At 39.8% G+C, this 115,311-nt stretch overlaps 2 protein-coding genes across 9 annotated transcripts; both read left to right on the top strand.

The window, feature by feature from the left end:
• The first annotated feature begins 7,226 nt into the window (after window positions 1–7,226).
• Window positions 7,227–66,432, top strand: syt14a (synaptotagmin XIVa). 7 transcript variants are annotated; one of them, XM_051946426.1, is made up of 9 exons: window positions 7,227–7,265; window positions 22,778–22,825; window positions 36,129–36,281; window positions 39,649–39,876; window positions 48,951–49,222; window positions 49,306–49,755; window positions 52,415–52,604; window positions 53,877–53,933; window positions 58,077–66,432. In XM_051946426.1, the coding sequence occupies exons 1-9, from the start codon at window positions 7,253–7,255 to the stop codon at window positions 58,388–58,390; spliced, it is 1,725 nt and encodes a 574-aa protein (XP_051802386.1). In that variant the 5' UTR covers window positions 7,227–7,252; the 3' UTR covers window positions 58,391–66,432. The 7 variants fall into 7 exon arrangements, with proteins under 7 accessions (XP_051802386.1, XP_051802375.1, XP_051802423.1 ...); XM_051946415.1 differs by having other exon boundaries at window positions 53,856–53,933; XM_051946463.1 differs by having other exon boundaries at window positions 53,870–53,933; window positions 58,077–58,216.
• Window positions 66,433–68,669: 2,237 nt separating this feature from the next.
• Window positions 68,670–89,417, top strand: sertad4 (SERTA domain containing 4). Of its 2 annotated transcripts, none has more exons than XM_022217628.2 (4): window positions 68,670–69,194; window positions 83,022–83,194; window positions 84,467–84,588; window positions 85,132–89,417. In XM_022217628.2, the coding sequence occupies exons 2-4, from the start codon at window positions 83,041–83,043 to the stop codon at window positions 86,011–86,013; spliced, it is 1,158 nt and encodes a 385-aa protein (XP_022073320.1). In that variant the 5' UTR covers window positions 68,670–69,194; window positions 83,022–83,040; the 3' UTR covers window positions 86,014–89,417. The 2 variants fall into 2 exon arrangements, with proteins under 2 accessions (XP_022073320.1, XP_022073321.1); XM_022217629.2 differs by having other exon boundaries at window positions 68,675–69,194; window positions 84,470–84,588.
• The last annotated feature ends 25,894 nt before the right edge of the window (window positions 89,418–115,311 follow it).

Here is a 115,311-nt window from a genome sequence, read left to right as displayed (position 1 = left end):
TTCGGTTCATTTTCTCATGTTTGTTCAGATGTCATAAAATGGAGAAAAATGTCCTGCAGTGTTTTGTAGAAACCAAAACAACATCCCTAAATGTTGTGTTTTTTACACAACGTAAAAAAAAACAATCTACTGTCATAAAAGGATAAAGAGGCCATAAAAAAATGTATTATAAGGAGCTATAATAAGATAATTTTGACTTGTTTCATTAAAAAGATTATTTGAAACTGTCAGAAGAGCTGATTTATTTAATAGTTTACAACTTATTAATTGTTGCAACTCGAGGCTGCACAGTGATGTAGTGGTTAGCACGTTCTCTTTGCAGCAAGAAGATCCCTGGTTTGCGTCCTGGCTTTCCCGGGATCTTTCTGTATGGAGTTCTCCTTGTGCATATGTGGGTTTTCTCTGGGCGCTCCGGCTTTCTCCCACAGTCCAAAAATATGCTGAGGTTAACTGATTACTCTAAATTGCCTGGTGTGAATGTGAGTGTGATTGTTTGCCTGTATATGTAGCCCTGTGACAGACTGGTGACCTGTCCAGGGTGTCCCCTGCCTTCGCCCGAGTCAGCTGGGATAGGCTCCAGCACCCCCGTGACCCTAGTGAGGATAAAGCGGTGTATAGAGAATGGATGGATGTTGCAGCTCAATCTAAATTCCACTCCTTTGTGGTGCCAATAAATTCTTGGAAAACACAACTTTGATTTCCATCCAGTTAGATTTTATATAACACTCTGAGCACAGCTCACTACATTTGGACGGTTTCTTTAGTCAATGCTGCTGCAAAAAGCCCTATATAGGTGTCTAATTGTAGATAAAGTCCCACACAAACAAAGGAATTAATTTTACGCAAAGGAGCAAAATGCTGACATTTTACTTGTTTGTTAGTCATGTAAGAATACTCTGACTTTCAAAGGGTCTTGTACCCTTTTGTAGTGTACTGCAGTGAAAATAGCAACAGAGGTCGTGGTGGGTGATCCAGCCTGAGGACCGAGCTTGTATTCAGTCAGTAATATTTATCTAACGTGGTTGTTTCTATTTTTAAGCCTTTTCTCCAGCGATATTTTTGTGTTCCATCCATCTGTCCATCCTGTTCTCAACATGATTTACCCTCAGATTTTCCACAAATATTCCCTTAAATTTAATGATGAACTGATTCGTTTTTGGTTGTCAAAGATCACTGTGCTGTCACTAAGCACATTTTTGGCCATGATGCAAAAAAATTGCACTATTTATCAGAAACTTTCACACCAATGTAAAAGGATGAAGCGATGATATTGTGTTTCCAAGAGGTCAAAGGTCAACTTTAATTTGACATTGTAATGTTCTGTAAAAACATTTTTCTGGCCATCAGCATTATAAGAAGAGAGGGAGACATGCATACAAACTGCAACTTGAGTAGTTCGTGGAGGCAAATCACTGCAAGGTGGTAATTTTAGTCTGTCATTTAGAAATGTGTCATATCTATGTAAAAAAACAACATAGCAGCCTGTTTGTTGAAGAAAATGAAAGTCGTGTCATAGTCAGTGGTGAGATAACTATCCAGGAAAAATGGAAAAGAAAAACGAGCAAACTCAAGGCTGCTCAGTCTTTGTATCATTTCCAGTGTATGAAATCTTTACCAAATGTGTGGATCCAGACTATAAACCGACTCACTGCCTAAATCAGTTGGTCCTTGTGTAATTTCTGACCTTCCCTGAAAACTTAATCCAAATCTGTTTGTCCATTTTTGAGTAATGTTGCTAACAGACAAACCAACTTCGATCATCACACGAGTATAGTTTTTGCCCTTTGAGGCTTCTAATAAGGAGTAACCTAAAAGCCCAGATTACTCTTTTACACGTTCAAAGAATTTTATGAGCCCACTGAAAACAATAAGACAATGGGGCATAATTCAGATAGTCTAAAGTCATCTGTTGTGTTGAATGTATCTGCTTAAAGCTCGTGTCCGGAGTTTGAATCGCAGCGTCTCCCAAAACACTGTTGGTCCCACCCTCCCTCCCTCTGATTTCCCCCTTTATTTGTGCACGCGCGCAGTACATGAGAGGAGTGCCCGGAGTGCTGCAGCATCTCGCCTGTTTTGCTGTTTTCCACTCTTCTACATTTAGTACATTTAGTAAATAATAAAGGAATTATGTTAGAATTCTGTATTGAGTCTAACTTGTCCTAATACCAAAATAACATGAATGTGTTAGGACGAACTAGTAAAGTTTCAATATGTGATTACACTCGTGTATCCCTCTCGATGACGTTGTTTATCAAACTTAGTGCATTTACGCGTGTATATGTTTTACATTGTTTATTTATTTCTATCTAGAGTTCAGAATTGCATGACTCCTCTGACGAAGAGTATGTCCCAGACGCCCCAACATCTTCCTCCAGAGGTCGGGCATCTAAACGAAGCCGTCAGCCGGGCTATGGAGGCCGTGGTCGGGGAGCGACGCGAGCACCCCGAGCCAAAAAAACGTCCTGCAGTCTCTTGGCCTGACAAGCCGTGGGATTGGTAACTTTTCTGGAAGTTGCTGATCCCTGATGCTCTCTCCTCCACAAGCAAAACAAATGTGCGCGCGGTTGCATAGTGCGTAGCTCGCCCACCTCTGCATGGGCGTGTTTGCTGTGCGCGTAACCGTTGATTGACAGCATGACAAAGCTGAAGCTCGAACTTGATTGGTCGGCAGCGACCGGCGCTTTTTGGAATAACATGGGGGTCTATGAGAGGAAGGCGGAGCTCAGGAATAAATTTTCATATCGCGTCATACTAACATTATATTATAGTATCGAACTAGACTAACACATTTAAGCTTTGTTAAACAATGATACATAAATTGAAAACAAACGGAAACTCCGGACACGAGCTTTAAGCTAAGCAAATGAGAACTGCGAAAAAATCCTTAGAACATGAAAGCGGAGATGTCTGTCGATCATCAGCAGACACATGTTTATGGTTTGGACATCTTCACCACATTCAGCTGATTAGTCTCAGTCTGCAGTATGTCATTAAACGCATGAATATCAGACATCACTGGGCTGCATTGTGCTGAAACTTAAAGGAGGAAGTAGCTAAACATAATGACTTCCTCTGTCCTACCTGAGCGCTGTGAAGCTTTGATTTTCTTTTGCTGGAAAGACTTTGGTGTTGGGTAGAACTGTTTACATTGCATGTCAGTTTATATTACAGAGCATTTTCCAGATGTGTAAATGATGTTTCAGTGCATCGCAGAGTCCGCAATCTCCTGCTGCTTTAAAGGCATGTCACATACTGCAACTAACAGCCCATTCTGCCTGAAAAATAGTGTCTCTAAAATAAGACAGGGCATAGAGTGAGGATACGACGACTGTGTGTTACCAATGATTCAATTGGTTAACATTTACTCATGTTTTTGACAGGGAATCACAAGGTGGGGCTCAGCAGCTGCTCTGCGTACCCATGGCAACCTGATGATGGCATAAGAGTGTAAAATGAGTCTCAAAATGAAACGTAATGGGTTTTCTAATTGTAACGTAACAACAGGATCCTATTAGCATGCATATAATACAACAGCTGTATGTTTTCAGGGGCGGGAACACATTATGCAACATATATTTACATTTTAGGAAGAACAGTAGCAGGCAGCGAATCGCAATAGCAGGACGAGCTTAATCACAGTTTGATTTGATAAAAATGAATGAAGGTTTAATGAATCTCATCAGGAAATGGGTTGAGTGCAGCAGCACAGAGAGTGATTTAGATCAGACTGGAATAAATAATCAGAATCATTAGGAATTATTATCAGTTCATGCAGAAGGCAAGTGGAAGCAGGGTAAAGGTAAAAACCATTACAGAAAGACTACCAAGTATTTTATCTGAAGTAGCTGTGAGCAGTTTGTGGGATTGGATGTATAATGTTCAGCTAAAGTGAGTATATCTACATAGCAGCTGTGATAAACACCACAGGCAGCAAATATTCTTATCAACAATACCTGCTGCATGCTGTATGAATATTTAATCTCAGAGCTGTATTTAATACCTGACCTTTAAGAGTCACATTGCACGGAGACATTAAACTATATGAGATCCAGGTGTTACGTAATTTGTTGCAACTGATGCTGTGGCTGGGACTCTCTTACAGTAATTAACTACAACTCCTAGAATGCTTTCAACTACCAGAAAAGGTCTCTGAACTTGTTGATTTCAACCAGAGACTTCTGTTTGGGCATATATACAATGTCTAACATTATAGCTGCTTTGCATTCTGTTGTATTTTCGCTCCTGTCAGTTATAATAGTAATAACAACAACAATAATAAGAACTTTATGTCACGGCCCCTCCCTCTCCTGTGCTCTGTCTCACCTGATTAAGAGCGGCTGTGGAGGTGCGCAGCTGCTCCCAATCACCAATCAGCGGTGGATAAAGCCTGGCTCTGCCAACAGCTTGGCGCTGGGTCGTTGCTCACGGTTCCTCTGCAAAGACCACACCAACCTGCTCGAGCTCAGCTCCCCGTCTGCCTGGAATCCCTCATCTGTTCCATCTTCCCCTCCACTCTGGACTCCCCCCCGTCTGCCCTGGTTCTCCCTACCCCACTGTTTCTGCCACAACTCCCACCACCGGTTCTCCTCCGCTCCGTCCCCGCCTCGTCTCCCGACCAACCTTGGACCGAGACATGAGTCAGTTAATTAGCCCCCACCACGGCCGTTGAGCCGTCGCCCTTAGCTCAGTTTAGCCCCCGTTCTGTTTAGTCCCTGTGCCTCCCACTTGGAGAGTTTTATGTTGAGTTATTATTAAATCCCTGTTGATTCACACCTGTCTGCGTGCCTGCTTTTTGGGTTCTAAACTCCGCGCATTGTAACACTTTATTTGTATAGAACCTTTCAGAAGAACATTCAAAAAGTGCTTTGACAGGTAGAGCATAGTGATAAAAGAGAGATAAAAGAGAACTTTATTGGAAGGCGAGTCCATAAAAGTGGATTTGAAGAAGCAATTTAAAAAAATTACTGATTGGGTGAGTCTTATCTCCTCAAGGAGGTCATTCCAAAGCCAAGGGGCCCTGATGGACAACGCCTGATCACCCTTGGATTTAAGCCTCGACTTTGGAACAACTAGGAGGGACCCACCCAAGGATCTAAAGCTACGCGAGGGGACGTACGGGGTTGCCATGTCTGAAGTACAGCCAGGGGCAAGGCCCTGGCAAGCTTTAAAAGTGATCAGTAAAATCTTAAAATCAATTCTAAAACAGACAGGAAGCCAGTGGCGGGAAGCTAGAACAGGGGAGGTGTGATGTTGTCTGTTAAGACCAGTAAGTAGCCTAGCTGCTGCAGTCTGGACTAGTTGGAGGCGGGACAGGGATTTTTGTGGAATGCCTGATAAAGGGGGGTTGCATTAATCAAGACGGGAAAAAATGAGGGCATGGATGATTTTCTCAAGGTCTGACCGAGTTATGAAACTAATATCTGCCTGTTCTGTGATGGATGTCAGTGCATAGGAAGTGATTCCTGTTCTTTGTTTCTCAAGAGCTGAATGAACACTGAACTGTTGATTTTTTAAGAGATGGTCTGTTCTCAGGAATCAGATAATTAACAAATGATGTAGCAGGTCAATCAGTAGCACTGATGGAAGACTAATAGCCGCTGCTGAGGAAGATTTTCCTAAAGGAAAATTAGTTTAATGTGAGCTTTTTTCAACATTGACTTTCTCCTTGCAACTCTCTCATAAAGCTTTGACCTATGAAGAAGAGATGCCAGTTATATGCACAGTGTCTTCCATCTCAGCAACTGAAGCTTTTAACTCCTTCAGAGGAATCATACGTGTCTTGGTGGCCTTCCTCACTAGTCTCTATTAGTCTCTGTCTTACACACTCACTCAGATTTTGATGACGGCTGGATCTATACATGTGCCATATTCCTTCCTTTTCTTAATGATATATTTAACTGCATTCCAAAGATTTTCAGCGACTTGTATCTAACCTCTGATGTATTCTTTTCAATAGCCTTTTCACAAAGTTGCTTGAAGAGTTCATGTGTCTTAATGGTGGAGTTACAACCAGGACTACTGATTCGCTTGAGACACAGCCACTGCACTAAGATGGTGAATACATTACAATTTACATTTTATAGGCAATGTTGGTTAAATATCTTCTGAAATACAGTCACTGGTTTTCAAAACAAATACAAAACAGTGAAATTTCAATGTTTTTTTTTAAAACTACTATGCATGGATGAGGTGAATCTGAACAAGATCTTCCAGAGAGGCTAAAGATTGTTTAAGTCACAGTTTATGTGTTTATTGAAGCATTTTTTTTGTATTTGTGTGTATGTGTGTAGTTAGAATAAGCTCATTTTATTTTTGTTTAGTGAATTAGAAGGTATTTGTTATTAAATTTGGACGGTTATTTAGTTGACATTTCAGTGATATCCAGTAATTTTTCATTAATAAGTGATTGTTTCCAGAATAAATATTTATGAAATTTGTAAAGACACGATCATAATGAACATAAAAAAACCCTTTTTTATTATTCTTTATTGAAACTATATGCAAGAATTATATGGACTTCAAAAGCCCTCCAATTAAATATTGACCCATCTAGTTAGCATATAATTGATCAATGTTGGTTAAGCTGCATTATTAAACAGAAAGTTATTATTTTATTTAGTTATACTGTAGTTATAATTATAAGCAGTGTATTACTGGTGAACTAAATACATGAGCAAAAAAATGTATAAAAACATTATAACATTAACTTAAACAGTTTCACAATTTGTCTTTGCTCAACTTGAATAAACTTTTGAGTAAGTTAAACTGCATTTTTAAGCTAACCAGATATGAGTGCTGATCACAGATTCACTGTTTGCAGCCAGTTAGTCTGTAAAAGCTGATAATAATGCAGCAGAAATCTCTTTAATGGTAGATGAAGTTTATTTGAAGTCAATGTGCACATCTTCATGTATCTTCCAGTTTGATAAACTTCGTTAGCTTAAATAGCGAGTGACCGTTAGCTGCAGTTATGCGAATAACTTAGCTCTTCTGAAGGCGGAATGTGTCGTTTTTAATGAATGAAGAGCTGTTTCACCACTTTTACTATGACACTTTTAAACTGTGTTTAAAGATATTTGTTCTTTGTGGTTTTTCAAGTTGACTCTATGCTCCCCCACCTCTGCTTCAGACTCTCTCCTCCTCTGCGAGTGGTGGACTGTACCACCCCGCGGCCCCCCCCCTTCCCTCGCCCTGCAGTGGGCCGCTCCCCCTTCTTTACCGCCCACTTTGGTTGAAGCCAAAACAGAACATCATGGCGATTGATGGTAAGTAGGCCAATAACGTCTCTGCTTCCTTCTAATTAACTTCAGCTGGAAATAATGCGTGTCACAGGTGAACTGTTTGAGCTGTAAAGTAAACACGGTCTCCGGTGTCTGGGGCTCGGTTCGACTGGAGGCAGTGAAAGTTAATTTGTATTTGTTTGAAGCGGTGGTTCATCAATGAGTGAGAGTGTTGAGAGGAGTGTTGGAGCGGGTCTGGCTGTTTGTATCGGTGCTGAACGGAGAGCTCCGCCGGTCAGTCTGCAGGACGTTCGGCTCACTGAGGCTGGAGCTGCTGTCTGTCTGTTTGCTCTTCATTCAGCACTACCCCGGCTGTCTTGTGGCTCACAGTGAAGTCGATTTGCTGTCACGTAGCCTCGCAGCACGTTGGTGACTTTACAAGTTAGATTAAAGAGAGAAACCCTCACACATGTCGGGCTTCATTCAGCTTTAGAGGCGCTGCTGGAGCTCTGGAACAAGCGCAGCACAGAGTCCACGTATGATGACTGTGTGTTGTTTTCCCTCCTTGTCTGTCTGAAGTGTCCACATCGGAGCTTTTTTACTGTTCACCTTTACCTTGTAACTTCTTGTAAGCTGCTTTGGTTTGTTTGATCAGTATCAGAACGCATGAAATTTCACTGGATAGAGGGCAAGAAAAAGCTTAATGATAGCTGACCTGCTTTGTAATAATAGAGAGTGGTAGCATTTTTCAATCACAGTGAAAGGCTGTGTTCCAAAAAACATCATCCACTTATGGAGAATATTATACGGTTAATGTAAATTGAATGTGAAAAAACACAGATAGATAGAGCTGAAGTTATTTTTGAGCAGTGAGAGTGAAAAGCTTGATTGGATGCTAAATGTATGAGACATTACATCATTTTCATGTCTTTTCTAATTTCTCAAAATAACACGACAGAGATTTAACTGGTGTGATGACATATTTAAAATGACAAATCTACTCTGAATTATATTATGACATGTTTCTTAATTCAACTCTACAGACAGTTCTTGTTTTTATATTATTTATTACTAGGTAGAATATAACAGCACACAGTCTTAATCACTTATCATGTTGATGTTTAAGGCCTTCACCGGTCTTATGGGAAAAAGAAAACGTAGTAGGACATGAGAAATACAGGGCAGTAGACATCACCTTTAGAAAACAGCAAAGTGACGTCAAGTCTCCAGTTCGGTCCGTAAACTGGGCAAATGGACCATCCACGCATTCATTTTGGGGCTTCAGGACTTTGCTAATCATAATTTACATTGTGAAAGTTAGAATCACGTTGTTGAGCATGAGTATCGTCAAGGTGTCGAGGAGAATCTGTAAAAAAATAAATAAATATACACCTTAAATGTCACTATACTCTGAAAAACCAGAGGTAATATTACTGCATTTTTATGTTGATTCACTTCAGGCTTTTTTTTTTTTAAATAATAAATTCACAGTTGTTCCAGATGGTGAAAACAGCCAGAGGGAGAGCACTGGAACTTTTTTGATGGACAGTATTTCTTTAGATTTTCAGTACAATAATGTTAATCTGCATCTACAGTATTTTGTGTCTTTTAAGGGACTTAAGGATGCATTGCCATGTAGAGACAGACTGAACAAACAGCACAGAAACTGAAAGTAATAGTGGCAGTGCTTGCCAGTGAGCCAGCATAAACTGAGATCATAGGCCTCGACGAACAGGTGGGCTTTCAGGAGTTTTTTGAAAGTCACTGTTAAAAATCTTACAGGAGGCGCCCGTATAGCTCATCGGGTTAAGCAGGCCACCCATGTACGGGGGCTGGTCTCCGACGCAGCGGCCCGGGTTTGATTCCTGCCCGCGCCCCTTTGCTGCATGTCTTCCCTCTACTCTTCTCCCCATTTCCTGCCACTATCACAATAAAAAAAAGGCAAAAAAATTTTTAAAAATCTTACAGGAAAGGAAAGAGTTTTAACCCTCTGCCACATTGACGACTCTGTCTCCAAAGATCCACCGTGGTAGGTCCTTGTTTGTTGGCGATGGTGAGCAGACCTGTGTCCGAGGACTGCAGATTCACTGGTGGATGATGTCTGAGGGATGAAGGTATATATAGACACTCACTGGCAGCCGCTGAAGGTGGGACTAATGTGCTGCCATTGCTTGGTGCTGTGAGGAACCTGGCAGCTGAGTTCTGTGGAACCTCTTAGGGGCTTTGCTTGGTAGCCGAGACTTAATTTGCAGTAATTCAGATGGGAGGTGATATTTTTTATAGTTTTCCCCTGTTCTGAGTCTTTTTTTTTTAACATATTAGAGAAAAGTACAGACAAAAGGAGCATCTTAATGTCACAAATTCATGTTTTGTATAGATATCCTGGATTAGGATTTCACTCTAAATATACCAAAGCAGGAAACAATCAATGGTCAGTACACATTGTGCAACGCCCACCATAATAGGTGACTTTTACTCCAGTACAATCTGTTGCCGCCTCTTTTTTCACCATCATCATACCTCTCAGTATACCAGACAGCCACACCTCGCCCGAGGCTCAGTCTGCTCCGCCCACTGACCTCAGCTTCCCCACTCCATTAGTCAGCGAAGTGCACTTTCCTGAAAGGCCATGATTATAACAGTTCTTGGCAGCGATATTTCACTGGAGCTAGTTTCTGTGCTGAGATTTATGCAGCAGCTGTGGGGCTGACTGACAACCTGCAGCATCCAGTGGCTGACCTGTCAGCAGCAGTGGCAGGCTGCGTGTCTGTCTGTACTTGTGATGTTAGGTTGGATGAACATCACCAAGTGTCACAAAACACGGAGACAAGTTGTTTCTCTCTGACACTTTAGAGCAAAGAATTCACTTAGCAGCTACAAGGCATCGTTATTTAGATTGCGACTTGCCATCTCGTTTAAAGGTCACCCGCATGTAAGTACAGCTGCACCTGTGGAAGTTTTCTGTGTCAATGCTTTTACAAAATTTCAGTTAATTACATACTTTTAAATAGCAAACACATGCAAAGGTGCAACTGCCATTTTAGTGTTTGATTTAGGACGGCATTCGTCCTTTCAGTTAAGCATTTGAGAAATTAATTATTGGAGAAATTGTGAAAAAACAAAAAGACAGTGCCTTCAGGTTATTTTGTCTGAAACTTAAACAAAATAAAGAAGCAATGAAACTATAAAATGAGACAAAGAAAAGCAGCAAATTCTGACATTTTAGAAACTGAAAACAGCCGCTTTGGAAAAGGTTTTTTACACATGACTGGGAGATTAAAGCTAAAAGAAAGACACAGAAAGTGGAAATAGTAACATAAGTATGTTATTAGGAGGAAATCATTTTTATCTACATTTACCTTTAGCTGTTCGATGACGTCTTCAAATAAAGTGTGACTCACAAATTTCAGGGTTTCTCATGCCTAAAGGCTCATTCTTTAGAGAGTATTTCGAGATTGTAAAAATGCAATAAGTGACATTCATTTGTGTGATCAAGTGTGTTTATTTTGCTAATTCAGGTCTGAATGACCATCTTAAAGCACCTTTATCAAAGCATGCTGCTTTAAATACCAGATACTCTTAAAGCATCTTAATTGGATGCACTCAGTAGATTCTCTGTGAAAAGCACTTTGAGGGACTTAAGTGTTGTTGTGAAGCCTTTTTAAATAATGGAAGTCCAGTTGAGGAAATGCTAATCAGCATTAACGGATGCACTCAACTTTTTTAGATAAGCTGTAAAAGCAGATTCCGATTTGCTTCAAAGATGGATGATTTACAAAAAGCTGTATTTTCTTGTACAAATATTATGTCTGCAGGCTCCAGTGGGGAGCTCAGTGAGTGAGCTCCATGCATCAGCTCCTGTGACAAGCTGTAGACAGATCGACTGCAGCCCCAAATGGATTTCACATATCCCGGTTAAGCCTGGTTTTCTGGCCAGCAGATCGAAAGCAGCCGAGCTTGTGCACTTGGTATTCTCAGTGTGTGCTGTGTATGAAGCCTTGCTGAATGCTGAGCCTGAGCCAAGGGCAGAGTAGGCAGGCCAGGATGTGTTGAGGTGTGGAAATATTATGTGTTAAAATTACAGCCACAGAGAAGCTGACACTTTGACAGTATTTTCAGAATCTTACTGACGTGTCTGCCAGGTCATTGTGCCTCCGGTACTTTTTTTCTTCCAGTTTTGCTCAGCTCATTTAGAAATACGTACATAGGTGTCCCATATGTTGTTTGATCTGATGGAAGTAAAAACAGCACATAGTTCTCTAGAAACATTAAGACCATAGCTTGCTGTTGCTTCCTGTCAAGGATTTCTCGTCTCCACCTCCCTCCTTTTCACTGGAATGGCTGTGTTTGTTTTGGAGAGCGAGAAACGGGATATGAGGCGATAATAGCCAATATGTCTGTGGACCATTCGAGCTAATGTGAGCTATGAGACAGTGAAGCTGGAATAGAGCAATACATTACTTTCGACGTCGTCTTGTTTCCTGTTGTGTGCTGCAAATCAGACCAAGAGATTTCAGTATTGCAAGTAGCTGCCACTCCTTACATCGAAGGTCTTTATTATTTATGATGGTTCTGATTAAAGCTGCTCTAGTCAATATTTTCGCATTAATAATGGATCAAATGAGTATATGTAATGTGAAAGGTGTTGCATGTGCTGACGACCTGACATAATATTACCACCTGACGCTGCAGTGCCTCCAAGCTATACGGTGTGCTTTAGCATATTGTTTTGGTTCACATGCCAGAGATTTTACTGTTGTGATTGAGCTTCACCAATCTCATTAGGAGATGTTTGGTTTTGCTCTTGTTGAGACAATAATAAGTAACATGATAAACTGATTTTCTAAGTATGTGGAAGGATGAGAAACTTGTTAAATAAAAAAGAAAACATTTTTCAGCTGCACTAATCAGTATTTTCATATAAATAATGGATGATTGGCTGCATGCAGTGTTAGAGGCAGTCTATGAAGCACTTAGTTGTGAACCCTGTTTGTCTCAGTTCTGCTAAACATTTTTAGCATCTTTCAGCTAATTATTTTTGTTTCACAAGTTTTCTTTTTTGTTTCCTTTAATAGATTTCATTGCTTTTGTGTCCAGTTGCACCAAGCAAATGGTTTTACTTGTAAAACTGTAGTTGATGAACTCACCATACACTGCCCGGCATAGTCAGGCAGAAAATTAGCCACTAGCTGGTAAAACACAGTTGAGCATGTACCTGCTACAAGGCCAGATATTCCTCAGCAATTGATGGAAACCAAAAACAGTGTAATTTGACAGATATACACTGAGTTAATATTGTTGGCATTTGCTAACATGTTAGAAATATCAACTGAATAAGCAAGAATAATTCAAATATTTGCTGTTGTATGGTTGGTTCAAGTGGCCAAATTAATGTGGCAATATTCTAGCAAGATTAACATTGTATTCTAAGAACAGACAGTCCTTAGAACCTGAAGAAGACTGCCTGGGTCTGTGTAACAGATTACCTTTAAACTGATTAGTTTAGAACTGTTTGTACATTATGTAACCTCCATATACTATATAGAAGTATATATTTTTCTGATGAATTATGGATATAGACATTGCTCTTTAGTGCAGTTTTAGACTCTTATCTTTGACAAATGCTTGCTAATATTCCTCCAAGGACTACTTCCAGGAACCTTGGGTTTAGGGCCTCAGAGGGTTGATCTGTGGAGGTTTTAATGAGCGAGTAGTTCTTCAGTGTCTTCCTTTATTCTGGACGCACACACCTAGCCACTCATGCTGTGCTGCCATAGGCCCAGCAGACACATAAAGATGGATTTCACATCCACTGTTCTGACTCAGCAACAATGCTTTTAATGCCGATTACATTTTTTTTGTCATTTCAGTGCTCGCTGTCTGTTCGAGACAAGGAAAGTTTCTTTTTTAATTTAGCTACTGATCAGCTCTGAAGTTGACACACGGCCAGCCAGCAGGGTTGGAAGATGAAAAAAACACAGATGGGCAGTCCTAGCTGGGATCATTGCATTTTTCTTAGATTAACTCTCACACTTCCTCTAACGCTTATTGTGATATTGATGAATTCATCCCAATAGAAAGATTCAAAGAAAGGATGTCATATGGATATAATAGAGATTTGAGTCGGACTTGGGAATAACAGTTTTTACCAGAAGAAAAAAGTTCAAATTCGTATTTCTGATAGATCGTTTTCTGCTGTATTATTGCCTGCTACCTCGATTGCAAGCTATCATCAACTTTAGAGCAAGTGTGAAATGAATACACTCACTCTAAATTGGGTGGTTCTTTGTCCGTTCTAAAAATAAGACATGAAGGGCACTATTTTTGAAAGTGTGTTTCCATTGCCCAGGGTTATGGATGGTACTGGTAATATAGAGCAGCGGTGAGAAAGAAAATCCAGTGCAACAGATGTAGCTGTAGACTGACGGAAACTGTTGCTGCTTCATGAACTTAGAGCTCAGCTGTGGAGTAAGCTGGCTAATCTTTGACACAGTGTATCTTCCAAGAGCTAATTGGCTTAGCAGGGACTTATGCTGAAGTTGCTCCCTCGTGTCTTTAATAATGACGACACGAGCAAGTTTCATGAGCAACGTGATGCAGCACAGACCTTCCCTCTGCCAGCTTCAATAAAGACACTGAGTGGTTTTCATGTAAATCGCTGCTGACAAGAAATTTGTCCTATAAATCAATTACTGCAATTGTTGAGAGGGTACGATATGAGTTCCACGAGGCAATACAAGCTGATCCTCGGTCAGTGTTCCACAAATGAAGACCACTGCATGTCTGGCTACTTAAATTCCCTAAATACAATCTCTTATAAAATAGTTGCCTGCATTCCTACTTGTAGTTATCAGTTTTAAAGCTGCATTAATGGATTTTTTTTCTACATTTTTGTATCAGTCAGATAGCTGTGTCAGTTGTTTAAGGCGTTATTTCCACATGTAGCGTACAGCTGTTGTCAGTGAAAGGCTGGTGAGGCTGCACATCTAGAACCAAGTTACACATCGACAAAGTTAGCGACCAGTTTCTGAACACAGCAGAACAGCTAACCACTAAATAGACAGATAATTCACTTGCTTTACTTGATGAAGAAGCATTGCACAATGTACACTTTTGCTGTTTGTTTTTCCGTGGCAATACTTATAACTTTTTCTATTTATAAGGAATGTTAGTCATGTGTTGTTGTTGAACAGGCTTGTGGAACAGTCACTTTGCATTTCACCGCTAGCTCTGTTTGAGCATGTGACAAATAAAAACTCTTGATCTTGAAGAGTGAATATTGTCCTGACATTGATAAGATGGACCTGGATACAACTTCAGATCTGTGCTAATCTCACAAACTGTCCACCACCTTCAACCTGGGTTGATTTTTTTTATTCACACATGGAATAATCACTGAAATGAACCAAATGCAGTGGACATTTTTTAGTAAAGACATTTGTAATTACAGTAACACCCAAATCAGCTTGGGTACACTGGAATTTGTTAAACACCAGGATGCTTTAATTATAAATGAAATGGACTAAAATAACATTTTCAAAACTTCACACTGCCGAGTTAATAAACACAACTGCCAGAATTATGTACCCTTGTGGGTGGCCAGCACACACACCTGTAACTCCTTGTCATTAAACAGACTTCACCTGGTGGTGCAACCAGGTACAACAGCAAATCTACACTACATTGTATGGCAGGTAAACTGCATGTCCCTCATCTTCTGCCTTCTTGGTCAATATATTATTAATCAATTAAAAATTTATCATTATGTAAGCTTAAGAAATCAAATGTGATTCCTCCTGGTCTGTAGTGCAAAATGGGATATAGTACAAATTTGCAATTATCAGCACCCAAACAGAACAAATAAAAATCAATAAATGCTGCTTTAGAGCTATGGGAAAACTTTTTGGAAATGAAACTCATTTACTTTATTGCCAACAGTGAGAGTATGACAACTATGAAACTCTGTTTGAATGGTTGATACGAAGGTGCTTCCATCAGTTCAGTTTGGCTTTCAAAAAGCTCCGTCTGCAGGTAGCAAAATCCACCTGATAGCACCTTTAACGCTCATTAAGAATACTGTTACATCTTGTGTAACTGGTGTAAATGTAAAACAACACATTTTTCTGTCAGTCATTGTGATGACAAAACTGGTGACTGTTCAGAACATACTCCCCCATTAAAGAGATACGTGTTGTTTCTACATTTCAGTTTTTGTCCTGAGTAAACAAAAGAGATAAAGGCTAATGTGTCAAGTAGTGAGTCAGCTGCTAAATGTAGCAATATGACAGTGATGTCCATCTTCTTTAACGCACAGCAACAAAGGAAAAAGTCATTTTTCCCCAGAATGTCAAATAATTTCTTTAAATTAATAAACTTGTATCTGCAAAATTGGACTCATAATGGGGCCAACACCACTAGTTTCTTTCCCAAGTTCTCTTCTGTTAAAGTGTGTTCTCTCCACTGACCTCAAACAAGCCAATAACTCTGTCAGGTCAATTTCTTCAGCCCAACTTTCTGTGTCATAGCCTCAGTCCATCTATCTCCGTCTCTTCTGAACCCAGACGCGTTAGCCTCGGCAGCCTGATTAGAGGGGGCAGGTAGAGGAGATTCCTTAAAGAATCTGGGACAAGCCGTAAAAATGCTGCCGGCCTGGTCCCAGGCGTCTTGCGTGAGGGAAGACTTCGAAGCCACAGGCTTTACCTTGATTTAGTTTGCAGAAGCGAGTGCTGCTTCCTGGTGAAACCAAGAGTGAGAAACAAGAACTCATAAGATGCACATGCTGTATTGATCGAGCTGGTGCTTCAGATTGATTTCTTTGAGGCTCAAGAGGAGATCAGATGAACCTCTCCGTGTAGTGACAATGTTTTAAGAGCCTGCGGTCTGTTTTCAGTGTGCACTCAGAAGCATCATGGCCAGAAACAGACAATATTCCCAGTTCAGTCTTTGCTACCACAAACAGACAGCACTCCATGCTAAAACATCTACTAACATTTAATTTGTTCAGAGGGAGTCATCTGATCAGATAATTAACAACTTACTGCCTACATTATCTATGAATTCAAAGACTTTTGGATTCATACATGACAAGTTTGATGCATTTCCCTGTGAATGCATTCATTTTCTTATTAGAGTATCTGTAAGGGTGAAGGTTTGGGAATTAATGTGAGATTGCTGAGAAAATTCTTCTTACTTTATCTAGAAGAGACAAGTCAACTGTTCTAGTTTTGATCCACGATTACTAGAATACAATGACACGAAATGAAAATGTGAGTTTGTTTCTGCAAAGATACTTAGACAGTGCTAGTAGTGTGATATGAGCAACCAGCACTGTAGTCAAGACCGCATGTAGGAAAATGTTATTTTTGACAAGCATGGTGTGTGTTTGTGTGTGCGGCGAGTGAAGGAGGAGTGAAGAAGCGCGGGGAGCTTCCTCCCACACACAGCTGCTGTATCGATCTGCTGGACAACAGCAAGAAGTCGGCTTTCAGCTCCTTGTTTGGCAGAAGGGATTTTCAGACTGTCTTGTCTTGGAGAAGCACAACTCTAAGCAGCTGTGTTTACCGTCAGCAACTATCTGTCATGCGCTGGTTCAGGTCTTATTAAGGTTTTGACCGTTTTCCTGTGGCAGTGAATATATCAGTTGATTGTGTTCCCTGTGGCGCTTTGGTTACTTTCCTGCAAGGAAAGGTGTTGCTAATAGGTTTGCATAGAGTGATACTGGGAATAATTACATGCTAAATGCTGGGTGATATTCCTATATTTAGTATTAATTAGTTTTTTTTAATGACTGACTGATTGCCACTAAATAATGTTTTATGACATTTGTTGTGCAGAAGCCATATAAATGCACTGACATGCCACAGATAACGTTTTATATGAAAATGTGTCATGTTTTTACCTTCATGACATTTTAATGTATTTGTGTGATTTGCTTAATTAAATCATTGCTTTTTTTTGCTTTAATTGCAGATACAGATACATAAATATTAATTTAAATGTGCAACACCAATAAACCATCTGCAACTGTTCATTAATATGTATGAATTTTATAAAAACCACTGACTTTATTTCATGTCCTGATGCCCGAGAGATTTGAATTAGCTTTTTTCATTTCATCAGGGTATGGAATTTGCGCTGCTTCACAGACGTAGAAATAACAGTAGAAGTAAAAGGGCACACAGGGACTGTGTCGAGAAAGGCACTTTTCTTAGTCCGAGCTGGAAACTCACCTCATTATGTTTAAAAACTCTGCAAGTTCTGTAAAAGCAGTAACTCTCTCTTTCAGTAGAATCAGTAGCACAGAACTTTCAGTTGTTTTCTTCATAATCTTGCTGCTTATTATTATTTTCATTATTGATTCATCTGTTTTCTCCATATTCAATACATTTTACAATCTGCAAGAAAGTTTCCCACAATCTGCTGCATGTTTAATATCAGAGAATGCAAAGAAAATCAGCAAATACGTTGAATACAGCTCCTTTTCAGTTAAGAATTTTTTCACAAAAAAATAAAAGTAAAGTAAAGAAAGTAAAGTAAAGAAAATCTTTGTGTCAAAATGTAGAATAAAAGTAACTCCAGCACCGTTTTGGTGGGAAATTGTGTTGTTTTGCTACTGCATATGTATAACTGAAAGAGAACCTTCTAGGATTTATTTTTCAGTGTTAATAGGTTGTTACTCATGATGTGTAACCAGTGAAATACCGCTGTGGATTGTTTAGAGTGCCTTCAAATGGAGAGAAGCAACTGAACCAGAGCCATAGTAGCATATTTAAATTACTTAATTTTATTGCAAATTGGTTAAAAAAGTAATAATAGTGATAGTTTGAAGAATGCTGAATATTGAATCCAGTAATCAGACTATTTGATCATTTTTACTTAAAATAATTCTGTTTTTATGAGGATGAACTTTTCTTCTTTCTTTTCTGTTTTTAACTGACAGACTTTAAAAGTTTAAATGTTACATTGGATTTATTAGTAACATGAGGTAAAGGTCACTTTGAGCACTCCAGCATTGAGACGTCATTTGTTCCGGTGCTTCCAGCCTTCATTCAGAACGGGACAGATCTTCCTAGTGTCACAGCTGAATCTAGCTGGAGCTATTTGAATGCTCAACCTGTAGGCAGATCCCAGAGGCAGCCGAAGAGCTCAGAGACTGCACGACCTTCACAAGTGTGAGTAATAGTTCTGAATTACAGTCTCTGTCTGGAAGTCCGTCTGGTGAAGAAAGCTCTGGTGAGCTCTTTGGGATGTGTATTTACCTCCTGAGAAACTGATGCTTTGGTGGACACTCGCCACTGAACACATCCTACAGCTGCCATCCGTCGGGTCCAGCCCAATGAGTCGACACAGTGTTGATAAAAAACAGAGTGACAGAGGACTGCAGTGAGAACACCCTAGTTGAAATGTGGTCTCACCAGCAGACGGTGTTCTTGATACTGGATCAAACTCTCTTGTAGGAGCCCATGAGTGTGCTACATTATAACCAGTCTTTATCCATGCAGGTGTTGCGCCCAGAACATAAAAAAGTTTTGACCATTGAAGAAGCCGTTGACGAAGCTGGTAATGATGAAATGTTTGTTTAGATGAAGAATGTTGGACTGCAATTGTTTGGAGCGATAAAAGCACAGCTTGTTGGAACGCAAGCACTTGTCTCGGGCCCTCTTTATCAGATGCGGTAAAGTTTATCAGCACGTCAACTTTTTAAGTACTGGTGAAGCACCTCAAGGGCTTCAAGCACTGGCTTAGCTTCTACATCTCTTTTATCCCAAAGTAATTCATGAGTAAGTCTCACAGTGCCTGTTACAAGTATTCACACCCCTTAAAAGTTTTCCCTTTTGATTGACTTTCAACATTAAAATGTGCTCATTTAAATTTGACTTTTTTGACAAGAATTTAACAGTCACTTTTTCATGTCAAGGTGAAAACTGATTCCTACAATTTCTTCAAATTGTAAAATAAGTGATTGTATAAGTATTCTTTCCCTTCAAGTTAATATTTAGGAGATGCATCTTTGACTGATATAACAGCATTGAGCCTGTGTCGTAACCACCAAATATTTTCTTGCTAACATAGTAAAATTAAACATCAGCATGTTAGCATTGTACCTGTGAGTGTGTTAGCATGCTGATGTTAGTTTTCTGGAAGGATGGATCTTTGAAAGTTTATGTATAATCATCATAGCAAACAGTGATACATGAATTCATAGTTGTTGTCCAGAAATGCAACGAGAAGACACCAGTCACATCAGGAAGTTGCCCATGGATGAAAACCACTGCACTGTGTTGGCTTTTTAACAGTGCTTTGTGGAGTCGAATGTCACGCTGACATCCATTTTCCATCCACGCTACTGCAAGCCAGTGAGTTGAATTCAAATGTCATCTGAGGATATTCAAAGATATGGTGGGCTTTTCAATTTTACCAGTGGCACAAAGATACACAAGATTCCATCATCAGATGTGGGCTTTCTAAATGTCAGAGATGCTGCAGACTAATGTATATTCCAAAAAATGTTGTGGGTTTTAGGATGATTCAGCCAAAAGCAATAAGACCTTGCAGTTTTAATGCTTTTAGAAGAGAATTTTTTTTTAGTATTTTGTTGTACCCAAATATGTGGACTCACCATATATTTCAGAATGTGTTACATATCCAGTGAATAGTTTACATAGTTTTTTGTAGACAGTATTTTCATCCTAACAAAGGAGCACATCACTTCTGAAGTAGTTTATGGCAGCAGTGGATTAGACAGTTGAGTTTAATTTACTTAACTGTTTGACTGATAAAATAACAAATGTCATCACATTGCTTGCTCAGTCTGAAACAAACCTTCCTGTGATAGACCTCCACACCTCAGATTCATCCTGTGACCTCCAGTAGGGTCTCAGGTTGGAAACATCTGACTTAAGAACAAGAACAGCAGCAAATCCTCACAACTGAAAATGGGCAACTTGAGAATATTATGTATGAGCGTTGGAGATGGAAGCAAAAAAACACAGAAAATGAAGAAAAGTTTGGTAAACATGAGTGGGGAGCAAATGGACGAACAAGTGAAGGAAAGTTGGTGGGGTGTGTTGACACCAGAGATCCAGTCATCAGTATTATGCTAACTACAGCATATGTTCACCAAAAATGAGGCAAAAACCTGGACACAGTAAGATTAGCTTAGCAGAAAGCATGGAAACAGAAGATCGCAAACTTGATGTTTTTGCTTTTGTTGCGTTGGATTTAGAAAATAAAAAATATGTTTTAAAATAAATTGTTTAACCTTTTGATTAGAGATGCATGATATTAGAAAAAACTGGGGACTTCCGCCCTAACCCCATCATGGCAGCAGCATAAAATGTGCGCTCCCCAACACCTAAGAAAATGAGTTTAATTATGGAAGTGCAAAAGTAAGGGCGATGATTAAGACCAGAGGAAAAAGTCGAAAGTCGATTAAAAACGTGGTTTTGGATCTCGAACAAGATAGCGAGCCAGCTATGCTAATAGGCGAGGTAGCCGAACTTGCGGAAGATTTAACAAAGTCAACAGGTGATAGAGTGAAAGCCAAGCTAGCAACGCAGCCAAGCCAAGAGGGAGAAGAAACGCAACAACCGACTATAAACATGGCAGACTTGGAAACAGTTTCACATGAGATACGAGAGTTCCATCGCGAGAACTTTAAAAACCTGAAAGAAATCAAAGACAATATCAAAAAGATTGCAAGCAATGCTGATTGCAAGCAAAAAAGCAATTACCAGAAAATGGATGAAGAATGAGGTACCTAAGGTTGAGGACTAGGTTGAGGTAATATACAATATATATGTGTGATGGAAAAGCTAACTTTTTCTCTGAGATTGGAGGTTGAGAGATTTAAAAGAATTTGAGAAAACTGGATAGAGTACATAAAACCAATTAGGTCTGACATTATCTGAGATGTACATTGTGGAAAAAAAAACCCTAGTTCATGTTACAGAAGTTAGGTTTGTTCCTGACAATTGTATTTATATTTGGGGGAGAGTGGGAGAGAAAAAAGAAAAAAAATAACCATTATGTACCAGTTGTATGTGGAATATATTTCATAATGTTCAGTAAAAAGAAAATTTAAAAAAAAAACCTGACATTGCAGTGTTTATTTTTTTGCACTATATATTGCAAGATGAAAAAATACAGGAATTTTCACCAAGTTGCTCGACTAACTATTTGGAAAAACCTGATTATAATAGAATGATTGGGGGGAATTTTTTTAGGTGAGTACATCCGCTAAGAAAATTAAAAAATATATATGTACAAAAAATGGAACCTTTCTGATGTGATGTAACACTGATATAGGCATCCAATGCTGATTTTAATGACCAAACAAAGCAGTCATGTTGCCTTGTGTGGTGGCACAAATGCAAGACAGTGCTCACGAAGAACCTGTTTTTGGTTGGCATCATCCTTTCTGCAGCCAAAATATTTCCTTACCACTGATGATTTGGTTTTTTTTGTGCAACTGAATCTTCCTTTGGAGTCTTTTTGTACTGTTCCTCACACATGTGCACACGCACAGATTTCATGTCAACAAACTCTGTCTTGTAAATAGGAAAGAATGTGTGATTCCAAGAACTCTTAATTCGTAGTAAATATTATCAGGCAGACTTGCACACATTGTGGTGTTGATGCTGAAATGATGTATTATGCAGCCCTGTTTTCAACAGACCTAGACCAGCTGTTTTCCCCAAATTCCTCTGTTTATGCTAAGCTAACAACCATCTCCTAGCTGTAGCTTCCAATTTAACAAACACATTGTAGTTCTTATCAAACTCTAGACATGAAAATAAGCAAGCTCCGTCTGTATTCCTTCGAAGCTTTGTCTGTCTTTTTTTTTTTCCGCTTTTTAAGTTTTCTTAGAGAAAGGTCTTTTGTAAAGAGTTCAGAGAGAGTTAAGGACAAGAATAAGCCATATACAGGTACAAATAAAGACAAAAACTGTTTGTGGCAAGATAAATCTAAGTACATGAATGATATGATTAACTCATGACACAAGGGTTATCTCTATTAAAATGCTCAAAAGAAACGGTATTTGCAGTGAGTCTTTTAGCGTAGCTAATTTTCTCGGTGTTTGCAAATTTAAAACAGCGATTGCTGTTTCCAGTTTATTGCTTGTCTGCTCACAGAAGAACGCAAAAATCCAGCAGGAGGATTCACACGCCTGTCTTCAACTACTCTTCAGGTCTTTTGGGACCTCATGTACCCAGTTTGAATGGCTTGAAAAACCTGTACATATGTAGTTATTGTTGCTTTCTAAGTCAGTCATAACAGACAGACTGTTTGGTTAAGTCTCAAGTTCTTACAATGCAATAAGTGCAACAGCAACAGAAGAGTGTTTCTTTGCTGAGGCACTTTATTTTAAACCCAACCAGCTTGTACATCGAACACCCACATCATCCAGTCTCTGTCTTCTATCTGTTTTATTCCTGTCCTTTTCCTGCGATTTTTGTCTGAATGCGTCAAAACATATTTTAATGTGTTACCATGATGTTGTGTCTTTTGTTCCCTCCATCACAGTGTGGCTCATTGAAACTGCATTGTCTTTCCAGGTGGCGAGCGTAACTGTGGAGTACATGAGCTGATCTGCGTCAGAAAAGGTAGGGCAGATCAGAGCTCCGGCAGGTTCACCTTTGACCCCTGCACTGTCCACATCAACCTCTATCACCATTACACTGTCACCATCCAAACCCATCGATGTTCTCCTGTTCCACTGTGTTAAGTGTTGTTGGACTGTGCTGTGTGTCTGAGTGTTCGTACATGCTCACTACTTGTGCTTAATGTTTTTGTGAGACACATTCTGTCAACTGAAATCAACTGGAGTGTTACCTGCAGCGTTGTCAAGGAGATTAAGTATATCCTGTCTTAACATATGGCATACATTTGAAACATACATTATTGGTAGTATCTACAGATACGGACCCGTACTCGTAGCCTGTGGGCTATGGATACGGCACTTTCCATTTGCCAGACAGATACGGACCCGTACGTGAGTCTCGCGAGTCAAGAAGCTGCTAACCACTGCAAACTGTTGAAAGGTAAGCAAAGGTTAAGTTTAGGGTTAGTGTTAGGGTCAGGTTTAGGGTCCGTACCTGTAGTACCGATGCTACGGGTCCGTACCTCCAGCGTCTACCGGGAGTCACATGACCAGATCTTGCGTATCTGATTGGCAAATGGAAAGCACGGGTCTGTACCTCTAGCAACTACCTACATTATTTCTGTTTATGTAAAATAATCAGAAATAATTCAAAGTATTTTGGTCTGTGCTTAACAAGTCAAAACATTAGTCAGTATAATAGCACTTTAGATTACAGTTCATATGTTATTGCATAAGTATTTTATATGTGTGGGGCATGGACCTATCTTGAGAGAGAATAAAAATCTAACTGTAAGGGATTACAACATGAAATAAGAGGTAATAGAATTTTTTTTTTTTTGCATTATCTTTTGCCAATTATGCAAAACTGGGTGTGTGAGGTAACAGAAGTTATTGCAAGGAATACAAATCTAATGCAAGGTACTGCAAAAGTAATATTGAGTGATTAAAAAACTAAAAAATTAGAACACAGCAACATGCGTATGGCAAGAAAAACTGACTGCAGAGCAGAGTTTACGATCTGGCTGGGTGTGGAGTGTGAGACCGGCTTTTGTGGTGAGGATGAGCAACAGGTGTGCTGCACCACAGCTGCCCAGAGTTCTGGAGATAGAGGTGATCAGTGATGGGTGGCAGCTGTGACGAACTGCTTGACCAGGCAACAGAGGGGAGGGAGAGAGGGAGACCAGGTGGAGGCTGAAGCTGGGACAGAGAAGGAGGACCTGACAAGACAAGACGTCCCTGCTCTTTATGCACGTTATAAATGCCTCAGGCTTTTATTTTGACACAGACTACGGTATACATTTGGCAGGAAGTCATCAAACACGCTACACTTCACACTCACGGTCCTGACAACATAACACTTAATCAAACATAAATACTAGTAACGCTGGAACACTAAGATAAACCATAATAATGACATTTAAACCCCCAACACCCTGAACTCCCATGGTGCATTGCAGCACCACAGTTCAGTTCAGTCCATAGACATATATGTCTATGGTTCAGTCATAGCGCTGATTGGCTCAGCGACCGTAGCGGCAGTCTCCTCTGTCTTGGTATAGCGCCATTCAGTATCTGGCCCTGTCCGTTTCACACAGACGTCTGATCGCTACATAGTGTTGCTCTGCGGTGATGTATGTGGGGAGGGTTTATAAAGCCTTAAAATATGTAAAAACAAGAAAAACACTCAGAGGGCGCAATACTCTGCCAAGACTATTCATTCTCTGACCTAGCACTGAACACAGGCGTGTGTTATGCATGTGTGCGTGAATCGCCAGACCTAAGTATGTAGCGGTACATATGTGACGGGACTCAGAAACACCCCCACAGTTTAATCAGTCAATCAATTGTTCCTTGTACCAATTCCGATAAGTTGGCAACGGTAGATTTGTAGTAGGATCACATCATCGTCAGCGGGGAACTGATGCAGCGTTCACTTGTCACAGTTACAGTGATGCCGTGCTGGCCACTGTATCTTTCATTTCTGACCTTCCTTGAAAATTTCATCCAAGTCCGTTGGTCCGTATTTGAGTAATATTGCACAGGACAGACAGATGATCGTCACATAATTCCATTGCATTCATTGGCGGAGTTATAATAAAATAAATACTCTAGCATCGGATTTGTGTATGATTGTGTTCATTTGCATTTACTTTATTTTGTTTATTATTTTTGTGTTAATTTATGTTCTGCCGGTGAGAGCGGTCCATGTTTGTTGTGCTGAGCGGTTGTGCTGACACTGAAATAGCAGAAACATACATTTACAATACTTATTAAGAGTAAATTGGGACTTGTTGGATGTCTTAAATGTGCCAACTGCATGCAAACTGATACCACTGTAGGATTTCTCAGTAAAAGATCTCTAACAGAACGATTTGAGAGTTTTCTGTGGATGTTTTTGCTACACAAATCCTCGCTACACAAATCCTTAGTCATCATCATCCAGACTTTATTTTGAAGGTCAAATGTTCATATTTTATAAGCTGTCTTCAAGTCTGCAGAAGGTGTGTCATACACAGAAAGGAAATTAAGAGTGGAATGCTGCTCAAACAACACACACATACAAATGCACACAAACACACATAGTTCTGAAAAAAAAGCACTTTTTAAACATTTATTTTTTGGAATGCTGAATTCTTACATATCAGCTGATGTAAATAAAACCTGCCGAAAACTGTCCTGTCCTGCGGGGGATGTTTAACATGGAAGAAAACAAAAGACATGAGCATAAAAATGCAAAATAATTGTAACCGGCCTGACCCAAAGCCCTGGAGATGGGGATAGAGTTGACCAATATTTAAAGGTTACAATATGCTCCTTATATCACCGATTTTCGTCTATTGCAGGAGGGTCTGGAACCTAACCCCACAATATACGAGGGACCACTGTAATCGAAAAATCTATGTGACATACTGTATATTGATATACTGATGTTTGTATGCACGCATTAAAAAAATGAGTAAGGGAGCTTGTCACACTAGTCTGTCTACTGCATGCTGTTAAAAAAAAACAGTTGATGAGTCAGAGTTTATGTGTTATATTTGTTCATGATTTGACAATATGACAGGACAAACAATGGGCTTCATTAATATTAGATTTGTGGTGGAACCCAAAACTCCATTACTGTTCTAAAGTATTTTATAATAACATTAAAAACACGTACACACATTGTAACTATTTTATTGCTGTTGAGCTGAACACTTCTTAGGTTTGGCCTTGTGTCTTAATCCTTAACAGTCTGAAGACTCTGCATTTTCGATCTGTTAATAAGAAGTTCTTGCATTAAAAAAAAGTTGTAATAATTTAAAACCAATAATATCATAACTATTAGTTTATTTGGCAAAGGTTTCTGTCTTGCAGTTCATTGTAAGAATATTCATGCACCACAAAGTTGGGAACAATCACAACAACAGTGAATTACTTCTGTTTACATTTATGCATTATTTCATGTATTTACATTTGACATAGCTGTTAATTAATTTTGTAATGAATCGCCACAGTAAATGGATGAAACACTCTACTGCATGGGTAAATTATTGCTAAAAACATCTTCTACTTTTGGTCACGTCTGAAGACTGAGTAGGTGGGGGATCAGATAGCTGAGTGGTTCAGGCTTCTACCAAATGGGCACAAATGCTGACAGCATGGGCGTCCTGACTTTTACTGTATGACGTTTCCCTGCTGTTTCTCCTACATTTCTGTCTGTCTTCACTGCTCCGATCCAAAAAAAAAAAAAAAAAGCAGCAAAGCGACCCAAAAGTAATAACTGTAAAAGAAGTTTGGCGTTTCTTAAGTGGCTACATCTATTAAAGGTCATGACGGTGCTGCAGCAGCCCAATTTAATACAGACAAGCTTTTAACATGTCAGACTGGTTAGAATAGCTCTAATTTAAAATGTTCCATGCTTCTTTTCTTTCCCGTGGAACATTCATATTCATACTGACCAAAAAAAAAAAAAAAACATAAAACACAAGTGGATTCTGAGAGTGTGTGTCACGTTGCACGAGCCAGCCGAGTGGTCTGGTTGTGTAAGAAAATGTTCGAATTTGGGTTACCCTATTTGTTTTTTTTAGTTTTTTGTGTTTGTGGGAGATTCACTCCAGAGGTGTGTGTGTGGTGTGTGTTTGTGCGTGTGGACAAGTTTGTGACTACACAGTAGGTATTGTGCTTCAGAGCATTGTCTGAGCCTGTGTAGGAGTTTGTATGGGAGAGATGAGAGTGCTTATGGGCTGCCTGTGGTGTGTGTGGGTGTCTTTGTGCTTTTAGATGGTTTTGTGCTTTTTGACATTGAACATGGCAACTGTTTCCATGCGGACCAACTCAACAAAGATGGCACAGACGAGCCACAGTGAATGCAGTATACAACCGTATTTGTCAACAGTGACAATATAATCCAAGTTGTAGAATTTTTGTGTGAATCACATTATTGGTTTTTGCATTGCTTTCCACTGACTCTTTTCTCTGTATACATTCGTAATACAGTGGATTAGATGGTAACAGGGTCAAACAAGCCGCCCAGCTGTCTTGTTTACCAGCTAATTGGCATCGTGGGAGATTCTTCCACTGTCTCAGACATTCTTGCATTGAAGGATGACAGCTGATAAGAGCATTGGCTCTCACTGTCATTGCTGAGACTGTCAAAAACAAATCATGTTTAGCCAGTTATAAAACTGGCAAAATGCTTTCCTGGGTTATGATGGTAAACATACACATGGCTCTTGTTGATTCTAGCTGAAGATGTGCAGCCATATTAGATTAATCTCAAATGACTGTCAGATTTGGCGAAGGTCACTCATTTCTAATCAGAGATGAGGATTTCATGTTTCAAATAGAAGCATTTTTTCAAAACCTAAAACCACGTGCTCCTTTCTGTTTGTTCAGGTCAAGATGTCATTTCATGGTGCACCGTGCAGGAACCTTTCTGTGACATGAATGCCTTTCATTTGATTAAAAAGGAAGTGACATTTTGTCCTTGGAGCTGTGGTCACTTATTGAGCGTCTGCTTTCTTAGTAAGTCTGAAAGAAAAGCAACTATTGTTTGTACTTTCTCTTACAGTTTTCTTGTTCATCTAAAATACTTCATAGTTTTTTAACATACCTTGTCTTTTACATTTTTACAATAAGTTCCAGATGTCAGATTTAATTTTCAAGTTCACTAATTTTTCTCAGCATAGCCTGCTACAAGTCATTTTATGCTGTAGTCTCTTCGACATAGTAACTTCTCACAGAGAGACACCTACCAAACCTACATTTGTCAGCAGATTGATCACTAAACCTGGCAGTGTTCTTAACAATGCGCTCATTATGGTATCAGCATGGCAGACATGGCCCCTCCAACATTTTTATGGGAGTTTGTTAGGTAAAAAGGTTCTTATTCTCAACAGATCAAACCCTTCAAGAGCATCCAGCAACTTTTGAAGGTTGCTACACGTCTTCTCTTTTCTCCAGCTGCAGCCACAGCAGCTGAATTCCAAAGTTTCCCAGAAAACTGCCTCACTTGTGTGATATTTGGCTTCCCAAACTTGAGCTCAAAAAACACTTCTTTGTGCCTAGCAGCAGGGCTGGAGCAGCTTAGGTAACTACAAGATGCCATCATCAGTCATAAAGTCTCCAATTTGTCACTGTCTTGGCCAATGTTTCGTTTAGAGCACATGTTGTCTGAACTAGCTTTATGAGTCTCATGCTTCTGTTCTGCTTTAAATGATCTGATTCATCATCAGCAGTGTGAGCTACACCTTCATCTACAGAGCTGCCCTCTAATCTCAAAGAAAACACTATTGTAGGCCTGGAAGATTAATCAAAATGTTATTGAAATCACAATATGGCTAAGTGTAACATCCAAATTACAGGAGCTGCAATTTTGTGATAAAGGCCTCACAAACATAACCACTCTAAGTGAAACATTGTGGTGCTGCAGAGAGAACATGCAGCAAAACACACATCATCATTTAAAATGTTTCTCAGTGGAAGAGAAATTTAAAAAATGACCATTCCCACAGAAATTATGACTCACATTATATTTGCTGTCTGTCAAAATAATCCCAATATGATTTGCAGGTGCTGCAGTTGTGCTACTATGACAGAAATGTTAGATGAACATTTTTTTTGTCATTGTGTGTATTTTTATTCATAAAACACAGAACAGTATAACAGTAAAACAACTGTGCCAGCCAACCCAGAATACGCTGAATAAAACAGCAACACTTATATTCTTTTGGTCATTTTGGACATGAGAAAAACAGCTTTTTGTTATCAGTTTTGACATTGTGACAGTAAACCAGACTAGTAGTATGGAGAACAAAAGAGAGCTGAGTGATTAATTGAATGAAATGACTAAACTAAACTCATGTGAAACTAAGGGTTGTTGAAGAGAGATCAGTTTCTCCATTTGTTTCCTAATTAATGTTGTCCTATTAACAGATCCATCTCGGGATATAGAAACCATTTCAGTTTGTCAGTAAGCAAAACAGACAGTATATTAAAGCTAATCATTATTTTTTCATATTTTTCATATAATCCACTTGTAATCCCAAATGTCAGCAGATGAATCTCCTTCTGTGATGTCTTTAGTCTGTTATCATCTTGAGGAAAGACTTTGTCAGTTAGGTTGGTGTTGTAAATGCCAAATATCTCCATTTCAGACGTAAAGTTTAATCAGAATCTTCCTGAAAGTCTCCCTCAAAAACTTTCAAAAGACTGTCTCTTACAAAGGTGTTTGGTACATTTTATAACCATTACAAGTTTGGTTTCCCACATTTTTGTTCTCCGTGCTTCTTGTATAACAAAGTCCGTTATTGTTTTAATCTTCCTGTGAGTCACCAGTCAGTCCCACACACATTATCTAAGGGCTATTCTCAGTATTTTAATGGAATACAGTTGATTTGGTAAAGTAAGACTAACAGGAAAATGAGAAATGATGTTAGACAGCTTGTACCACGCATCACCCACACTGTATGACTGCACCGGTACAGCAACATTTCCTGTAGAAATACTAATTTCTGGGGTAAAACATAAATTTTTTTGGAGCATGTTCAGGGAGTACACAAAGGAATGAAGCCTGAATACAGAATAAGTGTATAGATTCAAGCAAATGTTGTAGTCCTAAGTCAATAAGAGTAAAGTAAAGAGTGAAATTGTCTGGGATTTAATATTCTTTTCCCTGTTTGAGCCAGTTGGGGAATTATACAGAGCAGGATCGCTCCCGCTCCATCTGTGCTGTGAATAATTCAGTCTACAGTGAGAAGCTGGTACAGTGTGAGCAGACAGGCATTCCCATGGGATAACGCCTCCCGCTCCCACATCACCATGTGACCAAACATTGTGGGCTACCAACAAAAATCAAGGCTCATTACAGCCAGAGAGAACAAACAATTGCTCCAAAAAAATCTACCACTTTTTCTTTGGAATGCACACATGTTTGTAGGCTAGAAAGTCAAGGAGCTGGAAATAAGAGCGCAGCAGGTTATGTAACGTTCTTCTCCAGTTCTTTAGGTGTGAGTCTGGCTATGAACCATCCTGTTGTTAAATCAAGCTAGAAATCTCATTGTGTGCCAGTTTCTACAAATTACTTACTCTCTTTAAGCTTTAATTGAATGTTTGTTTACTGATGCAAAACATTATAGGAACTCCTTCCAATCAGGCTTGAGATATATAATATTTAACCAGAGGTGGGTAGAGTAGTCAAAAATCACACTCGAGTAAGAGTAACATTACTTCAACATAATATCACTCAAGTATAAGTAAAAAGTGAGAGCGTGAGGGCGACATCTGGTGAAACGGAGTCACGTGATTACTGTTGCTTCATCTGATTGGTGAAACACAGTTATGTGGTAGATCCACTAGGGCTTTTCTCTGGCAAAATAAAGCAGATCTAATGTGGTAAATAAACAAGTAAGGAATTGAGTGTAGCCCAGTGAAATGGAGTAAGAGTAGCGTTTCTCCTTCACACATATACTCAAGTAAAAGTAAAACGTATGCCAGAGAAAAACTACTCTCAGAAGTACATTTTTAAAAAAAAAGTTACTTAAGTAAATGTAACAGAGTAAATGTTACTCGTTACTACCCACCTTTGTATTTAACACAATAACAGCCTGAAACAGCGCAAAAATGCAGTTAGTTGTTGCAGACATTATATTTGATTTGTAAGTAATAGAATATATGTCATCATCTTTGATCGGAAAATGGATGCTATTAAAGTTCACTGTCTTCCCAAATGAGTTCATTAGCTCCTATTTGTACAAAGACACTCATTTGGCTCATTTGAACAATATGGACTTTGCATATAGGGACTTCATGCTGTGCACAGCTTCATTCATCATGTTAAATGAGCTCGGCACTAATTTGAGGTGTGAACAATATATTCCCTCTAATTGCACTTAAAAGCTGTCACATCTTTCCTCTTATAGTAGCTTTTTTTTATCACCTCTTCCTACTTGCATGGCCCTTAAGTAGTCGCTGGAACATTATAAGAGAATATCTGAGACGTTTGTTCTCTTTGCTGTTGATTTGCTGCAAAGTACCTTTGCACTGTGTAAGTCACACAGCTTCTACTCAGGGTTTATGCGACAACCAGATAGTTCTGTTTTTCAGTTAGGATTTTCAGGTACACCGATCAGCCACAACATTAGAAGCACCTGCCAAATATTGTGTAGGTTCCCCTTGTGACACCAAAGCAGCTCTGACCCATTGAAGCTATCAGGTGTTGGGATGTTAGCAGGAGATCCTTTAAACCTTGGAAAGTATGGTATAAAGCATGCATGGGTCTGACTTGGTTTTGCAGCACATCCAGCAGACACTTGAGTGTGTTGCACTTTAGGAAATTTGATGAGAAAGGCAACATGTTGAACTCTTTGTGATATCCCTAATCTGTTCCTGGTCAACTTATGCAGTATTCTGCTGAAAGAGGGTACTCCCATCAGGCAGCTAGGGTGTACAACACCTGAGTGCTACAATATTCATGTAGGTGGTACTGGTTAAAATCACATCTACATGAAGGAAATGGACGAATGGTTCCAGTTGAACATTGTCCTGAGCATCACAGTGCCTTCTTTTCATACTGCATCCTGCTGCCATCTCTTCTGCAGGTGAACTACAAGTTTGATTTACCAGATTTGTTGGCCCATTGTCCAGTTCAGATGTCCAAATAGGTCATTTTAGTAGCGGACAAGTGTCTGGTCTGCAGGTATTCAGACCTATACACAGCAAACTGTGATGCTCTCTGTGTTCCGTCATCTTTCTGTCGTGGAAAGTTGATTTCACTTATATTACTGTATCAACCGTTTTAGCTAGAAGTAGCTCCTACGTGGGATCAAACTACACAGGCCAGCCTTCATCTCCCACGTTCATCAGTGAGCTTTGGGCCTCCATAGCTGTCACCGGTTCATTGGTTGAGGTACTCTGACCCAGTTGTGTCATTACAATTTGGATGTTGTGCTGCCTACCTAATACATCCCATCTCTTGAAAGGTGCCGTTGTAACAAGATGATCAAATGTATTTAATTCACTTGTCAGTGGTTTAAATGTTGTGACTGATGAGTGTGTGTCAGTTCACGCATGATTCTTTCATTTAATGTGTTATGTTGTCAAGGCTCGGAAGGTGAGCATTTATAACAGAAATCCTGTGTCGCTAGTTGCAGGTATGAAATCTGAAAGATGTTGGCACTTACCAGCCTATGTAATGAGACAATTGGTGATGTTTGGGGATGTGTAGGAGCCAGTGTTTGTAAATCTACTGGTAACTAAAAGTCTGGACATCAAAGCCTCCTTTTTCTTTGACTTTTTTTTGTTCTTTTTGTCATTACTCGCCCAACATTATGTAGGTGCAATATTTAACAAGAAAAGCACTCAGAGAGCGCAGTGCTCTGCCAAAACTGCTCAGTCATTGTATCATTTCAACGGATGAAATCTTGAAAAAATTAGTGGCATAAATCACGGCACCGTACAATGTGGCCATTTAATACAGATATACCCTCAAACAAAATGACTTTGCACTAAGCACAGGCGTGTGTTCTGCATGTGTACATTATGTACAGATACTGAATTGCATGACCTAAATATGTAGCGGGCAGCAGGAATTGATGGGACTCGGAAACACCCCCACAATTTAATCAATTGTTCCTTGTATAATTTCCGACAGATAGGTCCATAATGGTTGATTTGTGGTAGGATCCCAATCATGTGATCGTCAGCAAGCAACTGATTTCACTTGTTGTCATAGTTACAGTGATGCGTATCTCTGTGATACAGAAATCTTTAACAAATCTGTGGATCTAGACTATAAGCTGCATCACTGCCAAAATCTAATCACTTGGTCCTTGTGTCATTTCTGACCTTCCCTGAAAATTCCATCCAAATCCGTTATTCCGGTTTTGAGTAATGTTGCTGATAGACAGACAGTCAGATGGACAGACAAACGGACAGACAAATCAACGCCGATTGTCACCTAACTCTCCTGGGGCTCTACCTCCTTGTCAGAGTAATGATAGAGAACCCCTTTAAAGAAGTATTTTAAACCATTAATAGTTTGAAATATTGTATTTGGGCCTGGGTGGAACTGACAGCAGTTAAATAATACCATTAATAAATAATACTAAAAATAAAAATATTTTTTTCATGTCCTCTCCATATTCCACAGTCAGCCATCACCTTGAGCACCACTCTGCATGCTCTACCACTATCGATCAGAAGACAGTGAGCATACAGAGTGGTGCTCAAGTTTGCTTTTCCATCGCAAACTCTGCGTGTGTTTGACTTTTCTGCATTCATGAACCCTCCAGTCCATCCTATACGTTACACTGGGAATGCAACATTCTTCTACAGTGCTGGAAAAGAAGTAGCTGTATTCACCTTGTTATTCTATTATTCAGCACAATGCTTCTGTTGGTTTCAGGATCTACAGTGTGCTTTCTGGAATACTAACACTAAACTTTTACCATAGCAAGCAATCACTAACCTCTCTGCAAAGTTTTCTGTACTCAATAGGCAATCACTGTGAATGAGCATGTGTGTCATACTCAATATAAATGTCTTTAATAGGCTCCTGTAATTGGTTTAATATGGTCTTCAGCGCCATTGTGCTTAAAGTGGTTATTGCCTTTTAGACAGTAGTGGCTGAGTAGCATGTGTGCAGTCCTTTCTGTCATTATGAAGGATGCCATATCTATTAGACAGTAAAATGTGTTTGCCAAATGTCTCTCAACTTGATAAACACACACTACTCTCTAACTTCTTGTTCTCAGTGACTCATCTCAACATCATTTGCCTTGGACAGTTATCATTAGATCGGGGTAAAAAAGGTAGAATTTTCCCTCAAAGTGGTAGTTAAGTATTTTCATTTATGCGTATGTAACTGTCTGAGAAGGTGACACATTCATACTTTGGACGCCCACACTGGCAGCGCAAGAGGCCCAAAGTGAATTCTGCAGTTTTGTCCCCCTGATTACAACAATTGATTGTACCTACACAAAATGTCAAATTAGTTTCTTGAACTTACTGTATGAGGTGACTATTCTCTGGAACATAGAACTGTAATAGCGGTCTATGCAGTGAAAATGTTCTACCAAACGATAGTGGTGTTTTCTTTTAGCTTGAAGGGGTTCCAGTAATTAGCTACTGGACCAAGATGTTAAACTTATTTGATTGCATTGATGCCACTACCACAGAGAACAGAAAGCATTACATCCTGAAAGCCTAGTCTCCCTTTTGGTAACATCTGATGATAGCATTGCCCATCTGTGGACACTGAAGGTCATACGTGAGGTGGAAGGTCATGCTTTCATCTGTCAAGAACACAGTCAGTATTTTCATCAGCCGGGTTCAGAAAGGTTTAACAAATCCTGCCTGCATCTCTAATGATGTTTCCATCCAAAGCACACTGAATCTACTGATGTGTGGCAGCCAGTGTTGCGCTTAATGAGATCTGACTCGCCTGTTTGTCTGGAGCCTGAAGTGACGCTGCACCTGAACCTGTTGCTATGGCAACCAACAGGTTGTGTCTCTACAGTGATATAACCTCGCTGTCTCTCTCTCCGTCTCTCTCATCTGTCTTGAGCTGATGTTTGCCACAAGTGTTTTTTTTATTGCATCAGACTATAATTATACAATTACCATTTACACAAACTACATAAATGTGTATTTTTTTTAGTCGTCAAGTCAAATAAGACAGAAACAGACTATTGCTAAAATAATACACAGCAGTGTCCACCAGAATTTTTTTGAAGCAAATTTATGCTACATTTTACTCACTAGCAAATTCTTATTTTCAGGATCAGAGTGCTTAATGCATTTTCATGTTAGCTTGCTTTGCTAACATTTCTGCCACGAATAGTCTCAGATTTTTGGGACATACGCTCATTTTCTTTCTTGCTGAGTGTTAAATGAGAAGATTAACATACAACTCAAAAATATGAATGCTTTTTTCTCTCAAAATGTCAGACTACAGACTATATTTGAGATAGTAAATGGTAAATGGGTCACAGACAGATAAAAACAGTTTTGGTGTGAGAAGGGGTCTTAACTTTGCCTGGGGACCAGACAGCCTTTATATTGTGTATTACAAATACACATAAAGTCAGTCTGGAACTGCTCCATTGAATCAAATCTAGCCCAGAGGCGGGACTACCAATCACAGCTTGAATTGGAGAGAGCCAATCAGCGTAACGCATGTGTGACGCAATCACTAAGCGACCTAACAACTGCCTTTCCGCCATGATATTTTGTAGTTTTAACAGCTTCCTTCGCCGTACAGGGGTCCTGAGGAAAATCTAAGCTCTCCCTTTCAACAGTGGAGGGCAGCATTGCGCATTCTATCGTACAGCCTGCTGGAATTAAAAGAAGAAGAAGAAGAAGTAGTCCAAACAGTTATGGCGACCAGTTTTAAGGACAAATTCAGCCCGTGCAAAACAGAGGAAAGCGCACGAGAGAAACCTCGCTCTGTTGCGGTCGCCATTTTGTTTGTATGCGGGAGATCCACAGGTGTTAGATGGGTAATCTCGGCCCTGAAGATGACGCATTGTTAACTCCCGCCTCTGGTCCTCTGATTGGTTCGGTCTGATCTGCTCGGAGCTTGAAAACCTGTCAAAATGTGTCAATGGAGGAGGGCTAGACCGTATTCCCGTATATCCCTTATAACGGGAATACAAAGTCTAGCTAAGCTAGGCTAGTCTTAACTGGCATGTTTTTTTGTAGCATTTATGGCCAGAAGTATCTGGACAACGTTCACATTTGTTTACCAAAAGTGTTATGTGTGTCAATGGTATGTAAAATGCTAAAAAACAAATGTAACTTTAACTTGAACGTCTATGTCCCAGTTTCTCCAGAAGTGCTGGGGTTTCTGACAGCCATCGGACTCTTCATCATCCTCATGACCTTCCTTTTCTGGTACCTCAACAACAAGTTGGCACTAGAGAACCCAGGGAGCCTGCAGTGCCTTGATGACTTCAGGAAAAACACCGAACTACAAGGTGAGCGTTCACACATACTGAAGATACTCATTTCGTGACTGTTTTACGTTGTTTTGGCTCAGTTTAGGTCACTCAAAAGCTGTTTTACACTTGGAGGTTAGGGCACAGATCAAGAACTACACCTTGACCCCCTGAAAAGCTTCCCAAAGGTTCTGCAGTCATTGTTTCAGTATCAGCATCCACTTGTGTCCAGCCACTCTCTAAATGATGCAGCTTGAGGCCTGACCTGACCTCTGCGTCGAGACACTCTCCGTTGGCTCTGGCCTTTCTCAACCCATGAGGAGATTACTGTTGCTGACAGATACAGATGTAGGGCTGTTTACTTGTCTTCCTTCCACAGGGACTCGGAACCTTCAAAGGTTGGTGACTCCAGGGAGCCTGCACAGGGACTTGTCTCTATCCTGAGAAGCCACCTGAGTTCATAACAGAGTGAGGCTGTGTAAGGTTGTGAGGCGACGAAAACATGGGACAGTGATGTTGATTTTGATCTTGTGTTAAATTATAAAACAAACTAGAAAAGATGAATTCTTTCATCCCATCTCTGCCAAAACTAGTTTATAAAGATGTAAAATAATTTCTTTGCAAGAAATGCAAGCAGATCCCCCATTCGTGTCAAAGCCTGGGGATTTTTCAGTGTAGAGTTTGCATGTTTTATTCTTCTCCATGTGTTGGTTTTTGATCGGGTTGTCAGGCTTCCATAAACATGCTGTTGGTGATTCTAATTTTTCTGTAGGTGTGAATGTGAGTGTGCTTGTTTGTCTCTCTGTGTAGCCCTGTGATAGACTGATGACCTGTCCAGGGTGTCCCCTGCCTTCACCCTAATTTGGCTGAGATAGACTTCAGCCCCCCAGCGACCCTAATGAGGATTGTAGATTATGGATGGATTGTAACACAGAAGTGAATTTGAGGGATTAAAAAAAATAAATAGAAAAAGCTACATGACATCCTGTATATTGATAAATTATATGTTTGTATGCACACATTAAAAAGAAGAGGGAGAGAGCTTGTCACACTAGTCTTTCTACAGTCAGTTATCGGAACTATTCCAACCATCATCCAGTCATTTTAAAGCTCTGCTGCCTCCTGCTGGAAGAAACACAAAGCTACAACTGTCTCGGATGTAAAAGCGAGGACGCTGTAGCGGCTGATTAAAAACATGCAGCATATTCAAAAATACATTTGATTGTTTGGATTGACTTACACTTTTCATGGTAAAGGACCATTATATATTTCTATACATATTTCTATAATTTACAGACAGATTATCCTCTATTTTCTCTGCTCTAATGTGCTCATATTATTTTTTTTAATTTTCCATCTCTTATGGAGTATGTGCATGACAGTGGAAAACACCTCATATTAAAAGGTAGTGCAAATGAAGATCAACATTACATGCAACTGTAGCTTCAGATGTGACCTTTAAAGATGATAAATATTTTAGCTTCACAAATATCACATTTTTATTTTTATTAAGTAATTAATTACCATTACGTTATGAATAAAATGAATGTCAGTAAACTGCATGTCTGCATAGAAAAGGCCTATTTTTAATGCATTTTTATGAATATGTTAAGCATTTAGATATATTTCAGTTACATAACACGACACTGTGTTGCATAATATGTCTAATTATGGACTAAGCAGCATGGCAACATTATGACTGCAAGAAACATTCAAGTACACTGCTCCAGCTGCCTGCTGTACAAAGTTCAGATTTTGCACATTTCACCTTGCACTGTCTGTCTTTCATTTCTTTGCTTGTTTGTCTGTTTTTTGTGAATGGTGGTTGTTCTTAGCTGTTTTTGATTAAAAAAAAAGCTTAATTTAAAATGTCATATTGCATTATTATGGTCGGAATCGTAAACATACCTCTTGTTGTTAATCATCCGAAGCAACACGTGCGTTCGGTTGCTGTCATAAACTGAGCCACACAAGACAAATATAGTTTCCTCCTTGACACACAAATGGTTTTGACAAAGCAATAAAAGGTCATCTCAGTAGGTCCTGGAGTAACAACATAACCATATCTAATTCCTTTAGAAATATGCTGGCATGTTAATAATTTTTACATCAATTGCATGACTTGGTAGGTAATTAATTTCAAACACATTCTGAGATCACATTTTTAGATGGAGTACATGATGAAGAAATATTCCACTAAAGTTACACTGAATAATTATAGATGGTGGATCTCGATGTTAATGCAGTTCTAGTTTCCAGGACCCATATTTGCAGACACATTGTTTGCTTTTGGGATTTTCCCGTTCATTTTAGTGTTTTAGAATGCTTTTTTAAGCATGTTAGTTCCAAAGTCCACACCAAAGGAAGTTATTCTTTCACAGAAAACACTGATCCTCACCTTTGCAAGTAGCTTCAAAGTAGTTTCCTTACCTCGTACACCCGATCCCAGATTCAAACAAGACTTTCACTGCATTTACTCATAGAGTATATGAGATTATGATACATAGTCAACATTGCCTTGCTTTCAGCGAGAAGAATGACCAGTCAGAACAGACTGGACTTTTGAGGAGGGAGGCTTTCAAGAGACGGGAACTAGAATGGAGCGTTTTGGAGAGAGGATGAGAAGACATGCTGCAATTTACAGTATGAGGAAATAGTGTGCTTTAGAACACTAAAGAATTTAAAGATATTCTAGTCAACCCCAAAAATATCGTAGAAACATATAAATGTAGGCTCTGTAATAAGAATCCCTGAATCGCTTGACAAGGACAACAAAAGGAGTGTAAGACATCACCGTGTGACGACATCCAGCAGGATATTACGAAATGAGTCATGACATCTTGTAATTTTCTCTGTGAATTCAGTAAATACAAAACACTGAATGAGTAATGTGGATAATTAGATGCAGGAAAAATGAAATAGAGTAAGTAGCGTCGCAGGGTGAGTGTGCAGATGTTCCTTTTTGATTTTAGTGCTCTTTGAATGTGGAACCTTAGCAAAGCTTTAACTGAATAATCTGCAGCTCTGTGTTCAGAATGATTACAACAGCTGCCTCCACCAAATGATCCTGTGTGTATATATGTATTTTATACTGCTAAAGTCAGCTGTGTCCATCACAGGCTCAGTTATTTTGATGTAGCTACTACTCTTCAAGAACTTGTTTTTTCAGAAGCCTTTGAACTATTTGTCATTCTAGTAAAGCTTCAGCAAGTTGTCAGTTTTATCTTGAGTGATGTGCTCATTCAAAGCAAAAAAAGTATCAATTTCTGTTCAACAATTCAAACTGGAGTTTGTTTGTTTTTTTACGCAGAAGGTTTGCTGTGAAATGTAGCAGTGGTGCCAGTAGAGGCTGCCACTCTACCTGGTTTCAGACTACAACTGATTCTGCTCCACTCTCCACCAACAGACAAGGCCTACGCTGACGCCGACCTGCAGGGCTCATCATCGGACAGCGAGGATGAACTGATGGGTCAGTATCAGGAAGCGGTCAGCCGCTCTCAAGGCCTCCGGGGAGGAGCCAAGGCCGCTTCAAACGCCAAACACACTGGAGGTTTCAGCTGGGAGAGTCGGCAGAAGTACAGCCCTCTGACTGCTGATTATGACGGCTACAGCAGTGAAGCCTCGGCCGATGATGGTAGGTCCTCTGATGGCTGTTTAAAATATGTTTCCATGGACGTCCACATTTTCCTCCTCATCTGTATAATGGCACATTGTTTAAAAGGTTAGGGCAGACGTTTCTTTCTTATCACCACAGTAAGCTGGAGTAAAATGCACTGATTTTTCTGCACCTCTCTGCCAACTGCACACACAGCGCACACACCGATACACACTGTCAGTTAATCCAGAGAGGTGATCAAAGCAAAGCTCCCGTTCAGCACACTCTCCGTGGGAGGGTTGTGAAACAGTCAACTGTCTGCATAATCTGCACAGCCACAGCCTCGCACTTTATTTTTCTAACTCATCTATGTTTCCCATCTGCCACAGTCGCCATCACCGTGCTGTTTTCAAGAAGTTCTTTTTTTTCTTTATTTCATTTCCAGATAGGCCAAGTCACAAGAGAACACCGACACTGACCTCATTTGATCAATCTGTCACAGCACTAACAGAGAAGTGTGTGCTGTTCATTTATTTAACATGAAATTAAAAATACACTCTACTACAGCACAGTGAGAGACGGAGTAGGTAAATATGTGCTCAAGTAATTGTTCCAAAGAAATGGTTCCAGATTTAGGGAGATATGCATCCATGAGAAGATATCAGTCCACGGAACATAAACGCTATCACCAGCAGCTGGTTGTCTTTGTGTAAACAGAGAGGCTGGCTCTCCACGACAGCAACAGCATCTGCATATCAGCACCTTTAAATCTCGGTAATTAATACATTCAGCCTTGTTTGTTGAATTTAGACAAAAACCCAAGTGTTAAAACAACAAGTTGTGGGTTTTGTCAGGGTTCTGTGGTGGACAATTTTTTTTGACAGGTGGCAGTGACTTGCTAAGGTGGTGTTGTCATGGCAACTTGTCATTTTTCTTTACTTTGGTGTTTGTACATATTAAACAAACAAGACAGAGTGTGTTAATTACTGAGCTTTAGTGACACTCTAAAGAATATTTTTCACTGTCAGACATAGCCAGGCTACCTGTTACACCTTTTTTTCTCTCCAGTTTTAATGCTAAGCTAATCTAACTGACTGTAGCTTCATATTTTCTAAACATATTGCTCTTTTCATTTAAGAACTTGAATAAGCTTGTGTCCCAAAATGTCAAACTTGTTTTTCAGAACTGCATTTTATCTGTTGCAAGGAGTAAATGATTAGATCAAGGGTCCAAAATCAAAACAAAATGAAGTATAAAATATCGATTAAAAATAGCTACTTAAAATGTCAAATAAATAGAATTGCAGCTGTGATGCAGCTTCCAGCAGAAAGACTGACGTGTCTTTACATCCTGCAGAACTGTATCCGTTGTTGTGTTTGGACACACACCAAGATGCCTGTACTCGACATCCTCAGCAGGAATCAGCCGTGTTTGTGTCTGACGGTGTTTTTCAGTGACAAAAACAATCTAATCTTCGCCAGGGTCCTCAATTGGTGAATCATGTCTGAACCAGTTTTGTGTTATATAAGACAGTGGGTTCCAAGGCTGAGTGTCTGGCACAATCTATTTAAAGCAATGTTTGAATGTGTTGCTGAGGGAGAAATAGTGCATGGCATGCTTCTGACTCCATTAGCAAAGAAGCAACACGCCGCACAAGGTTGTCGTTATGCAAGTGCCGTGAAGGCAGAGTGTCTCCTTGTGATCGCTGGATGGTCTCTGTCATCCTCAGCTCAATCTCAGAATATTAGCTTTGTTACACAGAATAAAGCAAGTTGACAAAACAAGATTTGCTTTTTCGTGAAATCATCTGTGCATGTTTTTAGGCAGTTCTGGAAGGCGTATATAGAAATGCAACTCATTTTTGGTTATACTAATACACCTTCTGTTTTAGGAGATTTGTTATTTGACCAAAACTGCAACACCGAAATTATTTATTCTTAATTTTTGGCCTAAAGTTGTTAAACAGAGACAATTTATCAACACAAAATCTGGATTTTGTTAAATATAAACTACATTTACGTATACTCATATTTTGTTTAGTTTTTCAATGATTCTGCTTGTATTATTATATAGATCTACAGAGAGATGTTTCTGAGGAGAGCCCTGCAGCGAGGATGTGCCATTCTGTAAATCTTCACATTTAAAAACCTGGAACTAAGGAATGTTTGGCAGTTTTGTGTGAAAAAAAAAAGATTTAATAATCAAAAAGGTAAAAGATAAGATCCAATAAGTTAAGAGTTCAGTGAGTTAACAGATGTGATGTAGTAAGAATCCTATAGGATGTGACTAGAAAAATTGAAATACTGCAAAATATGTAATTTTATGCAAAATTAAATTGTACAAAATATATAGAAAGTTGCACAGATTAGAAAGTATAAAATTGTGAAACAAATTTCTGTTGAATACTCATCATCAGTCCCCTGTAGTTACCAGATGCGACCAGTTCAACTAAAGACTCCATCCTTGTGTACCGTGTGGTAATAGAAGATTTGTGGAATGCCAAAGGTGTAAAAATGCTTATTCATTTAGTAGAACAAAATATAAACTGTATAGAAAAGTGCTTAACTGCTATCTGATAAAATTCTCTCTTGTCTCTTTGTCAAATTAAGTGATGGGGTTGTGCCATTGATGGAATTTGCTGCACTGCTTTGTATCTTACAAAAAAAAGCACTTTGAGTGTTTTCAACAGTGCACATATTTCAATGAGTGTTAATTCTGAGTCTTTAAAGGTAATTTACAGTTTAGAATTAACACACAGATATGACAGAACAACGATAGAACTTCTTATTTGATGTATTTCAAAGAAGCTGTTCACATTTGGACTTTTGTATTTTAACAAAGCCATCGCTGCCTTGTTGTCTATTAGCAGTAATAAGATATAGTGAGTGTTCTTGAGAGAGAGATGCAGGGATTTGAGGCAGGAGTGCCTGCCAGTAATTATTAGAAATTTCCTTGGTTTATTTATATGACAACGTCTTAGTGATGGGAGTTCTTGTGTTCCTTTTTTAGAGTGATCCTGATACTCTTAAAGGTTTCAAGGATTATATAGAAAATCGGCAGATGATGTTTTTATTTATATAACATGAAAGCTTCCAGGAAAATGGATCCAGAAAATGCAGTTTTCGCTCTGGCTTCTTCAAACTTTTTGGCTCATCAAATGGTTGATGAGGTCACTTGTAATTCACAGCACAGAAAGCCAGTGTGTAGTGAAGTAAAAACAGTGTTTCCATCCATAGCTGTACTTGGGCTGAGAGTGCTCGAGGTTCATTATTTTAATCCCTGTGGTAAGGCTTTGATGGCTGTGGTTTTCTCTCCCGCCAAGTCATCATGGATCCCAGCAAGCCACCATGGATCTGCAATCATGAAGGAGCGGCCTCATACCTGTACTGACGTCAGGCCACTCTATCCCTCCAAGACAGGAAGACATTATTAGGCACAGATGGGAAGTTTCCCTGATATTCCATGACAGTTGAAGGACGTTCATTTCTTAAATTTCAAAACAAGCAGTCGTAAAGGCTCGGAGGTGCCTGTAACGTTTTCTCTTGACTCCCACTGATACTGCTTGTGTTTGTCTGCCAGTGTGAAGAGCTTTATCCTCAGGACATATGTATTATACATGAGGAGGATTGTGCCGGAGCTACAGAATAGTAGGGTTTGTGCCCTGGTGGCTCCGCTCAGCCTCCCAAAATAGGAACTGAGCAGAAAGAAAGAAATGATTCATGGTTTGTCTGGACCGACTGCCTTTTATTCTTTGAAGTACGCTCTGGCGTGACCACCTGATGTGAACATACATTACATAGCAGCATGACACTATGCTTACTGCTAGTTCTGACATTTTTCCCCCCCAGTTTTTCAGTAATTGGTGGCTGTTTTTTGGAATCAGTTGCATTTACCAGTATGATGAGTTGTTACCTTTGCATAATAAGCTACCTTAGATGAGAAATAGTTGAAAAAAAGAACTTTTCTCAGTAGATTTCCAATAATATGTACATTGTACTCAGCGACATCATGGGCAACTGTAATTAGTTCAAAATTTTGGGAATCATTTGAATTCCACACACCAATTATGCATAAAGCCAAAGTAAAAAAGAGACAGCTTGACTTAACATAATAATAAAAACAGCTAATTTGATCTGTACCTGGCCAAGCAAAGCCCTTTCAGCATGGGATACATAAGATTAGTCTTCGTCAGTGTCTGAATGATTGTGCCCTTCAGGCTACTTTTAAATCAATGTTCCTCATGACTTCATTTACACATAGCCATGACGTGTGATATTTGTCATGCATGTCAGAGTAGAAAGACAGTACAAGAAATGATGCATGATGAAATCAAAAAATAACAGCAAACTTGTCAAACTGGCCAAATAACTAATAGTGTATTTTTTTTTAATATTCTGCTTAACACTGTGAATTCTGTCCATATGTAATGAGATTCTAACTACTACTCTAAGAACACTAAAATAAAAATACCCAACAGCTGTGATGGGGCGCAGTACTCAGCCCGAGGACAACTCTTTAGCTTTGGAGACGTTCATATGGATTCTGCTGCTGTTTGATGTTGCAGGTTTTTAATAAACTCAGAGGAAAGAGTCCTACAAACAGCTGGAAGCAACAAAATAAACTTCAGCTCCTGTGAATGTTTTATCAAAACCTGCATTACATAAATTATCTCATCAATCTGACCTGTTTTTACTATATTTAAGCTTATAAAAGATGTATAATTTTAGGGTGAGAAAGATGTATGATTTCTGCAGCAAACTAGGTCTTTTGTGCTGAAATGTGAAATGTTGCTATGATTGTCTGCTGTGATTACCCTTGCATTATTTTATTTATTTATTTATTTTAGAAGAGCTATGTTAGGGTGCTGATTAAACATGAAGCTGGCCATTTAGATGAAATCAGTTTAACAGAAAAGAGTTCAATAGTCACACAGGTAACTATTCATGATATAACAAACTGCTCTTTTTGCAAGTCAGTTTTCAAATGAGTTTATTGAATGAGATATAACATGTTGAGCTTTAAAGGTTGTGATATGTAGGTATATTTTGAACTTCTGCTTCTTCTGCTTTCAGTCTTGATCTAAACCTCAGCTAGTTTTCTCCCAGTTGTAGCTTCATTTTTTTGCCAAACATGCATTAGTGCGATACCAGTCTTCACATTGCAGACTAAATCTTAGGGAGAAAACAAATTAGTTAAAGTCCCTCACAGGCAAGGAAGCTCACTTATTCAGAATTTTAAAGATGCTGCAGCAATTAGTGACAAGATTTTTAGGTAATACGAAACAGCTACATGCAAGAAGATCTTTTTAGGAACAAGTTCAGCATTTGCTGTGGGCTCTCAGCCATGGAGAGGAAGCAATTGCATTTTCTGTAACATGCACTAATAAAAATGTGAGAATGTCTTCACAGTTGAAGGCACAGTAGGGTTTTTTTTAGCAGTCAGGGATCACTCAACATAAATCTCACTCAATCTCACACATGTGACATGTTTCTTTTCTCACATGCAAATCGATATAGCAAAGGTGAGATCAAACTAATTATGTGTTTTTATATGCAAACATCCAGTAGAAGAAAGATAAACCTTGTCATTGTGAAAGACTGTTTGTTGTAAGCTGTGCGGTTTATTGAGCTTTGTCCACTGAGGTCAACACTTTTAAAGGGACTGTTCCTTCTGTAGAAAGTAGTTCCAGTGAGAACTGTACACATTATGCTGTAAAGATCTGGATAGATCTGTGAAATGACATCAACCATATTCCTGCTTTTTAATGTCTATAAAGTGATTAATTCAGTTTTAGAATTTTGCATAAAGAAATACTGGCTGTCACTGTTGCTAGTCGGTACACACATCACATGCAGAACGAGAGCACAGAGTCACAATGTCCTGACTAGAAATTAGAAATCAGTACCCTGCGAAAATATCTTCAAAGATTCTCACTGATTGTTTTATCTTTTGTAAGGTATAATTATGTGATGAACATCAATTTAATGTTTCTCCAAAGGGTACACATAAAATAAATATGGAAATGGGGAAAAATGTTGCTAATCAATATGAAAAATGTAAGCCAAAAGGGGTAAATCTTACTATAGAAGCTAATTTGCTGTTATACTTTGGCAACAGAAATAAAGATGAGCTTTAGGACACTTAAAAAAGCCATTTTCTAAGCACTATATAGGTAAATACAATTCAATAAAAATACCATCACATATAATGTCTACACTTGGTAACACACTTTGACTTTTTATTTTTATTCATATTTATTACACATTATTTAATCTAAACAAGGATGATGACGTTTCTGTTGCAAGATTCATTCATTAATCAGCAGCATACTTTGTAAACTGATGCTGACCGTTTGCATAATTGCTGCATTATTGATAGTTACCGATGCTGAATTGTTTGCTCTAAAAATGTTGACTGTCTTGTAAAACTACAAGGTACCAGGAGGTCAGGTGTGTTCCTGTTTACAGCTGCTGTCATTCCTCACTAAAGATATTTATACCTTTGTACCATATATTTTCACGCTCAAGATTCACAAATCCGAAACGGTTTCCCCACTCAAAGAGGTACAAGAAGGCAAAACAAGGAGGATGCCAGCACAGAGGGGATGAAGCTGTGAAGGAAGGGTGGGTTAGATGAGAGGAGGAATGGTAACCATCCCAATTAGTGGGCTGGAGAAAAGAGTAGTGCTTTTCCACAGCAGCTTCCATCAAATCAACCGCCCCCGGCTCAGCAGGAAAAAAGCTGCTCAAAATGGATTTGCTCCTTTTATCAAGCCCTCCATGACACTTAGTTAAGACTCCTTTGCCTCCATCCTGCCACTGATATGTGCCACTTTGAGCTGGAGTCTCACTGACATTATTAAGAGTGAAAGTTTCAAGAACTCCGGAGAAAGCTGGAACAATGTGTTGGAGTGGATTACGTCATCACAGTGTTGGCTTTTTCCAAAAGTTAGGAGACAGCACAAGAAAAGATTTTTTTTCCCCAAGTTATTTTCTTCTTCATCTTTTGTTTTCTTTCTTGTTTTTTTTCTTTGCAAGAGAGTGGGTTTAAAGCACTCCTCGCCAGTGTCCCTATGGGAGTATTAGCATCGGCTGCTCAATTTTTATGAATCCAAATTGGACAAGGGAGGCAGATTTGAGAATACGGCTGACAACACTGTTCAAGGTTCTTTGTAAGTGCCACAGAAATGTTCAGTATAGCCTTAGTCTTTGCCTTCCAGGCAACTGAATCATTTAGAAAGGTGAGAACCATAAAATCTGTGGCAGATTAAGAAGTATTTGGTTCAAGTCCTTCAGTGGTGTATATCTGATGTTTTATTTAGGTTGTGCATTCAAAAGATTCCTCTCACAGAGCATATTATACTCATGAGGACATGCAGAGTAAGATCCATTTGTCAGACTGAAGAAGTCTGTGATGGAATGCATACCACAGTGTATCTCAGTGCTGAAGATTTATATGAAAGATGTGTATTTTACCGTAAAACCTGAATTATTTTTCCGCACCGAGGTGAAAATAAAGAGTACACGTCTACCCTCAGTTGGAGCTCCAGTTAAAATAGTAATGTAATAATTTGAAAATGGGAGAAATGTATAATACATTTATTTAACAAAATGAATAATTTGCAGTGCAGAAATAATTATGTATTTTTCTGCAATAATAGTTATGTAAGACATTAGTCATGAATACTTTTAAGTACAGGTATCGCAAGAACCTGTAAATTCATACACATTTTCTTTCTACCCAGCGTCCTGTAAAGTTGCATCTTTGCAGAAACTGAATTCATATATTTGAACAACTCAGTTTGCGCAAAATGCTAAGGCATATAGGTAAAGTGAATGATTAAAGCATTTATCTTTTCAAAATATTATCACCAGAAAGCTGCTTTTAGCAACATAAATTACAAATTCTACATTTGGATCATCTGTACTTTGGATCACCTCTTCAATCAATTTTATTTTGTCGCTAGTTTTGTTTTAGAATTTTGTTCTGTTTTTCTATTGTCTGTTGTGGACTCTATATCTTATATGAAGCACTTCTTGTGCATTACAGTGTAATTGTTCCTCCTAACCTATGGTAACAACTGCTGTACAATTGTCCCTGAAAGTATCTGAAATAGTTATTTCTTTTGACTGTCAACAAATTCCATGAAGGACAAAAATCATTGATGGCTGGATCAAAATAAGTAAAATAACTAGTGCATGTGTGTCCAAAGCTGTCTACAATGTGTCCTTTGATGCGTCAAAAAGGTGCATTGTTGCCTCATCAGGTATCTGAAGCATGTTTGAGCCACACTAAGGGGGCATGTTTCCTTTGTTGGGGCGGCATGGCTCAGTGGGTAGAGTGGCCGTCCTGTAACTGGAAGGTTGCCGGTTCGATCATTGGTCCAGAGAGCTCATGTCAAGGTGTCCCTGAGCAAAACACCGACCCCCTGATTGCTCCTGGGTCGTGGTTAGCGCCTTGCATGGCAGCTTCCGCCATCAGTGTGTGAATGGGTGAATGTGACGTATCTTGTAAAGTGCTTTGGGTATCTTTCAGGTATAGTAAAGTGCTATATAAATACAGACCATTTGTTATCTTGATTATGGCCATCCAGGTAGAGTCAGTCCTGCACACATTGCCCTGCTGCTGAAAATGCTCACAATCTTGCCAAATCTGTGGCTGAAAACAGTCCTCACCAAGTGCATGCATGGGAGTCCCTACAGTTCCTATCGCAACAGTTCTAGGTTCGAATCCAGCTCATGGCACTTTGGTGCAGGTTCTTCTCCCCACTTTCCTGTCTCTCTCTCACCGCTGGAAAAAGGCCAACAAAAATCTTTAAAGCATATATTTGAGAACCTGTTTTTAAAGATTTACGCAAGTACAAATAGACTGAGAACCACTGGCAAGCTGGGTAGTCAGAAGCTGCTGAGAGGTGTTCAGTGCACTGTTGTTTTTTATGCATTTGTTGACGCTGACAAGAATATAGAATATAAGCAGCTTTATCTTTTAATTTCACCAGCTGCTACAGAAGTCTGACATTGCACTAATCTGTAATAGACTTTCTCTAGTAGTTCAAATGATATGATGCACAGTAATGTGTCTGTATCTTACTGTGGGCATTTCTCTCCATCCAGCCAACTGCATCCAGCGGATGAGACGAACTCCACCACTGGATGAGCTTCAGCCACCGCCATATCAGGATGAGAATGGCTCTCCGAGGATGTCCTGCACTCTATCAGATCTTGGTGACGCCAAGTGTGATCTGTCCCAGACCAGTGGCAGTCCCCACCTTTCCTTTGGCAAGTGTCCCAGTGAGGGCAGTGATGGCCATGAAACTGAGAGTTACCTCAACAAGGGCTACGAGGAGGATGTACCCAGCGACAGTACAGCTGTCCTCAGCCCAGAGGTAAACACCACTGACACATTAAATGACTGAAAATGTACATGGAGGTTTTTATTGCCCATTAAACATCCCACTGGTTTCTTTAGGACATGTCAGCTCGTGGTTCAGCGGCACAGCTTCCTAAAGGTTATGAACCAGATCCTGTTGCAAAATATGGCACCCTGGACATTGTGTTTGACTACGACTCAGAGGAGCAGCAGCTGGCTCTGACCATCATGGCGGTAACAGACCTTCCTGCCCTCAAGCGCACGGGTAACATCTCCTGGCAAGTCCACCTGGTGCTCCTGCCCACCAAGAAGCAGAGGGCGAAGACAGGCATCCAGAGAGGCCCCTGCCCCATCTTCACGGAGACCTTTCACTTTAGCCATGTGGAGTCAGAGATGATCAGTAATTACGCCATCCGATTCCGCCTTTACAGTATGCGACGGATGAAGAAGGAGAAGGTGCTCGGGGAAAAGGTGTTCTACCTCACCAAGCTCAACCTTCAGGGCAAAATGTCTGTGCCGGTCATATTAGACCCATGCTGTGTGCTCCCGGTAAGGAGGATCAAAGCAGGTGTTCACTTTCAAGCACTCGCTCAACACCTCACTAATTGCTCCTCGCTATTGATTGATCTTTCTCCTGATTGGATAACATTTTCAGAATGAGGTCATATTTTTCAGAGCTTCAAAGAATATAAAGATCTTTTTTGGAAACCAGTTACTTTTGTTTTTCGTATTGGTTTATTGTGTTTCAGGGATAGATGACACTACCTCTATCTTATATCAGACAATAAACAATGATTGAATTACTTGTTTTTTCTATTGCCGCATTTTAAAGTTGCATCAATCTAAATGCATGTCAAGACTACAACGAAAAAAGAAGCCTTGAAAAGGCAGCTTGTTAAGGCGTATCTTAAACCACAAGGGTGCATTAACGTATTCATATATTAGTTTACTTGCCTTTTTAGTTTTTTACAATGTTTTTTTGGACAACAATTGGTGGGGAAAACTAAGTATGAACTATCTGGGAATTGCTTAATTAATTATGCATGGATGCAGACATCCAGTTGAACCAATTTTTGTTTTTGATAGACGCCTCTGCCGATCACTTAGTGTCAGTTACCTTAAGTGCTACAAGTATGTCTTGGATATCTCCAGATGTTTTAGTGTTGTGTAGGGGGATGTACTACTTGATACCCAGCATTTCAGCCTTTGGCTATTTAAAAAAAAATTCTGCCTGTAAAACACCCCTAAATTCAGTCAATAACAACTGCTACATTGTTTAGTGTTTGTGGATCAGAGTCACTTACGGAAATTGGAAATACAGCAAGTCTCCTTTTCCCAATCACCAAGACAAGAAGTCAAATCAGAAAATCTTTACTTCTTTTTTTTTTGCTTGTGCCTAGATAAAACTGTAAATCAGAGACTAAATAACATCTAACTGATCTATACATGCTGAACCTATTCTCAAAATTATTAACTGAAACTCTGCAAAACTCAATTTTATACTAGGCAACCTCTTCATTCTGAGCACCACCACCGACAGTCTTACTCACTGGATGTAAACCATATGCACAAGTCTCAAATTTCTGCTGTGCACTATGTATGTATCTTTCCTTTCCACTTCCACTATCTGCATGTTACTATTTTCATAATAGGAGCAGCAAGCTACATGCTGAAAATGAGATGTGATGGTACAATAACACAACCCTGCTTAGTTCTTTCAGTGATTTGTTCATTTTAATTACAGTGCTCACCTCCCTGCCATCAGTCTTACACCAAAACAATTCCCTGACAGTATCCCGCTGGGGCACTGTTGCTGCATCCCGGGCTTAGCACTGCCTGAGATTATTGCACTTCATTTAAAGACATTCCAAGAAGCATTTTTCCCAAATAGCAGAATGATGAAGAGGCGTAGACACACTATTCTTCAGCACTGGCACAGCACTGTTGAGATACTGGCTTTGCCAGAATACACAACTAAACTACAGAAAGATCCAGAGTGGAAATGGTTAAAGTTTTGTTTTTGTATTTGTATAGTATAGTATTTTTTTATGTAAAGGCTTTCTAAAACCAAAAACACAGCTGCAGAAGTATAAGGGATAGATTCTGTGTATAGTATCTCCTCTAACATATGCTGCAAATGTTAGCATGCTTTGCTAAATGCAGACTTTATTTTTTAGAGCGGCAACTATTATTAAATTAGTTGTCAGCTAGTAAATTAATCACCAACTGTTTTGGAAATTGATTAATTTGTATGAGTAATTTTGGTTGGAAAAAACGTAATTTTTTTCTTTTCTAAAGCTTCTTAGATTAAAAAAAATTCTGGTTTCATTGTTCCTCTATGACAGTGAACTGAATATCTTTGGGTTGAGGACATGAAAACGTCATTTGGATTCTGTGAAAAACTGATCACCATTTTCTGATGTTCTATAGACTAAACACCTAACTGATTAATTGCAAAAAATGCTTAAAATTGATAATGGAAACAACTGTTAGTTGCAGCCTGACTAGTTTTAAAGGTTACAGCAGGCTAATCTGCTGCAGTATTATAGTATTGAATTTCCCTTCGGGGATTAGTAAAGTTATTGTATTGTATTGTATTTCTCTGTGTTTGGACGCAGGTCTTTAGTCGAAGTCTCTTATGCTAATAGTATTTTCCATATGGTTTACCTCCATGGCAGGTTTGGGATTACATTAGATTGTAGTGCTGTGATTCTTGACTGCGGTTTGATCTGGTTGTGGAAGCATTGCAGAAAACAACTGGTTGGTGTTAGGTATTAGTTTGGATTCACCTTAAGCTGAGGAGACACACAAATTAATGGCGAAAGAACAAGACTCATCGTTTTTATCTAACTCATGGAGCAAACTAGCTAGCTAGCTACCTAACTGATTAAACTGTGCAGATGGGAAAATCGCTGCTTGTTTCAACAGTGATAAGTTACTGAAAATGTTTAATTTTGAAATTGAAATCATTATTCTAACATTCACACTCTGTGAAAGCTTGCCTGGGGTAGCAACAGCAGCTATGGGAGGGGCCATAAGACACCGTCATCAGAATTATAATTCATTTGTGTTATAGGTTTTGGAAACATTATTTATAGCAAGAAAAGCTGAAGTGGTGATAAGAACTGATAATCATAAATATTTCATTTAACATGATGAATTATTGATATTGCGTTAGAATTTTGTGAATGTCTGCTACCATTTTTAGGGCGGTGAATCCCAGGTCAGCCTCTCAGACATGACATGCAGTGAAAGCGCCTCATCATTCCAGTCAGTCAGTCAGACTTCCACACCAGAGATCCTCGTGGGCCTGGTGTACAACGCCACAACAGGACGTCTCTCTGTGGAAGTCATCAAGGGCATCCATTTCAAAAACCTAGCTGCCAACAAGCCACCCAGTAAGTATCCTAAATGGTTCTGTTCTGTAATTGTGGAAAGAATAGTGAACAGGGTAACAGTCATATGATTTGTCTCAAAAGCTAGAATGGAAAGGACCAGTTAAAGGGGAACTTCGGTTTTTTTCAACCTGGGGTCTGTTTTCATATGTCATTTCATACATGTGAGTGATGGAGAAATGAATAGACATAGCTCCAGTATTTAGCCAGGCAGGCAGCTTAGCAGCTCAGCTAGTGAAAAGTTTGGCGCAACTTGCCCCCCCGCGTCAAAGTCCGCCCTAACGTGCTTTTTTCCCCACACTGACCGGCTCAGATAGTCTCAACGAGTGTCCCACAACATACTAGAGATGAGAAGTGAACGAAAACCTTCACATTACCTGGCGATCGCTCTTTGTTGTGGTCTGTATTCAAATCTCAGGACGCTAGAAGGCAAATCTCGTTCCGAAATTGTGCGAGAGGTCGCGCCAAAACTGAGATTTGGATACAGACCACAACAAAGAGCGATCGCCTGGTAATGTGGAGGTTTTCGTTCACTTCTTATCTCTAGTATGTTGTGGGACACTCGTTGAGACTATGTGAGCCGGTCAGTGTGGGGAATAAAGCACGTTAGGGCGGACTTTGACGCGGGGGGCAAGTTGCCCCATACTTTTCGCTAGCTGAGCTGTTAGCTGAGCTGCGAAGCTGTCTGCCTGGCTAAATACTGGAGGTATGTCGAAAATTCATTTCTCCATCACTCATATGTATGAAATGACATATGGAAACAGACCCCAGGTTGAAAAAAACTGAAGTTCCCCTTTAAGTCTGTGTATAGAGTTTTGTGTTTAGGCAGCAATTACGCAACTTTACTCTCAGTCATTGTTGTAAATCATTATTTATATATACAGATTTATTTATACCACGTATGTGCTGTCTTTTGCTCAGATATATATGAACTAAAGAGAGACTATGCACTGCTTGTTACTTCTCCAAATAGGAAATAGTCTGAACCATCTCATTTTGACTAGCTGCTTCTCAGTTTGCCTCTGGTTCGATCCCATGTTTTCCCTCATTTCCTGGCCAGCCTCCCTAGTTAGCTTCCAGGGATCTGAACAGCAAGTTCAAACAAAAACTGCCTCTTGTTGAACTTTGTGCAATGTTGTTGTTGTTGGCCTTCTGACCCTGTTTCTCTTTCCTCACATCCTATGTTATGTCTGCACCTAAAATTCTCTCACCTTACTACCTTTTTGACATTTTGGTCCGATGTTTTTGTTACTGCTGTCCAACCCTTGTTGTCAGACGGGCTGTTCTGTTGTCTAAAACACTTGATAGGTGGACAGGTTTATATTATCAGAGGTGAGTTTCTGTTCCTGCTCCAAAGTGAGGTGCAATAGAATTAAACATTTTTATCTTCATGGATGCAGTTAGGAGTTTAATGTAATTTATATTAATTCAGGGACATTTTGCACAGCTGTTGTGTTCCATGGTTTAACTTCCTTCTATGTGTCTGAAAAACATTTTCACTTGAAATAGTTGTAAAAATGAATGAATTACAAGAATGTACAAAAGTATGACACGTGTTATTGGAAAACACAACTGCCCCTGCTAAAAGGGTGTCTGACACTGAGTTTTAACCATTATTTCTTTACTTTATGCAAATTGATATTTTGAAAAATACACTTGTTTCGTTGCTAAGAGTTAGATAAGCAGATTGATATCACTCTTGTGTCCATATGCCACATATAAAGCTAGAGCCAGAAACCTTCTCCAGTAAAAAACATTTTTTACCTTGTTAATGTATGACGCTTTGTAGTATTTCCACCTTAAAACAGTAGTGTACCGATCAGTCTCAAAAACACGGATTCAGACAGTCGAAGTTTCTTACACAGCAAACCAAAGGAACCAATGCTCACAGGCTGGGCTTTACTATATAGGTAATCTTCCTCTGAATTGGTTTCCGATTTGATCATGCACTACTGTATTACTCAAATATTACAAATTGGCATTGTGTTGCGTAGAGCATTTTTACAGTGTTTTTACCTGTTAAATCTGGATCTTTAGGTGTTTAGTTTAGTGAACAACTAGAGAGAGATTTAAAGAAATAATGTGCACATAGCTCCCATAAAACTGCGAGTCGGCAATTTTGCATCCAATTTTAATGATTGAAGAAATAAGATAAAACATCTCAACTGCTGAGATGGTAGGAGGGCTTAATTTATTTTAGACAGAGCCAAGCTTGCTGTTTCTACCTGTTTTTGCCCTTTGTACTGAACTACAAGTCTCCTATGTAACATGTTGTTTTGTGGACAAATATCAATCTTCTTCTCTAACTCTCAGCAAGAAAGCAAAAATGCTTATATAATAAAGATGAATTACCGCTGTTCTTATTGTTACTTCTTCACCTGCACACTTTATAACACTCATCCATGAAGATACCTGCTTGTTGTAAACCTTGTTACTCCATTTTTTAAGAGTGTATATCATGCATGCAGCCCTGTCACCACCACCTGGCCTCCTTTACCCGACCCGTCTCTCATCTTTTGTGTAAAAGATGAGAGATAGTAAAGATATGTGTGATAGTCCTTCATGGTTTCACTCAGAGGTAACATTTTTCATGCGAAATCAGTCCATTTTGCTCGGTGGCATATTGCCAGCTTGAAGGAGATGTTGTGCATCATTGAATGCTGGCTTTATTCAAACAGTACACTTTGGCATGCTTTGGGTGTAATTTTATATTTTTCAGCTGCAGCACACAAAGAGAAACATGACTTCTGTAATAGAGTAGCATAATTATTCATCCAAAAGACACACTGCACTGTCCTCCCATTAATTGCCATGTTCCTTGTATTCACACGTCTCCAACTAATGACTAGCAGCCAGATTTTGATATTGTTTGTGCATTCCTGAATAGCATATCCACATGCTGTATAGCCCTCAAATTGTGCTTAGAAAATAGTCACATCTGGTAACACTGAAAAAAACTTTTGTGCAAAATCCTCATGAAGGACTTGATTGACTTTGTGCATCTTACAAAGTGGAAAGAGCACGGTGAAAGATGCGAAGCAATTTCAAAGCTCCTTTTCTATCATTTCAAAACAGTACCAAGCCGACGAGTCAAGTTAATCATCAGCCGCAGCCCCTCTCATTCAGCAACAATAGCGCAGAGCCATGCATCACCGCTGCTGACCACTTAAGACATCCACAGCTCTACAGAGCCCATTCAGCAGCAGTCAAAAAAGAAATCAAGGCTATTTTTTTCACTCTGCTTTTATGTCAAAGAGAGCAACTGAATGTGTGATTCAAGGCGGTGAGCTAGGCGTTGGAAGGCAGCTGGCACTCGACAGCATGAAAGCCTCAGCAATTCATTCCTTATACTCCCTCTTAGACAGGAACATAATACACAGCATTATTACAGAGTATGGTTGTAGACGAGGGGCGAAACACTCTCAAAGACCCATTGTGATTGCTAGTCTTGCCTCGTTTACTTTCAGCTGGATTTATGGCTTCAGTTTATGTCATGATTTCTCCATGGAAATGAGGAGTGAATAAGGAAACTGTGAATGCTGAAATCACTTGATAATGGCAGTGTTTTTTCTTTATCTGCCGTTAGGGTTCAACGAATGAGACTTATCAGAAATGCTGTACTTTTGGAATATGTACTGACTTCTGATAAAATACAAGGAAATCGGCTGAGAAATTAAAGGTATAAAAGGTCACACAAACCATATGTCATGTCCAGAGGTGGGTAGTAACGAGTTACATTTACTCCATTACATTTACTTCAGTCACTTTTTGAAAGAAATGTACTTCTGAGAGTAGTTTTTCTCTGCCATACTTTTTACTTTTAATTGAGTAGATTTATGATGAAGAAACGCTACTCTTACTCCGTTACATTGGGCTACATGCCACTCGTTCCTTTTTTTTTTCTTTACCACTTTAGATCTGCTTTATTTTGCTGGAGAGATGCCCCCAGTGGATCTACCACATGACTTTCACCAATCAGATGAAGCAACGGTAATCACGTGACTCCGTTTCACAAGACGTTGTCCTGCGGTCACATGACCACATACGAACTGCAGCGGCACAGCGGCACAAATTCTTCACATGTAGCAGACAGGGAATGAAAAAATGGAGGCGTTTTCGAGAAATTTGATCTTGCTTTGGAGTCCAAAAACATTAGCAGTCTATGTCATAGACTCTATGAGCATGCAGTATATCTTGTCACTGGAAGTAGTTTGCACTGTTCAAACATATAAGCGTTACCTTACTACAGGTATTTGTTTCAAAAGCTTTATGTTTTGAAAAACTGAGATTTGGAAATTTGTGTTTCTTGTACCTTAACTTGTCATGTTGTAAAGATGTTTATTATTTTTTGCTATTTTTTTTTTAATTTTATTATTTGGAAATACCAGAATTTGCACATTATTTTACATTTTTGCCTGTCTGATCTCATAATTTCTAAAAAATAAATCAGACATTACAATCAAACAGTTACTCAGTGCTTTCAGTACTTGAGTAGTCTTTTCACCAAATACTTTTTTACTCTTACTTGAGTAATTTTTTGGATGACTACTTTTTACTTCTACTTGAGTGATATTATGTTGAAGTAATGTTACTCTTACTTGAGTGTGATTTTTGGCAACTCTACCCACCTCTGGTCATGACTCGAGTCATGTTACAATTTTCTTGACTCCTAATCCACTACAAAGATAATGTTCTCTCTTTGATTACAAGGAGAGAGATTCATTTTTTCACATCTCATCTTAAACGTTAATGACATATTAGACTTATGCACCAGTCACTTACTAAACAACAGACCTGCATACCCTCCAAAATATGTGACTCACGTTCTGGACGGAGCACATTTTGGGACATTGCCGTGGGCTTTAAAAGTCTTTGCACCAGTCCTGTCATGACACTGACTTTACATCAAAGTCAGTGAAAATAATAGCAACTCCTCAAGGTATTTTACTGATAAATTAATTAATTTTAGTGACACCTCATTCTCTAAGCGCAAGCAGACATATCCCTAACTTTCTCTAGTCCGTTTTATCTTCTACATTATCCCCTACTTCAAGTTAGACAGACAGTTGTTGCATAGCAACAAGGCTAAAGTAATGCTCCCTGCATCTTCTCAGTCCTTGCTCTGTGTTTTCAGAAACACTCACAGCTGTGCTTTGTGTTTGATCAGGAGAAAACCACATCCTATACGGTCATGATCTTACACATCAACGGCTGTGACGTTATTACAAAAACAAATGCTTTGTGGGGAAAATGTGTCACATTGTACGTTGCTGCAGAGGAAGCACAGCTGTAGCAGGTTGTAATAACTGAATTCATAGAGGAAACACTGGAGACAAAAGGATTTTGCACAAAGGATCCATGACTCAAGTCTATGCCTGATCGACTAGAAAATATCTTAATATTTTAGCGTTGCAAGCCATATATTTCATGCATCATTTCCCCTGTAACTTTCTACTCCACTTGCTTCATGTCTAGATACTTATGTTAAGCTCACCTTACTCAACTCCATGGGCCACGAGATGTCCAAGTGTAAGACATCCATCTGTCGAGGTCAGCCCAACCCGACCTACAAAGAGACATTTGTCTTCCAGGTAGCTCTTTTCCAGCTATCGGATGTCACGCTCATCCTCTCTGTCTACAACAAGCGCAGCATGAAACGGAAGGAGATGATTGGTTGGATTTCCCTTGGCCTCAACAGCTCTGGAGAGGAGGAGCTCACCCACTGGACTCAGATGAAAGAGTCTAAAGGACAGCAGGTTTGCCGCTGGCACAGTTTGTTGGAGTCCTAACAGCGATCGTAGAGTAAGTCGAGAAAGTGGTTGAGGGCAGCTGCACAGAGCAGCTTCCCAGATTGGCAAGAAATGGATGAGGAAGAGGAGTGTGACAGTTGACTGGTGAACCGGGGTCAGTGGTGGTGAAGAGAAAGAGACAGAAACACATGTGTCTGCACTCTGCCATAAGCATTTTCATGGTACAGCTGGCAAAATCCCTGACAGCTGTTGATTAGTAGTATGACTAGTAATGCAATGTCTCTATTTTCATGGATTGCCTTGTACCGACCTTTAAGTTTCTGTAGGTGCCACTTTTTTGTCCACTGAACTGGTTGAGTTGGGGCTTCCTCTAAGAAGCCGGTTCTAGACTGCACTGTTGAGTACATTGTTGTCCGGTAGTTTTGTGTACCCACACCTCCAGCTTTACGTTTAAATTAATGTTTCCCATTCAGTGTTCTATTAGGTTTTTCTGGCTAGAGTATGTAGAACAAGTTTTTGTCAGGAATTCAGAGGTTGATCACAAAAATAGCTCCTAATTCACATAAAATGTCTGTTTTCTTGTAGAGGTTTCACCATCACTGTTAAAGGCAGTCACTTTCTAACTGTGAGCCATGGCTTCCTACATTAAGACAACATTTTGGAGCATATTCATGATCTTGCCTGAGTAATTTCCTGTAGCAGCCAGTGTTCAGCTGCACTTGAATCAGAATCATAGGACAGCTGTGTGTCGTAGAGCAGCGCTGCACTATCAGAAAATATTTTAGTTGAATCAACTAATGTCCAGAAGCCTTCTAATGAACTAAAATGCCCAGTCAGCCCTCTGTTGTCATATTGACATATAAATCATATCATTTATGAACTGATTCACCATGCCGTATTTTCACACAATACAAAATCATGACATTTAACAACATTTTAAGGAAGACTTGTATTTTCAAATTAGACGTCTTCACTTATATAAATTCTTGTAAAACTTATATTATGTTTTTCAAGTGATTCCTTTTCCTTTAGTGTGTAATAGCTGTTTTTTTCTATTTAAAATGTTTGCAACCTTGACCACACCAAAGTGAAAATACGCTACTCACAATAAGTTGGGGATATTGTTATTTACATGAATGCTTTTCCTATTTGGTCAGAATTTTAATGAAATAAGTAATAGTTCCCTTTGATATTACTATTAATGAATGAGAAGAAGCACCATTTTCATTAGTGCAATATATATTTCCCCAACAATTTGATAATAACAAAGTTGGCCCAAAATAACCAAAATTGACAAAGTCAGTAACGGGTGTTTCCACCATTTGCCGCAATGACAGCTTGACAGTGACGTGTCATGCTCCTAACTAGTCTCATGATGTTGTTCTGAGGCAGTGCATTCCACTCCTCCACAAGTGCTACATGCAGTTCTGCCAGGTCACATGGGGGTGGGGTATGAGCATCCAGTCGCTGCTTCAGCTGGTCCCAGACCTGCTCTATGGGGTTCAGGTCAGGGGACATTGCTGGACATACCATATGAGGCACTCCCACTTCCTGAAGTTGAGCTGTGACAATTCTGGCACCATGTGGTGAAGCATTACAGAAAGTTGAACAGAAAGTTCTATGATGTCTCTGAGGTAAGAATATGCAGTGACTGAGCCATCTACAATCACCAAATCTGTTTTGCCCTAACTGGTGATGCCTGCCCAGACTGTTACGCCTCCTCCACCAAAGCCAACCCTGGGGACCATGTTGACCTCGGCATATCGCTCACCTTACCTTCTCCAGCAACGCTGACGATCATCATTTCTGTGCAAGGTGACCCAACACTCATCAGTGAACAGGAAAGTAGATCACTGCTGCATTGTCCAGGTCACATGGTCTTGTGCCCACTGCAAACGGTCACAGCGGTGTCTTGGTGTCAGTGGAGTCACCTGCAACGGTCGTCTGGCATTCAAGCCAAGCGGTGGAGTCGGTTGCGAATGGTTTGTCCAGAAACCCTAGTACCCCTCACTTCTCTTAAATAGGCCTGCAGCTGTGTGGCAGTTGCATAACGGTGTCTTGAGTGCATAGGTCCTTAGACACTGGTCGTCATTGCGGTCCATCACTTGTTGGGCTTCACTCCTGGATCTGTCACGGACACTGCCAGTAGGTCTGTGTCTTGCTGCAAGTCTACTGATGACCCACCAAGTTCACAAGCAACATCTGACTGCTTACAACCAACCTGAAGGCGCTATTGTCAGATGCCGCTACTCGTCCATTAAGTGACGTCGTGTGTTCATGGCTGCTTGAATGATGAACTGGGAATGACTTACTGACAATACCAGCTTTTTATACCCCTAGAATGTTGAAATTGATGCCACATCAAAAAGGGTTGTCTTTTTGTATTTTTTGGTATTGACCCCAATATGTAAGGCCTACTGTACGCAGTGAGACCATTATGTGGAAAAAATAAAATAACGTGTCTAGCACCTTAATACAATTGCTTCCCTACCCCTAAAATCACTGAAGTAAAACAAACACCTTATGTATGAAATCCACTGAGGACCTCACAATATCCCTAACTTATTGTGAGTAGTGTACTACTACTTACTACTATTTTCTGCCTACACTCTTAGATCTGGAGTTACGGGTTAGGATTACCTCTCTCGACCCAGCTGGCCAATCAGAGCCAACTGGGCTTTTTGGAAGCGGTTCTAAAAGAGACTGAAGGTAAAATGCAGCATTTAATGTAGAGGCTTAGAAGAGGAGCTGGGGCAACATACAGTATGAGAAAAGTGATGTTTTTCAACATAAATCCATCTAACATATTCAAGGAGACCCCACAAATACAATTATGAACCTGTAAATTTGAGTAATATGGGCTCTTAATAAACCTGGGACTTCATCATCAATTCATCGACCACAAGATTTACTCTGTGGCTTCAAGCTGTGTCAGCCACAATAAAGGAAGGAAAACAAAAAAAAAGTTTGCAATTTTATTATTTTAAAATTTTGGTTGTAAAATAGTGGGAATAAAATTTGCGTCTTACACTTAATTAAAATGCGAAAATACAAACCCTTGAGCAGGAAGTTATGGGGGTTAGATAGACTCTGAACTTTATTTAAGCCCTGGTTGCTACTTACCAGTACTTCAAACAGAACATTACCCACACAGTGCTGAAGAGTTTACTAAGAGTGATGAACTGCTCATAATTATCAACAAAATGGCATTCTGTCCTTTTTTATACCAATATCCCTGTTACAACATATCCCTGTTAAAACATTGGACATTAATGCATTGCTCATGGTGTCACTGCATTTCTCTACTTAGCTCTTGAATTTCTCCAGATGTTGTTAAAGTGAGAGGTGTGGCTACACAAAGTTGTTTTCACTGCTCATTCTAAATGCACTTAATGTTACATGTTAAAGTTAAGTCATTGATTTTGAGCTAGAAACTTACAACATGTCACTCCATCTATCCAGGGGAAACATTAGTGGGAGTTTTATAACCTGAACATGGATAATGTAAAGGTTAAATCTTACCTAACCAAAGTTTAATCCACCACATCCCAGTGTTTCTGCTGCGAACATTTTGCAATTATCTGTTGCATTTAAATGTGCAGAACTCTGTGGTGATGGAGGGAGGATGGAAGATATGTACTCCGCCAAGTAACATGGCGTGGTTATGTGATGATCGGCATACGTTTCTATGTCTGTGAATAACATTACTAAAAAACAGATTAACAGATTTGGATGAAATTTTCAGGGAAGGTCAGAATTGACACAAGGACCACCTCATTAGATTTTGGCAGTGATGCAGCTCATAGTCCGGATCCTCGGATTTGTTAAACATTTCCGTATCATTGCCAGATAGCGGCACGGCATCACTGTAATTATGACAAGTGAACACTACGTCTACTGTCTGCTGACGATTGCATGATTGCGATCCTACTACAAATTGACAGTTGCGGACTAATCGGGACTTATCTGTCAGAAATGATGCAAGGAATAATTGATTAAATTGTGGGGGTGTTTCCGAGTCCCATCAATTCCCATCATTCACAACATATTTCAGTCACGCAATTTAGTATCTGTACGTAAGGTACACACATCCAGAACACACATCTGTGCTCAGTGCAAGGTCATATTGTTTGTGGGCACGTCTATATTAAATAGCCACAGTCGATGGTGCCATGATTTATGTCTCGATTTTTTTTCAACATTTCATCCATCTAAAATGATACAACTGAGCAGCCTTGGCGGAGCACTGCGCTCTTTGAGTGCTTTTCTTGTTACTCTGCCAAGGAACAATTGGCGCACGTTTGTTGGTCTGTTTGTCTGTCTGTTGGCAACATTACTCAAAAACTGACCAATGGATTTGGATGAAATTTTCAGGGAAGCTCAGAACTGACACAAGGACCACCTCATTAGATTTTGGCAGTGATGTGACTTATCATCTGGATCCATGGATTTGTTAAAGATTTCTGAATTATTGCAAGGTAGCATCACAGCGTCACTGTAACTATGTCAAGTGAACACTACGTCAGCTGCCTGCTGACAATCACATGATTGTGATCCTACTACAAATCGACCGCTGCCAACTTATGTGAACTTATCCGTCGAAAATGATACAAGGAATAATTGATTAAATTGTGGGGTTGTTTCTGAGTTCCATCAATTCCCACCGTTCACTACATATTTAGGTCGTGCGATCAGTATCTGTGCGTAACATACACATGCACAACACACGCCTGTGCTCAGTACAAGGTCATTTTTTTATTAAAGATTTCATCCATCAGAAATGATAGAACAACTGAGCAGCAACCAATTTGAACATGTGGAAAGGTCGGTCGAATTGAAATTACTACATTTTTATGAGTTCCTCTATTGGTCGACACTGCCGAGGTAAAACCACATCTGAAGCTCAACTGAAGTGAACAAAACAACTACTCAATAACTTCAGTCATGTTTGCCAGACAAATAACCTGACATCACTGACAGCAGAACTGTCATGACTGATGTTGAGATAAGGTTCAGCAGCCGTCTCTCCGAAGAAATAAGCATCTCGCATGGTCACAGATTTTTGGAGGACGAACCAATAGACTGAGATGTGTTATATATAGAAAAGTGTTGTAGTTACTGTGGTGGTTTTGTGAACTTGACTTTCCATTCAAAAGTTATAATGTCAAAGGATTTTTCTAAAGAAACTTAATTTACCTTTTGGAATAAAAATAACTCTTACATGACAGTTAACAGGTGAGAAGTAAACCTACCTGTTACCGTCTTCTAATGCTCTGGTGCTATATAAGAGCTGTGACTGCAGAAGCCCTTGCCTTATGGTTTTAGTCAGTTCATAAACTTCTTTAAGTGGACCCAGTTCATAAACAGACACAGACACACCCTGAGAGCACACAGACCTGCATCCATAATTACAGAAAGCACACACTGGAGGGAATTCAGACTGTGAGAAGTGGAATGATTTAACCAGAGACGCAGCATGCATCAACAAACAGGAGGAACGGGCTGCATTTTTAGCTGTGGCCACTTTCTCACTTCTTTTGCAGACAACATAAAATACATATGCTCTTTACTGTGCCTGTGGTTGTGGTGAAAGCTAGCTTTGTGCAGTGTTTACCAAATGTGTGAGTGTGTGTGTGTGTGTGTGTGTGTGTGTGTGGACTGGAGAAGGTACAGTAAAGAGAGTGTGGGGGCTGTGATACTGGTAGTTGTGGCATTTTCTTGTTGGGTGTGACAGTTTCTGATTTTATTTACCGGTAATTAGAACAAAATAATCCACTTTTTGATTGTCTGGCATATACTTTATATTAGTAAATGTTTTCTTATCGATTTTTGTATCGATAATGGGGGACGAAATTGTGTCAAGACAGTTATTAGTGAGTCAAATGTTCACCCTCCCTGTGAGCAATACTGTTCTGGATCGCTGCTTCTTTTTTTTATTCAAGAATAGAACATGTCTTAGAGCTCAGGTCTTATTCACGTTTCCTTTTCTCAAACCAGAGAGGGATGCGATGGAGACCGGTAGAGCTCATCTCAAAACAATCTGTCAAGACTTTTCAGCTTTGATGCTTTCTAACAGTGTGAAACAGAAGCACAGCCTGTACAGCACAACAGTGAAACACACCATGTGAAAGACAGCGTGGCACTAAGCTCATTTGTACATGTGGAGATAAATCTTCTAATGGGAATCCAGTGTATGGTATTTGGCTTCTTTTTCTTACCTGATCAACCTGGATCTTTTGATTTGACTTTAGTGAATGAATTCTTGTGTGACATTTGGTAATCTGTGATATAGGACCAATGATCCCGTTGAATCAACAAAAGACGGGAGAAGATATTAGAAATGCGATCCCGTCAGTGGGTGTCTGATGGCAGCCGTTCACTGTTCAAACATGTCTGTAAAAAATGTTCTTCCCAGAAATATAATTATGCCAAAAGGAACTAGTAGCTGAAAACCTAATGGTAAAGGAAGCTTTATTTCCTAACAGCACACCACATCCTGTAATTCATTCTACTAGTCTTTTAAACAATCCTGCAGCAATATACGGAAGCCAAAACAGGACAAAAAGATGCAAATACTGAACACTAAGAAATAAAAATGTACACTACCGTTCAAAAGTTTGGGGTCACTTAGAAATGTCCTTTTTTTGAAAGAAAAGCATTTTTTTTAAATAAAGAAATCCAGTGTAGACATTGTTAATGTGGTAAATGACTATTGTAGCTGGAAACGGCTGATTTTTAATAAAATATCTTCATAGGGGTACAGAGGAACATTTCCAGCAACCATCACTCCTGTGTTCTAATGCTACATTGTGTTAGCTAATGGTGTTGAAAGGTTTATTGATGATTAGAAAACCCTTGTGCAGTTATGTTAGTACATGAATTAAAATGTGAGTTTTCATGGAAAACTTGAAATTGTCTGGATGACCCCAGACTTTAAAACGGTGGTGTATATGAATTAGTGTGCTTTGAATTCCCTTCCTTTAAATTGTAGATGAAGATTGATAATTGTGTTTTAAAAGTTTCTGCTACCCAGTATGGAAGACAGAATGACCAAATAATTTCACTACTAAGAACTAATACATTTACAGATTTTTAGTAATTTATTTGGAAAAAATATGAATTAGTATTATTTGAATTGACCTCCTAAAATTTTTAAAGACTTCAAGTTCTGCAACATCAGAAACATGGTTTTATTGACGTTAGACTGTACAAATATAAAACCCACCAATTGCGTCCTATATTTAAAAACAAAACAACAGAATGGAACAAGTTTTTGGGTTCGTAAAATCATCAGTTTCTTTTAGAGTCAACATTTTCCGCTGAAGTAAAAAAAAAAGAAAAAAAATCCAAAGTAATGTCTTTAAGATTAGATTCAGGCACCAAAATGTAAGAGGTGAAATTAAAACTGCAGAATGTGTTTTATCAGCTGTGTGATCCAAGAAAGAAAAATTCAGATGAGCAGCTGGACACCCCGTACATATGAGTTTTCTATTTTGTCTTTCATTCCTAAAAACCCCCCAAAAAATTCAATTTCAAAGCAGGGGAAAGCATTTTACTGCTCAAATTTTGGTGGCATTAAGTATTCACTGAATCATTTTCACAAGCTGATTATAAATTCAAATTATAATGGCCTTTCTATGATTCCATACCAAATAGCAGAAACCTGGTAAACAACCTTCTAGTGAGCTCTTTGAACATTTCCCAAATCTTTCACACGATGTGTTCCACTACTAAGGTTTTTAAAACAGTATGTTAATGCTTTGCAGTATTGTTTCTTATGCTTTCGTTTTCTTGACACGTTTCAAAGAATCTTCTGGTTTTTAATGATGGTTTTTGCAGATTTTTTTTCTAATTGTTTGTAAACTACCTATGCCACAGACGGCATCGGTGCCTTACTGTTTATCACTCAGCAACCTTGTGTCACAGTGTCTTAACGTACTTGTAAATGTACTTTTCTTCTGTACTTTGAGCTGATTTGTAATATGTCTTCAAATTGATTTATGATAGAGAACATTTCTATGTGATGATATTATTGTTTAAAAAGACCAAAAAGAAAAAAAAAATGTTTGTCTTGGAGCTTTTATTGGTATCATATATTTGTACTCTAGATCCACAATAATACAGTTATATAAGTTCACAAAATTTGGCTTACCTCGCATTGCCACAAAACAACCAACAGGTGGAGCAACCATTGCATTTCGCTGCTCATTTGGCAGCTTTTGAACTTCAAGAACTTTATAAACTTCCACCTTTTCTCAGTTAAATTTGAATGACCAGAATTCATGTGAATGTAAATGAGAGCTGCAGTGTTTTTCTCCTGAATGAGATTGCCTGCAGCTCTTATGGAGAGCGGCGGACTTGTACATCAATGGTTCATTCCACTACAAGCAAAGTTTGGAGGAGCATCAGTGTCTCTACTTGTAGGGCAACAAAGTATAAACTTCTAGATATTCCTCCACTAAAGGAAGTGACATAAGGTCAGAAATGGTAAAAGCAAACACGTGTGTCATCAGGTGCTTTTAAGTTCATCTGACCTACTTTGAGTCAGAATTTGATGTTGTTGTTTGTTTTCTATCATTTGATGAGCTTAATTTAATCACACAGACAGATAAACAACTTTAACGCCATCAGTTTCTGCTCCAACACTTTTCCCAATGAGGTATGTCAGTATTAACGCCCCTGCTTTGTGTGATTTTAACACTCAGTAGTTTGAGCTGTTCAAAAACAAACAAACAAAAAAGGTAAAGGTAAAGGGAGAGAAACCCAGATCAGAGATATAAGGTTTTTTACAATAGCTGTGTTCTCCAGCGCATTCCACAGCTGAACGCAGAACAAAGCGCATTAGAGGGAGAAACGGTGGAAAATAAGATTCAGTGGCTGCTGCTGAATCAAAGGGGAAATGCATAACAGATGAGAGGGGTTTGCTCCCTCCCCTCTCTTTGTTGGTCACATCTCTGCAGAGCAGATCTCCAACACACAACCAGACTAAAAAAAAAGTGTCAGGACGCTTTCAAAGGCCGTTGGAAATTACAATACTGAATGAATGGGGCCAGTAAAATTGCACTATCAATGAAATGATGGTAGAGTAGTCTTAAGAAATGTACAAAAAAATCAGTTAACGAACATTACAGAACAAAATAAAGCTCAACCAAATAGCCGACTAATTTTAAAGGACATACTTTTGATCAGTAAAAATTAATCTTTTTGTTAATAGATTATTTAACATATTTTGTTCAAGCAGAAATGTCAAATGTTGGCTGGTTCCAGGTTTGCAAATGAAAAAAATTGCCAGATCATAAAAATAAACAAATAAATGAGCAGAATGAATACTAATTTTAAACAAACATACTCTGCGGTCTTAATTTTAGTCAATTCTGACTGAAACAAATGTTTAAAAAGAAACAAGCAGATTTTCAGATGTGTTGTTAATTAGAGCTCACTAACAATGCAGCTGTCAAAACTGTCTGCTACTAATAATACTAAAATATTAGTTTACTATGTCATCTATTGATGTTTAAAAATGCAGCACATAGTTTATATAATTTACTGTTATTTTAAGGATTTTCTGTTTAGTTTAATTTCATAAATATATATAAAACAAGTAATAACTTACATGGTAACTGTAAAAAAATTTAAAAAAACAAACATTATATAATGTCTCCAACAAAATCTGCATTGTTTTTTGTTTTCTTTTGTCTCCATTTTACTGTTTAAATCAGAAAAAAAAATACACACAGGTTACATTTTGAAAACATCAAAAATATTTCAGCATAATTTATGCTTTTTCAAGGACATATTTTTCTGCCACTCTTGTTACAAGATTTTGCTCTTTTAAAAATATGTTTTTTTAATTTAATTTAAAACAAAGTGAATAAAAGTGCAGAATAAATGTTCAGGCCTGTGTTTAGCTTACTTTTGGAAATTGTTGCATCTGCCACAAACTTAGATTTTAAAAGGAGCAGGTCCCAGCAGTAAGCAGCATCATGACTAAATGCCAAAAATGCCTTAAACTCAATTCTATGTTTAAGTGAAAGCCAGTGCAAGGGCTTAAGAATTTTAATAATGTCGTTTTCTGTTTTTGTATTGATTTTGAATGAGCAGCCAAAACATTTTTATGGTGAAGTTTATCCCCTAAAATGTTGTGATTTTCCTCATACATACAATATCATTACACTTTAGACTGCGTTTGGTTATCATCTTAGTCACTGGGATAGCAATGGACCATTTTCTGCTCAACGACTACTGGCAAATCTGTCAATAATGAACACAAATGTCAGGTTCAATGGATGCCTCAGTCAACAGATGCCCTCACAAAGGCGCAGACCAGGAGAGTGCTGAAAAGTCCGAGGCGGCCCTGAAGCTCTCAGCAGCAGTTGACTGGAGGGAATGGAGCTGCGACGCTGCTGTTGTTTTCTCCGCCGCACATTCGCATCAAGTGTCACCGCGGAGCCTCAGCGAGGATCAGCGCCGTGGACGGAGTAGCAGACGGAGAACCGAGGCTCAGCTCCAGACAACAGAGAACCACAACAGAGATCCACAACAGCTGTCAACATCTGCCACCGAGCCGAGCGCGTGGGGATGCTTCGCGTGGGGTGTAGTGAAAGAAACGCGCGCTTAGTGATTAGTATGTAGACAAGAAGCTAATTAACTGGTAATTATATAAGTCGACTTTAACCCGCCCCAGTGGCTCGTTTGTCTCCCGGCAGAGTGAAATTAGAGCCGCCGGAGGACACGTAGTATTTATTCAAAGGAGTTTTCAATTGTCACCAGCGCACCTTGGATTTCAATCGATATCACAAAGCAAGTGTGGAGCCGAGGACGAGGTCCAAACAATTCAAGTCAGGTGAGCTAACGTCCGCTTAGCTACATATCTAAACATGTTTATATTGATTTTTTTACATGTTTTACATCTGCTTTTTGCTAGTTTGTTACATTGTTCAAAAAATAATATGACTATGACTATTTTGGCAAATGTTTACACCTTGTTGACGCCCGCACTTAACATGCCATTCACTCCTGCTTTTCCACTATTGTTTGTCAAGGTTGCACTGAAGAAAACAGTAACTTGAAAGGTTATTTATGTTATTTTAGTGAACTACATGTAAGTTGTAAATTTCAAGTAAGCTAAATGACAAGTGACTGTATGAATAGGCTATAACACAATTTCATGTGGAATTTAACATTTTATTAAAGAAATGTCTTCATTGTTTCAGTCCAGTCAAAGTGTTTAATTTGCTGGATGTTGACCGAACTGTTGGATAGACCTGTAGTAGACTGATTAGATCTGCTAGCGCAGGATTAATAAGAATTAGGGCAGTCAATTGCTCACTAGTATGACATGACAGAGACCCTGGTCTAACACATTATGCAGGCTGACATAACCAGCCACCCTCCTGGCATCCATCCAGCCTCACTTCATTATTTTGTGGCGACTGCTCTTGGCTGCAAATCCTGAAGTGGCGGTTGCCTGTATTACTGCTGCCTTGTGAAAGGAAGGGCTTTTAGGCGATTTTGCTGAATTCCGAGCTTCTGATGTCTCCTTGATGTCATTTCTGTGCTTTCTTAGGCTTAGTGTCACAAGCATCCACTCCACTAAGGGTGGACTGTTAACACCCTGTTAGCCTCAGAAAGAATTAAAAAATATATCAGCATGGAGTGAGGGCCAGAAATGAACACCATGTCCCTTCTGTATATGCTCTTTTGGTGAAATAAAGACTTTGAGCTGGTCATAGGGTTGGATGCGCTTCACCTCCACTCAATGCCAACAACATCCGGAGTCACTTGCCAGGAATTCCACCTTTGCTATTTGTTTCCCTTGGAGGGAAAAGTGTGTTATGTGGAATATAGTGAGGCACGCAACAGGGAGGAACATCCAGCTCAGAACTCGCAGACCAGAGAGGAGTGGTTGTAACAAGAGGAAGCATTCTGGCTTTGTAGCATGGTGGACAGCTTCCTGGCATCTATCTCGGGCAAGTCCGATGCCAGATTCCTTCTCTTTGCCGCCTGCCAAAGCCCTCCACCCCATCTTCTTTATCAAAAGCCCTTGCTGCGCTCTCCCTCTTCCAGCTCTGTCGCGGCGCTATCAATAATATCTTGCTCTCAGCAGACTCTTCTGCTCATTAAGGATGTGAACCTGTAGGTAGCCTGCAGCCCCCCCAGCCATTCATCTCTCTCAGCGGGGCGTAGAGACTCACATCTGGAGCAGCATTTCAAAACATGGCTCTTAGCAGACATGTAGTCTATGCTGAAGGAGATCCAGTACATTTTTAAAGCCTGCCTTTCAACGGACATGTTGCCAAGCATAGAATTAACAGCATTTGAAGTGTGTGGGTAACACACAGACCTGTAATGATTTGTAATTTGCCAAAAAAAAAGGAGCAGAAAAAAGCAGCTGTAGTGAAGGATCTGTCCTACACTGCAAAGGAAAGTCTGCAAATACAATGGTAAAGCCATGTCATTGGTGATGATAGCTGGTTGTGTTCACATCATCTCCTTTGTCCGTCTCTTTCTCTGCTCTGTTTTGTGTAAATGGTCCCAACCAAGACAAGTTGAGCTGCTTCAGTGTGTGTTTTTCTGTGTGTATGTGTGTCAGGACCGCAGGGTGTAGCCCCAGACTTCTTTTTTCCCCCCTCAGGCACTGCTTCCCCATCATGAATACGCCTTTGTGCTCCAGAATGACACACAACTACGGTGAACAACTTAGGAGGGAAGGATAACGCTCGTTTGTTTCTGCACAAGTGTAAAATTAGAGGAAGGTGTGACATGACTTTTATTTATAGCAAAGACCTCATGACTTCACCTCCACATAAAAAAAGAGTTGCATTTACGATCTGAGGTCCTCCACGTAAAAATCCTGTAGTTATTTTCAAAAAAGTGTTTTCCAAAAGATTTCTTTCAGTGCTTTACTGTATGTGTCTGTGATGAATTTAGACCTGCACTGGAACATTCATTTATTTAGACAAGACAGAATTAATGCCACATGTACAAACACTGGTTCAAAATGCCTCACATTCCTGAAAGTAAAAGTAGTTTATCACTTATCATAAGTGCTAACACATGTGCAATTGTGAAGGATTTTCGTCCCCTTTCATCAGCTTTGAGAATGACCTTCAGTTTCATACTAATATTTAAAAACATTAAAATCTATGCCTTCTTTGCCAGTAGCAAAAAAGGGATTGACATCATACTATAATGCAACAAGCTGTTTTGTTTTCTTCATAAATAAGTGCACACCGATGCCCTTGTGTGTCTTAAATGTGCTGCATCCACCTCTGGGAGCAGCGGCAGTGACGTATCCACAGAGCTCTGGCCTGTTAACCCTCACAGCCACAACAAGCCATCCCCAGATAGTCCATAATGCAGCTGCCCTGTCACAACACATGTGTCACCACTCAGCAAGAAGAGCGCCGGGCGAAACCCCCGAGGGCCCTGAACCCAGCTTAGTCACGCCACCGCGGCCGAGACGGCCCTGTGATAACTCCTGACAGGCTGCAAGCTGGCACAAGCACAATCAAAGATGCAACCCAGAAAGGGGGGGAAAAAAGAGAAAAGGAAAGGAAATACTAACATAACACAGCATAAGAGTGGAACAGCAAAGGAGGCAGCTGCTTGGCTCGCTGTTGTTTTGTCCTTGAAACAAACCTGCCACCAGACAAGAATGTTGATATTGAATGTTTCTGCCAACAAATGCCAATGTTTTTCGAATTCTTGTTCTACAGTAGGTTATAGAAGCTCAACATCCAATATATATGTAATTTCATAAACTCAGCTGCCAAAGTCTGAAGAAACATGAATAAGATAATGTAAATGTGCTTGTTGTTTTCCTTGGGCCTAGAGATATTCCACTGAGTGAATTAATCGAGCCTCATTCAAAATGCCTTGAATTATGGCATCTTTTGAGAACTGCCATGACTAATTGATATTAATAAATTAATTGCTAAATATTCTGATAATTGATTGGCATGTTTGATCTTTTTTTTTTTTAATCAAATATCAAAATTCTCTGCTTTTTAAATGTGAATATTTCCTGGATTCTTTCTTTTTCTCTCTTTAAACTGAATACCTTTGGGTTGTGAACAAAACAAGATTTCATGTTGGGCTATAGGAAACACCATTCAACATTTTCCATCATTTTCTGACACTTTATTGACCAAACAACTAAAAATGTATTTGAAAAAATAATCAGCAGAGTAATCGATCATGAAAATAATTGCTAGCCGCTGCCCTGGTTGTTACTCACAACTAATCATCACAGTATTATTGATATCAAAGAACACGTTCTCTTTTGCCTCTGATTTACTTTTTGAACATGCCTCTACAAAGCTTCTGCAGATTTTCTCTCTGATTTATTCGGCGTGGCTGGTCTTAGTGTTTCTGTGTGACTGTGGTCTACTTTACTAGCAGGGGGCTAATTGCTTTCTATTTGAGAGTCTCAGTTTTGATTTATTGCATACAGTGGCATGTTGTTGCTGTTCTGAAGGAGAACTTGATGTCATGAAACCTATTATCTATTCTCTATCTGTTCTCTCTTGCTGTGTGCTTCGCCCTCTGATGCCAGCACTTGCACACTCTCCGCCTCCACTCCAACAGGCAAATTGATGGGATGTAGCTTCTATTGAGAAGAAGTGGGCTGTAGGTTGGCTTAGAGTTCTCAACTGCAGTATGTTGATCAGCATCAGATGATATTCGCACCTACAGTACAGTTTATTAGTCATTAGTCCACTTTCAGCCTGCTGGTAGTAACCTGCTGCTTTTACCTTGTAGGTGGATTGTGTCAGGATCTGAAATAACAATAAACTTTATGATAAACTGAAACTTCTGCATCTCATTTCTGTAAACTGTATTTTCAGTTTTCATTTGACATGGTAGTGCTGGACTTTAGATGTGAATTAAAAGGGGGCTTGGGTATCAGGAACCAGTTTTATGTCAGAGATGCTTCGGAAGTTCAGATGCCAGAGGAGTTATTTAAAATGCTTAATTTCAGTTCTGTTTATCGTTTCCTAAACAAATATCTCTTATGCTAGTTTATAGGGAGTCTACTGCAAACACCTACCGTATATATTACAATATCTGTTTGCACACTTAGTCCTGTGAGTTGAATATCTGCGTGTCTTCACATCTCCTGATGTTTTTGTCCTAAACATCACGAGCTTAACATTTTTCTCAGTTAACTTCCTGACTCATTGCTGAGTTGCCTAATTAGCAGGTGAACTGCATAAATTGTGTGATTGACCCCCAACAATTACCTTAGTAAATTTTACAAAGATGGGATGGGCTATTGTTACAGTAAAGTAGCTCTAGTAAACCCCATAGTATTACAAAAATTAGAAAAGACACCACCACCAATAGTCCATAAGGAGGATGTAGTAACATCACACGAACAAAATGTTTTTTTTCTTCTGCTGAGACGAACCATGTTACAGCTGACTTAACAGACTTCCACACAGTATCTATGTATTCCATGCATGAACACTACCGAGCACATGCAGAATTTCTCCTTGTAGAGCAGTTTGTCTGTGCAGACACTGATTCTGAGCTGCACATTGACCCTTGCAAACCCTTGCACACTCGCAGATGTAGAACATATAAGAGCAGTCCTACAGTTGCAGGTTTCTATTCCAATTTAGCCCAAATTAGAAAATCTGCCAAAATGCGAACAAATGATTCCAGCCATTGTTACAAATATTAAGAGGTGACTGCAACAAGATAAGCAGTTGGTAGTGCAAATCCTCCACTTCAGTGCCAATAAAGTTACCAAACATCAGGCAATGCGGCAGACCAGATAGAAACGTGGTACTTTTGTTTGCTCTCTGCAAATTTGAGGACATCAAACTCAGTCTATAATTCTGAAATGGTAAATGGTCTGTATTTATATAGCGCTTTTCCACCTGCAAGGTACCCAAAGCACTTTACAAGATACATCACATTCACCCATTCACACACACGGCGGGAGCTGCCATGCAAGGTGCTAACCACAACCCATCAGGAGCAATTAGGGGTTCGGTGTCTTGCTCAGGGACACCTCGACATGAGCTCGACAGGCCGAGGATCGAACCGGCAACTTTCCAGTTACAAGACGGCCACTCTACCCACTGAGCCATGCCACCCCTAGTTAAAAACAAACAAAAAAAAGAGTCTATTGCAACAACAAAACAGAACTGAATAACACAACACAAAATCAGAAGGTAGTGAAGATAATATGAGCAATAAAAGTTCGAAATATTGCACAAAATACATTTATTATGATGAAGTTGATAAAATAAAACATAAAGCACTATTCTGACAAGTCATGAATGCCGATACTTTTTTATGCACATATGGTAGCATACTGTGCAGTAAACTTCGGGGCGTTTGCTTTAGTTATGTTGCAGAAAAGTTAGAATTTGATCATACTAGTGATTTCCAGCAGACAACCTTACATACTTCTCATTACTTATCTGACGCTTTACATTTTGCATCTCTTCAGCGTCGCTATACGTGCTTCATGTACAGTATGTTTCCATTGCACTTTGCCACATTTTCTTTTTATTGACAAACCACCTCTCCCACCTCAGCCTAGTGCAAAGTGTTTTGATGCAGTATTTTGACATTTTCTTACATATAAGCAGATGGCTGAAAATGCACTTAATACACTGCAAAATCACTGCTAGCAGTTGTACTGTTTGAAAATGACTGTGTGTGTGTTCTTAATCATTTCTGCACTTCTATATATTTCTGTTTCCATAATTGTATAATTACCGACCAGACCACACTTTCATTTGTTTTGTGTCACCAGCAGGATTTCTCACCTGCTGCTAGTTTTTGCACCATTGTCATTGCATTGCTTGTGCTGACATCCATTGTAGTTTTCTTGTTGAAGATGCATGTAATGCAAGAGAGAGGAGAGGATTTAAAAGGCTAAACATCGAAATGATGCAGGTGACCAGGTAACACTAGAAAGACACAACAGGTTCTCCACGTGTGACACATTTCAGTAGCCCTATCCCTGTCAAATCACATCAGCATTCGTTGTTTGTGTGCGAGCAGAGGCAGTAGGCATCAAACTAAAAAGAAATGCAGGGGAGCCGTGAAGGCAGTGCCAGCACTCAAGTTTCCCTCTTCCTGCGAGGTTCAAAGTGCCTGCCGTGAGATCACAGAGCTCTGAGGAAGCTTGCTGTTGAGACTCCCGTCAATGCAACCACAGGCAGCTCTTTCAGGGTTACACCCACTTATCTTCCCACTGTGGAGATGTGTCGCTTAGATTTGGTCCACCACACAAACTGTCACTACACACACACACACCTGCATGTGTCTGTACAGGAGAAAGTACTGACATACGCGAGGCTGACACTGACAAGAGCTGACACTGTCAAGAATGAGTTATGAAGAGGATTTGTCTTGCTTTGTACATATGCACAAGGTTACTGTCAGCGCCCTTCCCAAGGCTTTATACGGTGTATGTTTAATACATTTCACTTCTCTGAGCTGCCAGCCTGCACCAGCAAATTGGCCACTTCATGATCAAAACACGTCGGAAAATTCAGAACTGGTTTATATTTGGATCATTAGGTGGAAAATCTGGTATGGTGTTTAGTAGGATTTGGCAAATAATCCCAAACAATCCCAGTTAATCCTAGTAGTATTACTGAATTGTTACATAGTCCATTTTTTTGGACAAGTAAACCAAATGGAAGAGAATAGTCCAGCTCAACATAAGTGTGGAAACTGTAGTCCAGTCATTTAATATTTGTTGATTGCATTCGTACATTGTTACAAGCTGCTGCTAATTTTACTGCAACATGAAAGGCCTAGTATTACACAGAAACACGTAATTGGGATTACGGTGTTGCGCCAGATAAGTTTGTGTAACAATAACGCAGCCTTATCCACAGATACAGAGCCATAGAACATGTATGACAGCAGTATGATGTGAAATTCTAAAGTGCACATTGTCAGAAGTTGTAGAGTTTGTGTTGCACAGGGTGCGTTTGTCATTTGAGGTAACGGAATATGGCAGGAAAAAAATCTTACCAGCACACTCATGTCTTCTGCAGAATTCCCTGTTCCACAGTTTATCTGCTGGATTCTGCGCAGTGAAGTCATGACACATTGCATGCTTGTGTACACTGTGAAGACACTCTTCAGGCTGTCCGGCTCTATTTTGATGTTGAAACCACAGACATCTTTTCACTGCTATCTTTTCCCCCAAGGCTCGGAAATACTTAGTAAAAACCTGGCCAAAAGAACAGGGAGTAAACACTTTATACACACACACACACACACACAGTGATACAGCACACATTCTGTCAAACACATGCTGGATCGATTAGCATTTTTGAGGTCGCTGAGAAAAATACTTTGTGAGCAGCAAGTTTATTAGAGGCTTGTTCCATAGACCCTCAGATTCTTCCCTCAAGTTGGGCTTAAATATCAGTTTTTCTTTCAATGTGTTTTATTAAGTGTGCTGTGAGGGCAAGTACATGGAGCTCAGAAACCCTCCTAAAAAGCCACAACTAGCAAAATGCAGATAACAAGCCAAGAAAATATGTGAATGCACTGTTAGCAGAGGGTTGTAGTTTCTCTTGCTGAATATCATGAATGCCTGCGACCACAAACAGCACCTCTTTCATCATAAAACTCTGTTACTGATACTTTGTGCAAATAAAACGTAAAAACAAGAGCGGCTGTTGGAGCTAGTCCTCCTCTAAGGCATGCAGCAAAAGAATGTGTGCACAAATATGAAAAAGTGTACAATGTTTAATAGGGACAAGGAGGTCTAAATAGAATGCAGCTTCATTGTAAGGCTTTAGATTTTAGAAATTAATATACAGCAAGATTAGTTAAAACTGCTCACTTACAACTTTATGCATAAATCGTCACAGTGGATTCAATGTATAAGAAGAGGGGTTAGAAAACAGGTTTCTACTGCACATCTGTTTTATCTGACCTTCTTAGAGTAGCAGTGATTAGGGGAATAATTAGCAATTATTTTATGACTTTCTAACCTTTTCTTAATCTTCAAGCAAAAGTGTAAAACACTGGTTGGTTGCAAGTTCTGAAATGAGAGAATTTGCTGCTCGCCTTTGCTCTGAGCTACAGGTCAAATAAAACATGCAAATTGAAGACATCACCGTGGGCTCTCAAATTGAAAACTGATGACATTATTTCTTTTTATTGTGAAATAATGTATAGGTTTTACATCTTTATGTCTGTGGGCGCTATAGAAGTCTTGCTGGATCGACAGGGCTTTGCTTTACAGGTGCAGGAGTTCAGTTTTGTCATGAACAAAGGTTTAGTTTACATTTAGTGTTCCTTGCCAAAAGTCAATATGTGCAAATCGAAGAAATGCTTTATTTAAATGCTTTATTGTTCATATTCATGTTTGTGTGCTGGTGTTCTTGTCTACACCTGCCTTTGTTGGGGTGTTACTTTGCATCTTTGTAGAATACTGTTAATCGACCCTCACTATGCAGCACTGCTATTGATTTCAAAACGCCACGGGCACATTAAAGTCACATTCCAAAAATGGTGAAAATCACCATAGTAAAGGACATATTTCAAGAGGAACTTTTTTATTTGTGAAGAAGTAATCCTTCACAGGGTAAAAATATTTTTTAAAGTTAAGTCGTTTGAGTGTGGAACACCAGAGATTTGCTGCCTTTTCACAAAACTTTCCCTTAGATTAGTTTTTGAATGAATTACAAAATGTATGCAAAGTTGACTTAGTTTATGTACAATTCATTTACAGTACCTTGCAAAAGGTTTAGATGCTACAAGTAAAGTGAAGGTGCTTTAAATAAAAGGCACATTTATGCACTGTTTTCAATGTACTTGGCAGGTAGGTTGTTCCATCATTTGGGAGAACTTGCTGTAGTTGCTCTGTGGATTTAGGCTGTCTCAGTTCCTATTGTGTCATCATGTGACCCAGACTGAATTCATGATGTTAAGATCAGGACACTGTGGGGCCACACCATCTGTTGAACTCTTTGTTTTGGCTGAAGATAGTTTGTCATGATTCTGGCTGCATGTTGCAGAATAGGTTTGGGACGAATCAGGCGCCTCCTAATAGCATTGTGTGATGGGTAACAGTCTAAACAATCACAGTGCCTAAAACAGTTGCGCAGGACTGTATGCAAAGGTTACTACTTACATAGCTCCAAAATTTGATCTGAACCAACTATTAAAATCTTCGGCTGCCAGAAACAGCAGTTATTATGCTGTGTGATTAAGATAAATGAACACCTACAGTGTATTTGTGTGTCGGAGCACCTCGGTTGACTGTCGTGGCCTTGGTTGACTTTCCTACCAAAATATTTCAGGACACAACAAGCTGTGCATGTCTGAGTGTGTGTTCGCCTGTCTGTCTCAGCGCTGGAGGGAGTGAGTCAATCACAGCAGCAGAAATCATCCCTGCGGGCGATCTGTCTCCACTCATGACAAGGCTCCTAAGGCACTTATCTTTCGTTCCCTGACTCATTCCATCTATCCCTCTCTCCTTCAGCCCTCCCTCTGTCTCCCCCCTCCATCTTTCCCCGTTCTTTCTTCCTATTCTGTATTGCTCTCTGTTTCCCTCCCACGGTTTGTCTCGTGCTCTGGCACCGCAATTAACTTCTCATCATCAAAGGGTGTAATGAAAAAGAAGGCGAGATAGAGAGTCAGACAGAGTTAGGGAAGCTGCGAGAGAGGGAAGATAAGAGGGATGAAGCCAGAGGAGATGGGACTGAACAGAGGTGAAGCACACACACATGTACTTACAGGGTTTTTTTCCTCAAATACACAGTTTGTTAGACACAATCACACACTCGCAGTCTGCCTTTGCTTTCAGTCAGTCTCACATCCCCGCGAGATGCAGACAGAAACACAGAGAGGGGAGAAAGAAAGGGATGATCCTCACAACCCCCCAACTCCACCCCGGGAGCTTCTTCCCTCCTCATTCCTTGTTTTTATTTCTCAATCCTCCATTTCTTCCTCCCTCTTTCACAGAAGCACACACACTTATTCACACTGTTTCCCTCCTCCTCCTCCTCCTCCTCCTTTTCTTTGAAGAACAGGAAGTATTGCTGTACATGGAGGGAAGCTGCTCTGTCTGTATTCTCATTGTTTTTTTTTCACCCCCCTGGTTCAGAGAGCTGTCAACTGTGACCGCTGTTGAAAAGATGTCAGAGAGAGAGCGAGCGAGAGAAGGATGGAGTCTCGGGGATGAAAGAGACAGTAAGGGAGGGAGGGGGGGATGTCGAGATGGAGGTCCCTACGGAGGGCAGAAGGAGTGATGGCATGCTTGTTTCTTTGTGCCCGAGCAAACGTAGCAACAGCAGCGGTGAGGAGAGGTGATGGAGAGTAAAATAGCTTAGGGTAGGAAAGCAGCTTGGGGTGGAGAGATGAGAAAGGCTAAAGCTGCTAATTAACCGTGGAACTAGTGCTCAATAACAGTGACATAATTGGCCCTAGCTGGTGGTACTCAGGTGGCGGAGCCCTCAGCAGCAGATTTTAGCTTACAGAAGTGTGATTTGACACTGACAACATAATATAGTAATATTATAATATGGTAATGAAAAATGGGTATAATCTGTCAGTATGTAAAACTAGAAGAGGTGAGCCGCAGGAGACACACTAACCTTTTTCAGCTGGAATCTCCCTCTAATTTTTCCACTGACGTCGACATGACAGAATAAGCTGCTGTAGTGTTGAAGTAAATTGTAATTTGTGTCTTTTTTCCCTGGAATATCAAAGAGTATCCCCCGTGTGCTACTCTCACTGTCACTGTTACCTCACAGTGTTGGCCTGAGGCAAGCGTAGACAGTAATGTGTCTCCTACACATACACATGATATGATACGCATGCAGTCACCAGCTGCTTCTTTGTTCCTAGATCCCCTTCACTTCTGCACAGGTTCCCACTAACCAGTAACAGTCAGCATCGTAGCCATGCAGAATGTGATTGCTCACCAGCTTCCCACCAACAACAGCCAATAAGTCTTTTTTGTTAACAAAAACAACTACCAAATATCAATGACAAAATAAATATAGTAAGCCTGAAATGCAAAATCAGTAATTTGTTATAATAATTGCTTACAGATGCAAAGTGAGACAAGCAAATAAGCAAGTGCACTAACTGCTTTATCATTGTACTCTTTATTATTATTATTATGAGTTTATTTAAGAAGGGACCATGTACAATATTAAACATAAATGTTTCCATTTGATGCATTGTACCAGAGATAGCTTTAAGCTATCTCTGGTAGCTTAAAGCTACCAGAGATACTCTTTATGGAGTGGCATAAATATATCTGCACACCCTCATTCACCCAAAGTCTCATCTTTTTGGAAGCTGATTGCTGACTATGTACTTGACCTGTTGCCAACTGCAAAGACAGGATGTCAAATGATGACTTGGGAGCATCCTCATGCCTGCAAAATGCCTTAAAGGCATCAGTAGGCTTCTAACAAAGTGCTTGTCTGATCATCGATCGGCGTCTGAATCCCCCCTCCTTTCATACCATTCATACACTTGAGCACATCTTGCTCCTCACCCTGACTAGTGAAACTATTGTGAGTAGGTATTCTGAAACGGCTGAAAGCCGACCAGCATATCATAAATCCAACTCCTTGAGTAGAGATGAGACCAGCAATATCTAGTTGTTGTGACTTGAGCTCTGAGTGATTGTGTTTCATATTCCTAATGCTAGGCTTTGTAAACTAGGATTGGTCCACCAAAGTCTCCACTTGCACCCAAATACACTTTTGAGAAGGTCCCATCATGTTGTCAGGGCTACACCCACCAATGCAGCGCTGTTAAACAGATTTGTGAATTAACTCCAAATCTGTGTGAGCTAACTGTTCCCTGATGATATCAGTAGTGTTGGGTGACATGCAGCGATAATATAAACTAACAGACTGTCAAAGGTTTTGGCATGTTTTTACTGTGAAAGCTTTTCCTATTTTTAGATATTTGTAGTTTTTTTATGTCATTAATTTTCTGCATATAGCAAGGCAGGAATTCCAACTTATTTTTAGTTTCATCATTTGAATTTCCTGAAAATGTGCTCTAGCTTGACGTCTGTCCCTTACATAGGTTATGGGAGACCCCACTGGATATTTCCCTGACAGAGCAGCTCCTACAATCCCTGCAACATGTGATTCCTTTCACCTTCGTAAGTCACAGATCCCAGGGGTTCTTGTTCATGAGTGAAGATAAGATGGAGGATAAAATGTACAACACTGTCAGATTGGTGCAACAACTGCAGAGATGCAGGAGTAGCCTTGATGTTGCCTTGATCTTAAAGCATGTCTGCTATATCCCTAAAAAATACAAAATGTAATGTTGTTGTGTGTAATCCATTACTCCCTGGGGCTGGAGAGATCGGATTGGTGAGCGCTGTGCTGCCTGAGGTGATGTTTCGCCGGCTTTAGGTGTGTCTGATGAGTCAGTTAAAGGCAAACACTAGAAAAGCAGCACATAGAAATAAAACTGTTCAGCCAAGCAAAACCGAGAGCTTATTGAAGCAGACATTTTAATCAGCTACCCAACAGGGGTGAGGCTCACCTCAGTTTGGTCTGTCAAGATGGTTTGTGGGCGATGATATGTGTTCATGCAAGCAGGTAGAGGAGCGGCAGGAGAAGCTTTGAGGAGGAAAGGTGGCAGCAAGGAGGTCAGGCTGCTGATGCTTTTCACAGCGGGCTTTGCATTCTGCATGAAGGGGGGAAATCAACAGCCGACCCAATGACAGCCATTCACTGTGATCAAAAGGACGATACAGTTTCCCTCGGCGGATTCACAGAATCATGGACAGACTTTGGCTCAGAGGCCCCTCAGTGTCTTCACAGTAGGCCTCTGTTTTCAGACTGAAAAAGCTCAGTTGGCAGGTTAGCGCTGCTCGCTGCCAACTAATGTGTCTCACTCATGTTTCTTCTTATATCCATCACTTTCATTTGAAACATAAGGTGCTATGGCTTTAAATAGTTTCTTTGTTTTCTCTGGAAATTGACAAAACTCTACGTTAATTAAAATCAAATAGACACTGCTCATTAGAATCCTTCTGCCAAGTTGTTTGCCCTGTGTACTGGACCCGCTGGCACTGTGCACATCATCTCCTTTGCTTCCTACATTATCATGCTGTTGACACAAGCTTCCCAGTGTGATTCCATGTGTGGGATCCATTTCACCGAACAAATTGGTGTCAAGCATCTCGCTAACTCTCCAACAACTAATCAATAGGGTTTTCATGGTGTGAGTGGGTGTCATTTCTCCATCTGTGTCCCTCGCTTTACACAACCGTGCATATAACAGAGCTGCCAACCATCTGCCCAGTTTCAGTGCTCACCATTATTGTCGCTCACATTTGCCATGCAGCTTGAACAGAAGCTGGTTACTCCTCTATGCAAAATCAGATCATTCGCCAGTATCAGATAAACAGCTTGTTAACATTTAATGCATCGTTAGTAGAGCATATGCAGAATACTAGTGAAATTTATGGAAATAAACCGTTTATTGGTAATGTGCATCAACATTTCCGAACTGGTACTGAACTACACACTAATAGTTGCTAGAGCATTGATTGAATAAACTAAAGTTACTTCAGTTTATTATTCTGTTTCCTCAATTATAATGATGTAATAATACTTTTTGATAGGAAACTCAGCTGAATACTTGATTGTACTGACTTTCACTCTGTCTGTTTTTTTTTTTTCCCCAGAGCTGAATCAGAGAGAGAGATGACCCTTGTTTTGTCCATGAATCCTTTCCTGGACCCAGAGGGAGACCCTCCGCTCTCCGCATACCAGCCCATATGGGAATCAGAGCGCTGTACTAAGACCTGCCTGTCTAACCCTGCCCCGCCATGCAGCTCCGAAGGGCAATTTACACAAGGTATAAACACAAATATTCATTTAGTCATTTATTTGAATTTGTTGAATTATATGTTTTTGAGTAAAAGCAAGCTCACTTCAAACAGTTCTTTAACAACATTAGACATGGTGATTGGACCCGTCTGCCCAAGGCACATGTAGGCAACATGCTCTCTATGTGCCAACATGTAATATTTCAGTGTAGTTAAGCATGCAGTGCCATTTATGGGAGTGTGCAGCAGATGCTGTTAGTATGGAGGAATCAGCTAGTTAATATGGTGGCAGGTTGGCAATATGTGCTTCTTACTTCCATTACATTTGCAGTAATTAAATGGCCATTTAAATTGAGCTAAGTTTAAAAAGAAAATTTTAAGTGACTTAGAAATCTCAGGGTTACAGTATACCAAGCTTAACACCTGGTTTTGTGTAGTGTCCATAATCCCATATAATAATTGGATATGAACTTCCACAAAGCCATGACAGAGAGACAAATTTTATCAGTCTAGTGCCATCTACTTTTCTTGAATATGTTGAAAATAGGACCAATTATACACAGTGAGAAATAAATCAGCAGGCTGGCCTCACAGGTGTGGATCCAGTTGTTAAATGATGTATGAACCACTATGCACTATGTACTAGCTAAATGGATTTGGTTTTTATTATAAAATTAAACAATTTGACTGACAATGTAGTCAAGCAACTAGCAGTAGCCTGTCATCCTTTTAGCTAATGTGACTTTCCAACTTTCATAACCCAGGGAAACGTTCAGTGGAGTTTATGACAGTTGACCTGCATATATCTGTGTGGAAATGAGGCTTAACAGTTAACTGATGAGACAGAAGTATTATCTTCTTTTATTAGTGCATGACATTTATTTAGGCTGTTCTCACTATCAGCACCATATTAACATTTTTGTACAACACTTACCAGACAGCTCAGTATCTGTCAGTGACATGTGCGCTGATCAGTTAAATAAGATTTCAAACTTTTTTTTAACCATTGTACTAATTTTACTGTAGTCACATAGATGCTTACAAAGCAGGACTCCAAGCACCTTATACCAGACGTTCATGCAAAACAGAGTTTTGGTTCTTTATTACAGTTTTACTTTTAGTGACTTAAGGCCTTGATATAGGAGACAGTAATTTGATGTTGTTAAGTGTCACCAAAGTCAGTTTTATTATACATATACTCAATCCAACCTGTACAGCACATACAGCACACATTAGTAATGATAACAGTACATCGTCCAACAGTGCAGTTGATTTATGGTACTGTTCTCTCTCTCTCTAAGCAGAACCTTCTTGTAGACGAGTTCCTGATCATGTTTCAGTGTCAAGAATTGCATACTTCAAGAGGAAGTTTGTTGATGATGATGAAGAGCCTCCCTTCAGTTTCAGGACATACTGTCAGACTGTAAGTATTGACACATTCCCATATTGACACCACATTCCAAATTCTAACTGCACACAGTTTTTGCAAATGTTTTAAGTATTTTTTTATCAGATTTGACTGCTCATTCTATACATGCAGTTTTTATATTCAAGTGAGCATTGACATTGCAGTTATGACTCTTTTATCATTTATTTAGGTATTAGCCTAAACTTGTTAGCTCAAAATATCTGTCTCGCAGTGCTACCAGTATTGCTGCTCATTGGCAAGATTTGCATATAAAGACTTTGGTTATACTCAAGCATAGTTAATTATATGCACCTGTCTCTGTTTGCACATGTAGTTATTGTGAAGTGAGGACCTGCAAATTAGGGTTTGAATAACTTTGCTGAACACTGAACATCATTTGAAAGAGGGTGTAAATACTGCTCATTTACTTATTTAAAACAGATACAATCCTAATTATGTAATGCAAGTTTGACTAGGTTGACTCTGTTCGACTTTGTGTTTTTGAACTGATGAAGTCAAGTGATATACATTTAGATCTAACAGGATGCTGTCCTTCAGGTTGCACCAGTTCTGGAGGAGCGTGCCCATGTGCTGCGCCTCTCTCTGGAGAAAATGCGATTCATCGATGACCCAGAAGCATTTCTCCGACGCTCGGTCCTTGTTAACAACCTCCTTCGTCGTCTGCGAGCTGAAATCCTGCTCCAGAGCACCGACTGGTGCTTCCCACCCAACCCAGCGTTTGCCACTGGCCCCTGTGTCCTCCCACCCAGCACCAACCCCACCCACCAGGCACTCCACAGAGCTATACCCACCCGGATTTGCTTAGCGCCTCAGGCTGGACCGCCATTTCGCAAGCGTTTCCGAATGGTCCGCGGAAGTCAGGGGGATGTACGCCCTGACTGTGCCCAGACATGCTGCTGCATTTACGCAGCAGCGGCTGCTGCAGGACACTACCTCCACCTCCCGTTCTCCATGTATGATGCAGCACTCTCTACCTGCCCATCCACACCACACTCCTCCTCCTTTTTTCAGCTGGCTAGCCAGAGTAAGTTAGGGCTGAGAGTGGCTGTAGATGATCATGATGAGGAGGAGGAAGATATTGAAGAGGAGGAACATGAAGAAGAAGAAGAGAGAGAGGAAGAGGAGGAGGAAGAAGATGATGAAAGAAGACAAGCAGGGCCTTCTGCTAATGTTAAGGACAAATCAAGCCAGAAAAGTAGGACTAGGACCTTGCTGGGTCATGCGCATGTGAGGACAGAGGACAGCTGCATGACAGATAGAGTAGAGGAGGAGGAGGGAGAGCAAGAGGAAGAAGAAGAGGACGAGGATGAGGAGGAGGAAGAGGAGCAGGTTGTGAGACCTTGTCAGTGGGACTCTAGTTCCTCAGAGAGAGAGTTCCACAAATTTAGCTTTTGGCACCGCAGGGCTCATAGACAATAACTGTGCTTTCTGTAAAATTACTAACATTCTAAGTCTGTTAGAATGAAATGTAATGATGACAACAACTGCCATCAGTTGAAGATTATTTTACCTCTTAGCAGATTAAGATGTAAGCTACCTATAATATAGTAATGCCAAGTCAACTTTATTTTAACGGTCTATTATACTCCAGGGTGGCACACAGACACAGCTCTATTGGTAGATGAAGAAAAAGCAGTTACTTCTTGGCCCCTGTTGGTACTGAACACATTTCTCAAACAATTATAAAGACTAAGGTCATATATGGTGGGATCTTAGATCCCAAAGGTGAAGTGAAGCTTGCTATTGCACTGTCTCATAGACCATTTTCAAGCCCCACAGCACAAAAGGTCTCAATAGGGGCTTTATATTGGTGCAACGGTCTCATTTCAGGACCCTAAACAAGCCTATGAAATAATGGGTGGTGGAGTGCGTGTTTCTGTGTGTGTGTGTGTGTGTGTGTGTGTGTGTGTGTGTGTGTGTGTGTGTGTGTGTGTGTGTGTGTGTGTGTGTGTGTGTGTGTGTGTGTGTGTGTGTGTATGTGTGTGTGTGTGTGTGTGTGTGTGTTTGCAAGATATATGTAGCATTTTAAAACTTGATTTTAGGCTGTTCTTTTTATTATTAAACAGGGGTTACACAGAATTATGTGTGCCTGTTGATTCTGACGCTGTCTCAGGCAATGGCAAGCGACTGTGCTGCAGCAGCAGCACAATGTGTATACTTCAAATTACTTTAAGACAACACAATCATGAACATTGTTAAATCACAATTTAAAGTGCCTTAGTGTTTTTCTAGATACATGTATATTGTGTGTTAATGTAATTGTTCTTGTTACTAAATAGCTATCTCGCATTCCGTTTGACTAAAGCAGGACACAGGCATGTAGTTAAATGCAGGGATTCTTCAAAATGGCTAAGAACTGAGAGCAAACTAAATTTTCACACCCAAAAAGTGTTTGTTTTTACTTCAGAATGCATGTTTTCTAGCACTTTCTGTCTTGACAAAGCACAAACTTGCAGGCAACTTTAAGGACAGATGTTAAAGCCTTGAAAAGCTAAATGTGTCAAGAACCTCATTTATGTTCATTAGATTTAACTGGAAAAGGCTTGTTGTGGTTTGGCTGCTCTGTCATTGATGAAGGTTGACCAAAAATGACATGAATTTAAAACCATCTAACCAGATCCTGCATTCAATTTAAAAATTGACCGAGGCATCATTTTGCTGTCTGTCCAATCAGAGTCATTTTGTATTTTGTATCTGCCAATACCTGACAGCATAACTAATTAATTCACACTTTATGTATTTTAGATGAGCTGTAGTGCATGGTTGTGGTCTGGTCTTGACGTTTAGTGACCAGAGGAGATGGGCAAGTTTGTGTCGGCAAACAGAGAGCATTTTTGGTGACCATAACAAAGGCCACCATAACAAAGTTTTGTGTGACTTTTCATGACCTCTGGCAAAAGGTTATGATTTAGCAAAAGATGGGAATGACGAGAACATAACTTTTATAACCCACTTTTATAACCTGCATCATCTGTGCATTGACTAAAATAATACTTTCAGCAGACGACAAGAGACTGCTGAACTCAATTTTGTGTTATCAATCAATTATTGATTCATAATGCTGCATCTATAAAGAAAATTAGTCAAGCTCACAACAGCTGTGTGACAGCGAACATAAACTAGACCCTCCAGAAAAACGCGGACAAAAATCCTTGTTTATGCGGGCTAAAATCCTTGATTATGCGAATGAATATGCGGGGTTTTTATGCCATTTTATGCGGGGAAATTGCGGAAAGTTGCAAAGTACGCGAATAGTTGTGAAATATGCAAAAATATGCGCGATTCACCTGCCGTCTGGCCATGGAGGGATGTGTCCTCTAATCAGACACTGGGACTGCTGCGGGGTTACTGGACTGACAGCCTGTGCTTTGGGAGGGGGAGAAGCTCACAGCAGCACCTGTTGCTTGTTGAGGACAGTGACTGCAGAATGATCCGAGTTTTCCTGTCAGTCTCCAAAACGGCAGAAACAGTCGCTGGATTTGTCGCTAGTCGCTTTTGACAAAAAAAGTCGCGAGGAGCTTTGAAAAGTCGTTAGATTTAGCGAGAAAGTCGCTAAGTTGGCAACACTGGTGCTGCGCTCCGCATCAGCTCGTGCTTCTAGTGTGTGTGTGTGTGAATGCGCGAACTGATAACGTCAGGCCGGGCGTCACATAAAAACTCACAACTCATTTTTTTCTCATTTTATGCGGAAATTGTGAAATCAAGCGGGACCCGCATATTTCTCTTTTTTTTTCGTGGAAATGTGAGATTCTTGCGGGAATTATGCGCTGTTTTGCGGGGATTATGCGTTTTTTTGGGAAATAATTGACCCCCGCATAATCAGCGGCATTTTGGTGATTAATGCAGGAATTCATGCGATCGCATAATCGCGTTTTTCTGGAGGGTCTAATAAACAAAGAATCTGGCTTAGGTTTGTGCCTAATTATTTCGTAAATGTCTTGATTGAATGACCCCAATTGTCATGATCATTTTCTATGTTTCTATGCTTAGGTTTAATGCTACGCTAAGCTCAATGACTGCTGACAGACACGATCATGACATTAACATCATCTCACCTAAACAAAGCCAATACAAGTATTTCCTAAAATATGTGTCTTTAACTATCACAGTATCCTCTGCCTCTATAGTCCCACCTGTGTAACTGGCCTGAGGTTTCTTACATTTTAAGTGTCTAGAATCAAGCATAATTTAAAAATAATGACTGCAGAACATTACCAGCCTGTTTATGTATAAACTGGTGACTATATATGTGAGACTCAAATACAATATCCCAAACCATTCAAAGACAGATCCAGTACCAAACCAGTTCTTATCTTTACGAGCCTTTTTGATGGCATGATCAGTGAATTATTTGTTGCTGTGTCTCGTTTGGGACTTCTGAAGATTACATGATGACAAACCCAAACCAAAGTTGTTAAAAAAAAAATGGGAAGACTCTGTGCTATTGTTGTATTTTCTTTCTTGTGTCGTAGCTTAAGGCCCAAGTCATTTGGATGGATGGGCTTGGCTGTCTGTTAGGTGAAATCATTCTTTGTCCTACCCATTTTCTGATGTACAAAATTGTAATGACATCAGTGACTACAACTACACGAGTTGAGCCTGTTTCATTTATTTTCTCCAAACCCTAAATGATTAAACCAAGACGTTATCGGTAGTATTTCTTAAAGAATGAAAGAATTTGACAAAGCAATATCTGTTCCTGAGACGAGAACATGTAACTGCATTGTCTGTTATTAAAAACAAAAGAGCAAGTCTGCTCTGATAATTTCATGTGATGTTCTGTGACAAGTGTAAAGATCAGTAAAAGAGATGTTGAGAAAACATTGCTTCTTCTTTTATTCCTTTGCAACCGTGTTGATCTTTGCAGCGTTTAAACACAATGCGGTGGGATGCGTGTCTGCTTATTGAATTGCTTGCCATCCTGTCTGCTGTTCAGTGGAGTGCAGTGCCGCAGCATACTGCGCTCACCAAATGTCTCTCAGGTGTCACTTTGCCGTTCAATTCATGTTAATCTTTTTGACATTACGCTCAGTGCAGTCACCTCCACACTCCTCCCTGCGCTCCCTGGCAGATCTATTGTCCTTGCAATATTCACTGCATGTAACATAAAACAGACCCATCCACCTGCATCCATTACAACCCAGAGATAAGCCAGAGACAAATTCAAAATATACATTTCCACAATCAAGATTACTTCTTGTTGCAGCAGCTAAAAATGCCCTATCTGCTGGAATAATCCAGCATGTGCATATGTAGTAGTCATCCACTGGCTTTATGGGCTTTAAGTTAAACATTCCTTTGATGCAGTAATGGTACTCTGTGCATGTGCCCTAATTACTGGATTATTTCTAATACTGTGCAGGTTGTCTATGACATTGCTTCAGATTGCTTGAAACCAGCTCAGCCATTGTAGTGTATTTCGCTGTGTGTGTGTGTGTGTGTGTGTGTGTGTGTGTGTGTGTGTGTGTGTGTGTGTGTGTGTGTGTGTGTGTGTGTGTGTGTGTGTGTGTGTGTGTGTGTGTGTGTGTGTGTGTGTGTGTGTGTGTGGTGGTGGGGGTGGTGCATGTGTTTTGAGTGTGTGGCAGTAGGATGTAACAGTGTGAAGTGGGGAGGTTAAATCACGGGTCTGAACATCTTGACAGCTCTGCTGCGAGGTGAGGATGGAAGATCATCTTTTCACGACACTTCTGCCGCAGGGGTGTGTGGATCCTGCCGCTCAGCCTACCCCCATCCTTCTCCGCTTCCACCTCAGATCCCTCAGTATTACTTTCTCTCATTTTGCAGCATTTTGCTCTTATTGGACTGACTGTCACAAACACTGTCACTTTAGATTTTTCCATAAGTCAGTGTCTGGAGAACTTATATAAGTGACTATCAAACATAAGAAATACACTGGGGTGCCGACAAAATCTGATTTTTTTTAAATACTTACACAAATATGTTTAAGGTGTATACAGTGGTTCCCAACCTTATTGGTTTCATGTATCTTTAACAGCCTGGCAGATATACTCTCATATATCTGCATTGGCGTGCACCTTTCTGCTTTCGTATGTTTACATTTGAAAATGTAACATAATGCTCAGAAATTTGGGGCGCTATAGCCTACTGCCACTACACCTTGATTCTCTTAGACATACAGTTGAGCCTTGTTTTTACCATTTTTGGGCTGGTTTTCACCAACTTTGCTGTTGGCCTTCTGGTAATACTTTATTAAAGAGCAAGAAAGAAAGAGTATGTGTATGTCCTCCTTAGTGGGGATGGAATCACAATAATTTCCTTTGAGACTAATAAAATGTTATCTGTTCTCACCTTATTTGTGCTGCTATGTCAGCACACGTATGGTTTATTGTTATATTAACTAGCAATTATAGGACACTACATCTCAGGTGATGCTGCAGAGTAATATAAAAGTAATGAAATACAGAAGATTTAAGTTTTTTTCTATGAAATATAAATATACAATCCTGTACTAAGAAAAAATAGCTAAAATATAAATCTATAGGTCTCCATCTACCCCTCCCCAGTCACAGCAGCTTGAGCACAGAGGTTCACCAACAACTCTGGTCAAACTACTACAAGCTACATAATGCCAAGTTGTTAAGTAGGAGGTATTCAGTTAAACATACTGAGGGAGAATATAGACAGAAAGACCCAACTGCAAGCTGACAGGACTGATTTTCTTATATTTGTGACGTCTGAAACCCCAAAGTCTGAACCTGTGTTTTTGAGACTGTCATCAGTGCTCAGCAGTTACAAGGTGGAAGAGTTCAGACTAGGTGAGGATAGCTTATTTCACTTCTGCTATGTTGTCCAGCTAGTAAAAAAAAGCAGACGGGAATGGGCACGAGAGGGGTCTAGGGCATTTCTAGGAATAGCACAGGCTAGAAGGTTCACCCATTTATCTTGTACTTTTAGCCTTTGATCTTTGACATTCATTATTTTATAGTTAGTCAATTACTTGAGGTTATTTCAACCTTTTATTGACGCTTTTAGAACAGAATATATACTTTATTGATCCTTACTAGGAATATATATCAATGTTTACTCACCTTTAACTAAACGTTACGATAATTTCATTATTTTTAGCCCCCTATACAAACCATTCATCACATATGTTTAAATTGATTTACAGCTTCCCTTCTTAGCTTGTTAACCAGTTTCGGACACTCTGAATTGTGCAGTGTTTGGTCGTTGCAGTTGACTTACTTATGGGCGTCATTTTCTTATTAAATCCTAATTTCTTTATACTTAAAAACCACTTACCCCCTGGTTTGGAATTACTGTTGCACACAATGGTACATAACTACAGTAATCTACTGTAATATCAGAATAATTAAGTGCTTAACTCCAACATTAAGAGCATGTAGTTAAGCAAAGCCTTCAAGACATTGTAGAAGCTACCATGTGTGTGTGTGTGTGTGTGTGTGTGTGTGTGTGTGTGTGTGTGTGTGTGTGTGTGTGTGTGTGTGTGTGTGTGTGTGTGTGTGTGTGTGTGTTTGTGTGTGTGAATACCAAATGTACATATGTCTACATGCATAACACAGTTCCCTCTCCCGGTTTGTCTGTGTCCCTTCACCCCTTCTCCCCTCACCATGCCTAAGGCAAAGATGGGGACTTGCCAAATAGCACACACAAACGCACACACACATCGCCGGGCGAGTGGTGAGGAGAGGGGAGCCGTCATTTGTCAACAAGGAACTTTGGCAGCTCACAGTTGCCATGGGAACTGTCTGTTGCCGAGGACTGGTTTTGCATCACAAGGTCCCCAAATTGGCTCCAAAGCCTCGGAGGTCCCACCCCTCCTCCACCCGGCTCACCTCCGTCTCCCACAGCTTCAAACATATTGTCAGGTTTTTCTTCTCTTTTTTTCCCCTCCCTTTTCTGCTGTCTGCTGCTTCACAGACACAATTTCTCTGTTTCATTCCCCAGTCAAGTTTTCTCATTAGCAGCGAGATTTTTAGCTGCCGTTTGATTCACAGACGCTACATGATAGATAGATAGATAGATAGATAGATAGATAGATAGATAGATAGATAGATAGATAGATAGATAGATAGATAGATAGATAGATAGATAGATAGATAGATAGATAGATAGATAGATAGATAGATAGATAGATAGGACATTATTATACTGTACAGGTTAAATAAAGAGGGTGTGATACATACAACCAGAACACACAGCTGTTTGCAATAACAAGGACTACAGCAATGATTTGCCCTCTGTAAGTGCTTACAGATTATTATGCCTGAATTTTCATCCATGTCACTGCAGCTCAAGCCCAACAAGTTGATCCCCATATGATCAATTTGATTCAGCTTACATAACAACCACAGTTTTACGGCTGTTGTTGATGTTTCTGGGTCTTTCCCTCCAGCATAATGCGCCTGTATTTTCAGTGCAGAAAGAAGCTGTTGGTATTTGATAAGCACTTGCAACGTGTAGGATGTGGACGGTGAAAAACACTCCCTTCTCCACCCCGGTGGAGCGTTCACGTTGCCAAGACAAAGTTTGACATGTTGTTTGACATGCCCTGTGCATGTGTGGGTTTTCTCCGGGTACTCTGGCTTCCTCCCACAGTCCAAAAATATGCTGAGGTTAATTGGTTACTCTAAATTGTCCGTAGGTGTAAATGTGAGTGTGATTGTGTGTCTGTGTATGTAGCCCTGTGACAGACTGGCGACCTGTCCAGGGTGTCCCCTGCCTTCGCCCGAGTCAGCTGAGATAGACTCCAGCACCCCCCGCTACCCTAGTGAGGATAAAGCGGTGTATAGAGGATGGATGGATGGATAGTTAGAGAAGGCATACTCTCTACCTAGTGTAATTGGGTTGGTTAGGGTCTCATTTAACTGCAGCGGGTCCTTAGGTTGCTGTGTCAATATACCCAATATACGAGTGGGTCTGAATGGACCTGACGATTCTTACTTTATACGTCACAATCATGTAGGTTGCAACTGAGAGAGCATTGTGCTGTTACAGCTGCAATGTCTGGGCCTTACATTTGGGATTTTGTTTATTATGTTCAAGTCTATTCAGTAAGGTTTGGCCATGCTGAGGTTCCCTTTGGAACAAAGGTATGCAAACTGGTTGAAGGGTGAAACACAGAGTGATTGGTACTGTTGCCTCACTCCAAGAAGATTTGGGATTTGAACCTGCTGGTCTTCTGGGGCTTTTCTATGTGAAGCTTTCATGTTCTCCCTGCACCTGCTTGAGATTACTGAGATGTTACAGTCCAAAGACATACATACTAGTTTAATGGGTGACTTTAAATTGGCTGTATGTGTGAGTGTGGGGGTACACAATTGTCTCCTTGTGCTAGCCATGTGAAGGACATTGTGTACCCTGCTGTATGCCTCATGTCAGCTGGAATAAGCTCCATTCTTCCACAACCGCCAACAGGATGAAGCAGATGGACAAATGATGGATTAGGGCATGTTTTCCACAGGTCCATCTTTGACTGGGTTCACATATCCATTTGCATCTAGAGTGGTTTGATTCACTCTGAGACAATAGCTCTTATTAATTCTATTTCCATCGGAAGCAGGCAGATTTCTTTTAAATAGTTTTAATGAAAACACTCAAAGATCTAATAACTAGGGTTTCAGTGAGAGCAGTGGAGAATCTACCATGTAAAGATCCAGACACTTCCTTCTGGTCTTGTCAGAGAGCATAACAGCAAAAAGGAGAGTGAATTTTGGACACTCTCCAAGCGGCCAGAAACACAGCTTGAGCTGACTGCTAATGTTGCTAATTTCACCCAAAATAACTAGTTAGCTGGAATCTGTATTGATTTCTGTAAAGGAAATGAAACAACAGTACGGCGTCTTTGTTATTTGTTAAATATGCAGCTATGTTTTCGATGACAGAACACAACTGTCATCTCATCTCATGCTCAAAGTCACACTTATTAGATGTTACATTAATTAGACTTTAACAAAAGTTCATTAGTAGTCTTTGAGCTACTTCAGTGTTCACATTCTGACATTTGTTTTCTCTCCCTTCAGTCTTTAATTGCTGTTAAAATCCCGTTCTGTCAGAGTTGTTCTGACAGTGCAGCTGGAGTTCAAGAGTGAGCAGATTTTACACTGCAACATGGAGTGAGCAGAAAGGATCCAGGTGGGAGGTAGGAGAGTTACAGTAGCAGTGTGAGGGGAAGCAGGCAGGAGTGAAAGGCCACGCCCTGTCTGAACACTGATATATTTGGCAACAATTCAAGTTTCCTGTCAAGGTCTTGAATCACTCTCCTTGTTTCAGCATGTAGAGGCAATGAGGCCTGACAGACCTGAGAGGAAGAATGAGGTTAAATGTTGGAGGAGGGGAGAGAACGGCCTCAGAGCATCCGCAACATGTCCTCTTTTAACCTTGTTCTATATCTGTTCTGCTGCATTCCCCATTTTTCTACCACACCAACTGTACAACCCCTGGGATCAGCTGATAAGTTGAACATCTCTCCACCCCGGCTCACTGTCCTATTTCCTCAGGTCAAGTCCTTTACTGCTCTGCACCACAGTTGCTTTGAAATGACTATAAAATATATAGCGACTCAGGATAGACAGGATGGAGTGACAAATGTGAAAAACTATAAGCTTGTTAGCTTTGATCTAACCTTTTAATCTCGCTTGTTCTACCGTTCTCAGTCTTCACTTCTGAATTTCAAATGTCAGCCCCCTTTTTTTCTCTTTTTCCTTCTCGGCTGCATTTATCATACAAGGCAAGCCAGGTCATCTGTGTCTGATTAAAGCCACTCTCCTGGTCTCTCGGCTGAAAGCATGACTTGTCTCGCATTGTGTTTTGAAGCGCATATGAGTGGTGCAACCAAGCTGAAAGATGCTGCAGACAGAAAGAACTCAGCAGAGCATTTGGACAACATTTGCCTCTGATACACAGAATAACCAGTGGTTAAATTAGTGTTAAACATCTCTCTTTAAACACCCATCACACGAACAACAAGGGCCACAGCATTCATGTGTGCAATAGAGCAATAGATGCTTACATATGCGTAACTTTATTCTTTCATAAATCATGGTTTTCTAGGTGCATGATTTTGAAAGTAAATATACCATTGTATAACAAGTATATAAAGATATACTGCAAAAATAGCATCATCCATCCATCCATCCATCCATCCATCCATCCATCCATCCATCCATCCATGACCTATCTCTATGCTGTAAAAGGTTGCAAGTTTAACATGAAGAGACAGATCACCATTCATGCTCACACTCATAGCCAGTTAGAATCACTGTTTGACCTGCCATATGTCTTTGGACTGTTGGAAGAAGCTGGAGAACCTGAAGAAAACCCAAACAGGCACAAAGACATCGTGCAAATTCCATGTACAAAGGTCTCAGCAGACCAGCGGGGATCAAATCCAGAACCTTCTTGGTGTGAGATGACAGTGTTAACCATTGCGCCACCATCCAGCTCTCTTAATGCTTCCATGGTAATGTCATTCCGGTCTCTGCTTCCTCTTCAGCCAAATGTAAAATCAGTGCCATTAATGCTCTTTTATGTACACAATGGTGGTGCATTTCCTTTTCCCAATTATCTGTAAAGTCTAATAAAATGTGTGCTGCGGTTGGAACCTTGCAACCACATGTGAGACTGTGACCCATACAAGGATGCCAGGGATTCTCAAGCCTGAGAAACAGAAACCAGCATTTGCACATCTTGAACTTTAGCTTGTTTTTCAACTTGATTTGCAGCTGAAATATCCATAAAGAGCTTTCTCAGAGCTTCATCCCTTGTCACCACTGACTGTATCCAGATAAGTGTAAATAGAGACTCAGTCAGATCTCTAAGTCTGCCAGCATTCATCATGTCAAAGCCATGACTCAGATCGCCCTCTGAGTCATTTCCACTGCTCTCCTTAGCCTCAAATAACCTGAAACTCCAGACTCTAATTGGCACGAAAACTAAAGTGGTATTAGCTTTTCTCTTCATCTCTTGTGTTTTTGTGGTTGAGTTAAGAATTATGGTTCCCAGTGTAACCAATTAAAGCACAGACAAACAGGGAGGTCTTGCACGAAGATAGGCCAGAAGTGCATTGTTGAACCATAATAATCATTATAATGTAAGCTGTTGTGATTCAGGAGTGGACACTCAGAATACTGATGTCCAAACTCATTTTCATACCGTTATTCTTTGCTTTCATCTCCTTCCCATTCTACCCAGTGCATTCATTTGACCTAAAGAGGTTAAAGAAAATGTGGCATTTAGTGTTATCACTGTTATTACTCCCACTCATATCAAGTGTTTGAATTTGAGCCATAGAGAAGATCCCTCCTATGCCTTAATTTCTCAGTGAAAAGCACTAAAAAAGTGATGTTACCTAAAGAAAAAGAGATCAAAAACAGCACTAATGTGATTTTTACAGTGGCTTTATATAATGCACCAACAGACTGTAGTACAGAGAACAGGGGGCTTTGTTGACAACATCCTCTGCAGAAATCAGTACAAATGCAGTTTGGTTAAGTCAAAATTAAATTTCTGGGCTTTCTGGGAACACAAGTCATGCTTTTAGGTCCAAATGAAATGACATCTCATCTTGGCGAGGAGAGAAAAACAGAATAAGTTCATACAGTCCAAACAAACACAAATTGGCCCATTATATGACAAAGGAAGACCAAGTTTCAACCACAATGTTAAATCTATGGGAGATGGTTGTTAAAACAATATAAAAGATCCCACTACAAAAGTTTCCTCTTGTAAAATAGCTGCATAGCAACCACAAACCTACATGAAAACATCTGACAATCTAAGCTTAACTTTTACACTGCAAAGGGAATATACAGAACAGATTATAAATGACATCAAGGCCAGTTAACTTCAAACTCCCTAATTACACTGATCAGTAACAAGCTAAGTAAGGATAGACTTCAGGCCCATCTGAGAACACAATGCAAGTATTATTTTCTGCCTAATACTACATGGAAAAAACTGCAGTTATTTTTGGCTTTAAAATGCATAAGATTTCTGATTCATTCTGCTTTCGAGTCATTCTCAGAAGATGTACAGTCCAACCACATCAGAAAATGAAAGTGTTAAAGTGTTGTTTCAAATTACTTCACTGCATTCTGCATTTGAAATGCAGTTTCAGATTATGACCTCAGTAAATATCCACCTGCTTGACATTGCATGTCAGCATTCACACTGTGAGCATACTTTCTCTTAGCTTAGAGCAACATAATGTACAACTCAAGTGGCATCATCCAGGGCTATAAAATGAAAGCAATGCAGTCCATAATGGCAATTCCTAGAATGGGCACTTGAGTCTGCTACAACAGCAAGTCAGTCCTAACAGAGCTCCATGTTAAAATGTTCAATTTCACAGCAGAAATGTTTACATGTTTACAGCCTAATACAACAAATGAGTCTGGTCTCTATAGTTGATTTTCCTATTCATGACAAATGTACAGAAGGTGATTTTTTTTATAACTCACCAATTTCAATTGCGTTAAGGGTTAAAGTTATGCATGCTAAAGGGCATAGTATCTTTGACAGTCCCTGGCCCAGAGATGTTTGCAAGGCCCACCTCAGCTCCACTAACACCCCACCTCTTTGCTATTTCTTGGACTTGCCCATGATTTAGGAGGACACTGACAAGATGGCCTTAGCCACCACTCTTCAAAACCGTCATTTAGGGAACGTGGATGATGTCACAGAGTGTTTGTCTATTTTATCCACTTCTTTACCCTCATCCCAACTGGTTGCTACTCTCCTGAGCCTGGTTTTGCAGGAGGTCTCTTCTTGAAGGAGTTGTTCCTCTCCACTGTCACCAATTATGCTTCTCATCAAGAATTGTTGGAGTCATTGGGTTTGTAATGTATAATGTAAGGGTCTTGAACTTAATACTCAGATTAGGGAATTGGTTAGAGTGTATAATGTTCTACGATCTTATTCTCAACACTTTAATTAATCCAGCTAATTTCTATTATAGATGTGTAATATTGTAGGGTCTTAAATTCCTAGGTAAATTTACATTGTAATATTGTATGGTCTTAAACTAAGCTAAACTTGTTGCACAAATCGGTGACACCAGTCTTGTTCTTTATTTGGAAAACACTTTTGCTGAATGGTTGTGTTTTAAATCTGCTCTTTAAATGATGGGGACTTGAATTACACTGTCAGTGTAGCAGCTTCAGAGAAGTGTTAGCACAGCTCAGGGCTCTCAGTTGTGTTAATTAACTAGATTGCAATGGCTACATCTACTGACTTGGATTTGAGCATTGGCATTAAAATATCCCCAGGAGATCATAGCTAGTTATTCCTGAGAGAGCTTGACTTATTTTCTGGCACCAAATCAGCCCAGTATTTTCCTCAACAAACACAGCATTGCACAATCTAATGACCAGACTGAAAATACACTCAACAAAAATATAAACGCAACACTTTTTTTTTTATGAGATGAACTCAAAGATCTAAAACTTTTTCCACATACACAATATCACCATTTCTCTCAAATATTGTTCACAAATCTGTGATAGTGAGCACTTTCTCCTTTGCTGAGATAATCATCCCACCTCACAGGTCTGCCATAATCAAGATGCTGATTAGACACCATGATTACTGCACAGGTGTGCCTTAGACTGCCCACAATAAAAGGCCACTCTGAAAGGTGCAGTTTTATCAACAGCACAATGCCACAGATGTGGCAAGATTTGAGGGAGCGTGCAATTGGCATGCTGACAGCAGGAATGTCAACCAGAGCTGTTGCTGGTGTATTGAATGTTCATTTTCTTCCATAAGCTGTCTCCAAAGGCGTTTCAGAGAATTTGGCAGTACATCCAACCAGCCTCACAACCGCAGACCACGTGTAACCACACCAGCCCAGGACCTCCACATCCAGCATGTTCACCTCCAAGATCTTCTGAGACCAGCCGCTCGGACAGCTGCTGAAACAATCGGTTTGCATAACCAAAGAATTTCTGCTCAAACTGTCTCAGGAACCTCATCTGCATGCTTGTTCGTCGTCCAGTTCGTCTTTGTAACCAACTTGAGTGGACAAATGCTCACATTCGATGGCGTCTGGCACGTTGGAGAGGTGTTCTCTTCATGATGAATCCCGGTTTACACTGTTCAGCAGATGGCAGACAGTGTGTTGGCGTCGTTGTGAGCGGTTTCTGATGTCGATGGAGTGGCCCATGGCGGTGGTTATGGAATGGCAGACAACCCCCCACACCTGTGCACCAATCATGGTGTCTAATCACATCTTGATATGGCAACACCTGTGAGGTGGGGATGGATTATCTCAGCAAGGAGAAGTGCTCACTATCACAGATTTAGACAGATTTGTGAACAATATTTGAGAGAAATGGTGATATTGTGTATGTGGAAAAAGTTTTAGATCTTTGAGTTCATCTCATAAAAACAAAAGTGTTGTTATATTTGTTAAGTGTATTTGCTGTAAATTTTGTTGTCTCTAAGGAATAAAGTCTAAAGATTTGGTGACAAATGTGAATAACTAATGAGTAATTTGAATCACAGAGCAAATTTATGGTTAATTACTCTTATTTCACAAAATATTACATTGAATTTAAAAACATAGGTTATATACAGGAAAGGTTTTAAATTCTTGACGGTACTATTACCAAAACCCTCGTCTCGCTCTAACTCATGCATTTAAAAATAGCAAGGTTAAAACAAACAAATAAAAACATATTAATATTTTTGTAGCCAATGGAATAGTAGGAATTAATAACACTTGAAAATATGGTAAACTTTTTGCTTTAATTGAAACACTGAAAACATCCAGAAGGCTCTAAGAACAGACATGAGGTCACGAGCAAACACTCAGAATGGAACTAAACATCAAAACACATCTCCTAATATATTTTCCACAGAGCCTAAAATAGTTATCGTAGTAGTAGTTAATTTCTGATTTTCTGTGTAACCCTCTTCATGTCCCTGTCTTTTCTTCTAATCAAAAGTTATTTTCCTCCCATTATTACTTTGACAAAAAATGTTTTGACTTCTGTGCTTCTCTCCGTTATTTAAAATATGCATCTGTCGATGATAACCGCTGTAAATCCAGTTTAAAGTTTTTCAGCCAATCACAAGACGTGTGGAATTTCAGTGATTTACTGCTCATCCCATCCCGCGCAAGCGGCGCTTGTTGACATCTATTACGAGTGTGGAAATGCCCGTGTAATAATCAAGCACACCTACTTGCTTGCTGCTATTGCCATACATCACTGCTACAGTAATACACTGCGCACTCACGTACTGCTGAGAACGTCATAGCAGCATAGCGGCTACCCATAATACCAGAGAAGAGCGGCGTACCCACCAGATCTTTTGCCGGTATGCATACCGGACCATTCCGGCTACTTTCACCTCTGGTTATATATGAGTATTACTTCTTTTCACTTCATAGGAGTTCACAGCTGTCTACTCCATAATGTTAATTTAGATAAATCCTTCCTTAACACTTAAAACTTGTGGAAACCTCAAATTTCTGCATAGTCGAGTGCCAGCAGGAAAAACTTCTCCATGAAAATTTTATGTAGATGTCTATATGCTGTGGTGTTGGTGCAGGCTTGTGTTGCACTGTTACCATTCGTAAGCTCACCAGTGGCTGCAGTTAAGAAGAATATAGTTTCACTTGTGTTAGAAATGTATACCCTGACCCCTCCCCGTCTCCGTCAAACACTTCACCGCTCGCTTTGAACCCAGAAGCCTCTGAACAATATACATTACTCAGAATGTTACTGAAATGACTGCTGCGAGAGCTCGTCTGTTTCCGCTTGTCCATGTGTAAATGCATCTGTGGTTCATTTCTATATGCATGCAGTTGTTTGTCTGCGTGTGCGCAGACTTGCCATTCTCAGAGAACTGAAGACGCATTCTTTGAGCGTGGCGGCCCAGAGAAGCACAGAGCTTTCAAGCTAGACGAGTTCGCTGTTTAACTGGAGAGCCTGACTTTATTCGTCTAACTTGTGATGCAACACTCTCTGAAATAACCTGGAGACCACTTGGAGAAAACCAATGTAGGGATGAATGGAAGCAGTAGTAGATAAGACAGACAGAAAGCGAAGGAACCTCACACACCAGAATTTTTAGAGTTTAACTGAAGAAAAACAAACCAAACAGGTGTTGTAAAGAGGCCTCTGATCCAAGCTTAGACTACACCTCTCTGTTGTATTTGGTACGTAAGTTTCTATCTCAGTGTCTGTGTTGAGTGAATATTGTGCACATAAAAGGCTGTCTTAAGATTATGACAGTGCTAGCTTCTTTAAAGGAAGCCAGTGAGGTGTTATTGAGCTAAAACTAAAATCTCTCCAGACAGCTATACACACACAGTTGCTAATTATTATCTGATATTAACTGGATATTTTCAGCAGTCCAAGCAGTTAAAAATGCTCCATGTTACATATGTAAGGGAAAATATAAATTTAACCAGAGTGAGTGAAATAGCTCAACGGCTTGCAAGCACAGCATGACTCCTAGATTTAGGGATGAACAATATTGTTAAAGCTTTCTGCGAAATAGTGAACATACCTCCACATCTGTACAATATACAAATACCAAAATGTAGGTGTCTGGATAGCTCAGTGGGTTGGGTGACCCATGTACGCTGGTTTGATTCCCGCTCATGCAGCTTTGCTGCATGTCTTCCCCACTCTTCTCCTTCCTTCCTGTCTATTTACACCACCTCTCTAATAAAGGCAACAAAATAGCTCTAAAAATAAATAAAAATACCAAAGTATATGCATATTATTATTATGCACTTAGAACAGTATACTCTGCTTTTTGCACTGTATCATCACTTAATGATTATCATTTGCACTACTGCATTTGTCATTTTTACACGTAAATATCGTATATACGTTAATATTTATTATTGCTATTTTTTCTCTATTTCCATATTATTTTATTCTTCTCCTATACTGGGTGACACCAAAAGCCAAATCCAAATCCTGCCTTTATATGTACTTCTGATTCAAATTCTATATGTGAATTAGTGCAAAAAATTTCGTTTTTTAAACCTAGAATCCAGGCTGTGCATGAACTGAGAATGTATAAAAATGAATCCACCACTGTGACATCATGCACTGTTGTGACGCTTCTGAAAGTTTTGTGTTGAAATTCCATCACTCTCTTGTTTTGGACGCAACAGGCGAGAGGTGATCTGAGGCATTAAACACAGAATTAGTAGCTGTCAATCATAAAGTAGACTGCCCTAAAAATATCCTTATTGTCTATTTTACTCCAAAACGAACACCACGTTGAATTCAAAAAGTTTTGACTAATGACTGAGCCCATAAACTCATTGGAAAATTATTACTGAATTAACAGATTGATGGAAGTGTCATTCTCATGACTTCTGTACAATCAAATCTACTTTGCAACCAGAAACACCCCCTGTGGATGTTAGAAGAACACAGCTTAAAACACTTCTCCATTGTCTTTAATATTCGAGCCGTAATCTCTGTCAATCTTTTGAACAGGCAGAAATTGTATTGCTTTAATTGTATACCATGTGTACAGTCCTGACATTCCCCATAGAAAATGAGTAGAGTCACCAGCTCAGTTGCAGCACTAGGCCAAACAGTGACTCTTTCAATAAACCATAATTGATTCTATGCTCTCAGTGTTTTCCTGCTTTCAGTCAGTCATGCACACCTTTGCTGCTTTGTATATATGCTGGTATGAAGCTGAATTTGAGAATTGGTTACACTTTCAGTTGCACAAAAGTTCATCAGGTCAATACACACTGGAGCTGCAACAAAGAACCATTTCATCCCCACAGGATGCGGAACACAGAGGACCTGCAAAATGAACTACTGCCCAGAGCCCCAAAATAAGCTATACATATCCTCCATCCCCATCCTGTCAACTGATGTTTTGTGAATCAAATAATAATCTCCGTTTTGTGTTTTTCATGAATCTCCCATAGTGTTCCACTGGTTAAGATCTGATCACTTGAAAGCCATAACACCTAATTCAAATCATAGAAATTTCATCATCTCTATTGAATCAGGTATCACTCAAACTACTGTTTAGTGATTTGCAGTGACTCCCTCTAAGAACAAGTTGACAAAACTATGCCAATAAAATGTTTTTTCCCCACTTCCTCGTCCATTGTATTCTATCTGAGTTTTGACAGCGTCGGAAATCTTTCCATACACAAGTTTTACATAACAAATTAAAATCCTAATCATTTACAAATGAAGATTCATCCAGCTCCTGTTTTGGCAAAGTACTATTGTTAAGTAGCTTACCATGTGCAGAGCTCATCAGAGTGTCTGAACATAGTTAAGGATGGAAAGCACAAACCTTTTCCTGAGTCTTCCCATGTACACATGTGCTTTGACCGTAAACCATTTGTCATTTTCAGCCTGGAGAACATACAGTCTTGTTACACACGACCTGTGTAAGTGATGTGTTTCTCTTAATTTTTTTTTTCTCTCTTTGCCTTGTAACGTTTAATGTGGTGAAAGTCTGTTTACCACAAAGCATGAACTTCCCTAAACATGATCAAGTAGTTTGATGCCTAGAATTGAAAACAAAAGAGAAAGCGACTGAAAATGAAACTGAAGTCACAAAATAAAATGAACAAAATTTGACATGGAGAATAAACCTCAGTCTCCTGGATCAAAGTCTTGTGACTTAAACCATGACCACCCTCCAACTTCAATATGAGGCTCTTTTAAATTGGAAACCTCTTTCCTGTCTGTCGGTTTGAACACTGACACCTCAACATTTGTGTGTATCTTCCCAACAGCTCTGACAAAGCGGCAGTATCTGACATGCGGAAAGATATCTGGTCAGCCACACTTGACCAAAGCATAACATAAGCACCACCGTGTTTGTCTGTGGGTCAAAAGCTGTTCTATTTTCCCACACTTTCCTCTTTCCATCACCACTCTGCTGGTTTCCTTCTGGATGTTTTTGCGGACTGCAGCGTGACCATTCTCTTTCTAGGCTTATCTGTGCTCTCTATCTTTGGTAAACTCTTTGAGGTTCGGTCATGAAGTTTTCTGATTGTTGACAAGGAAACAGGTTTGCCGGCATCCTGAAAACATTATTAACTTGTACAGTCATCAATTTTATTTTTGTACCACATCAATTGCATCTTCTCATCCACAAGATTTGTGCAGACATTTTGTTTTCCTCTATGCATTCTGACAAACTACCAAGTTTTGATTTCTTTCATCCACATGGTCACCTCTTTATGGCTCATATTGACAGACAGCTCCATCTCAGTCTTACAGATAGTCTTTTATGAGCCACATGGAAGTATTTAGCATATGTAGGAACTCCTTCAAGACAGCAACACACAGCTGCCCAAAAACTGTTTAGCAGCCAAGTTTCCAAATACATCTGAACTCTTGTAATTTGGGCAGTTTGTGACAAAAATTTGTTTCGTTAAAACTGAATCTTGGTCCTTCAACATGGCACAGACAGCAGTATATGTTGAGATGAAGAGACAGAGGGGCTAAATATGTGTAACTGTCAAGTAGCGGAAAGTAACTAAGTACATTTACTCAAGTACTGCACTTCATCTGCAATTTTGAGTTACTTGTGTATTTAATTTTCTGCTACTTGATATTTCTATTCAAACACAAGTTAGATGCAAACATTGTATTTTTTACTCCACTGTATTTTAAAACTACAGATTTAGTTTAATAATAGAAAATACAATCAACAAAATAAGTTATGATTTAATATTATGAATCAAAATGAAACTTTATTGATCTTCAGGAGTAACTTAGCCCAGAAGATAAACTATTTAAAGCAGTTTAATGCCAAAGCAGGTGAAGAGGATTTAAGTGTTAAATATATCATTGCAGCAATGTTTATTAGACAGTAATGTCATTATACTGAAATGTGCCGTTCTGCAGAATGAGTACTTTTACTACTGGCACACTATGTATGTACATTTTGATAAATTTGAATGACTTTTGTTTGAAACCCTGTGATATTGTACAAGTACATGATCTGAATACTTTTTCCATCTCTGGTAACTGCTGAAACACTTATATTCTGGACAGCAGCTGAGTGAAAAAACAAATCCAGCCATTACCATTTGATGGAGGCATGTTCTTTTGATATCCACTCCTGTTACATCAGGAGGAAAACATGAGAGCAGACTGAGCAAAAAAGAAAAAAAACAACTGCTACAAAATCTGCCTCTGTGTTTGTTCAAATTATGCCTCTCACATTGATTGCAGCTTCAATGTGTTTTGTCCTTATGCGATCCTTTCTCATAAATAAACCATATTGATTTCTGTATGTGTTCATCTGCAGGTGCGTGTGTGTTGTATTTGTTTAGGATGCAAAAACAAGCTGAGCGTTGTCCAGTTGCGGGCCTCCAGCCAGTGGGCTTCCTTCACTCGCCAGGCTTTATTGTTCCTCAGGCTCTCTCTGCTCAGCAGGAGGATGTTGTCTGTTTCTTGATTCTCTTACCGGCCCTACGCACACACACACACACACACACACACACACACACACACACACACACACACACACACACACACACACACACACACACACACACACACACACACACACACACACACACACACACACACACACACACCATTCATGTGGGAAAGAATGGCCCCAGTCTGGATTAGGCATTCCCCTGTGTAACACTAGACAAGGCATTCAATATCTCCAGCCTTCTCTGTCCAAACAGTGACTTGGCACAGGCAGAGTGGAGGGCTGGAAAATCCCAGAGCTGCCGTATAGTTTTTTGGTGTGACCCACTCTTTTATTATAATGACTCTATAAATGCTTACAGACCCTCAACTTGGCCCGTCCTGTCAGGGATCTCAAGAAAATGCGGCTGCACAGACTCACCGACATTATGCAGAGTGAGCATACATACTTACAAATGAACCCCTGTAGAAAATACACAACAACACAAACGATGTATTCTTTCACCGTGTCCACTTTTCTTATTAGGAGTCAAGCAGTGGCAGCTGGGAAAGAGACAGCTGGGACTGCTTAGTCTTGCTCCTCTGCTTCTAGACACACACACGCACGCACGCACGCACGCACGCACGCACGCACGCACGCACGCACGCACGCACGCACGCACGCACGCACACACACACACACACACACACACAAAACATCATTTCTCATGCGCACTAGAAAGCAAACGATCAGTGATGTGGGAGGAAGATGTGAGAAGAGGGGAGAGGTGGAGGAGAAAGAAAAGCAGTTCAGTGAGTTTATAGAAAGCCATCATGCTCGACAGATTTTTTTTCCGCCCGTATTGTTTCTGTGGGCGCTGTGAGGCTAATAAAGGCCATCAATCATTCAGACATCCTCAACCTCGCTGCGAAGTTTCAAAGGCACTTAACTCGTGCTCTGACCAGCCTTGGAAGCTCAGAGGAAGACAAATAAAAAGACGAGTAAAAAAAAGTCAGGAATTTAATTTGTTTCCCCTCCTTTTCCTCTCCCCTACCTCTTACATCTGGAAAATCATGATGTGGCAGCTTATTGTGGAAGCCAGTAAGATACTGTCTGACTTTCCCCTCCCCTCTCCTTCTCAGTTTCTGGTCTTTCAGCACCTCTGGACTCCTCCTGCATCTTTTTCCACTCTCACTCCAGTGGTTTCACCTCTTTACATGCTTTCTTTTCCTTCTCACTTTTCTATTGAGGCTTTTTTCTTCTATGATTTTGTTGGCAAAACTGTGGAAATGAGTTTTATCACTCCTTGTTTCTCACTTTCTCTTCTTTTCCTCCTGTGTCTTTTCTATTTTAAGAAAATCAGAAACAACAGACCTCTACAGACTTTTTCTTTAAAAAAAAAAAAGTTTTCTTTATGCAATACCAATCAGAAAAAATGGCTGATGGGTATTTTCTTTATATTTACTATTTTCTAAGTCAGAATGCACAGACGGAATTATGTTTTAAACAAAACGTGTAAACAAAGCAAATATACCAATCAGCCATCTTAATAGAACAGGTGTTGTAGGGCACTCCCAGTATGTAGTAGTTATTATCTACCAATTGATAAACCGTCAACCAACTAGCGATGGCTGTGTGCGAGTGTTCTAATCTCACAGACATGCTACTGTCGCAAAAACTGCTTAAAACCTTAATGCTGTGATGATAGAAAGGTGTCAGGCTGAATAGTGGCAGACACACCTTCATGGCAGACTGTATATCAATACAATACAATACTTTATTAATCCTCGAAGGAAAATTCAATCCCTCTGCAATGTATTTCAAGTAGCCTCTACATCTGAAAGGTCAGACCAATACAAACTGGCTAAAACCTGCATTCTTTACAACTACCAACAAGAGGCGACTCCTCTGGTTAAAAAAACAAAACAAAAATGAAGTCTGACTATGTACTAATCTTGTGAGAAAATGACCTTAGTTTTTCCTTGATCTGTTACCTCAGTAACCATCTTCTTAGTAGGTTTATGGTGTCAATGAGCAATTTAAATATCATTTGAATGTAGCATGGTGTTTATTTTGTAAATTATGGCCCCATTTAGCGGAAAACAGATACATAGCAGGACATGTTTTAGTGTGGGATTACCATACAATTAACAGGTCACTACAGTATTACTATGCAAATTGCCTTGAGTTTTCATCTCATCATCATCATTTCTGGTTTCAAAAGACCAAAGCAACCGGGAGTGCTCTGTGTGTGCGACAGTGTAGCCAGACAAGAGAAGGAGAAGCTGTGTCAAGACTGCATGAAACGGGTGTAAATAAACTACGCCGCTGTTCGCTAACTGTTACTTTCTCCTGTGTCGTTTTTCCACCTTTGTGCCAACTCCACTACATCTATTCTAAACACAACACCACGTGACATTGTTCAGGGATGGTTTCAGGAGCTGACCAAGAGTACAAGCTGTTGACTTTACCTCCAAATTCCCCAGAGCTCAATCTAATCAAGCATCTGTGGAGTGTACTTGAAAATAAAATCTGATCCATACAGGTCCCACCTTGAAACATCCCGGACTTAAAGGATCTGCGGCTAATGGCTTGATGACTTATACCACAGGAGATTTCAAAAGGTCTTGTGGAGTGCAGAACTGTCAGAACTTACACGATACTGAACTGGCAGTCTGGGCTGTAGCACCACGTCAGTGTTATTTTTTCTGCAGGGGCCAGACAGCAGAGGATTTCTGGAGAATTTAGAGATTTCCTCCATGAAAAGCAACTTCAACAATTACAACTGTTGTGACAATGAATTATAAAGGTGTGGATAATGGCACATCTCCTTGCAGACTTTCCTTATAACAAGCAACGATTTCAAGCATCATTTGTTTTCCTGGCATGTTCACAGTCAGGTTGCTTGCAGTGTGTACAGGCGTGATCACAAATTTCAACCTGTATACAGACATTTGTGTCCATGAGCCTTGATAAAAGCAAGAATTGACCTTAGTGCATATTGGATCTTATTTGACCAAGGATACTGAGGACATCAAAACGATGAAATTACACATATGGGTTTCTATAATAGAGAAAAAAACTTTTTTTAAATTTTATTGTTTAAATTCTTCCAAGTAGCCACAGTTTGGCTTGTAACAGTTTTGCACACTTTTGACAATATCTTTACCAACATCTTCATCATGAGATTGTCATATGGTTTTCAACTTACAGTCGAGACTTAAGTTAATGGTTGGTTCTTAAGCAAATCCATTGCTTCTTAATGCATTTGATTTGCTATGGCAGTGGGGGCATACAGCTAACAGCTCTTTCAAATTACTATAGTAATCCAAATTTGTTGTCATGTATCCAAGTGTCTAAGAATTGCTCAACTGAGCAATGACAAAAAACAGTCATTAGTTCATAAACACATGAAGGTCAGTCGTTCAAGAAATTTCAAGAACTTTGATGGTTTTTATGACCGCACTTGAAGAAACTTTCAAATTATGATGCCACTGGTGATGTGATGCAGTGGGGGTGCTTTGCTGCTGACATTCTTCAACGACATGCCATCCCATCTGGTTTACACTTAGTGGAACCTTAGAAGGATTGTGATGGAGTGCTGCATCAGATGACCTGGCCCCCACAATCACTAGACCTAATCCCAACTGAGACTGTTTGACCGCAGAGTGAAGACCCTGTGGTCAAACAGCAGTCAACAAGTGTTCAGCATATGTGAGAACTTCTTGAAGACTGCTGGAAAAGTTCCAGGCGACGACCTCATGAAGCTGGTTAGAGAATGCCAAGTGAGTGCAAAGCTGTTATCAAAGTAAAAGGTGCCGACTTTGAACAACCTACAATATAAAACATACACTGATCAGTGTATGTAACATGAGCAAAATCACTGCCTTACAGAAGCATTCACAGGATCCCTGTGTATTTTTCTGTTAGACATTAGGGGCAGTGCAGCCAATAGCAGGCCAATGCATACGTACTGCAGGATGAATAGAATCACTTGCACATCTGATGTTGATTCATGTCCACATTAATTAGGACATAAAGATGCTGAACCATCAACTGATTTTAAGTTTCTGCAAACTCCTAAAAAATGTTAATGCTTTATTGTATTACTAGCTACTAGCAATACCTTGGAAGTTTTTCTATTTTATTGATTTTTAGATTGAAATCATGGTCCATTTGGTTTGACTTTTTTGAGAAGAACTTAAAAAGGCTCTTTCACATTAAAATGATGATGATGATTGTATTAATATTCAGCATCTTTTAAGTGATGCACCTAATTCAACACATGAGCATCCACTTGGTGCCAGAAGTCACACAACTGGTGCAATGGAGATCATCACTTTGACATGAAAGAATCTTTCTCTAAATTCTTGTCAGAAAAACCAAAATATATTGACCACGATTCAAGGTGAAAAGCAACAAAAGGGGAAAACTTCTAAAGGGGTGAATTATTTATAAAGGCACCATGATATTATTTTTTTCCTTTTTAGTCATTGTGTTATTTAGTTAGGATACAATGGATTTCTTTTTTTGTGTGTGAGTATTTATTTAATCATTTGTTTTAAACAAAAACAACTGCCCATGTTTTTCTCAGAATGGTTAGAAATCATGCACATTAAAGTTGAGAACAGTAAAACCAAACAAGCAGCTTAAAGATGCTAAATTGCAGTGAAGCTAACGTGGAGCAGCTTTTTGAATCCACTGTTAGTACAAAATATCACAACAACAAGGGCATTTTGCAGGTGCTTAGAGTCTGCCAAATACAAACTGGAAACGCAGTATGAGCAGACAAGCATCTAGAAGAAAACTGGATGATATTACTGTCACTGCCTCCAAATCCTGAGGCAGTGATTGGCTTGAATCTTGACAATGCTCACCGCTACAAATTGCACATTTGTAGCAATTTTATGTCATATAAATGAGTTCTCCAAAGTGTAAGTGCATGTTTTTGAAGGAGACCAACAGTCCATTGTGTCCCTTGACCAAAAATATGCCTGAATTGTCCAGATCTCTTTGTGCTTTACGAGTCTGGTTCCAGAGGATTAAGTCCCAACTGCTGTTGCTTCACTTTTCTGGATATGAGTGACTGTGACAGCTGGATGACCTGAGTGCACACAACAAACAGGTTTCTGAAGGGAATCATGGAAGACTGGAGTTCTTTACCTCTCCTGTCAAAATCTAGGTTTCAGCACGGAAAAACCCTGAGACACTTTACTAATGGCTCCAAGAAAATCACAAGAAAGATTATTTCTCTGCAGCTCAATAAATTCTTAACAAGAACACACAGTGTAAATAGTTAATTCCCCTTCTTCCCTTTTCTTTTCTCCTTTAAAGGCACTTGAGTATAATCATTATTCATCATAATTACTCATCTCCGTCTTTCCAGCCAATGTGTCTCTCTCAGCTCCCTCTGTTTTTGTTTGATTTGGCCAATGACTGCGCTGTGAAAGCGATCCTCCCCAGTAAATCCATTCATGGTTGACCACTTTGACTCCCCTAACTAGAGCAAAGCAAAGCAGAGCAGCCACATCTGGCAAATGGCTCCCACATCTGGTTTGTGTATCAGCTCCTTGCATGGCTGTCTACCTCGGAGTCTGATAGCACGCCTCGGAGAGACATGAGATGAGATGAGTTACAGACTGCAGGGAAGAGATGCTAAAGGACGGTGAGCGAGTTCGTGTTCAGGGGTCAGCTACACAGAGAGAGGAAATGTCAGACAGAGAAACAGCTGTGTGTCTCAACAGCTTTCTAGTATTCTTTGCATTTTACTCTGTTGATGCGGCATCTCAGAAGAGAGCTACAGTACAAGGTAAACTAAACTACACCTTAATCTTGATTGCTTTCAATCTTCCATAAAAATAAATCTAGGCTTTTAAAGCAAAATATCAGTTTCACAAGCACAATAAAAACAACTGTGACCAATCCAGTGTCAATAAAATAAAATGAGACATTTAAAACTTGCTTAGTTTTCAGCATTTTAAGCTAAAGATTCACATCGTAGAGATAAAATTTACCATGCAGAAAGGCAAAAAAAGACTAATGGAGATAAAATTTTTATTAATCCCGGAGGAAATTATCCACCATCCAGGAGGTTATTGAATACAAACAAACACGAATACAATACGAAGAAGTGCAAGAATGACAAGTAATAGCAAGCAGGCATAAAGGCTGATGCCTGTGATGCTGACAGCATACCAATATTAACAAGATACAGATGTGATATGATACCCTCGCCACTGTAAAACGGAATGGGGGTTGTTTAAATGAGCAGGATCCAGTGTCGAAATGTGAGTCTGTGGGATTCAAACTAGTTACAGCTAATGAAACGCTGCCCTCTTGTGTAAAACTTGTATTTTGCACCATGTCTACTGCCTGGTGTCTGATTTTAATAGAACAATACATATGTTTGACAGCGTTTCTCTCACTTGGTTTCTCTTGCCACAGCTCAATGAGAATCCTGATTGTCAGTATTGAAGAAAATCGTGTCATTGTGTAACTCTTTATTTCTAGGCTCAGGTATTTTGTGTATTCTGAATACATAAGACCTAAAATTTTTCTCAACGACTTACGCATTTCTTGCCACTTTCACACGCAGTTTAAATGTATATCCTTAGATTATTCAGTGAGCTCGAGGTTGGCCACTGTGTAAATGCAATACATTTAATCCATCTGTCAAAACATTTGAAACACAAATGTTTGCCCACATTGTCAAATGTAGATTACAGGCACAGCTTCTCGGCTACAACATCTCAAACACATTTACACCACGATGATATGTGACACTTGTATTTGCTACCTCCTACATGATAATGCACCATGTCACAAAGAAAAGGTCTTTCTGGTTTTATGAACGTGGCGATGAGTCCAATGGAACATCTGACTACAACAGAGCAGCTTCAGGATGTGGTAAAACTAGAGAGGAACAGCATAAATGTGCAACTGGCAAAGCTGTAGAAAAGATGCAATCATGTCTACAAGGAGAAGAATCTTAAAGCAATATTTTGAACAGTTTGTCAATCTATGGAGCAAGATGTGAGAGCAAAGAGAGGCCTGACCCACTATTAATATAGTGTCCTAACAGTGCTCTGTGATTGCTATTTAACCATTGCCCCTGATAGAGGACTTCACAACAGCCTGACACTCCCTGATAACCATGAGCCACCAGTTGGTACACAACAGCAGCTGTGTTCAAGGTAAGGCACAGTTAGACCAACCCATTGCCATGTTTATGAAGTTACCACCAAAAGTGAGGAAGCCTTGAAACAGAAATTTTGATTTCTTTAGATTGTAAATCTAAAGAAGAATTTAAATATAGACAGAAAATGCAATTTACCCGTAGATGTTTGCTATTCCATTGGTGCGTTTGGAGAAGTCCAAACGTCTGTTGTCTGGCAATATCACTGGTGCTTTGTTTAATTAGTCTCACTAAATTTTCTTGTGCACAGCTCTGTTGTACATTTGAACTACTCAGTATATTACAATCAGAGAAGTTAAAGATATGATGGTGTCCAGATATATTTTGATGATTATGGTGATTCCATGAAGAGGACATTTGTGGTTTCAAGTGACATATCCCAACAACGAACGGATAGATTTAATCGGCTTTGGTACACGTATAGATTCATGGCACACCCAGAAGATAAAGATGACTTTACTGTTCTTTGGACCTTTCTTCTAGCAACCAACGTAGGTTAGAATGTTTACAAAGCCTGGGCAATGAAATACCAGAGACACTTCATCGACAGCAGTGAGAAAATTCTTTGCCAGTTTGATTGCTTCACCTAAAAGCAATGAACAAAAACACTAAGTTCATTTCCATGAACAAACTCCAAACGTGCCTCCTCTCTGCCTCATAAACACCCTGTAATATCAAGATCCCTTCGTAACAGAGGCCATGCTTGCCTCCATCTCTCTCCCCATGGCTCTCAGGATGCACTAGTCGTGGGACTCATGTCACTCTTTCTGCAGCTGCATACTCCTCTGGTAGAGGTTGCAGACCGGCAAAGTCTGGTGAGCGTGTTTGTTAGACGGGACTTCGTGGTCAAAACACCCACAAATCTGCCCCCACTACCTCAATCTAAGCAAAACGACAGTGAATGCTAAGAAGGCTGATGGACTCCAGGTGGGTGTGTGTGGATCCCTGTCCAGTGACACCCAGTCCTGGCAAACTAGTGGGTTGTGGTAACTTCTCCCTGGTCACCCTCCATGTTCCTCTGGGTTTAATTGGTTTCTATTTTAGATGTGGATCAATGTGAGATGATTCCTTCATCTTAAATTATGTTCATTTATGTGTGTGAATATATTAAACTATCTGTTCTTAATGATTGTGTTATAATAATTACCTGTGTAATAATCTAGTGCCTGTGTATTATCTTGGTAAATAGTCTGAAGCGGTTACATTGACAGTAAAGTGGGTAAATCAAAACAACTTTTTTTCTCCCGCTTCTTATTAAAAATAGGCAATTAGAAATGAACAAAAATGATCAATGTCAACAGAAATGAATTTTTTTTTATTGTGATCCTTTCTTCAGGTGTATTGTCCAATCCTAGTTTTCACTTACTAAGCGAAATATCTCAACTTATAGCTACTAGCTGGATTAGCAAACAATTTGTAGAGCCACTCCTGTTTCCCAGAGGATGGATCCTTGTGGTAATGTGGAGTGAATCTGTCTGCATCTATTGGACAGATTGAAGTTCCCACTATTGGACAACAAGACTTAAGTTTATGTTAATTAACCAACTTGTAAAGCCAGTAACATTCCTATCAGACTGCTATATTGTATATTTACTGTTAATTAGCTTATACTAGTGTGGTAGGACGGCCCAGCCATCCCCACTCGTGTGTATTAGATCAGGTTTGCGCAGCTGGAAGTAATCGTTGTGATGCACCTTGATTACTGGGCAGTGCAGTTAAATCTGGAAGAGGGCTGTGTGTCTCACACATGCATTTTACCGCTTCCTGGAGCAGAGTGTGGTTTGGTGTGGCTGTGTTGAATCCAGCGGCTCGAGACGCCGGCTGTCAAGCTTCCTCCATTTACGTTGTCAGAATCAGCCTGTATCCTGGCCGAAGACTGGGAGTTGGGTTTGTGTGTGGCCTCGGAACTGGGTGTAATCTACGCACTGTGTGAACTCCTGAGTGGCCATGCTGCATATTTCTGTGGCTGAGCATTTGTTATTTTTCGTTTATTTATTTATTGTTAGTGATTTTGTGTTAGTAAGTTTCTTGTGATTCTGTAGGTTTTTTTGTTTGTTTGTTTGTTTATGGGGTGGACTGAGTGTGTGTAGGTGACAAATGAGAGCACGATCAACCTTTTTGCTGTGATTAAGAGTGCGCTTTTTTTTGGACAGGAG

This window comes from Acanthochromis polyacanthus, chromosome 1, assembly GCF_021347895.1.
Source record: "Acanthochromis polyacanthus isolate Apoly-LR-REF ecotype Palm Island chromosome 1, KAUST_Apoly_ChrSc, whole genome shotgun sequence".
Lineage (NCBI taxonomy): Eukaryota > Metazoa > Chordata > Actinopteri > Pomacentridae > Acanthochromis > Acanthochromis polyacanthus.
Note: the sequence above shows the minus strand (reverse complement) of the source record. Positions and strands in the feature narration are given on the sequence as shown.

What these genes read in the sequence shown, in the direction of transcription:
- syt14a (XM_051946415.1), top strand. An exon ending in GCTGATCTGCGTCAGAAAAG is followed by an intron (nt 22,826 to 36,128) that starts GTAGGGCAGATC and finishes TCTATGTCCCAG; the next exon opens with TTTCTCCAGAAGTGCTGGGG. An exon ending in CAGCTGTCCTCAGCCCAGAG is followed by an intron (nt 49,223 to 49,305) that starts GTAAACACCACT and finishes TGGTTTCTTTAG; the next exon opens with GACATGTCAGCTCGTGGTTC.
- sertad4 (XM_022217628.2), top strand. Translation starts at nt 83,041, where the DNA reads ATGACCCTTGTTTTGTCCATGAATCCTTTCCTGGACCCAGAGGGAGAC. An exon ending in CGAAGGGCAATTTACACAAG is followed by an intron (nt 83,195 to 84,466) that starts GTATAAACACAA and finishes TCTCTCTCTAAG; the next exon opens with CAGAACCTTCTTGTAGACGA. An exon ending in TCAGGACATACTGTCAGACT is followed by an intron (nt 84,589 to 85,131) that starts GTAAGTATTGAC and finishes GCTGTCCTTCAG; the next exon opens with GTTGCACCAGTTCTGGAGGA.